Source organism: Prinia subflava, chromosome W, assembly GCF_021018805.1.
Source record: "Prinia subflava isolate CZ2003 ecotype Zambia chromosome W, Cam_Psub_1.2, whole genome shotgun sequence".
In the NCBI taxonomy this organism is placed as follows: Eukaryota; Metazoa; Chordata; class Aves; order Passeriformes; family Cisticolidae; genus Prinia; species Prinia subflava.
In genome coordinates, this window is record NC_086282.1 from 4,438,742 (window position 1) to 4,561,123 (window position 122,382).

At 43.9% G+C, this 122,382-nt stretch overlaps 3 protein-coding genes and 1 pseudogene across 3 annotated transcripts; 3 read left to right on the forward strand and 1 right to left on the reverse strand.

Annotated features, from left to right (window-relative positions):
• Positions 1–39,941: 39,941 nt before the first annotated feature.
• Positions 39,942–79,268, forward strand: LOC134563380 (uncharacterized). Its single transcript, XM_063421265.1, is given in 27 exon segments — positions 39,942–40,108; positions 40,456–40,493; positions 40,496–40,558; positions 49,862–49,993; positions 50,371–50,384; positions 55,286–55,367; positions 55,676–55,816; positions 56,887–57,058; positions 57,511–57,680; positions 61,124–61,252; positions 61,998–62,079; positions 62,081–62,156; positions 62,797–62,840; positions 63,176–63,212; positions 64,083–64,235; positions 65,361–65,386; positions 65,388–65,449; positions 65,452–65,466; positions 66,229–66,308; positions 66,771–67,008; positions 71,447–71,719; positions 72,440–72,563; positions 73,334–73,775; positions 74,077–74,274; positions 75,774–76,606; positions 78,148–78,225; positions 78,864–79,268. Coding segments are annotated over 27 exon segments (4,026 nt in total). The 3' UTR covers positions 79,021–79,268.
• A 4,427-nt stretch (positions 79,269–83,695) lies between these two features.
• On the reverse strand, positions 83,696–110,813 carry LOC134563381 (heparan-alpha-glucosaminide N-acetyltransferase-like; annotated as a pseudogene).
• Positions 96,177–99,989, forward strand: LOC134563467 (uncharacterized). Its single transcript, XM_063421386.1, has one exon. It carries the CDS (start codon positions 96,177–96,179, stop codon positions 99,456–99,458), a length of 3,282 nt encoding a protein of 1,093 aa, XP_063277456.1. The 3' UTR covers positions 99,459–99,989.
• A 376-nt stretch (positions 110,814–111,189) lies between the features above and the next one.
• LOC134563382 (protein O-mannose kinase-like) lies at positions 111,190–113,763 on the forward strand. Its single transcript, XM_063421266.1, is given in 7 exon segments — positions 111,190–111,214; positions 112,228–112,379; positions 112,381–112,494; positions 113,006–113,076; positions 113,078–113,277; positions 113,280–113,648; positions 113,651–113,763. Coding segments are annotated over 7 exon segments (1,044 nt in total).
• The last annotated feature ends 8,619 nt before the right edge of the window (positions 113,764–122,382 follow it).

The following is a 122,382-nucleotide window of genomic DNA, read 5'->3' on the forward strand; positions in this document are numbered from 1 at the left end:
GGGAAAAACATGTTTAGAAGAAAGAAGGGAGGAGTAAACAAATGGAGACAAAAGATGAGGTCATTTGTGGAACCACTTAGAATTACTATGTTGCTAAAATAACCTTGTAATGTGAGGAAATTGGCTGTGAGTAGGTTTGCAGCTACAAAGAGCCACAAAACCTCAACATGGTTTGAAGCGGTTTTGCTGAAGGGAAGCAGCTGTAGCAGCTGGCCTGGATTCTGAAATGTGTTTGGGGAAAAAAAACAACAAAACAACAAAACTCCCCACATATTCAAGGCATACATATCTGCTGAGGACATCAGGAGAGCCTTAGAGAGCTCAACAGAGCCTGGACGAGAACCACACCTCTTCTCAGGAAGGAGTGATGTGTGCACAGGGACCCTTACTCAATTTGCTCTCTTATTTTCCCTGTGCAGCCTCTACCAGCTTTTGTTCTTTCCAAAGGTAGGCTGGGTTAGAAAGCTCTTAACACTCCTCTTTCCACCATGTGTATTTATCTGAGCAAGTCTAATGGGCCTGAATACAGCTAAAACAAACTTTCTGGGCACCTCTGACTGTTACGAAATGTAGTGACTCAGCCAAGCTACATCAAAAAGAGAACATATTTTATTTTTTTACTGGAACTTAATAAACCAGGGCAGGGAAAAAAAAAAAAGTGTCAGAAAAGACACATCCTCACATATCTTCATCTTAGAAAGCTTAGTCCTTCTCTCTGACCCTAGGCAGGTGTTGCTATCTGGCTTTCGGCCTTCCTCCCCATCTTCCTCCCCATAGCTCTGCACTTCACACACTCCTAGTCACCTGTCCCATGATGCCATTGAATCAAAGGTATCAGTGCTTATTTACAACCAGCATTTCCCCACTTATGTTCCCAGTGCCATGGTGAGCAGCAACAAAGCCTGAAATACAGGGTCAAAACATAGCCTAGCTATCTCCCACAAGCCATATGGAATAATCATTTTCTGAGAAAACTTCTGGCATAAATTTGCGCTTGTTCTCTGACCAAAAGCACACCTCAGCTCACCACTCTGGACTGTAATGGAGCTCCTAGGACAGAGAACAATAAACATCCCTAAAAAGCTTGAATGCAGATTCCTCTGCAGCAGTTAAAGAGGAACTTGCTTATTGCTTATAGATTATCAGTGTTACCTCTTTAATCTCTTTCAGCCTCTGTAACATGGGCATGACGTGTTATGGAATGAAGTTTGAGCTATCCCAAACTGAGCCTAGGGTTTGGGCCTGCTGGGCCTCAGTCTTGGGCCTGTGTGAAAGTAGATAAGCCTGTGGAGCAGTTAGAATTTTAGTTAAGGTGTGGGCATGCTTTAGATAGGACAGTTAGAGTAGAATCACAGTAGCTGCCTTAAACTAAGATTGTTTGCATTCTTTCTCACTCTGAATGCCAATTAGAAAACACCTGCAACTGTAAACTATCTGAAACTATATATAACCGGCCATTTTGGGAATAGAGAGAACGTATGATCTGACCATATTGGTTGTACTCTGCGTTGCTCTGTCCAGCCCCCATTAATAGAGCCCTGGCAATAAGCCTCACTGTGCTTCCTTCCACCATGTGGAAGTTCAGGTCCATGGCACATACCTGCACTGCTTGCCAAGCAGCCCAACATCACTTAATAGGAATTGATTATTATTTTCCATCTTTCTGAAGCTTTTCAGCCTGTCCTTGCACAAATAATGTATGACAATATATGTTGCATCTGAATATATTTGTGAAGACAAACCAGACCTCTTCCCCAGTTACTATTCCACTACAAATCAAATGTCAGTCTGCATGTCTTGGGTTACTCAGAGATAATGCAGTTAGCATCACAATACAGTTATGTAAACGGTATCAAACTAATCATACATCAAGGCAGAGGAAAAAATAGGAGAAATCAAATGAACCCTGGAAAGAGATGTCAAGTACAGGCTGCCAGGACTGCACATACTGAAATTCCTGAGGAAAGATGAAAATTATTGTGGTAAGTACATCACGATTTAGGCCAGCCTAAGAGGGAGGCTGTCCACTTGGTGAAAACCTGGACCAAAGCAGATATTCAGCATAAGAGACTGTGTTCTGGATACAGGCATGAGGACACAAATTATGAAGCACCATAAAGGCAGAAACATAATCACAACATACTATTGATGTCTTGTCTCAGCAGGAGTCAAAATTCAGTTAATGGGACCTACCAGATTTCAGTATAAATTTAATTTCTAGATATTAAATAGGATTATTCATTAGAAGAGAACACAAAAGTGCAGTTTTGACAATAGTGTCAGTATAATCAGAGTGGTGATACTGCAGCCCAGTTTGGTATCCCAGGCTTGATGAATAATACACTGGGCAAGACAGAAGCTTCTCATTTCTGTGTTACCTCCTGTATCACCTCAGCCTTCTCTGGATTAATTTAAAACAGCTGTTTTGGGAAATTGTGAAAAGAAAGGCAGCTCCATGTCAGTTTTAGCTTGGGAGATTGTCAAAAATCCAATTCTAGCTGCAGCTTATGTGGAATCAAATGCAGACCTAGGCCTTAATTTTGACATGGGTATCACAACACAACAAATCAGCTCTTTTTTCGTCTGTGAATTGCAACAAATCTCTACTGCTAAGTTTTCATGTCATAGTTGCTTTCAGATCTGAAAAACAACAATGCAATTTAGAAATTCTTCTCCTCTAACTTGATAAAATCTTGAGGAATGCAAGTGAATTCTTCATTTTAATCTGGATCACCAGCAAGATGAAAGATGATAAAAAATTAAGAGATCAAAATTAAGAAAAATATGTAATATCCAAGGAAAACAAACAAATATTTACCCAGAAAAATAGGCATAGCTGAATGAAAATTGCCTTGTGCATTATAAAAAGTGTCAGTAAAGGGTTCTGAATAGTTCTTGCCTACTTTACTCACCTCATATCAAAAACACACTTCAATGCTTTGTTGTTTCAGTCGTAAGAGATCTGAAATATTTGCCTTGAACTACTACTGACCATACACATCTGTTTCATGAGAAAGACCAAAAATTTAGTAGGAAGTGTGTACCATAAGCTGAGGAGCAACAGCTCAGAAGTTATATCATTCAGCAGGCAAAAGTACACTACAGCCTTCACATAGGAAAAAAGTCCTCTCTTGAAGAAAGCCCATGGAAGTAAAAACAAAAGGACACTGTAAGGAAGAGCAAAAGCTCTCAGTGCATTTAGGTGACTAGTGTGCAGCACATCAGAACTTTCCAAAACACTACTGTACTTTCTAGGTCACCATGTGCAGGTTCCAATATCTTTCCAAAGGTAAAAGAGTCCAGAAACTGGTCTGGAAGATAGTCCTGACCAATTCCTAGATGAGAGATATATATGTCACTATGTTATAGGACTGAACAGCAGCATATGCAAGCCAAGTCTCCTTCTAGAGGGTAAAATGATCCCATGCAAGTCATTTCCCTGTCTTCTTGATATTTCCAGCTGTAGCAAAGACAATAATGATGATGCTCAATGTGTTATGCATTTAGATAAGATGATGAAAATAAACAGAAATGGATATGTACTTAAGATGAAATCACTTGCTGTGGCTTCACTGACTATTATGCAAACTCAGTCAAGGAATCTTAACAAGATGTTGAACTGAAATGCATCGAGAATTGGACAATCCAGATTCAACCCCAACAGTGTAAGAGCATCATTATTAATATACTGAATACCACTTCTCCAAAAGTCTCAAGGTGAAATATCAGAACTCACCTCCAGATCATATCACCTCTAGAAGGTAGAGCTTTTTCCCTCTTCATGGGTATGTTATCATAGATATTTGTGGATGCATGGCTGGAAAAGCAGGGACATGTGCACAATCCTGCTTTTAGCCTAAAGGATGAGTAGAAGCTGAAACGTCCTTGAACTGTTGTTTAGATGGGATAAGGATGAAGTAAAGTTTGGAGCAATAACCATAACAGGATGCTAGACAGGATGCACTGACCATAAGTTGGGGAAGGCTCACAGCATCCAGCCATGGGGACAGAGCTTCTAAGCCAATTATGTATACTGCAAGGACACGTGAATACTATGGTTTAACAAATGATTTTCAGAGCTAGGTGCATGATATACTTAGCACAGTATAAATGTATGTCAAATAGCTGAATAAATGAGCAAGATTTTTAACTCATATTGAGTGCTGTCTTGACTCTGGCTGATCTCTGGCAGCAGATATTAATTGGAAAATGTCTATTTACTTCACATAGGAGGGGGAAAATGTGCTCAGACTGGAGATGCCCATGGCAGCTGCACTGAGGAAACAAGAAACTAAAGAAGTCTAGACCCACATGAAAGCTTTCAACATGCCACTGTAAAGATTCAAGTTTCAGTAAGACAGATTTCTCTGAGAGTCAGATGATTTTATCTCATATCACCATAATGATAGTGCATACTCAGCTGAGAGGAGCTGTGGACACAATTTCCCTCCAATTATTTGAATCCATAGATTTTTTTTCAATTTCTATTTTTTTGAAAGACAATATAAAAGTGAAAACAGAACTCCTAAAAGAAGTAGCAGAAAAGTCCTACTGAGCAATCATATAATCATAGAATACCAGGTTGGAAGGGAACCTCAGGACAGTTTTGCAGTGGCACTCCCAAGGCAATGCTCACCTCACCTGTGCCATTCTTCCAGCATGAAATCATGCCTACAAGCTTGTAATCCAGCCCAGGGACTCCAAAGAAAAATGTAGTTGTCACCTGTACCTGATGTTAATCTAAATAATAGTCCCCAGCAGCAAGAAATTGACACAACACAGCTATTTATGACACCAGAACACTGTGATCTGTCTCACCCTGTCCTGGGTTATAAACCCCCCCCCCCCCCCAAAAAAAAAGGTATTCTATTTCATCTGTAGAAAGCAGTTAGGGGATGGTTTCTTTTTTCTTTATCTATTGTAACTCCAGGGGGGAGGAGGGTGGATGCCTTCTGATGATAGACCAGCTGTTAAAACCAGGTGGGGCAGTGTTTCTTATCTCTTTCATCAACTGTCCACCCTCTGGGGGATATCTTCTGTTAATGGGCCATTAAGGCTCATCAATGACATGATACTTTACTTCATCCCATTGTGAGATGCACCACCGAGTGGGGAGGAGTCAGCCATTCCTACCTATATAAAAATGGGGACCCAGGGACCCCAGGCATCCTGTTTGCCACTGGATTCCCAGAGGAAGACTGGACCCATCTCACCACCACTGAACCCTGTCTGCAGGATCATCTCTACTCCAACAGAACCACTTCTGTCACTCCAGGAGGACTTATTTGGACTGCTTCCAACACCCTGACAACAGGGTGTCAGGTTGTGTTCCTGACTCTGTCAGGGTTTCCTAGGAATTGTGTTTGTTTATGTGTGGGTTTTTTTTTTTTTTTTTGTACTACTGCATTTGTATATTTTAATATTCCTAGTAAACAACTGTTATTCCCATTCCCATATTTTTGCCTGAAAGCTCCTAATTTCAAAAGTATGATGATTTGGAGGGAGGGGGTTTTACATTCTCCATTCCAAGGGAAACTCCAGTTTTCCCTGACAGATACCTGTCTTTCCAAACCAAGACACACCCACACCTTCTCTCTTTCCTCGGTAACTCCAGAAAAGAGCTTACCCTTCCCTTGGACTCCCTTTGAAGCAAGGGACATCCATTTAGCTCTTCCCAGTGGAAGGAAATTCTCATGGATCTAAGGTACCTGTGACACCCAAGGCTTTCCTATTCCCTCTGGTTGTCTGAGCACATTAATCAGCCCAGATGAAGATCATAATGGATGCAAAGACTCCCCGATGACTTTTTCCCTCACAGCCAAATCTCTCCTTTGCTGCTTTATGCAAGTTGAAATATTTATGTGTGAATGTACCAATATCAAAATTACATGTAAGATTTTTTAACTCTAGGATGGAACTTCAGAGGACAACTAAAGGAATACACTTAATCTGCTCTGTTAGTACCAGCACTTCTGTAAAACAAACACAGCAGCGATGAAGGATCTTGCAGGACCCACCATCTTTGAAACTCAATCTTATACAGCATAAATACAGCCTCCTGATTAATCTGTCCTCTTTTCTACCTCCTTTAACTGACTACATTTGAATCATGCATATGAGAAAAAACATCAGGATGGTACCATTAGCTGCACTACAAGTCACAGAAGCACAAACGGCATGGAACGTCTAAGACTTTTAATAATGATGGTATTCTCCACTGCAGATCACCTGGCACGCACAGTTCAGCTCTCTGAAAAAATAATGCAGTCACTCCCTGATCAAATTACTCCTGGAGTGGAAAAGACAGTGAGCAGCCTGCTTGTTTCAATTGGCTGTGCAGTGACTGAGCTGCATGAATATGGAAATAATTGGAAATCCTAGACCAACATAGAGGAGGATGAGGAATATGTGACCCACATAAAGGGCATGCTGGAGTTGCATGAAAGTGAAATCATACTGTAATATTAAACAAGTGAAAAATCCTTGATATCAGTGATAGAGGTTAGAAAACAAATGAAGACTACTTCAGTAAAATGCCAGAGGGTTCCAACAGAGATGCAAAGCCTTTTCAAATGCATTTTACAGGCTCCTTTCTCCTAGGAAAGAGGTAAAACTGAGATTTTATTTTAAATCCTAATTCATAACTCTAATCTACACCTTTGAGTGTCTTTTGCTCTTGATATTTAATAGGTTTATAAGATTACTAAGTAGTTGCCAGACAAGTTTTTTTTTTACTTGGGCTCTGAAGCTTTGCCCTTAGTAGTATTTAATAGTCCAAAAGATTCTAATCAGAGTATGAGAAATGGACAAGTACCTTGCATAAACCAAAAATCTTTACCACCAGGTGAGCCTGTTTTCACCAGCTCAAGCAGATGAACTGCAAAGAAAGTAAGAAAATTTCAGCCCTGAATTTACTGGAAAAACTCTGTCACATACATCTGTAAAATCTCTAAAAAAAGCTTACATTTTCCTTGGACGTGGCTCACTTGCCCACCTGTGCTAACCAGGAAGAGCCAGCACTGCAGTATAAGAGGTGCTTTGGTGAAACTGAAGTGCTCTGCTTTCCACATACTCCTGCAGCTGGAGTACATGGCATATCCAGGAGCCCCATATTGTTCTGTCTCTCCTGCCACTCCCCAGAATTGCTGGCAAACAAGGTATGTTAACAGCAACCTTCTTCAGCTTCTTCTACCTGACTATCATAGCAAAAGGCAGATATAATAGCAAGGAAGAAAAATTAAGTCTAAACCACACTGGACAAATGCAAACATCCATGCACATAGAATTCTGAACATTTTTTTGTCCCCATCTGAAAACTGTGGCTATCAATACATGACAATACTTTTAAGAGGTTCTGAGAAGTACTCTCTAAACAGTTTTGCATGCATCTTACATTTGCAGAGATCTAGTTAGCGTAGTTAGTTCCTAAGGATTTTAGAGTGAAGCTTTCTTTTCCTTTCTCTGATGCTAAGAAATTTTCCTTTCATTCCTTTAACATTACATGAGTGCTTTTCATTTCCTGAACAATTTTCAGAGAAAGCCGCTTTATTTTTGGAATAGCTTATTAATTCATAAATTTATATACATGGTTCAATTAAGCATCAGAAAACTTCACCATTGACTTTTATCTCATAAAATTACCTTACACTATCGTGTAAATTGAAAGGTCAGTGGCATGTTTTCTATCCCTGTGGCTCAAACAAAACTCTATATCAGTTTCTAAGCCAGCAACCACTACTTTCACAGAAAGTTCATCAATCTAAAATATTTCTGTTTAAATTTTCTAGGATTAGAGGTAACATTATGATGTGCTACATATTCCCTTCAGATAGCTTTTTAATAGCAGTATGATGAGAAAAAACAGTGCAAGTAACATGATTCACAATACACACCACTGTATATTTTGCTAATAGATTTTTACAAGTTTTCCCAGAGTTTATTTAAAATTTCTTCCCTGAAATCAAGAGGCTACACCTTCTCACAAACAAAATAATACAAAGTTTCCTGTACAAAGGATGTTTCAAAACTGTTACCTCTATTTTCAGACTATTCTAACTGAAGAGCAATGCTTTTCTAAAATACTGGCTCCACATTAAAAGCACACATGGGGAAAGACTTTGATGTAATGCTCCTCTGTTGTTATGGTTTTGGGACAGCAGGAAATAACAACATGACTCTTGATATGATGGTGAAAATGAGAGCAATCTTTATTCTTCTAAATTCTTCTTTTATAGAGGAGTTTGGTACAATGAACATGATGATTGGTCATTCAGAGCCTACACCCTTTTGTAAACATTTCACTTCCCAGTGTTTGTTTTTGGTTTCCTCCTTAAGATTTCCCAGGCCACTTTCTCAGGCCTGTGTGAAGGTAGTATGTAATGATTTCACACAGACACTGCAGCTGCCTGATGCCTACATTCAGAATACTGTCAGTACCACACTCCTCCTTTCAAAATCAATAAAACTCAAAGTTTCCTTCTGTGAAGGAAGTTGGTATGTATGTGGTCATTCTAAATGTTAATGAAAATATCAGTTGTAGTATACATGAATGCAAAGAACCCAAATATAGACATACTATGGTCTGGGCAAGTTGAAATCTAACTGTCCTATCAGGGGTTGGATGACTGGCTACAAAAGCTAAAAAATAAAAATTAACCCGATGCACCCTTCAAAACTGGAAGCCACTTGGTTCCCTGAGTGATTATCATTGATGTAGCTTTGTCTAACTCTGTTATGATCATGGCCAGTACTTTCATAACTACCTTCTATGAAATCAATTCATGGGGGAAAATGCTGAAAAAAAATCTTAAAATTATACAAGTACTAAAATCCTACTTTTAAGACTGAAATGTTCTGCCCTCCCAGATGTAGTTGAAGTACCACCTTGGTAGCAGAAATGGCAGCACAGGTGGCATAATTTATATCTCCTTACCTTTCACCATTCACATCCCAGCAAAAGAGGTGAGACATCCCAACAAAAACCAGTGACTGTCAGTACTGGTCTGAGTAACATCAAAGTCTGTGAAGCTCTCTGCCTTGGTGCATGTGCCTGGGAGGCCTCTGTATATTCAATCACTCCTGTGGTTTGAAAATTTTGGCCTGTAATTCTTTATTAAGTCAACTTTCAAAAGAAATGATCTCTTAGTAAACCAGGTGGAGTTACAGATCACTCAACTGGTTTAAAAACTAAGTGATTCTGATTTCTAAATATGGCTATACAATAAAAGATAATCTAGTAGGCAAAACTCTGACCTTAAATGCAGGACATTTAAGTCCAGCTTTTGGTTCTGCCACTGGCCCACTGGCAAGATTCCGTGTGAGTCTTTTTGCCATACACAAAACAGGAACAATAAGAGAATTGCCTCAAAATCTGAGCAACATTATAAGCAGATAATTAACAGATATATTGGGCTGAAGACTTTTGGCTTTGAAAATCTTGATCCAGTTTCTTATCCTGGAAAGGAAGCTGGGATTATTCAATTTAAGAACTGTCAACTATTTATAGCCTCAGCTATAAAAAAATTCTTTTAAGAAATAGCAAGCCAGAAACCTCTTGCTGTCTCAACCATCTCCAACAGAAACAATTCCCAGGGGTTATCTGCACACTGTTCCAAGATTGCTGGAGTGCATATTGTTCCATGTCTTTTTGCCAGTAAATTGCCAAACCACTGTCAGACACAATGGAGAGGAAAAACGAAAAAAATGTTCTGAGGATTTAACTTCAGTGGAGTTTCTATCACAGTTTGGTTACTTTAGGCATATGATGCCCATGTCCAAGTGACTGAATAATGTTTCTCTGTTATCAAGGCAATGCAACCTGATCTAGTGGAAGGTGTTCCTGCCTATGGCAGGGGGGTTGGAACTAGATGATCCTTAAACAATGTTCAATGCTAATGTACTCTTAAGAACATTCCCATTGGCATGGAACATGGCTAGCATAGTACAGTTTAGCCTAAAACACATAAACCTGTTGATGATGAAACTGAAAACAGAATCCAGAACTATAACTATTCTTAAACTGAGGTACCTTAAAAAAACCAAAAACCCACACAGCTCTCTGCTGTCTTCTGGCAATCAACTTTTTGTCTCCATGTCAGAAGAAAGATGGAGCTCTGCACAACACTGAATATGTTCATTTACTCATTGGTAGAGAATATAGCTCACCATGAAGACATTTTTTTTCTGAAAACTAAGTCCCAAAGGGAGATGAAGACATTTACTCCTGTTTTGACTAACCAGTCAAGTTTAAGAATGTAACACACTAATAAAGATCTCTGTGAGTCTCTAACAAGGAAATCATTAAGAACAATGGTGACATCTTAACTGGATAGACACAAATGAAATGGTTTGGCAATGAAAGATTAACACTGCACTGTCTGAAAACTTCTGTTGTGCAACTGAATGAAAAATGAAAGTTTCTTCAAGAATCAGAAAAGGACCTGAGGTATGCTGGTGTGGCCAAAGACGCAGTGTGACAGAGCTTTCTCTCACCAGAGGGTAACTAACTGATGGAGGCTTGTGAGCAGGCTTTTTCCAGTAGATGTGACCTGAAAGGTAAGATACGTGCAAACAAGAAAATTTTGTCAGAAGAGGATCAAGTCAGTAGGACAGGGTGAAAGAAAATAGAAGCTAGGTATGAATAGATTCAGCATTTTTGGCTTTTGTTTTTTGTCTATATCTTTCATAAGTGTTTCTAATTGCATTGCTGATCTTAACTATTACAAACAAAATTTCATAGCACATTTCCTCTTAACCTGTCTTGACTTGTGCATGGTTTAGACTAACTAGCCTTTCCTTACTAAGGCCATGGCAAGACACAGACCAGGTCACGAGGGTAAGAAAACAAGCACCCAGTTAATCAGGTAACAGGAACCCAGTTCAGGGCATGCAAGGAGAAATATAGCAAGCCATGAGCTCTGCTACACTGACTAGGGAGAAAGCTGACACCACAAACATCAGGAAAAACAAATACCTTCCAGTAACTGTTGGAATGGAATCCAGTAAGATACTGCATCAACTCCAAAGATCCCAAAGAACACACCAAGACACCCACATCACTTATCTTCCTTTCCCATTTATGTTTTCTGGCAAAGTAATGTCGATAGAAATGTCAACACATCATGGTGGGATTCTAAGAGGATTGTCTTTGAAAAGCAGGACTGCCTACCTCACAAACCAGAGATCAGAAGGGAATAGGGGCAGCCCAATACACCCCCTGCCAGTGATGGTGGATCAGAGATGCTATTTTTTTTCAGATAAAGGTTCAGAAAACATGTTATATAAGTGTCTTGGTTTGAAAGACAGATATCTGCTAGGAAGGGGGCAGGACCTCCCTAGAGATGGAGAATTCGAATCCCCTCCCTCCAAGTTATTCTAATTTAGAAAATTAAAGGGGCTTTCAGACAGAGGTATGGGGATAGGAATAACAGTTCTTTACTAGTATATATGACAAAACAACAAACAAACAACAACTACAGCATCAATAATAAACAGAACCAAGAACCTTGAGGGCTTTTTTTCACAAAAAGAAAAAAAAAACCTGGGGCAGTTTGATCTCGGTGCCCCTGCAGGACTCTGAGAGGCTAAGCTGGAAGGGAGGAAAGTCCCGGGCTGGTGGATGAGATGAGGAGCTTTGCGCTGGTAGCTGGAGTAGCAGGGGTGTCCTGGCAGGGCTGGGCAGAGCAGGGCTACAGAGTGGCAGGAAAGCCTCAAAGCTCCGAAGAAGCAGCGGCAGGGAGGGGGGAAGGCTGGAGAAAACAAGCTCAGGATTCCTGGGTACACGAGCAGATGATGGTAGATTTCCCAGGACGAGACAGAGGCAGAGTGATGGCCTTGAACTCTTCCTGCAGCGAGGGGCAGCTTGACTGTCCTCCTCGGCACTGAGAGCAAGAGTGAGTTCCCCTCCCCCAGCTCTCTTTTTACCTTTCCCAAAGCTCCTCATCTCTCCCCTCTGAGGGACACTCCCAGAGACTTAAAAACAATAGGTGTAGCCTTGTGTTGCCATGTCCTTCAAGTACTCCCTTTTGTTCTGATTAAGTAGTCATTAAGGCTTCTTGGAAACTTATGGGAAAAAATTCTGTAAGTGAAAAAAAAAGCAAATCTAACCCCCAACAATAAGGACTGCATTAGTTTTTTATACTTTTTAATTTTAAGTTTTTTTAAGGAACATTCAACTTGAGATTAACAACAGGGAATAAGAGATTTTTTTTTCTTGACAGTAGAAAACAGGCTGCAGACATAAAGTGTGTATTTGCACTCTGACAGGATATGAATTTATAACTCAAAAAACTAAGATGAAAGAAAATAAGATTTGGTGTAATGTTGATTAAAGAAAGTTAAGCCTAAATGGGTTTTAAAAAACCTTAGAATTAATTTATTGATTTAAGTATTGTAAATGCTTCTAGTAAATATTTTTGTTGCCAGAGATCAGCCAGAGTCAAGACAGCACTCAATATGAGTTAAAAATCTTGCTCATTTATTCAGCTATTTGACATACATTTATACTGTGCTAAGCATATCATGCACCTAACTCTGAACATCATTGGTTAAACCATAGTATTCACGCGTCCTTGCAGTATACATGATTGGCTTAGGAGCTCTGTCCACGCGGCTGGATGCTGTGAGCCTTCCCCAACTTATGGTCAGTGCATCCTGTCTAGCATCCTGTTATGGTTATTGCTCCAAACTTTACTTCATCCTTATCCCATCTAAACAACAGTTCAAGGACGTTTCAGCTTCTACTCATCCTTTAGGCTAAAAGCAGGATTGTGCACATGTCCCTGCTTTTCCAGCCCTGCATCCACAATTTTTGTTCTATAAGATTAAAAATATTTTACTGTAACTTTGTAACTCTACCCTCTATCATTTCTTACCCCATCCCAAGTAAAAAAACTCTCCACAAACTGTTAAAGGACACTTGTGAATGGAGCTAACAGTAGGTGGAATTCAAACAGCAAGCAGCTTCAGAGATGTGAGGAGCCAAACAAAGTAGATTTAAAACATTTTTCTTAATCAAAATTGCTTCTGGACATGCAGTACAGCATGTCTGCCTTAAAAGATGCAGAATCCCCTTGTAAGAGATGCCCCAAATATTCAGATGGATTGATTTAAATAATGAGAAATCTATAGAAAGCATGAGCAAAAATATTGACTTATAAAAACTGTAACCTTTATACAGAAAAGAAAAAATTAACATCCCTTGAATGGCAAGCTCTTAAATTGCCTGAAGAGAAGTATGAACAAGAAGTAGTATTTCCTAATTCCTCATGCACTAATCATAACCCACCAATAGTGGTTTCCCACACAAATCCATTTTCAATGCAGTTGCATTGGGCAATGTTGCAGTGACACCTTTCAGCTATTCTGATGCTCATAAATAATGAATCAACCTTTTAAAGCTATATACTTCCTCTAAGAAGCAACATTAATTAGACAAGGAAGTAAACAGCTTGATATAAAGAATTATATTATTTGGACTGCTCCTAAAAAAGAATACAAAAAAAATACCTTGTATATGTTTGAAAAAAATTCTACTCAAGTTAAACATTACCATAAAAGTCATCCTCTTACAAGGAAAGTGATTCACAGTGGAAACAATTTGAAACCCAGTTTTACAAAGTTTGCATAATAATTGCCCACCCAGGGCAAGAAATCCACTCATTTTGACACAATGTGATAAAAATAGAAGACAAAAAGAAAGCAATTACAAAGCATGGTCTTTCATTGATCCAGAGAACACAAGCTGATAGGAACATGCAGATATGTAGTAGATATTGTTAAATAAAATACAAGATTTTAAGTGTCACGTAGACAAGGAACAGTTTTGTGACAAATATGAACATATTTTATCAATAAGAAAACCAAATAGCAACAGGATAATCTTAGTAACTATAAAGAAAATAAATACTGCAATACTGCATTTTCTTCATATTTTAATTTCAGAGATAAGGATAAAAAATTGCCTTACCTCAAATACAGATTGAAGAGAGACATTAACAACATGCCTACATCCTTTCTTAGTTCCCTTGATAGCAATATAAAGAAGAAAAAAAAAATAGCAAATAACTATCTTCCCTGCTGAGAGCATGTACCCAGGAATAACATGCTTCCCAGTGAAGTGTGCAGAAAAGACATAAAAAAGAAATAAAAGATTAAAACTCAAAAAGACAATCCTTGCAAAATAAAAAGACCAGAACTTTATATATGAAATTCACAGTATGATTTATTGCATTTTAAGGGAGTAGAGACATTCAGGAATTAGATAATAGACTTAACTGTGATATTACCTCAGTTTTTGCTAAAATACTGATTTGGTACATTTGTCTACAAAAGGAAGATTGTAAATTCATCCACACTGAACTCAGACACTGAAGACATAAAAAGATTCCTATTCCAGTAGTAGGCACACATGGGCTCACACGATACAGCCTTATTAACTTGCTTTTTTCCTTCCAAACTACAGTGCTTACTAAAGTGACACTCAAATGCTAAATGCTTTGGTCAAGAGTTCAGTCACTGACCTGCAATGAAAGCCTTATGTTCAGCTCCAACATTTTCTAACAGCAATCAAGGGAAAAAAAATGATTTCATGGAATGAACTGTTAAAAAAGAAAAGCCTCATATAAGCTTTCCATGAGGGGGAAGAAATATCCACAAGCTTTAAATTGGCCAGGTGGATTTAAGAGGAAGCAAAAAAAAAAAAAAAAAAAAGGCAGCTCACTCTGTTGAGTCAAAGAGCCCACTGTGTAGTAGGAACAGTGAACAGAGTTGTTAAACTGGCAAGCTTTTGCTGAAGACAGTTTTTCAATATGCTCTCAGCATCATCTCCCAGGGCTGGCTGGAGACAGTCCCACTCTTCTTATATGGGCTCTACTCCTTCAAGAGGCAATCACTCTTAAGGACAGTTTCTATAAACATACTGTTCTCCTGGTTTGGCTGCACATAATGAAGGCATTTGCACACATATACATACCTGCATTCAGGGAGCAGACCTGCACGCATGTTTTGGGTTATGAAACCAAAAAAAAATGTGTATTCTATTTCATCTGTAGAAAGCAGTTGGGGGATGGTTTCTTTTTTTCTTTATCTCTTGTAACTCCAGGGTGGATGGAGGGTGGATGCCTTCTGATAATAGACCAGCTGTTAAAACCAGGTGGGGCAGTGTTTCTTATCTCTTTCATCAACTGTCCACCCTCCTCTTCTGTTAATGGGCCATTAAGGCTCACCAGGGACATGACACATTGCATCATCCCATTGTGAGATGCTCTACCCAGTGAGGGGGGAGCCAACCATTTCTACCAAGATAAAAACTGAGATGTAGGAACACCAAGCAGCCTGTTTTCCACTGGATTCTTGGAGGAAGACTGGACCCATCTTGCCAGCACTGGACCCTTTTTTCCTACAGGATCATCTCTACTTCACAGAACAACATCTGTTACTCCAGGAAGACTTATTTGGACTGCTTCCAACACCCTGACAACAAGGTGTCAGGTCGTATCTCTGACTCTGTCAGGGTTTTCTAGGACTTTTGTTTGTTTGCTTGTTTGGGTTTTTTTGTACTACTGCCTTTGTATTTTTAATATTCCTAGTAAACAACTGTTATTCCTATTCCCATATTTTAGCTTGAAAGCCCCTAATTTTGCCGCGCCTCGGGCTCCGAAATGCCGGCCGGCGGCGAAGAGCCGGGCGAGGGACTCGCGGTTTTTTGGGAAGGTTCCGCGGGCGGGGGGGGACCCAGCGGTTTCGGCGGGGGGGTCGGGGGATTCTCTAAGGGCACTGAGGGGTTCGGGCTCGGGCTCTGGGAGCGGGGAAGCTCGCCTGGCTCCCGCGGCTCCCCGCCCTCTGACAAATCGCGTTCGAATGCCGTTTGCGTGGTGGCAGCCACTCCCGATTTGGGTGTAGTTAGCAAACACACGCGTGCGGCGCTCCAGGTCTCCTGTTCCTCCAGCGCCTTGCTCAAAGCCCGCTCGACTCTTCCCCACGCTTTGAGACTTTTCGCACTGCCCGAGGCTTTCGTATCCTTAGCCAGGGCAATCGTGCACTTATCCCATACCTCCGAATGGAGTATATCTATTGGGCGGTCTATCACCCCAAGCTCTAGTAATCTTGCCATAGCAAGTTGAAGATCTCTGAGCTTACACTTAATTCCCCACTGTTTATGAATCAAACTCACGACCTTCGCGATGGTCTCCATGATCCTCGCTGGTCCGGGGACGTCTCCCCCGCCGTGGGTCGGTCCTTTTGTCCCGCCCCGGCCGCTGCTCCTGTCCAGGCAAAAACCCCGATTCCCGAGCGTTTTTCTCCCGGGTTTCGGCACCACTAATGTTGCCTTTCGATGGAAAGGCAGGTGACCTGGTTTCAGAAAGCCAGCACTGCGGCTCGACCTTCTCCCGAGCCACTCGGGCCACAGACACGCTGACACCAATATGGTGGACGGCAAATGGCGATTTATTAGGTTCTTACATGGGGTTATATAGTCTAAGGGGTTTTCACTAGTCAGAGGGGAGGGAAGGTTAAAGGTTAGTGGAAAACTACTGGGTTTGGAGGGGCTACATTGTTCTCAAAGTTAGTTACACATCTCCGAGGGTGAGGGGGAGGTTCCTGTCTTTCCGTTACAATCCCGAGATCTTCCGCGGCGCCAGGCCTTATCTTATCTGCTCACACACAGTAAAGCCACATTCATCACCACATACAGGAAACTGCAACATAGATATCTGCAGGTGAGGACACCACCCTGCATCCCTTTTACAAGCCGTGGAGACCTAAGCAACGGCACTTAGAGCACAGTTCAACCTACTCCAACCTGCATCTGGTCCACTGAACTGCCTTCTGAGCTTCACTGCCTACAAAGGGAACCCATGATGGCTTTCCCAAAAAGAGGTTGCAGACAGCAACATTTTTAGAGATGAGCGCCACTCCAAATGACAAGGTGATGAATGCCTGCAACATGTGCGCAGAAAGAACTTGCGTGGAAGAATGGTATTGGTAAGGGACAAGAATAGAAAAGGGAAAATACAAACTGTGGAATACACTTTTCAACATGACCTCAGAATTAAAAGTGGGGACAAACATATGCAGCTGGTTAATTTAGAATTTCTCTTTTATTTATATATCTTTCAGAGTTGCCACAGGGACATTATGAGCCTGCATATGCAGGAAGGCAGCAGAAGGAAACGAAGTATACACAGGAGTTAAATTCTCTCTGTGTTCTTTCTCTACTATTCTATATGGAAAAATTACTGGTTTAACAGCTTCTCTTGAAATCCTTCCAAGTGAAAATGAATTTTTCTCCTAAAAAGTCTTTCCATAAATGACAGGATGTTTCTGCAAAAAGTACCTTCAAAATAGAAGTGAAATAGAGCATTTTCTAAGCTTTTAGCCCTGTAAATTTAATGTAAGGTCCTATTTGTGCACCAAGCAGTGTGCTGCTTCATTGTGTTCTCACAACACCAGACAACTCACTGTGTCCAAAGCCCCAGCTGTAGTGTCACTGGAGTCATATGGGCGTAGATTTGGCCATACAAGAGAAGAGTGATTAATAATTCGGTCTGTGCTGTGTGGAAGATAATTACAATCTGGTTCAGTTTCCCAGATCTAAAAGATAGGCAAGTATTTTAACACATCTCATTATAATAATACCTGCTCATAAGACTACCTAAATGTTTCCCCCTATAAATCCAGACTCCCCACCACTCATCACTGTCAAACTGCAGGCTGAAGGAAAATGGTAATATTTGCTCTTTTCTTGAAATGGATTTTTTGTTTATCTTAGTATAAGCAGGTGGCTGGACCAGATGATATCCTGATGTCCCTTTCAACCTAAAGTATTTTGATTCTGTGAAAATGAGGTCAATTATTAAAAGCTGCCTTAGGCTATTACAGAAATTAAGGGGACTGTGACCATCTTCAGTGTTTTGAAGCCATAATTTGGCTTCAACTGTCAACTGCAGTTTCAGAGTCACAGATCTCCATTCTGTCATTCTGGGACAAGCTACCAGATCTGCTAAAACATAAAACATAAGCATTTGTAATGATATTGTCATCTATGAGGTCATTAACCGATAACACTTTGTGAAGAGGGCTGTATTGGTTCCTACACATCCCTTGCTGTTCCACTCTTGGGTTCCCAATCTCCTTTTGTTTTTCCCTTCTTATCTATCACCCAGTCATCCAATCTCAATTTAGTGTCTTTCAGCTGCAAGGGACAAAGAAGATAGTGAGAATTATGAGTGACTGAAAGCCCAGACAACTAATGTCAGCAGTAGAAATTCCTCCGAACAAAGCAAAGGACAAGGAATTGACTAAAAAAATCTACAAAATAACAAAACCTTTTGCATGATCCCTAGTTTTTGTGTAGACTCCACCACACTGCTAGCTCAACAGATTGTCTTCTCCAAGGCCTCACTCAGATGTTAAGATGACACTTTTCAAATCTTTTCAGTATTATGCAAAGCTTTAGCTTCCTTGTTACCCATGCCAGACATCAACTCCTGCTCCCCAGGCCTAAGGAGTGGCTATCAATTCAAGTCCACACCTTTTAGCACAACAGTTATCCCAACCTTTGCACTGCCACATCGTAGACCACTTTATCCTGTCGTGGTGCCTTTAGAGAACTCAGTCTCTCTGCCTGCCCAGACTAGCTCAGGCTCCGCGGCAAGCTAAAAGGTACAGCCAGGCGAGTCAGTCAAGCCGGCTGATCCTCTCAGGGTTGCTTTTCCCTGAGATTCTCCTCGGGGTTGCTGTTCCCCGAGGTAATAAGGTTTTCTCCCAAGGTTGCTGTTCCCTGGGAGTCTCCTCGGGGTTGATGTTCCCCGAGGTAATAAGGTTTTTCTTCTTCTCTTTGCCCTAAGTGTTTCACACCAGAAGTAGAGACGACAAGCTGAGTCCGCCAGTGCATGTTTCCAAGGTTGTTTATTCTTCATTATCTCTCAGTTCTTTCTCAGCTCTGCCAGGTCTCCCTGGCAGGGTACATTATCTTAGTTCCTTCTCAGCTCTGCCAGGCCTCCCTTGCAGGGTACCTTATCTTAGTTCTTTCTCAGCTCTGCAAGGCATCCCCAGCAGAGCAGGACACACGGCTGACTGGGGCGGATCAGAGAGCCCCGCACCTTATGTACGGTACCCTTGACCCAACCACCGTCCAAAACGTACTTTTTATTTACAAAATTTTACCAATGCCTACTACCTATGCTAACATGTCGTTTCTACTCTAAACCAATCTCTAAAATCCAACTCAGCAAAAGATGGAGGACGAGAGCAAGAACAAGGAGAATTGGGCCCACTCCCCAATTCCTCCATCTTGTCTCTTCAACCCCATATACTAAAAATCCTAGATTCTACATTTACATTCTATGATAAACTAAATACTAATTTTGAATTCTCTCAGCTTGTGATTCTTCATACAATGTGGGCATTCACTCCCATGGCCAGGGATCAGAGGCAGTGTCCTCCTGGGCTCTGTGTGAGGCTGGTTGACCCCCTTGTACAGATCCCAGACCCCCCTGTCCGGTCTCCAAACCCTCCAGGGCGGCCAGAGGGATGTTCTAGATTCCGACAGATCCCTGTGAGTTCTTGTCCTGAGAGGCTGTATGAGATGGTGGAGAAGCGCTGACAACGACGGAGAGAAACGAAGGGAGGAGCCAGTCGAGTAAACTAACAGAAGGTTTATTTGGGGGTCACAGGGGACCTCCTTACCACCTGCCGAATCCTCAGACTGCGCCCCCTAGGCTCTTGAGACATGATGTTTTATACAGCAGTGACGTGGGGCGTGGTAAGGAGGTAACAACCAATGGGCTTCAACCAAAGAGGTGATAAGAACATGGGGTGACATTACAGAAACCAATCGGTGAACTTGGGGAGGGGATTCACATAAAATTGACAGATAAATGACGGTTACATAACTAGGGAGATTTCAGGGACATACCAACTGGGAAGAACAATGGGGTACAGAGAACGAACCATTCTACAAACAGAATTCTATAAACTTTATTTAAACTTAAATCCACACTGCCACATTATCCCATAGATAAAACCCAACCTATGCGCCCTTAGGGCTTGTTGTTAATACATCAGTCCTGTGTTACAGCAGCCTATGGCACCAAGCCAGGAAATCCAGAACAAATGCTGTCTGCTGGAATTATACTGATCTAGAAATGTAGAAGGTGGAGAATGACATTCAAAGTCCTTTGCTGCTGCCAAGTGCCAACCTAACACCTTCCAAACACTCTCCTGGCTCATGGAGACTCGCTTTTGTGGTGCAGAAGGAATTTGAAGCACTAAAACCACTATTATTATTCGACCAAGGTCTACAATATGGCCTTTGCACACATCATGTATCTGTCCCTGTGCTGCAGCAGCTACACTGCCTGAATCCATGGAATCCTGAAATTCTCTCTGTTACTCATAGACCTTCCTAAAGAAATAGGACAAGCTTCCCAGGGAAAAATCATCCTTCATCACTGCCTTGAGGTCAGTGCTGCCTCTTTCCTGCTATAGAAGGTCACCAAGCCTCTTCCTGAAAAACAAGGCTCATGTAGGCATTTCAGCTGAGTCCTGTATTCCTGCAAGAAGGAGGCTGTGTGCACTTCCAATTGTCTGGCTAAAACATTGAGATTCAGCATGTCCTGCACTGTGGAAATCAAAACAGCACAATCTGCGCAAGAACTCAGTAATGCCACTTTAAGCAGAGAGGAAGCTTCAGACCCTCACAGGCATAGCCCATCACCACCTACATGCTTGGCTCCTGGAATGGGAGATGAGCATGCAGTGCCATAGGCACATCAGTAGTTCAAGTTTAGTACAGCAGTGGCTCTAAACTGTCGGCCTGGCTAAAAACTGTAGTTTATTATTGACAATTGATAGAGAGACGGGAAGACTGATTCGGTGATCAGAATTTGATTTTACTCAGATTTTCCAAAAGCTTATATACCATTTCAGGAAGGTTAATAATTTTCCACTACAACAATCAGGTTAAAGATCATACAGACAACTCATACATCTTTTGCTTGCACAAGTTTTGATTGAATCTGCTCTCTTCCCATAAGCAGGTTTAATCCCATCTTCTGTAATCTTCAAAGCTCTGTTTGTTCCTGCCATGGCATCTTGATTATCAAACCAGCTATGCTAATTAAGTCTGTTTTACTCTTTGTCCCATGTCCACAGTTTATGTTCCAAGTACCTTCAAATACTAGTCCTACTGATTTATTGAAATATGAATATCGATCTAATTTCGATATCCAACTGTGATGGACAAAAAACTCTCTAACAGTTAAAATTAGAAAGTGTATGTTTATTGTGATGAGGGGCAGGGCATGGGATAGCTCCCTAATGCTCACTGCAAAAATCACAGGTAATTACAAAGCCTTTTATTTACAAAAATGTTGAATACACGAAATACAAATGCATATTCATACCCCTGTCACTTCCTCTTCTCCGCTTCCTATGCCAATTGACAAAAAGGCTATTAAGCATGCGTAGTTTGTTCCCTGAAATGGGTCGGTGGTCCTTTTGTGAGGAGTGGTCACCAAAAGGAGGAAGTAAAACGAGTCTTCCTCGTTCTAAACTTTCAACCTTTTCAATGCAGATGTGATTAATGAATGGTAGAACTCCCTGTTTCCTGTTTTCCAGGACTATTTCACTGGGTTTCTGGAAACAGGAGGTCTTGTGTTGTATTGATTAGTTTCTCTGTTTTTCATAAAGTTGAGAAGCAATGAGTTACTAGATCTGGGGGAAGCTTATCTTAAATCTGGTTTCTTTTGACCATCCTCTAACTTTTAACTGATTTCAGCAAAGCTTATCTATTCATTTCAGCTAAATCAGCAACATCTATTGTAAACTATAACCTTAGCTTTTCTCAGAGCTTCAAAATTAGTCTCACTATGTCACTTGTTGCAGACACAGTGCCTATATTCTGAACAACCACTGCGCTCCTCTTCCTCCCATACACAAATGAAACATCAGTGGTATTTCCTGCTTGCTTAGTGGAATCACTTGCCCCAATCCCCTGTGTAATAAATATGGTATATTAATTCATGTTTTGATGCATGTAAACTGCAAATCTGTTCTGTAAAATAAAATGCCAGCAGGCCAGGCACGAAACCAGCTAATCACAAGTTGGGCAACACCCTGGAACTGCTATAAAAAAAGGACAATGCCTTGCCGAGGACCGGGACTCCGCTATTGGCATCAGAATGACAGGGAAATCAAGGTCGAAAACAGCCCTTCCGGGGCAGTAGAACTGCGAACTGCTCAGCTATCACCAAAGATACTATTGGGGGGACCCTCTCCATTCAGAAATTCGTCTCCCATTCATACAATGGGGGGAAGAAGTTCACATTCATCCTTTCATGAAGAACCCCCCATTCGTACAACGGAGGGAAGAGATCAATGCCCATCCTTTCGAGGAGAAGCCCCATTCAGCCTTTTTATTCTTCCTGGAACTTCAAGATCAGTCTGATCCCGGCTGCCGTAGGTATTCCTGGATATAGGGTACCTCTAAGTACCTCCTGTCCAAGTACCTCGGGCAAAGCTCCCAGGCACAGGCAATACTTAGCAAGCTCAGCTATAAGTGATTTCAGCTCTTTGCAGGTTCAGCTCTATAGTGATTTCAGCTCATGAGCTTGCTAAGTGCCTCCGGCAGACGCAGGGAGAGAGAGGAGAAGCACTGTATGAGGTTCCACAGATGAGTCTTTATTAGCATCCTCTGCAAAGGGTTTCAGGGACAGCTCTTCTACTGAACTAGGCAAAAGTGGGGTTTATGTAGGGTATCAAGGTTTTGAGAAATGGTCCAATGGTATGAGTCAGGGTAGAAAGTGACCTATTGTCTCACAGGGCGATAAGAGAGGGTCCGAGGGCAGGAGAGGGGTTATTTGGTCCAGTCACCATGACTAGGCATTTCTTTGTCTTTAGGCAACTGACCGCCAGAGAGGCCTCTCAGGCCTCATGGCTGCAACACAGCCTGACGGACAGAGGAGATGAATTTGAAAAAGCCACCTCGAACACAAAGAACTGGAGAAATCCTCTGCCATGGGCCAAATAAACTGTATAAAACCAGGACCCTGAAACAGACCAATTTGTGAACAAGGGAGTTACAGCACACTAGGGGCTGTGACTGGTTCACTCAGCAGCGATCCCGAGTATCAGCGCTGGACTTCTGATTGCTGGTTTTGCCTAAATTTTTGCCTTGTAATTCTTTAATTATTAAAATTATATTTTATTAATTGGAATAAAATTGGCATTTATAACACCCTGCAAGTCTGATCCTGCTGCCTGTCTTGTATCTATGTGAGGATCACAGAGCAAACAGTTTTACCTCCTAAGTTCAGGGATTGGGCAGCCTTAATCTAAGTCCTTTCTTAGGTTTAAACTCTTCCAAGCTTCAACCACCATTGTCTATGTCACCTTCAGACTTCTCTTCTGTCAAGTTATGCTGTTTGTATCATACAAAAGTGGACTCTTAACTTCTCCTTGCCTGGAAGGGCTGAGTGGACTGGCAAACACATGGAGCATTAGGAATGCAGAGGCAAGGATTCAAGAAATCTCCACAAGAGGCAGTGATACTTAATTTGAAAAAAAAAAAAAAAACCACAACAAACAAACTCAGATTATTTACAGCTTTAAAATAAATTAAAAAAACCAACTCCAGTGTCCAGAGGACATACAGGCACACACTCAAGATTGAAAAAAAAAATAAAAATTATATATATATATATATATATATATATATATATATATATAAAAGGGTATTTCTAATTTATTGGAAGTATTCCCCCTTGCCCAGTGGATTAAATAAAGCAACATCTTGCTTTCAGGACACCTAAATCTTGTTCAAAAACTTCTATCTCCCTGCGTAGCTGATGTCTTTGGGGTGATTCTGCACCAGCAGTTTTTCAGGGCACTCCTCACACATCCATTAATTTTCAGAACTTTCGGTAATCCCCTGCCATCCATTTCATTCCTGCAGCATCCTGATTCTGGCCTCACAACCAGCATATTGGGGAACCCCAAACAGCCCATCAGCTCTTGCTGGGCAGTTTCCAAAGAGACAGAATACACAACTTTATTACCATATTCAGCCCCACAATGCAAAACTATTAAATTATTATCATTATTCAATCAAATTTGGCTGTATACATCTGCACAGGCACATGGGGAAGAGCTCTGGGTAGACCTGTGCACCGGCCAGTGATTAACATTGCTGCACTTGCAGGGGATTGCAAGGGTGTGCCATCCTACAGCAGTTTGTAGTTTGATAGCAAGAGCAGAAGGAGGCATCTGTTTTATGAGGGACTGACTTCCTGCTGCGCCTATATCACCTCTCTGAACGGCCACAGTCATCTGAGCAGGAAAGCAAGGACCTTGCCTTTTACCTGTAAGAGAGGTTACAAGTCTGTTAAAACTATTTGCTGAAGGGATTATTGCACTAACTCTTTGATGTGTAGATTTAAGGATTTGTTCAGTGGAAGTCCCCAAGTGCAAAGTGCGTAAGGTCTGTTGCAACATCAGAAAGAAAGAGCCTACTTGAAAGGAGCAAAAGAAAGCAACAAGGAAAGAAAAAGAATTCCTACTAAGTGTTATGAACCAATTCTCAGTGAGTGTGGATGCTCCAAAGGCTGCCCCTGTGTAGCAGCCATGGCCCAAGATGTGGCGAGGTTATGTCTCTAGAACTCCTGAGACGGCTGCCGCCACCCCCAGCACTGCCGGACTCCTTCTGCCATAGGAGGGGCCCTGCCCTGGGGAGATGCCTTGGTGGCCGCCCGGAGCCACTGCAGCTGCTGGTGTCACGGCCCATGCCCCCCGGAAAGCAGCTGCCCTGCCGGCCAGCTGGGAGCAGGGAGGGGAGTGCCAAGAGTGGTTCTGTGGAGCTCTGGAGGGAGCAGTGGGAGGCACTGGTGCCCCGGTGCCTCAGAGACAGGCGACCCCCGTCCCTGGCGGGGCTGGGCAGCCATCCTGCCAGTCCTGCATTCCTGAATTAGCATGTTAAAAGCAAGTTGATTGTCCTAGCTGTGCCTACTGTAATCAGAGCTTGCCTAGTTCTCCCCCCACTGCCTACTTGAGGAAGGCATATGCAAATAAGACGAACACACAGCACGCTGGGAGAGAGTTCTTTAGGGATGAAAGGCACCCCAAGATGGAAGACTGGACATGGTGAAAGATCCAGGAGATGCTCTCGCCGAGGAGAAGGTGGACGCACCCCCTGACCTGGTTTGAGAACTCGCCATGATCTATTAAGAGTCTGACGGGCGTGGGGACTAGGCCAACTTGAGGGACAGAGACAGAGAGAGAGCAAGGAACTCTCGAGGTTTTTCCCTGAGGGTAAAGAGCTGACATCTGTTACTCCGCTCTTCAGTGACAGACCTCCACCACTCTGCCTTCTGATGGTTGACCAGAGAGAGCTTCTAGCTGTTCCCATGGGAACAAGGACTCGGCACCTACTGTTTGCAGCTGAGTGCTGAACTGGAACAGTACCTTCTCCTTCGTATTGCTACAGCAGCGTGAGAGACTCCTGTCGGACTCTGCCACCCAGATGATAACTTTAATAAAGAGCTGAATATTAATAAAGGCATAAGCCCTGTTCTTCTCAATTGGGACCTCATCCGGGATGGCCACACTCACAGAGGACCACCCCCGAACAGGACGACCATCTGCTTCGAGGGATCCTTGGGAGTTGCTGGCTACCCCTGGACCCTGGGATCAGGGCGGAGCCAAGCAACGCAGAAGAACACTGGATTGGTGAGATAAACCCATGGCGGAAATGGGAGGCGAGTGAATGAGTGCTTGAGTGAGATGGGGGCCGGCAGCTCGGACCCCCAAAGCAAAAGTGGACCCCCTAGTATCGCGTTTCCGGACTCCCAAGAGGGGGCCAGCCGAGGACAAAGGAAAGCGAATGGCATAGAAGAGTGACTGAGGTGCCTCCTTGGGGGAGGGCCCCTTTGAGCGTGCAAAAGTTCTTGAGGTGCGAGGTAAGGACTCCGGCAGGGCAGCACAACCCAGAAGGCAGGTGAGAGGAGATCCCTAGCAGGGCAGGTGAGAGGTCCCTGGCAGGGCTGCCCCAGAAGGCAGGTGAAAGACGATCCCTGGCATGGCAGGATGCCCCATCAGGCAGGGGAGGGAACATCCCCGGCAGAGCAGGTGCAAGGTAATGTCCCCGGCATGGCAGGGCGAGATGCCCCAGTAGGCAGGTGGGGGAAGGCCCCGGCAGAGCAAGTGGGAGGTCCCTGGCAGGGCAGGATGCCCTGACAGGCAGGCAAGGAAGATCCCTGACAGAGCAAGTGAGAAGTCCCTGGCAGGATAGGGCAAGATGTTCCAGCAGGCAGGCAAAGGATGTCCCCGAGAGAGTTTAAGCATATCCCGGCAGGCAAGTAAGATATCCTTACCAAGCAGGAAAGCAGGCATGAAGGTGAGCAAACATGCAAGAAAGCAGACAGGCATTAAGGCAGGCAAGAAAGCAAGCAAGAAGGCAAAGAAGAAGGCAGGCAGAGAAGCAAGCAGGAAGGCAAGCAAGAAAATGAGCAAGAAAGGCAGGCAAAAAGAGCAGGCAGATAAACAAAAAGGGTGGCAAGGAGGGCTTGGCCGGAGTTCTAGTGTAAGGCTCGGCAGGACGTTTGACCTTACCTCGGCAGGGAGTTCGCGTCTCCTAAGCCTGGTAAAGTTAAAGAGTTCAAACAAGACTCAGCAGGGGTCCAAGCCTCGAAAGCCTAGCAAGAAGTTCAGACTTAAGTTTAAAAGCAAGAGAGAGATACCCTTAGCAGAAAACAATGGGTGTGAGTCAGAGTAGTGTCATAGCCAAGAGAGAGTTTTGAGACAGAAGAAAAAGTGTCAAGAGTAGGGTGCCAAGAAATTAGATTCTGACCATTTAAAGTTCAGTAAAGAGATTCAGAATGTTTAGTTGTGAGAGATCAGACAAGCTTTAGTTATCTTAAAGTTTAGATTGCCCATCAGAATATTCCAGTTCATATTGGGGCACTGTTAAAGTACTTTTTTTTTTCTTTTATTTTAAGGTCTAAAAAAAATGAGAAGATGTTATAGTAAATAAGCAGACCCTTCCAAAAAGACAGTAAAGAAAATTCTCCCTAACAGCCCCCTGGAGCAATTGTCAAACCAATAAGATTCTTTAGAGAACACAAAGAGTCCAGATAAAGTTAAGATGATACATTATAGTTTAAGAGTATAGCTGAGATTAAAATTACCAAGAGAGCAGCCATAGTGTAAGACCTGAAATCAGTAAATGTGTAACCAGTTAAACCAACATCTCTAAGCCCAAGAAGACCCTGATGTAAAACAACTATCTTATGCAGCCTGCTGGCTAGAAAACTATAAGTAATGAAAATGTGAAAATATGCAAACTCTCCCTCCTACCCTAGCTGTACCTCCAGTCTCTTCCTTAACCTCTCCAACAGTTCCCCTTCACCAATTGTGATACCCTCACCTCCCCCCATTTGGGAGTGGAAATCACCCCCGCCCAGTGTTTCTCTTAGCCTCTGTCTCCACTACTACTTCCCCTACCTGGTGTTTTAGAAGAAGGGCCAGATTACAACACTGTCGGAGTCCATGTTTCCATGGATCTTCCACAGAGAGTGAAAAGTACAGAGACAGAGTTAAAACCTTTAGAAAAATTAGAATATATCAAAGCTTTAGATACATAAAGTAGAAATCTAACCCTGAGCCTTAAGTCTTACATGCCCTAAGTCCTAGTTCAGTGTAGAAGGACACAGCTTCAGGCTAGTGATAGAGTATAGACAGAACAAAAATAGAGTAGGGTACTGTTTATAATTTTTAGTATGAGTTTTATGTACAAGGTAGAACCCTATGCTAGTAAGATAGAGTTTTATGTTAATAGATATGCTATGTGCGTAGGTTTTGACGCTGATTTTGGTAGTTTTACGAACTTTAGAATTGTATCTAGATTGGCTAGTGTGTAGATAAAAAATATGAATATGCATTTTGCAATTTGGGATAAAAAGCCTCTGTGTCAGTCGGTCGGTGGATTGGAGGGATCGATTGATTGATCAATTCGATCCATCGATCCCACCTCCATTCTCTGCAACCTGAGGAACGATCCTAGACAGGGAGCTGAGATGGGATTTTAAGGTATTATACATCGCGGTCCCCGCTCTAAGGGACCTGGGCCCCGGGGTTCCCCCTTTTCCCCTGCAATACTTGCTTTCCCCTGCAATACTTGCCACCGGAGCACTGGTCGGGACAGCCGGGGACTCTGCGTGGGGAGGGACCCCGGGGCCCCCACTGCCCTCGTGATCCCCCGGACGGGAACCCTGTGCGGCTCGGGCCCTCCAACTGCCCTCGCGATCCCCCGGATGGGAACCCTGCGCGGCTCAGGCCCTCCAACTGCCCTCGCGATCCCCACGACGGGAACCCTGCGCGGCTCGGGCCCTCCAACTGCCCTCGCGATCCCCGCGGACGGGAACTCTGCGGTTCAGGATTTCCCATTGTACCCGCGTCCCTGCGGTCGAGGGCTCTGAGTGGGTTCGGAATTTCGGGGTCCCTTTTGGTGTTATGATCCCTGCGGCTGAGATCCCTGTCTGAAAATTGTGATTGATTCCTCTCTGCTAGTGTGACCCCAGCGGTTGAAAACGCTGACAGTAATAAGAGGTTGCTTTACCCTGAGGCTGTAAATGATATGCTTTGCTTATAGTCTTACTAGTTTTGCTTGTTAGGAATTCTATGCTTTGTTTGCTGTTTCATTAGAACTCTGTGTGTTAAGATTTCTATGCTTTGGTTATTGTCTTGTTTAGACTTTGTTTGCCTAGGTTTATAATTGATTGTATTGTAAAGCCGCTCTTAGAACTCTCGCACCTTCAGATACATGCTTTGTAAATAAACCACTCTGCTTAGATACTAAAATGCTGTAAGACCTTTTAGAGACTTTATACCCGTACAACGACCTAGGCACAACACCTGATCCAAAGCACCAAGAACAGAAAAGGTCTTTCCCCTTAGAAAAGTTCCTATAGAGTAACTAAAAAGATTAAGTTTGTAAATGCACCTTTGACAGCCCCTGAAGTCCAGGACTCTAAGAAAGAGATAGAGGATTCAGTAGAAGACCCTGTTAGAATATCTAACCAGCTAGACCAGCTTCTGAGGCCAAATATTTATATCTAGAGAGAGTTGAACTATATTATAATAATTCTGTTCACTCCAGAAGAAGTCCAGATGATCCAGATGGCAAAGATAAAGATATAAAAAAAAAATAGATATGGACTGGGGCCCCCCAAAAGACCATAAGATGCCCTTAGTAGACACCAGCTAAAATCCAAACCAAGAAGAAAGCAAAGCATGAGAGTATAGATCCCTGATAGTGAGAAAAATCAAAGTCTATAGTCTACCTCTCAAAACTACTAGACCCAGTAGCTAGGAGATGGCCAACTTGCCTGCAAACAGTCACAGTGGCAGCTATCCTAATAAAAGAAGCCCAAAAGTTGATCCTGCAAAGGAAAAATTACTAAGCCAAAAGGCTTAACAGTAGTTGACTGAGTCTAAAATAATGAACACAAGTGACTTAGAATTAATCACCCTTTGAAGTTTCTCACTAAAGAACCCCTAGCCAATCCAGAACACAATTAAAAGCAAGAAGAAATTTAGTAACAGCAGACAAAGAGAAAGCAGAGGTGCTTTATGCTTTGTTTTGCTCCTGTCTTTAGTGAGAAGACAGCTTCTCCTCAAGATGGTTGTCATACTGAGTCAGTAGATAGTGTTAAAGAAAAGAATAGTCCTCCTGTTATCCAAAAAGTAGTCAGAGAAGTGTTAATTTGCTTGAATGTCCACTCACATGAAATCCATCCCAAAGAGATAAGAGAGCTGACAGATGGGTTTGCAAAGCCACTCTCCATCATCTACCAACAGTCCCAACTCACTAGTGAAGTTCTAGATGACTGAGAGCTGGCCAATGTAATTCCCATTCATAAAAAGTAGAGAAGAGCCTAGTAATTATATGCCAGTTAGCCTGACCAAAGTACCAAATAAGATAATAGAGCAGTTTATACTGAGAGCTATTGTGCAGCACTGATGAGATAGACAGAGTATCAGACCCAGCCAGCATGAGTTTAAGAGAAGTAAGTTGTGTTCGACCCCACTAGCCTCCTTTTATGACCAGGTGACCCGCCTAGTAGATATAAGAAAAGTTGTATATGTTGTCTATTTAGACTTCAGCAAAGTCTGACACTGTTTCCCACAGCATACTCCTGAGAGAGCTGGCAGCCCACAGCTTATACAAGAACACTCTTTGCTAAGTTAAGAACTGGCTAGATACCCGGGCCCAGAGAGTAGTAGTGAATAGTGCTGCATCCAGCAGGCAACCAGCCACCAGTGATGTCCCTCAGAGGTCTGTGCTGAAGCCGGTTCTATTTAATATATTTATTGATGACATAGATGATAGTATTGAGTCCTTCATTAGTAAATTTACAGACAACACTGAGAGCATGTGTCCATCTGTTAGAGAGTAAGAAGACTCTGTAGAGAAACCTAAAATGATTAGATAGCTAGGCAAAATCCAATAAGATAATGTTTAATAAGTCCAAATGCTAGGTGTTGCATTTTAGCCACAATAACCCCCTGCAACATTTCAAGCTGAAGATAGTGTGGTGTCGCTGTGAGCCTCGCCATAAAGACACACTGGAGTCCAGAGTTTGGGTATCTCAGAGCAGCAGGGGAGAAAATCCCCCGCCTTGTTTATTACTTCCTATTTTATACTTCTTGCAAGGTGACCTTGGATTGGAGAGTGGGCATTCCAACCTCTCACCATATTGGTCAAGGGGACTGTCACACAGTCTTGTTTGTCCCAGCATGGAATGTGAAAACAATGGCTATGTTTATAGAACATAGGTGATGTTTACATGAAAGGAGTGTGAGAAGGTGCAAACCTACTTTAATATGAACACTCAGCAACTGGTAAAATCTCATGGTGACAGTGTGGCTGGACAGTACCCAAGCAGAAAGAGACCTGAAAGTGCTAGTTGATAACCAACTAAATATGAGCCAGCAGTATGCCCTGATAGACAAGGCCAACAGTATCCTAGGCTGTATCGAGAATATTGTGGCCAGCAAGAGCAGAAAGGTCCTTCTCCCCTGCGCATAGCATTGGTGAGGCCACGCCTTGAGTATTGCCTCCAATTCTGAGCCCCTCAGTTTAAGAAAGACGTTAAGATCCTTGAGCATGTCAAAAAAAGCAACAAAGCTAGTGAGAAGCTTAGAACACTAGCCCTATGTCCGGGTTTAGGACAAAATTAGAGGAAAATCTCCACAACTCCCTCCCCCACCACCGGGTTCGGGAGGAATTTCCTCAGAGGAAAAGTGGAAAAAACTTGTTTATTAAGAAACAACAAAAAAAACACTCCCCAACACAAGAAAACAGTCTGAGATGACAACAAGTGTTTTCACCAGTCCAAGAGAGGGTGAGCAGTCTCTGCTGGGGAGGGTGCCAAAGCTTCTTTCAGGTGCAGCCTCCGGGGGGGATCCCTTGACGTTCCTGAATCAGGGCCCGAAGCAGGTCCGATGTCTTCAGGGAAGGGGAGGAAGAAAAGAAGGGGAAAGACAAAAGCAGAAAAATGGCAAAAACCAAGAAAAAAAGCAGAAAGCAAGAGAGCAAAGCCAGCAAAGCCGCCTAAAGCTAGCAGCAAGCAAGCCAAAAGCAAGCAGCCGGGGGAGGGGCTCAGCTATAGACAAAACAAACTGAGAACATGGCAACAGAAACACACGATTGGGATACAAAGCATGAAAATGTCCTGTCACCCCAGGACATTCCACCCCTTATCCCATATCATGAACATGTTACTGAACACAATGAAAAACCTTCTTCTCACTTGCTCAGACCTTCCACACTTAACACATTTCCTTCCATCTTACTTGCTCAGACCTTTGACACTTTCACGTTTCCTTCTGTCTCATATCTGTATGATCTAACGTACAGATAATGGTGGTAACGCTCAGCAAACAATGATATCATCCCACAATCAGATCTCCCTGAGGTACACAACGGGTTGTCCCATCTTTCTGCATTATCCACCAGGTATAACCTGGTCCTTGAGCAAAGACAATCCCACGAATGGGTTTGCCTGTACTCAAGGCAGGATTAATCCATACTGTCTTCCCCAACAAACCTCTGACATGGGCCACTGGGACTTTATCTCCATCTACTATATTAAGGGGCTCAGACTGGGCAGGACCTGCTCGGTTGGTGGAACCTCGAGTGTTAACTAACCAGGTGGCTCTTGCTAAATGCTGCTCCCAGTTCTTGAAAGACCCCCCACCCAGTGCTTTCAAAGTGGTTTTTAACAATCCATTGTACCTCTCCACTTTACCTGCAGCTGGTGCATGGTAGGGGATGTGGTACACCCACTGGATGCCATGTTCCCTAGCCCAGTTGTTAATAAGATTATTTTTAAAATGAGTCCCATTGTCTGACTCAATCCTCTCAGGAGTACCATGCCTCCAAAGGACCTGCTTTTCAAGGCCCAGAATGGTGTTGCGGGCTGTAGCATGAGACACGGGGTAGGTTTCCAACCACCCCGTAGTGGCTTCTACCATGGTTAGTACATGGCGCTTGCCTTGGCGGGTTTGAGGCAGCGTGATGTAATCAATCTGCCAGGCCTCCCCATACTTGTACTTGGACCACCGCCCCCCATACCAGAGGGGCTGCACCCGCTTAGCCTGTTTAATGGCAGCACACGTCTCACAGTCATGAATAACCTGAGAAATGCTATCCATGGTTAGATCCACCCCTCGGTCTTGTGCCCACTTATAGGTGGCATCTCTACCCTGATGGCCTGAGGCATCATGGGCCCATCATGCTAGGAACAGCTCTCCTTTGTGCTCCCAGTCAAGATCTATCTTCAACTCCCCTATCTTTGCAGCCTGATCTACCTGCTGATTGTTCTTCTGCTCCTCATTAGCTCTGCTTCTAGGGACATGGGCATCTACATGGAGAACCTTCACAAGTAGTTTCTCTAACCGGGTAGCGATGTCTTTCCATTCTTCAGCAGCCCAAATTGGTTTTCCTCTGCGCTGCCAGTTCGCCTCCTTCCATCTCTTCAGCCATCCCCACAGAGCATTGGCTACCATCCAGGAATCAGTATAAAGGTAAAGTTTTGGCCACTTCTCTGCTTCAGCAATGTCCAGGGCCAACTGAACGGCTTTGAGCTCCGCGAGTTGACTCGATCCACCTTCTCCTTTGATAGCTTGTGCAACCTGTCGTGTGGGGCTCCATACGGCTGCTTTCCACTTCCGGTTCATCCCCACAAGGAGACAGGAACCATCAGTAAAAAGAGTGTAGCGTGTGTCTTCTGCCGGCAGTTGGTTATATGGTGGAGCTTCTTCGGCACGGGTCACTTGCTCTTCTCCCTCTTCACCAGTGAGACTGAAGCTTTCACCCTCAGGCCAATTTGTAGTTACCTCCAGAATCCCAGGACGATTTAGTTTCCCAATTTGGGTGCGCTGTGTAATGAGGGCAATCCACTTGCTCCATGTAGCATTGGTGGCATGGTGGGTGGAGGGAACCTTTCCTCTAAACATCCACCCCAGCACAGGTAGTCGAGGTGCCAGGAAGAGTTGTACCTCGGTACCAATCACTTCTGAAGCAGCTTGGACTCCTTCATAAGCGGCCAAGATTTCTTTCTCTGTTGGGGTGTAGTTGGCTTCAGACCCTCTGTAGCTCCAACTCCAGAATCCCAATGGTCGGCCTCGGGTCTCACCAGGCACCTTCTGCCAAAGGCTCCAGGACAGGCCATGGTTCCCAGCTGCAGAACAGAGCACGTTCTTCACCTCTGGTCCTGTCCTGACGGGGCCAAGGGCTACCGCATGAGCAATCTCCTGCTTGATCTGGGCAAAGGCTTGCTGCTGTTCAGGGCCCCAATAGAAATCATTCTTCTTACGGGTAACCAAATAAAGAGGGCTCACAATCTGACTATATTCAGGAACGTGCATCCTCCAGAAACCTATGGCACCTAAGAAAGCTTGTGTTTCCTTCTTGTTGGTTGGTGGGGACATAGCTGTGATTTTGTTGATGACATCAGTAGGAATCTGGCGCCGTCCATCTTGCCACTTCACTCCCAGGAACTGGATCTCCCGAGCAGGTCCCTTAACTTTACTTTTCTTAATGGCAAAGCCAGCTTCCAGGAGAATTTGGATGATTTTCTCTCCTTTCTCAAACACTTCTGCTGCTGTGTTTCCCCACACAATGATATCATCAATGTACTGTAAATGTTCTGGAGCCTCACCCTTTTCTAGCGTAGTCTGGATCAGTCCATGACAGATGGTAGGACTGTGCTTCCACCCCTGGGGCAGTCGGTTCCAGGTGTACTGCACGCCCCTCCAGGTGAAAGCAAACTGAGGCCTGCATTCTGCAGCTAGAGGAATGGAGAAAAATGCATTGGCGATATCAATTGTGGCGTACCACTTTGCTGCCTTGGACTCCAGCTAGTACTGGAGTTCCAGCATGTCCGGCACAGCAGCGCTCAGTGGTGGTGTCACTTCACTCAGTGCATGGTAATCCACGGTCAATCTCCATTCTCCTTCAGATTTACGCACAGGCCAGATGGGACTGTTGAAGGGTGAGTGGGTTTTACTAACCACCCCTTGGCTCTCCAGCTCTCGGATCATCTTGTGAATGGGGATCACAGCATCTCGATTTGTTCGATACTGCCGGCGATGCACTGTCGAGGTGGCAACAGGTACTCGTTGCTCTTCTACCTTCAGGAGTCCTACTGCAGATGGGTTCTCTGACAGTCCAGGCAAGGTGTTTAATTTCTTAATGCCCTCTGCCTCCACGGCAGCTATTCCAAAAGCCCATCTGAACCCCTTAGGGTCTTTGTAATAGCCATTCCTGAGATAGTCTATGCCCAGAATACTCGGAGCCTCTGGGCCAGTTGCAGTCGGATGTTTCTGCCACTCCTTCCCAGTCAGGCTCACCTCGGCTTCCAATAGGGTCAATTCTTGTGATCCCCCTGTCACACCGGCAATGGAAATAGGTTCTGTTCCCTCATGTTCTGATGGCATTAGGGTACACTGAGAACCGGTATCAACCAAAGCTTTATATTTCTGTGGCTCTGATGTGCCAGGCCATAGAACCCATACTGTCCAAAAAACTCGGTTTTCCCTAACCTCTACCTGGCTAGAGGCAGGGCCCCTCTAAGCCTGGTTATCCTTCTTTCCTGAGACATATGTCTTGGAGGTTCCTTCAAGGGGATTGGACAAGTCATCGTCATCATTATGCCTGACAGTTCGACTACGGGCAACTGGAGCTGCTTCCCTTTTCCTACCTTCCTTCAATTCACACACCCGTTGTGCCAGAGCAGCAGTAGGCTTCCCATCCCATCTCCTCATGTTTTCTCCAGACTCACGTAGGAAGAACCACAACTCAGCTCGTGGGGTGTACCTTCTCTCCCCAACAGAGGAACGTCTGCGTTGGATACTAGGGCCTCTAATTTGTACAGCTGAGATTTGGAGGAGGTCCTCCTTAATCTCTTCCCTGAGTTTCTTATGACTTTCCTCTATTTTGTCTTCTAATTTCTGCAGTCGTGTTTCCACAGCTGCAATTCTGGCATGAGTCGGGCCATGTACAGCATCTGCATATGCCTGAAGCTTCTTTGCCATATCGAGCACAGTCTCATATACCTCATTCCGCTTCATTATTGCTAGAGCAGAAGCGTATTCAGGTGGCCCAAGGCGCACAAGTTTCCTCCACATTATAGGTGTGCATGGTACGAAGTCCGGATTCATAGTTGTTATGTCAGCTGAAAAAATGATCTCTACCACTGCCATCTCCCTCAGGCATTGGATCCCCTGTTCTATGGTCTTCCACCGTGTCTGCTGAATATAGAGGTCATCTGCACACAGGTATCTTTGTGCTACGCTGTCTAGGACCCGTTCCCAGAGGCTGTGAGGGCTAGCCCTCCTCATCATGCCTTGGTCAATGACAGGATCATGTGACAGGGATCCTAAGTGCCTCGCTTCAGTGCCATCCAGAATGGTAGCCTCCCCTGCCGCATCCCAAAGGCGGACTAGCCAACTAATTATAGACTCATCGGGCTGTCGCCTATAATCCTTCCTTAGGCCTCGAAGGTCCTTCAGGGAGAAGGAATCAATATTGGGTCCGGAATCTGTGCCACTTGGTGTGGTCTCTGATGTTGGTGATGGTCCTTCTCTTGGATCATCATCATCCTCCACCCTTCAGTCAGTCTTGCTTTTACACTTTCCACCTTTTGTATTTGCAGCAACAGCCATTGGTTGGGGCTTACTGTCTGGTTTAACGACTGGCCTGGAGCCTGGGATGTTTGCTGCAGCCTGAGTGACTGGGATAGTAACTAATTTATCTCCCTGTTCCCTTTCCTCTATCTGCTGCCCTACAGTATCTAGCAGGGTGCGATAAGCATGTGCCAGGGCCCAGCTCACTGCAATGATCCTTTCCTCCTTAGTGTTACCATGGCACCTCTCTTTCAGATACTTTACCACCTCAGCTGGGTTCTGAATTTGTTCAGATGGAAAGTCCCAGACTACAGGATCAGAAAACTCCTTTAAAATTTGGCCCATATCCTCCCATTTCCCACGCCACTCAGAATTCTTCACCCTTGGTTTTACTCCTAAATCAGGAGTCTCACCAGCCCCTCTAGAAATCTCAGCCTTCATCTTATATAAACTGCAGACAGTGTAAAGAAAGCTTACTAAATTAAATGCCAGAAAGATGGTGTCCTTGACAGTCAGGGAGGACCAAACATTTTCTAATAGAGATGTAAACAATTCGGAGGAGAAGAAGGAAAGCAAAGGCTGAAAAGCCTCCTCCCCTGCTTCTCCCCTAACAGAGTACACAACCACAACCATGAACCATACATTCCTGGAACCGATAGCAACATTTTTATAAACCTCTTGCAAATCATCACAATCAAGCCCAGCCCGATAAATATTCTGGTTAGTGCGCCACAGCTACAAAAACTATGCATCAGGGACAATACCGGAGCTATTTCTGGATAAGAAAATAAACCTAGGGACCACAAAGGTATTAAAACTTCAAAGAACCCTAATGACCAGAAATAGAGGCAGGCTTTCACTCCAGATGACATTATATCTTCAAAAAGAGACATACCAATATGCCCACAAAACAACAGAAACCAAAATATTAGTAGAATAAAGTTTTTTCCACTTTGTATGATCGCCCTCCCCGTACGGGTCACCAAAAATGTTTGTCCTGGTTTAGGACAAAATTAGGGGAAAATCTCCACAACTCCCTCCCCCACCACCGGGTTCGGGAGGAATTTCCTCAGAGGAAAAGTGGAAAAAACTTGTTTATTAAGAAACAACAAAAAAAACCCACTCCCCAACACAAGAAAAACAGTCCGAGATGACAACAAGTGTTTTCACCAGTCCAAGAGAGGGTGAGCAGTCTCTGCTGGGGAGGGTGCCAAAGCTTCTTTCAGGTGCAGCCTCCGGGGGGGGTCCCTTGACGTTCCTGAATCAGGGCCCGAAGCAGGTCCGATGTCTTCAGGGAAGGGGAGGAAGAAAAGAAGGGGAAAGACAAAAGCAGAAAAATGGCAAAAAACAAGCAAAAAAAGCAGAAAGCAAGAGAGCAAAGCCAGCAAAGCAGCCTAAAGCTAGCAGCAAGCAAGCCAAAAGCAAGCAGCCGGGGGAGGGGCTCAGCTATAGACAAAACAAACTGAGAACATGGCAACAGAAACACACGATTGGGATACAAAGCATGAAAATGTCCTGTCACCCCAGGACACCCTATAAATACTAGCTGGAAGAGCTGAAGTTGTTTAGCCTAGAGAAAAAGAGATTCAAAAGCAACCTTATCACTCTACAACTTCCTGAAAGGTACTTGTAGTAAGGTGAGAGTTAGTCTTGTTCCTCAAGCAGCAACTGATAGAACAAGAAGACACAGTCTTAAGCAGTGCCAAAAGAGATATAAACTAAATGTTAAAAAAAAAAAAATCTTTTTTACAGAAAGAGTGATTAAGAATTAAAATTTTCTGCCTAGAAAAGTAGTAAAGTCACCATCCCCAGATGTGTGTAAGAAGGGACAGGATGTGGCACTTAGTGCCATTGTTCAGTTAGAGTTAGAGTTAAGTTAGACTTCATCCTAGAGTTGTCTTCCAGCCTAATGATTCTGAAATTCTGCAGTTCTGAAACCTTAAAGAAAACACTAGAAAGTCTCAGAAAGAAAGAGTCTGAATTTCCCCTCTGGATACCAGTGCCCGCAATATAAGTCCCAGAGACTGAGTATTAATTAAGTAACCCCAAATATGAAAGTCCCTTCCAGGTGTTGCTCACCACACATACCGCAGTGCAAACTCCAGAAAGAAGTCGGACCCATGTTACCGGAATTAAAGGACCAGTACCTCCCCCTGATGCCGGACCAGACCCAACAGTACCACCTGCCGCCTCTTCTACCTAGACAGCAATTGCGAGACCAGGAGACCTAAAATTAACTCTCAAGAAAAGGCCAAAGCAGCATCTACTAAGAGAATGCCCAGGAAAAAACTGCAAATTGATGCGTGCTTCAGCCCAATCAAAGAAATAGAGGAAGGAATTGTTATGAACGAATTCTCAGTGAGTGTGGATGCTCCAAAGGCTGCCCCTGTGTAGCTGCCGTGGCCCAAGAGGTGGCAGGGTTATGTCTCTAGAACTCCTGAGACAGCTGCCGCTGCCCCCATCACTGCCAGACCCCTTCCGCCATAGGCGGGGCCCTGCCCTGAGGAGATGCCTTGGTGGCTGCCCGGAGCCACTGCAGCTGCTGGTGTCACAGCCCCTGCCCCCCGGGAAGCGGCAGCCCTGCCGGCCACCTGGGAGCGGGAGGGAAGTGCCAAGCATGGTTCTGTGGGGCTCTGGAGGGGACAATGGGAGGCGTCGGTGCCCCGGTGCCTCAGAGACAGGCGACCCCCGTCCCTGGCGGGGCTGGGCAGCCATCCTGCCAGTCCTGCATTCCTGAATTAGCATGTTAAAAGCAAGTTGATTGTCCTAGCTGTGCCTACTGTAATCAGAGCTTGCCTAGTTCTCCCCCCACTGCCTACTTGAGGAAGGCATATGCAAATAAGACGAACACACAGCACGCTGGGAGAGAGTTCTTTAGGGATGAAAGGCACCCCAAGATGGAAGACTGGACATGGTGAAAGATCCAGGAGATGCTCTCGCCGAGGAGAAGGTGGACGCACCCCCTGACCTGGTTTGAGAACTCGCCATGATCTATTAAGAGTCTGACGGGCGTGGGGACTAGGCCAACTTGAGGGACAGAGACAGAGAGAGAGCAAGGAACTCTCGAGGTTTTTCCCTGAGGGTAAAGAGCTGACATCTGTTACTCCGCTCTTCAGTGACAGACCTCCACCACTCTGCCTTCTGATGGTTGACCAGAGAGAGCTTCTAGCTGTTCCCATGGGAACAAGGACTCGGCACCTACTGTTTGCAGCTGAGTGCTGAACTGGAACAGTACCTTCTCCTTCGTATTGCTACAGCAGCGTGAGAGACTCCTGTCGGACTCTGCCACCCAGATGATAACTTTAATAAAGAGCTGAATATTAATAAAGGCATAAGCCCTGTTCTTTTCATAAGTAACATAAAGGCTTGTGTTTATAATCAAGTGTCCTAACACTACAACCTAATGATAAGAAGCAAGACTCAGTTCCAAGCTGCTGAATGGTGGATGCACATGTGTAGTGAAAGGTCCTGCTTTTCCTTTGCATTTGCCTGTAGTGACTCTAGTAGTGGACTCTAAGAACTTTATAGAAGCCCAGGCAGCCATGCCTTGGACTTTCAGAGCGGGCTTTGACTTTCAGCAACAGGAGCTTTAGGCAGGCAGCGCTCCACTGACGCTCTGACCAGTGATTTAACTCCATCCGGCCCAGCAGACGAGCAATCGCTTCCGAGACTCCTTCCAGCCAGGGCACTCCGCACTGCGCCATGCCATGCCAGGCTGGGGTGGAAGTGCGGCAGAGCCCGGCTGGGGCTGCAAGATGTCGTCACAGGGGGATTGTGAGTTCCTGGTGAAGCGGGCCCTGGAGCTGGTGCTGGGGGACCTTTGGGCGGCCAAGGTCTGGCTCTACCCCGCCGATTTCAACATACAAGTGAGCTCCGCTGCTTTCGCACACGCTCAGTACCGGGGTGCCAGCGCCCCTCGGCTGTGAGCTCACTGTGCCTCTGCCTGACTGACAGGCAGCTCAGCCAATGGAGGCGGGGAGGGGTGGGGCCACTGGCTACTGCGCTGACTTTGCTGGTAAAAAAACAAAAGAAAACCCTTTATTAGAATTACTATTAGTTAAAGTACGTCTCCTGATTATGGCTGTTGTGGCAGCTTGGGAGCTTTGCATTGCATTTGACTGCACAAAAGGTCTAATTAATTAGGAATAAACTGTAAAAAGGAAGGTTTTATTTTCTGTTTTGTTCAAACACATACTTTTATGGGAAGGTTTTGTCTTTGAGACAAATTTTGATATCTCTGTACATTCCTTGCCTTAAACTTTGTTACAGGTTTGTGAGTTTTCCAGACCAACCTGCTGTATGGAGGGAGATAGTGTTATAACATCAGCATTAAGGAATGACTCCCAGGACAAGCAGACACAGTTTTTAAGAGGTAAGGATTCCATTCTGAAGTAATCTAAAATAAGTCCTCTGATTTACCTAGTTTGACAAATAAATTGTGAGTTTTTCTAACTTTGCCTGTGGACTGCAGGGTTTGGTTTTTTCCCTCAATTCAGCCTTAGAGACTTCATTTGGTGTGTTAGGCTTAGGAAAACAAAGGGACACGACAAGCTGATTCCCATTGCTTTGTCTCTGATATGGGTAGGTGTTGGAGTCCATGTTTCCATGGATCCTCCACAGAGTGAGAAGTGCAGGGATTGAATTAAAACCTTTAGAAAAATTAAAATATATAAAGCCACACACACATAAAGCAGAGATTTAAGCTTCAGTTTTAAGCTTCACATAGCCTGAGTGCCTAACTGTTAGTGTAGAAGTTCAGAACTTCAGGCCTAGTGATAGAGTTTAGACATAACAAAAATAGAGTACTGTTTATAAATTTTGGTATGAATTTTGCGCAAATAAGATGTTATAAATGCCAGGACAATTTATTACCAAATTCAATAATTTGGTTTATTAAAAATTCAAATCACAAAATTTGGAACCAAATCACAGAATTTTAAGCAACAACCCCCCTCCCCCCCCCCCCCCCCCCCCCCTCCAACAGCGATACCTACTTGACAGTTTCTCGCGGGAAAAAGAGCCAAGGGTGACCCTTAGACACAGAGCCTGGCAGTCTGGTCTCTAGCTGGGTACACGAATTCGCCCGCTTAGGGGCTCAGTTTAAATACGCTTTATTTCCCTTTCGGCAGCACTCTTCCCATTGTTTCTGTTAAGCACCGGCAATTAAGTGTTTACACTAAGCCCTGAAAAAGTCTCTCGGTCCATATTCAAATGCTAATGTCTAGAGTAAGTCCTTGCTTTGAGGTAATCTAACAGCTGTAGCAATGTGTGATGACTTGTCGCAGGTAGGCTAATGACTAGAGTAAATCCTTGCTTTGAGGTAATCTAACGGCCGTGGCGTGTGATGACTTTGCCGCACGTAGGCTAGTGACCAGAGTAAGTCCTTGCTCTTAGGTGATCTTCGCTGCACATAGGCAGGGTGTACGTTGGTCAATGTTCATTGTCTTCTTCTGACAGCATTAGTGCCTTGTATTTTCACCTTCTATTTCTGGACTGGGAAGATCAGGAGAGGTGCTCCACGGAAATCTGTGAGGCACGCGGGTGGAGCACGTACACATACTTTTATACAATATATTACAGTTTCTAGCTTATAATTATCTATAGAACATGAATTAAATAACCCTATTTTTCACATAAGATAAAGTTTCTCACGTATGTTAAGATAAAGTTTTTCACACAACAGGACCGAACTTTTACGCTAGCAAGACAGAGTTTTTGCACTGATAGATATGCTATATGCGTAGGTTTTTGATACTGCTTTTCGTAGTTTTTCGTAGTTTTACAAACTTAGAAAATTGCACCTAGATTGGGTAGTGTGTAGATAAAGATATGAATATGCATTTGTAACTTATGGATAAAAAGCCTCTGGGTTGGAAGTGGAGGTATCAATCAATCAATCCAATCTATCGATCCAATCTCCACCTTCTGCAGCCTGAGGAACAAACCATGCCAGGGAGCTGAAATGGGATTTTAAAGGTACCATCTATTGTAGTCTTTGTCGCTTGGGATCAGGGCCCTGAGGTTCCCTTCCCTTTCCCCCTTGCGGCGCTTGCCCCGGAACTCTGTTTGGGGCTGCTGGGGACCTTGCTTGGGATTTGGGACCCCGGGACCCCTTCTTGCCTCTGTGACCCTGCAGCCGGGAACCCTGTCTGAGATGTGGTATCCCAGGACCCTTTTCTGCCATTGTGACCTGTTGCCTTCCGATAGAAGGCAAGGCGACCTGGGTTCCAGAAAGCAGCACGACAACCCGGCCTCTCCCGGGTTGCTCGATCCACAGACACACTGGCATCGATACGATGGATGGTCCAAAATGGCGTTTATTCCTTTACCTCGTGGTGTTAAATAGTCAAAGGGGGCTTTACTACGTCAGAGGGGGGCGGAGGGTCCTTATCTTCCTGTGACATCTGAGATCTTCCGGGCTCCTGTCCTTTTCTACCACACACACCTCCCCCCCCCCCCCCCCCCCGCCCACAAAAAAATGAGGTAGTCATAAACATAGGCATTAAGATGGGGTACAGAGTAGTAACGTAATAAGAGGAAGGGGTTTGGAAAACCTGAGTAAATTTCATTAGATAAACTTCGCGACTGGCAATGCTCACAGTTTGGTTTACAGCATTTGTTGTTGGCCTTTAAATAGAATGTTGGCCCGTTCCAGGCGGGTTTGAACAATTGAGACCAGCTTGTTTAGCAGGCATGGTCTAAGGGTGAGAGCTAAAAGCAACATCACCAGTGGACCTATCAGGGTGGAAATTAGGGTGGTGAGCCACGGCGATTGATTGAACTAGGACTCGAACCAACCCTGTTGGGCTTCCTTGTCTCTCTTTCTCTGGGCCAGTCTCTAACGACTCCTGTATGATCAGCATAAAAGCAGCATTCTTCTTTCAAGGTGGCACACAAGCCTCCTTGCTGTATGAACAGGAGGTCTAGCCCTCGCCTGTTCTGCAAGACAACTTCTGAGAGTGAGGAGACTGATTTCTCTAGAAAGAAGATGGATTTCTCGATCCTCTGCAAATCTTCATCGATGGTCATTTGCAGCTGGGAAAGTCTTTGGTGTTGGGTCACCAGGGCCGAGACACTTGTGGCTGTGCCGGCTGCTCCCAGGCCGAGCAGCATTGCGATAGTTACACCTGTTATTATTTCTCTTTTGTGGAGCTTGCTGGGTTCCTCGAAAAGTTGGCACACCTCCTCGTCTGAGTGGTACAGGACTCTAGGAACAATTAGAACTTGGACACAAAACTTGTCAGAGTCACTGAATTTGGCAAGGGACACACAAGGACTCACCCCAGATTGCTGACAAACTCACATCCTGGATGCAGATGGGATCACCCACTTATTAATCTTTTTGTCAGGCTTGACAACTTTGGTGCAAACATTTCCTTTCTGCTCTGCTAAGGTGCCATTGCCAAAGCATTTGCCCTGGGCCGTGACTTGATTCAGAGTGATTCCTCTGCAGGGAGTGTCCCACCTGCACTGGTGAGGGACATCGGCTGTGGAGTAACTGAAGGGGATGTTTAAAGCAACTCCTTTGTAGAAAGGAGGTTTAACATCATAGCAAAGCCAGCAGGAATCAGTTAGGTTCGGGTTGGATTCATTCAAGGATGAAAAGGTAGCTTCTAGCATGCGAAAAATAGGGTTCGGGTCAGACACGGCTAAGCGGTCTATCTGGAGGGCATCCGCATAGCCGGTCGGGGTATTGGTGACCTTTGTGGGCAAGGCTTTGGGGTGGGTTGTGCTTTTCCCTTTCAGTGAGTCATTTTTAATAACTTCATTGGGTCCGACCGCTCGGAGCGCTGGTGGCTGGAGCCTGATAATTTGCACATTCACTCACTCTTTTGACGATTGGAGGACTACTGACCACGTCCTGCCTGTGGCCCAACTAGGGTGATCTGGCTGCAAAATGGTCATGTTATAGTCAGTGTATGTCCGACGTACAGGATCTCTATAATAGTTTCGATAGAACCTTGTCCTGAAGAAGGGTTTGTTACAGCTGGTGGGTGCCCAAGTGAACTGTAAAAACTTATTAAGCAAGGTCCAGGTGCTCCGACATTGCGGTTGACTCCGTGGTCAGCTGCTTGCGGAAGGGAAGGTGGATTCTTTTCGGCTCCGTTCCCAGGTGTTTCAAGGTGAGTTTCCTGCCTTTCATGATGAGGTTGGCGATGCATTCGACTCCCGGGGAAAATGCACGAGCTGGTCTTCCAAGGACCACCCATTGGATCAGCTGGGGCTTCTCGGAAGGTCCTTGGGCCAGTGCTCCCACTCCTCCCTTCGGTGTAAAGTGGACGTACAGATCAAGGGGCACGCCTGGGTTCCACCTGGCGAGTGTGCCAGTAGACATCTGATGTTCGATGAAGTCGAGGGAGCTCTCTGCTTGCGGAGTCAGCTCCTTGGGTTCCCAGGGGTGCTTTCCTTTCAGGAGGTCATACAAGGGGTCCATGACCTCGGGAGGGATCAGGATGATGTTGTGGAGCCACTGCAGAGATCTTACAAGTCGCTGCATGTCATGGAGCGTCTTGATGTCTCGGCGCACCTTCACCTTGGGTGGGGTCACGTAGGAGTTTGTGATCCCCACTCCCAGGAAAGTCACGCAGGGTCCTCTTTTAATCTTCGTGCTATTGATCTCAAAGTCGTTGGCCTGGAGAGTTTTCGTGACTGTGGACACTAACTGATCTACTTGGCTTGCTGATGGTGCGGCGATGAGGACATTGTCCATGTACTGAATGATGGTTGCAGCAGGGTAGGAGTGTCGGACTGGCATCAGTTCTCTGTCCGCAGTGATTTGGCATACTGTAGGGCTGTCCACAAAACCCTGTGGTAGCATGCGCCATTGGAAACGGAGGCTGGGTCGCTCACCATTTGGGAACACGACTGAAAAGGCGAATCGTTCTTTGTCCTCGGGGTGCAGGGGTATCGAAAAGAAACAGTCTTTGGTGTCCAGCACTGCGCATGGCTGCCCTTCGGGGATGGCTGAGTTCATGGGCAGCAGTGTCTGAACAGGACCCATAGGTTGAATTGTCTTGTTTACTTCCCTGAGGTCGTGGACAAGGTGATAACCTTCTCTAGACTTCTTGGGGATTACAAACACGGGGGTGTTCCACGGGCTGGTGGAGGGTTCTATGTGACCCTTTTGCAGCTCACAGTTGACTAGTTCCAGCAAGGCTGCTATTCGAGGCTTTGACAGGGGTCACTGCTCAACCCATACAGGGTCTGATGATTTCTAAGTCAGTTTGATTGGCAGCGGTGGGTGCACGGCAGTGGCCCTCAGGATAAATTTGTGATCTTGACTCCTAACATAGCAAAGACATCCCTTCCTATCAAGGGTGGGGAATTTTGCAAAATGTAGGGGTAAATTGCTACTGTCTGTTCTGGTCCCTTTTCCATGTGAAGTGTTATAGCCACTAACTGGGTGCTTCTCCAAGCCCGGGTTTGCCCTCCCACTCCATTCACTGGAGGTACTTCTTTAAATTGCCAATGCCGGGGCTAATATGCTTGTGGGATTATCGAACAGTCCGATCTGGTGTCCCCCCAAAACTGAAGCCCTATGATGTGGGGGTCCCGGCTGCCCTAAAGGCGGCACGTTCCCCAAATCATCAGGGGCTCCTTCCCTATTTTCATGGCCAGGGCCACCCAGGGGTCCCGCTCTGGGGCAACCCCTGCTGGGTCTGTGGCACAGGCGCGGTTTGCGGTGGGTACGAAGGCGCCGCTGGCGGTGTTGCAAAATTCTGTAAATGTGTCGCTGTTGGGGGTGCAAAACTGGCTGTCCCCTGTGGGGGCATGGGGTATGAGGGTTCCCCGCCCCACTGGGGGTTGGCATAGATGGGCCACCTTGCATTCGCAGTGGGAGGAGGCTGGGTATGGCCTGCACGCCCCCTCCCTTTCCCGTTTCCCTGAGGCCAGGACTTGCAGTCTTTAATGAGGTGTCCTTTCTTCTCACAGCTCCAACAGGGCCCTCTCGATCGCGCTTGGAGTGGGGGCACTGCTGGGGATGGCTGTGATGGCTGGGGACAGCTCACTGCGATGTGGCCTTCCTGACCACATTTGAAACATGCTATCGCACTGGTTAGGGTACGGACGGCTGCTTGAATGGGTGTCTGGTGCTCCTCTTTTACAACGTTTGATCATGTCAGCGAGGCTGGCTCCGGCCGGCAAGGAACGCAGAATGTCTTTGGTAACAGAATTGTACTGCTGGGGCAGGCAATCAGCTACCACGGAGCCTCTCGCCTCTGCAGGCAGGGTAGACGAATCTACTGCCGCCTGGAGGCGGTCCACGAACTGCGTGAAGCTTTCACTCTCTGCCTGTTTTATGCTGGACCATGGGGATGGTCTGGCCACCACTCAGGATGAGGCACGAATGGCCTCCCTGGCGGCCTGGGTGGTGGCCCTGACTTCCTCAGCCTGCAGGTCTGCGGCTTGTTGCTGAGGGGTTATCATCTTGTCATGTTTTCCCATCACCTTGGACAAGCTGGAGCTGTGCAGTGGCTGTCCTGCCCTAGAAGCCTGAGCCAGTAAGTTTGTGCAATTATCTTTCCATTCTTGTTTGAAAACAATCATACCTGAGCCGTCAAAAATCATGCGGCCTATTTGTTTAATATCAAAGGGGAGCAAATCATAATTGCCAAAAAAGGCCATCCACGAGTGTGGAGACCATGGCTGAATTAATCCCTTTCTCTGAAATTGCTTTAACAATTGCCTGTACATCTTTGGGGTTTACTGGCGTATGTGTTCTCTGCTGGTTCCCTTCTGGCCTGGTAACTCTCACAGGGAAAGCTCGCACTGTGCCCACAGGAGCCCACTCAGCACAAGCTATTTTTATCTTTCCCCAGTCAGTGAACTGGGCTGGCTCGTATTGTGAACCCTTTTTGGAATGGCTCAAAGCTTTATTCGTTTTCGCTTTAAACCACGTCGGCTTTTCCCTTTCCGTTTCCGAGTCCCAGCTATCTTCCGTCAGCTCTCCCGAACTGCTGGAGCTGGTGGTGTCTGACTGAGAGTCGGAAGTAGACTGATAGCTCACTTCCGGGCTTCCGTGCCGTTTTGTGCAGCTCTGACCCCGCCCCTTCCTTTGGGGGTGGTGCTGCTCCCGCCCCCTGGGCTTGCCCTGCCTCCCGGGGGGGAAGGTCTCTCCCTTAAATGGAAGCAGCATTGAGCGCGGCTCCCGATTGGCCATGCGCTCTCTGCCGCTCTCCCACGCACCCACGTTTGCAAAAGCACGCCACTCCAGACTGAGCATGCGTTCTCTGCTGCTCTCCCACATGTGCGCGCCCACGGAAAGCCGCGGTGCCACTTTGAGCATGCACTCTCTCCCTTCCTGCCACACGTATGCGTCAGCAAAAGTCTGCGGCTCCTGTCTGAGCATGCGCTCTTCTCCCTCTTCTCTGTCTTTTTCCCGCGCATGTGCATCAGCAAACACCCGCCGCTCGGGGCTCTCCCCACCGAGGATATCCAGGCCCCACCCCTCCCTTCGGCCGGCGCCATTTTCAAATGCGTATGGCGGGGGTGCTACCTGCGTCTCCTCTCTAGCCGCGTTTTTGGCATCTCTGGCCTCACTCACCAATCCCTCCCAGAAAAACCGTGCGTGCTGCCGCGCCTCGGGCACCGAAATGCTGGCTGGCAGCGACAAGATGGATGGGGAGCCCGCGGATTTTTGGGAAGGTTCCGTGGGCGAGGGGGGACCTGACGGGTTCTGCAGAAGGGTCGGGGGATTTTCAGTGGGCACCAGGAGGTTCGGGCTCAGGCTCAGGGAGTGGGGAAACCCGCCTGGCTCCCTCAGATCCCCACCCTCAGACAAATCACGTTGAGACGCTGTTTGCGTTGTGGCTCCTATCCCCAGCTTGGGGGTAGCTAGCAAACACACTCGTGCGGCGCTCCAGAACTCCTGTTCCTCAAGCGCCTTGAGTAGGGCTTGCTCGACCTTTCCCCATGCTTTGAGACTTTTGCTGCTGCTCAAGGATTTTGTATCCTCGGCTAGCGCGACCGTGCATCTCCCCCACACCTCCTAATGTAATATTTCTACTGGGCGCTCAGTCACCCCAAGCTCTAATAATCTTGCAATAGCAAGGTGAAAATCCCTGAGCTTGCACTTAATTCCCCACTGTTTATAAATCAAACTTACGACCTTCCCTATGGCTTCCATTGTCTGGTCCGACGGCGTCCCGTCCGCTAGGGTCAGGTTTCCTTTCCTGCCCTGGCCACTGCTTCTGTCTAGGCGAAAACCCCAATTCCCGAGGGTTTTTTCTTCCCGGGTTTTGGCACCAGAATGTTGCCTTCCGATAGAAGGCAAGGCGACCTGGGTTCCAGAAAGCAGCACGACAACCCGGCCTCTCCCGGGTAACTCGGTCCACAGACACACTGGCATCGATATGATGGATGGTCTAAAATGGCATTTATTCCTTTACCTCGTGGTGTTAAATAGTCAAAGGGGGCTTTACTACGTCAGAGGGGGGCGGGGGGTCCTTATCTTTCCGTGACATCTGATATCTTCCGGGCTTCTGTCCTTATCTACCACACACAGTGACCCCACGGTTGGAGACCCTGTCTGAGATTCGGGATCCTGGGACCCTTTTCTGCCACTGTGACCCTGCGGCTGGGAACCCTGCTTGGGATTCGTGATCTTGGGACCCCTTCCTGTTATTACAATCCCTGCAGCCGGGAACCCTGCTTGAGGTCTGGAATTGGAGGTTGTTTTATCCTAAAGCTGGAATGTTATGCTAAATTCCATGTTAAGACTACTGTTTATTCTGGTATTTTATTTCCAAGACTTTATACTCATAACCGATTGTAAGACCGCTCATTTAGGACTCTCGCACCTTCAGATATACGCTTTCATGTAATAAACAACTCTGTATAAGACCTTAAAATGTTCTTGGACCTTTAAGACCTATTAACCTGTAGAAACGGCCCCGGCAGGTAGGCTTAGTCTGCCAGAACAAGAAGCGCATAGAAGAGCAATTCAGTAGGAAATAAGTGGAATGGGACATAAAAATCATTGTCCTACAGATTGCAGAGAACAGTGCATGATCATAAAAATGGGGTGAATTCTTATTTATGTAGTGAGGGATATAAAAATGAATGGTGTCCAGAAGGGCTTGGCATTCACTGCTGGCAACCACAGGCAGTTTTGAAAGTAGGATTTACATCTGACAAACTATAATCTGCTGTTTGAATATGTGCTTCAGAAGCTCTAAGAATATTCCAGTTAAGAAAACATTTGATTTTTCATGGGCTGTGTTTATTTTTCAGAGTGAATACATAAAACGTACAGGGAAAACATGTGAGTTTATTTTTAGTGTCTCACTGGATGTTTAAATTGAAAAAACCCTACATTTTAGTAATGAAAGTATTAATTGTAGAAGTAGAATGTAAGTAAAAAAATAAATGAACAATTTATGAAAGCATCTTGAAATGTCAAATACTTAAGTATTAGGGTTTTGAGTACCTCACTTACTAGCAGTCTTAGTTGTCAATTCAAGTTCCTTCCCAAATAAACACTATTACTGATAAATATTTATTTGGTTTTCTCTGAAAGAAACGGATTTTTTTTCCAGGTATGTGTATTAAAAGCAGAAAAAGCAAACAGAAATCCCTTTTTGTTCAGCATAGCAAGGCGATGTTGATGGTCTTTTATGCTTTGTCAGTCATCTTTACAATTCAGATAGAGGTTAAATGTTTTCTTTTTTTTAAGGATTATTTGAGACCCTTCCTGGTCGGGTCCAGTGTGAAATGCTCCTGAAGGCAACAGAGCAGTGCTTTAACACATTAGAAAGGGCAGAAATGCTCCTTCTACTTCTGCGGCATTTCCCAGAGAGTGTGGTGTGTAGCAAGAGCAGGATGTCTTATGGAATGAAGGTTGAGCTATCCCAAACTGGGCCTCAGATTTGGGCCTGCGACGCCTCAGATTTGCACCCATGTAGTAGTAGATAAACCTGTGGCGCAGTTAGAAATTAAGTCAAGGTGTGGGCATGCTTTAGCTAGGACAGTTAGAATAGAAACACGGTGGCTGCCTTAAACTAAGATTGTTTGCATTCTTTCTCATGCTGAATGCCAATAGAAATGCACCTGCAACTGTAAACTATCTGACACTGTATAAAACCAGCCATTTCGGGAATAAACGGGGAGAACGTATGTTTTAACCACACTGGTTGTATCTGCGTTTGCTCCATCTCCAACCCCAAATAGAGACCCTGCTTTCAGTTGTGCAACATGGGGTAAGAGAAGAGAAACTCATAGTAATTGTTCAGGATATTGGCACTCATTTTTTTGAGATTTTCCTGAAATGTGCTTTCCTTTGCCTGAATGAGAGGATGGGTCTTTTTAGTCATGTTTAACTGTGGCTAATAGTTCAGACTGCTGTATCTTGAGCTTACCACCCAGGAAGGGATTGGGCAGAATACAAATGGAAGCAAATAAAACAATCCTTTGTATCGGGGTATCTCCCGATAACTCCGAGGGTCCAGCCAGCGGAGAAATGGCTTAATAAAATAGCGAGACGGCTTCCCAGGATATGCTTTGTAAAATAAAGTTTTAATAGCAGGAAAAATAATAAACGTTACAAAATGAAAAGAGATAAGCCGAGCACCGTGTACCAAGCAAAGCTACACAGGCTAAGGCACTCCCAAAAAGCCTCGTGTACCCTTATGCAGGCCCTTTAGTACTCGATGGTCTAGGTGGGCTTTTTTGGCTCTTGGCCCAATGAGATGGACACTAGACTTTGAGGTGCACTTCTACAGTCCTATCACTGTGTCTGTGTTGGGACCAAGCCAATTACAGCGAGCAGGCTATAGAAAATTCTAGCTTCACTTCCTTATATGGAAACACCTGCTCGGGTACAGAAATGCACGACTACATCTCACCCTGTAAAATCATATTAAAAAAAGAAAAAAAAAAAAAAAAAAAGAGAAATAGTTACTTTGAAAAAATTCTCACTTTTGTTCATAATTGTGATTGTGTCAATAACTTATTGTTATTTAACAATTTGGTTTATAGTTAAGCTATAGTTTTATGGATTACAAAATTCTAAATTTGGTACTTTCTTTTTATTAGCCAATCTTTAAAATTAATATTTAGTCTCAAATTACATATGAATCTTATTTTACTTTTTGTTTGGGGAGATTTTTTCAAGTGAACTATATTTTCTTTTTCTTCTACATAAAGATTTGACAATAACTTTTAACATACAACAACGAACAATTTTGACATGACAATAATAACTTCAAAAATTTTAACAGTGCAACTTTTATAAAACTTAAGTCTCTGCTTCAAACGTATTTCAGTGTCTATAGTGCTGGGTTGTGTCAAAATGCAGAAGTCTTTTTGAAGACACAGTCTGTGGTCACTCTGGGTCTTTTTGCATGCTCTTCTTGAGGTGTGTTCTGCTCTCCTTTCTTCTTTTGTAGTTGTGACTCAACTTCTTTTGCAGGAACTTTCTTAGAGTCTGTACCTGTGGAGACAAACAAAACCTCTCTCCCTGCCATAAAGGACAGGCTCTAAAATTTGTCTTGTTTTCAGAATTTTTATGAATATGAGAGATTAAAAAACATATATATAACTTTGTTCAACCTTTCTATAATAGAAAGCACTACACCCTTTCCCATTTTTATCTTTTAAAGAGCATTTTTAGCTATTTGTGTGCTTTTAACAATAGATTGGCTTTTGAATGAATTAGTTATAATATGTGGTAAATTTGATATGTTGAAAAACTTCTGTAATTTTAAGAACTGTTAAAAAGTGTGTGGTTAGACAAGTGAATTTGTTTGAATTGTTTAAATGGTTGATATTGCATGATACTTGTTTTTAATTTTGAGGGTTAACTTTTGCTGCTATTGATGGTGTAGTTAGTGTTTGGTAGTTTGGGCATGGTTGCACAATTGTCTTAATTTGACTTTGAGATATATACGACACTTTTTACAAGAGCTGATGTATTTTGATGTATGGTTAAAAGTTTGCTGTTACCTTGCTATTTGCTATAAAACTTAGGAGTTTAGTGTTTGCTTTAACATGTGACACAATACAGTTGCTGTTGAGAAAAAAGGAAAAAGATTAGTATTTTAATGTGAATTTTACAATTGATTAGAACTTTTTCTTGAGAGGTCTTCGCTCCCTCTACCAAACTTGCAACATAAAAATTTGTAAACATAAAATATGAACTTTGAAAAACATGTAGACAGTTGTTCTTTTTTGGTTTTGAGATATAGTTTTTAGACTTTCTTAAAATCTTATTTTTATTTTTTGGTGTTAGGATTCTACTACATGGTTATGAGATTTTAGATTTTCTTGGCTTATTTATAAAACGAATTGTTTTTAGAGGAGTATGAATTTTGAAAGGTTTTCAATTTAATTATAGAGATGAATTTAATAATTTTTTTTTTGTAATATTTATACGGGCTATTTTTAAAAACTTTTGAATTTTGAATTAACTATTTCAATTAAAGATATGAGCAAGCAAAATATTTTTGCAGAATCTTTTCCTGTAAAGGAAAAATTATTTAGGAATTCGCTTTTATAATTAGTTTGGAATATAAATTTTTTGGGCAAGTTATTACAATCTTCTTGCTTAATTGACAAAACAGAAAAGAAAAACCTTTTGTTTTGGAATTACTTGGTAGTCTTTTTGAGATCTTAATGAAAAAATTAACTTACAAAGTTCTGGGTTTCTTGTTAAAACTGCAAAATAAAAGAATAGGTCAGGGTTTTAAGGTATTTTGAGCCTGCTGCTTTGGTGGATTCTTGTGGTGGTTTTCATGACAGTCTTCTTTTGGACGAAGTCTACTTTGTATCTTGGCTGCTGGAATTGAACTGTTAGCTGTCTCTGTTCTGTTTTCTTGGAGGGTTTTAGACGATGATAAACTTTCACTGCTTCAGTCTTGCTCTGTCCTTGTTTTTGTTTTGTTTTGGTCTCCTGTTGCCAGAGCCGGGCTGGCTCTGGGGTGCTGGTTTCTTTCCTTATGTTGTGCCAGGGATCTATGCTGGCTGATGAATCCTCTGAATCATCAGAGAAACTGCAGGACGTGTGGGAAACTTTCTGATTTTTCATCGGAGTTTGTTTACATTTCTCCGGCATGGGCGCCGCCATCTTGGGGAGGGCAAGTTCCGGGATGTCACATCCGGTTCCCACGCTCCTCACAGCCAGGGCGTGTCTGTCCAGGCTGTGGGTGGCAACCCGGGGCGGTGCCCGAGGCTTGGGACCGCCCATGGAGGGGGAGCCTCCCGTGCTGGAGTGGGAGGAGCTGAGCGACACATCAGATGGAGCATGCCGCAGCGTCGGGCTGTACTGAGCCCGCCCACATGGAGCTGAAGCTTCTGCCTCAGAGATGGGGAGGATTCCACGTTTTTCATTGTTCTGTGAGCCCGCGCTTTCAGGGCTTTGTTCAAAACTCGCGCGCTCAAAATTAACGGACCGGGATCGCCCGTATCTCGTACTAGGTGACTGAGGGGGTGGGGAGGGCGGTTGGAATGGAACTGCCTGCTTGGCCAAGGCTGGCACAGGTCCCACTCCGGGGGTCTGAGGACGGCTCGGGGGAGGGCTTTGAGCCGCCCCGTGCCTTCTCCTCGGGAGTAAATCAAACCGGTTTTTTCTGGGACTTGGGGCATCAGAACTTGGATTTTTATCTTCATGTCTAAGGTGAGCAGGAGCCTTTTTGCATTTTACTTTCTGGGCTCCTTTTTTATGGTTGCTTTTAGAGGCTTTTCTCAAGGTTTCTCTTTCTGCAGTTTCAAGTGTTTTTTCACTGCTGAGCCTTTCGCCTTCTTCTGTTACAAAGTCTAACACAGTTTTAAAGATGGGTCTTAATTTTAACACAGATTTTTTCTTTGAATTATACAACTTCAATCCTATCTTGTCCCAAAATTCCACTGTTACTGTTTCAGCTGTATTAGTGTTCGGATACTTTTTATAGACCCATTTCACAAGTTTTTTAAGTTCTTTCCTCTCAAACTTATAGTCTTGAATAGTCAGTTTATAATTAAAATAACAAAAGGTGTCTCGCTGTTCTACGGATTGCCGGGTCCCCATTGTCACTCACCAGAATGGCTCTTGTGATCTCCCGGCTGCTCTTGGTTGTCTCCGACTCTCTCAGGTCACTCGGTGATTAGCTGTTCTCTGTCTCCAGCTCTGCTAGACTGTAGCTTCTCTCTTCTAAAGAGTAATCCACCTTGTACCAGAATCGGTGTCCGGCAAAGACCCCCTCTCACCGGTATAGGGGTTCAGTCAAAAGGCTCCCTCTCAGCCTTTTTGACCCAAAAATGTGGTTTTATTTTCACGACCAAAAAAACCACCACGAGCTCGCTTTTAAAAAAACGAAACCAAGAGCAAAATGGCCTAGCTGAACGTGAGGGCTCTCTGTCAGCAAACTTCGATTCAGTTACCCTAATGTAGAGTCCCTGTTCGAAGGTGCCATTTATCGGGGTATCTCCCGATAACTCCGAGGGTCCAGCCAGCGGAGAAATGGCTTAATAAAATAGCGAGACGGCTTCCCAGGATATGCTTTGTAAAATAAAGTTTTAATAGCAGGAAAAATAATAAACGTTACAAAATGAAAAGAGATAAGCCGAGCACCGTGTACCAAGCAAAGCTACACAGGCTAAGGCACTCCCAAAAAGCCTCGTGTACCCTTATGCAGGCCCTTTAGTACTCGATGGTCTAGGTGGGCTTTTTTGGCTCTTGGCCCAATGAGATGGACACTAGACTTTGAGGTGCACTTCTACAGTCCTATCACTGTGTCTGTGTTGGGACCAAGCCAATTACAGCGAGCAGGCTATAGAAAATTCTAGCTTCACTTCCTTATATGGAAACACCTGCTCGGGTACAGAAATGCACGACTACACCTTTGTTCTGTAAACAAAGGAATATCAGTCATATATCGCTTTCACCTGTCTGTGCATGTCTTCACTGACAGTTTGATGCACAGTTTTTCTCTTGGTCTTGTTTTGCTATTTTCTGACATTGCTTTTCACCTGCTATTAAGTGTGGGTAGTTTAACTATATTTGGAGACTTGCACATGCTGTTGCCACAGAATTGTTACTGAATTACTGTTCAACCCCACTGAATTGCAGTTCAAAAGTTTCTAAAACCACTGGTCCATTGTTTGATTTTCACCTCTGCTCACACAGGTAGGCCTTGGAGAAACATTATTAGATGCTGAAAGTATTGAAGACCAAGAATCTCCAGTGAGTTGTTTTAGAAAATTATTTGGTAAGAAAATACTTAAGTTCTTGTTTTACTGTGGAACTTTTTAGTATGTCAAGGTTCTGAGTTCAGTAAACTTCTTTCATGATACTATTATTAGAAAACTGCTTTAGTCAGAAGAGGCTCAGGCCATGTTCATCCAGGCTGGCCATATGGTACAAATTGCTCCTAGAGCCATTCATAGGAGTTTCGCCCTGGTATATGGTCAGCCAGAGATGACGGCTTCCATTGCTGATTGAGAAACCTTACCTAGGAGAAATAGAACAAAAAACCTGACAAACCTAAATGACTTTTTTGTTTGTTTCCTATTTTAGTTTGTGATGTTCTTCCTCTCATAATTAACAACCCTGTTATACGACTTCCTGCCAGCTTGTTATATAAATATCTGAATAAAGCAGCAGAATTTTATATTAATTACATAACTACATCTACACAGGCAGAAAGTCAATATCAAGGTGTCCTAGGGTGACTTTATGATGCTTGTATCCCCAATCGTCTGTCCTGTCTGTGATGTATATTGAGTTCTGTGCCTTTAAGACTGGCTCTGAGAGCAAAGCAAGGAACAAAGAAGCGCCAAGTTTGTTTTGAAAACAGCTCTCCTCCTAGACATTCCTCTCCGGACTGTGTTCATCTGAAGCACAGACTGGTGCCTGGGACAGAGATCTTTTTTTCCTTTTTAGTTAGTTTTAGCTAGCTAAAACAGAGAAGTTCCCTGGACTGTTTTTTTTTTTTTTTTTTTCCTTTTTCTTGTGACTCTTTGAATCTGCTCTGGACTGAAAACCCCAGAAAAGCACTGAAAGCTCGCACCTGCAGCCCACAGGGCCTAGACCTCCAGAGGGACTGGGACTGATAAAGAACTGAGTGAGCTGAGCCACCCACAGCAAAAATTTTTTCTCAAGTTTACCATCTCTGTTTGGAGCAGCGAGAGGTTTTATTGTTTCATATTATTCATTCTTTGTGCTTGTGGGCATTTTGTTGTTAAATAAATAGGTTTTCCACTTTTCTCCAAGGAAGTTCTTTTCCCAGACCGTCTGGGGAGAGAAGCCTTTTAAGTTTGCTTTCCAGAGGGACCCTATTCAGAAGTTTCCTCCCAAATTTGCCCTAAACTAAGACACAAGGTAAGAATACTTTTACAAAATCCAGCTTTCTTAGAATGTGTCTTAGTATCGCTGATGTCCATAAATAAAAAAATGCATTGTTTTTATGTAATGTATCCCATAGACAAGGATTAATAGTAGTATTAAGTGTTTCTTAGTTCTTTGATTCCAAAATACCAAAATGGTGCTTCAACTACTTAGTCAGGATACTCATGATGCTTCAGCACATGAGAGGTGGGACAAAATTTCCAAGATGTCCTTATCCAGCCTATCAGCTCTCTTGTACAAAGAGGCAGAAATGAATGCTGCTCATTCTGTGTAAAGAATGGTTACCCTGAAAGCTCCAACATAATTTTTACATGTCTTCTTGAAAATTAATCAGTTTGTTTGATTTTGTTATGAAGAGAAAAATGTGCTGGTTTTCCTAGGCTCACAAGATTCCTCTGATATTATGTCTCCAAGCAAGCGCAGCTCTCAGAAATATGTAATAGATGGTCTCACAGAGAAATCATCCCAGATTACAGATCCTTGGGAGAGGCTGTTTAAAATATTGTCTGTGGTGGCAATGAGGTGTGAGTGGCAAATGGATAAGGGAAGAAGGTAAGAAAGCTCTACTTTGCTGGGTATTTCCCCTCATGGACAATTTGGCTTTTTAATTCTTAATAAGAACAATTCTCATTGAAGAATAATTTTAACACGAACATTTTGTGTGAGTTCACAGCAGCTTTTCTTTCAAGACTGTACAATGTAAAGCAAAAACATGGCTCTAGAGAGCACTTTCAAATTAGTCTCTAAAATCAACTTTTGATGATGAAATTCCTGCATAAGCACTGTAGTGTTGTGGGGTGACCTTCCCTATCTGCCTCAGTGAAGAGAAACATGGTAAATGTTTTGTGAAATTTCACTAGCATATATTCCCAGCCTCCATTCACTTAATGCTGGGGTATATCCTCAGCAGAAACACTGATTTTTTCATATTCACTATGCATTCTTTTCTTTAGTTGCAGAGTCTGTGTAACATCTTGAACTCTTGTTATCTCTCTTCCCTTCAGACGTTACGGTGACATTTTGCATTGAATGAAAGATCTCTGCAGATACATCAGTAACTTTGATAGTGAAGCCCACATTAAATATAAGAATCAAGTAGTGTATTCCACAATGTTGGTCTGCTTTAAAAATGCTTTTCAGTATGTCAGCAATATCCAGCCATCACTCTTTCAAGGTTAGTTTCTAATGTTTCAACTTCTGTAGTGAGCCCTTTGTGATTTCATTGCTAATATCTTAAAGAACTTTTCTCATTAGTCTTTTTAAACTGTCATCTCACAGAGCAACATTTATGTGTTGTTATAATTCTCTCAAGCCATTAACCTTACCAACAGTAGTTCATAACAAATGTGTAGTCGATCAGACCAAAGATCAATCTATCTTAGCACTGTGGTTTCAGCCTTGGCCAGCAGCAGTTGATTGTCTAGCAAGGAGAAAAGTAACAGAGCACGTTATGGGAAATATCCCTAGGGTTGATTCCTACTCTTCCATGACCATCATGTTTGTTTCATTTCCTCCTCTGATTTTGTTTCTTTGAAGCTGACATTTTCCTGCTCTCCTTCAGTCAAAATAAGTGAAGATATTTTTGCATTGAGAACATACAACAAATTTGTAATTAAGCAAATAAAAGCCGAATAGGAAAAGATTTCCTGACGTTCACAAGCTTCCAGCTTGTCTTTCTTTATATAGTTTAAGCATAATCTTTGAGGTGTGTTTTGCATATTACTCCTAATTTGTAATTAATTTGTAAATTGAATGTTTAACATATGTGTGTTACCTGTGCATTTTCCTACCCACTCACGTCTGCATTTGGGACATACCAGATTGCTTGGAACACCTTGGATTGCTTCTTTTGGGATTGATTGGACTTTTCAGGAGTGGCCCAGAAGCTGAAGAAAGTTTTTTAAGCTCCATTGTGTCTGGAACTTACTGAAATAAACAGCATCACAAAGAGGAATTTTCACCTTTTAATAATGTGATAGGAAATTCCTTGCATCAATAACAATTGTCACCATAAGTAATTAGTACTTATTAATACTACAATTATTGATTCATGTCAAAATAACAATTTTAATTCTGTGTGTTGTGGTCATAAGTTTCATCACATTTTTCTGCATGGAGCAAATTTGAGGAAGGAAGAAGTCAATACAAATGATGGGTTTTAAACAACTGTACAAAGTGTTGAGTGATCAGTTGAAAAATGTCAGTAGATAGCTAAGTTCAGAGGACAAATGACATGGCAACTGGTATGCAAAGAACATAGAGTCACTTTAACAAATACAGGAACTAATTAACTAAGAGTCGAGTTTTTTGTTCTGTCCAGAGGAAGGAAGGGTTATGGTGGGCAGGAGGATACTTCAGGTGTGCATGTAGTTTTAGCTGCTTAATTCCAAGTTAAAGAAGAAAGGAAGTAAAGGGCTAGTGAAAATGTTCCTAAGTTGCACAATTTAGTATTTCAAAGCTCACATTTTCTGACTATACCACCAGAAAAAGAATGTATACTGAGGTCACAAGGGGCAGTTCCTTTGGTGCAACTTTTCTTATAGTGTCTGTCATTTTCTGAAATCAGGAAAATATTTCCAAAACATCTTTTACTCATTTCTGCTTTAGCATTGAAGTCCAGTGGTATTCAGTGCCTTTCATATCTTTTCTATCATTAGAATTTTTCTTCCTTCTTTCTGGAGGGCTTACTGTAGAAATGTAGAATCCTGTAGATCTGTGACTCTCTTCTCATGTGCGTGGATTTGCAAGAAGCATCTCAAGGGAAAACTTTTCAATGCATTTCTCAAATAATTTGTGTCTGCTTTTCTGGAGACTTGAGAAATTAATAAGGCAATTCACACCTCTCATAACTTTGAGGCTGCCTCCAGGCTTGGCAGGAGTTGCTATTTGGGCTGATGATTTTGAGGGTTTATTTATAACACTCTCTGCTAGAAAACAATTAAAGACTCTGTAAGCTTAGATTCTAGAGCTCAGACAGAAAAACACAACACTGCTCTTTGTATGCCTGTGTAACTTTCAGTACTGTAAGAGGAGGTCTGCATCCCCGGTCAAGGATGACAATGGATTTTCTTTTGTTTTAGGACTGAAGGCTTTGGTATAAAGACTACAGTGCACTTCTGGTGCTGAGAAGAGAACACTTGTTTGGAAAGCAAAGCACTTAGCTGGCATTCATTTAAGTCAGTATGAGTAAAAGAAAAACCCAATTTTTTCTTCTCAGGTGTTAGAATTAGGCAGCTCTTATTAGGAGGTTCTAGTGTGAAACTCTTCCAGCATCTCAGTTATGGTGGTTTGCATCCATGAGAAATAGATATGAATCTTCTGCATTATGTCTTGGCTCTATTATCAGTTCACACAGGTTAGATTCTGACACAGTGGAATACACGATGGTACAGGAGAGGTGATTGCAATGTGCTGTCGGTGCAATTTAAATGGTGGTATTTACTGACCTGGTTATTGTGGTTGTATTTATTGACCTATATTTGCTAGTTAGAGTAGATTGGCTGTTTCTTCGAACAGGAGCTTCTATTGTAGTGAACTCCTTACATACGTCACTTTTGAGTAGATGGGAAAAGCTTAATACAAGGGGTTTTTTTATGTCTAGAGATGAAATGAATCGTCCTTCTACTAAACTGTCAAATTAGTTCTTTGCAGTTATGAATGAGGCCTTAGTCTCATATCTTTCTGCAAATAGAAGAAAAGCACAAACTGAAAATACTTGTTTGTACTACTGTCTTACCTGGCAGAGATTTCAGAAAGAGAAAACCGATTAAAGGAATCCTCTTTCCTTTATATTTCTCTTTGACTGAACTTAGCACATCTATATGCAGCTTGATTGTGCAGAAGGAGAAAATGTTTTTGGAAGGAAAGCTGTCTCAGTAGTGACCACATATCAGTGTTGAGATTAAGAAGTATTGTTCCTATTTTATGTCTAATGAAACTTAAGCACTGGGGTGTGAAATAAAAAGTACCAGATCCCACTGGATGTTCTGTGACACCAGTGAAAGTAGAAATTGTGTTCTGTGTTTCAAAATGAGGCTTTTCTATCTTTTGGGAATGAAGATGAGCTCTGTTTACTAAAATCAGTGGGGGCAAAGCTGACACTGAGTGATCCTACTAGGGAAATCTTGTCATAAAATACACAAACTTCTTTGTGGGGTCAATGCCTGTCAGCATATTGCTTTGGTTTCTCATCAGAAATGTTTTGAGAATACTGTTGTGCTTTGCCATATTTGTGGCTGTTAACTTGAGAGTCATTTGTGCCGTTCATCTGTTGAATAATTGTGCTTATATAAAAGCAAATAATGCTTGATCAGAGAACACCTGCTGCCTGAGTATATCTTGTGACTGCTCCAGAAGAAAAGGATTCAAAAATATTCTGAAGCTCTCAGTCAGACTCTAGTGATGTCTGGTAAATGCACTCTGACCATCACTGTATGGCTGCGTTAAGGAAACCATAGCTTTACCAGCATAGTTTAAGCAATTTAAGTGATTTAATTTAAGATTTTCTGTAGCATTATAGTCATTACTTGTGAAGGAAAAAAAACCCAGCTTGCTGTAGGCATAAGACCTTTCAGATCAATTTAGGGCAATTGTGAATTAATTTATCTTTAAATCCAGGTCCAAATGCTCCAAACCAAACTCCACTGGTTCTTCTCGAGGATGTACCCAACATCTATGGTGATGCAGATATTGATCATAACAAACACATACACAATAAAAGAAAACTTGCTGAAGGAAGAGAAAAAAACAATGGTAACTTTTGTAGACTTTTTAATTCATAACAAGAATGGCATTGCTACTGGAATTTAGACAACAATGGTTTTGACATAGATGTAAAAGACATATTTTAAAGCTACCCTGAATTAGCTGTTTATGACCACAATTTTCAAACTTTTTTTTTTCTAAAGCCAGCAAGAATAAAACCATTTTCTCAGCAATTGCTGTAGATACATGTACTGCTGTGAGTGCTTTAACTTGAAGGAGTTCAGCAGAGGCACTTAAGAAGGTAGCTTTAGCAGTCAGATGTTCTACAGGTAAACTTCCAAAGTAATTGACTTTTCATGATTGGAATTGTCAATATATCTATTGCTTTAATGGTAGAAAATCACCGTTTTATACAATTTCTCTGCTATAAAGGGAATACAAGGATTTCCTTTGCATTGTGCCACTGTGGGCTTAAACTGAGTCATAAAGTGTGTATGTACTTCAACAGATAATTTGGCTGAAGCTCAGTGGTGGTACACCTCTTTTAACAGAATAAATTTGTTTGGGATACTGTTCATCACACTCTGCCACTGAGTTCTTGGTAGCAAACCAGACTGGTCTAACGTTAAAACAAGCTAAGTGAAAAATCACTTAAAGCCACTTAAACTAGGACCATGGCACCTCTATACATAACTGTTTTCTTGTGTTCAGTGGAACTTCTGTGACTTTAAAGTCCTGTGAAATAAGTATAGACTAAGAAGTTAATCTCTGTTTTTTATACTGACTTCTAAGCAGAGCTCAAATGATGAGGATCCTTCTGGGAAGGCAAGAAGTCGCCATATTACAGTAAACAAGGCTGATCTTGAAAACTGTTGAAGTATTAGAGAGTTTCAAACTGGCAAGAGAGAGCTGGGAGCTGCTTTATTCTCTGGAATCACTTGACAAAGTTAGGATAACTGTGTTTAGAATTGCATTTAGACTTCATCGCTCTGCATAGAAATCACTTTTTTATTGTTAAAATGGAATTCCTACCATTATGAATCCTTAAAATTGAAATTGCTTTTGGTCCTGAGTAATTCTGATAGAAGTTCCAGTAAGAAGTTTTATCAGTTGTTTCATTTCTGAGTATTTTGTTCCTCTATTGCATTTCATTCTTGATGCATCTTTGCTTATTCACCTCCACTTCTCTTGGAGCAGTTGGTCAGTAATAGGGCTGATAATGCTCAGTGAGGATGTGCTGCTGATGGTTGCTTTAGTTCATGATTAAGAACATGTGTTTTTACTGTGTCTCCCTTTCTAATAATAACTGGTGTGATAATCTTAAAAAAATCTCTTCTAAAAAGCAGGTTAACAGTACCACCTAGCTGCTTTTAGGTTTGCTGGACACTGTGAAGAGAAGTGAAATAAAAAAATGAGTGTGTAGGAAGAGAGTATCCTATATGTGAATAGTTTCATACTCTGTTTTGGTGTCATTTTTTCAATTTTTAAATTCAACTTTTTAATATATATTACTGATGTTTAACCCAAAGCTGTGAAATGTTTCATATTCTCTTTTACTTTTTCTTCTCTAAACACTTAACACAGAGTTCACCAGAATTTGTTTGTCATGGAAGACAGAAACCTGGCTTTGGTTAATGTTGCCATGAATTTTCCTGGTTTGCTGAGCGTTCATATTAAAGGAGAAATGTGCAGTTTCTCACGCTGGTGAATTGTAAACACAGGACCATGTTTTGTAAATATTGGCAACGTTATGAATTCCTTCTCCAAGAGAAGGGGAGGTTGAATGACGGCCTCTTGGACCAATGTGGCAGGAGAGGTGGCGATACCCTTCTCCAATCCATGGTCACCTTGCCACAGGTATATAATGGCAAAATAAACTAAGGGGCAGGTCTTCTGCCCTGCTGCTCTGTTGCACCCAGATCTGTGTCCCCAGTCTGTTTTCTGGCTAGGCCTCCACGGTGATAGGTTAAGAATCTTTCTTACAGACATGATCATCTACCAGGTAAAAAAAAATATGGTATAAACTAGGAAAAACACCATCATTGTGTTGCTCTTCCTTCTAGTAAATAACAATTGATTTCCTTCTTGTAAATAGTAATAATGATTAGCCAGTTTGACTGCTTTTAGTGTCTACTGATTTTATGCCTTAAAGTATGACTCTTCTGGGGATAGAGCCACACTGTTTGCACCACAAGCTTGGTACCCTGCTTTGGATATTCCTGTCCGAATAGCTGTTGTTTGAGTCCAGCTAATTTCAGCATGTGGAAAAGAAATCTGTGTTAGTGTTTTGACCAGTGGATATAAACAGTGTTATAGAAGATAAGTGCATTTTATTAGTCTGTCACTGCATTATATTGGAACACAATCAGAGAGAAGAATTTTCAAACAGTAAAAGGTTTTAACATGTCTCAGTTAACATCTATACTTCTCCACAAAAATTAAGCTGACTGTGCTCATTCCAATACCATCTACAGAAGAAAGCTTGTTCTTTGTTTTTCCTTTGGGTGTCCTTAATTTTTGCCTCTACTTGTGCCTGAACAAGAGCCATTTCAAACTTTGTTAGTTTGAAATAAAGTTAAATAAAGTAACAATTAACTCAAGAATATAATTATTTGATTCAATTACAAATATGATTTTGTAAACTGGCTTTTTAAAGCAGAATTTTGTTTATCTTCTTACTGCCTTGCAAATGATTGACCCACAGTCTTGGACACAACTCATCACTGGAGATTATTAGTTTAGATGAAAATTATGAAGGCTTCTTAACTGAACACACTCCATTTTGAAAGCTTCTTGTAAGAGAATTTTTTCTCTCTCTACCTATCATATAGAAAAGACCCTAACAGGTTTTTTTTAATATTCTTTTTCAAAGTGGCAGTACAAAAAAGCAATTAGCAGCCTACATCACTTGGCAGCTCTTCAGGGCTCTCATTCTTCCCAGCAAATTACAGGACAAGGATCTTTAGAAAATCAGAGAGCACTAATCCAGTTAGCATCGTGCCACTTTGCCCTTGGAGAATACTGGGTACATGCACCATTCCACACACTGGGCCTTCATCAGCTGGCCCTGTGGTTCCTATTTCTCTTTTCCTTAGAATTTTCCTGTTAGCCTGTCTTCAGCAGGATATCGAACATAAGCCAGGCTCTACTGAAAAATCCATGCTTTGCTGGGAGAATTATACTTCCTGCCACATTAACTGACTGTCCATTAGCAACTCTTTATATATATATGTGTATAGTCTGTTTGATAGTGAAGATTAGGGGGGGTTAGTTATGATTTTTCATGGCTACATGTGTTTGAGTTGTCTGTAAATGTAACCTTAATTGAATTCCTTAACTTAACTGAATTAATTCTTTAAATTGAGGGGGAATTCTTTTAGGAAAAGCCTTCATGTGGCAGGGAAAGAAAAAGTAAAGGAACTTCTGTGATCATCTTAAAAGAGAGTTAGTTATTAACTGACAGTATAAGAGACACCAGAACAATATTGTCTGGCCTGACCTCTGCATTTGCTCTACTTTTGCAATACAGTTGTGTGTTTTTAATATTGCAGGAGTGCATGGTGGTCCGAGGTCAGTCAGTGTCACCACTGACCATAAAGGCTCTGTCTCTTAGGATCTAACGTCATCCTAGCACTGCTGGATAAGTGCTTTTGTTCCTTCCCCTTTGATACTTTTTCACTGGAAATGTGATCATATATTCCCACAGACGTCTTGTTAGGAAATAGCATTAAAAAATCATTGAATTTCTATCATGCTGTCAGATTGCCATTTTCCTTTCTATTTTTACCATGAACAGAACAAATTTTACTAAAATATTCTAAGAATTCATTTGAAAACTTAATCCTTCAAAACAAAATAATTTTTGATTGCAGCTATATTGATCTTCTTGAAATGAAGAATGCCAATACCATTTTTTCACAATTAAATTGATGTGAAAATGACATAGACTCTCAGAGGTTGTTTAGTGACAGCTAAGTCTTTTTGCTTAGCCAGACTGTACTAAGTCAACTCAAGTTCTAGCAAAGAATTTTGTCTTTTTTTTTTTTTTTTTTCCTTTTGTGGTGTCTGAAATTTTTAATTGTTATTAACATATCTGAATTTTTAAGAACTTTAATTTAAATTTAGCATTATCATGTTCCTTCTTTTACAGCAAACATGCAAAAAAGTGCTTGACCTCATGCTGCATTTTACTTCCAGTACAGGAAAGAGGTAAAGTACAAGAGGAGCAACCTAAAGTCAATCAAAATTCAGGAAAGGTATGGAGTTGCTATTACCCTAAACTCAGTGCCAGCTGAATTTTAGATCATGTGTTCTGGTTGAGTATGTAATTATTCTCATGTTGTATTATGAAAAGGGAAGACATTTGTTGCTGGAGATCAGCCAGAGACAAGACAGCACTCAATATGAGTTAGAAATCTTGCTCGTTTATTCAGCTATTTGACATACATTTATACTGTGCTAAGCATATCATGCACCTAACTCTGAACATCATTGGTTAAACCATAGTGTTCACGCATCCTTGCAGTATACATAATTGGCTTAGAAGCTCTGTCCCCGTGGCTCGATGCTGTAAGCCTTCCCCAACTTATGGTCAGTGCATCCTGTCTAGCATCCTGTTACAGCTATTGCTCCAAACTTTACTTCATCCTTATCCCATCTAAACAACAGTTCAAGGACGTTTCAGCTTCTACTCTTCCTTTAGGCTAAAAGCAGGATTGTGCACATGTCCCTGCTTTTCCAGCCATGCATCCACAAACATTTTTTATTCCCTCTTGGTTTTGTATTGAGGTTTTCTTGCTTGTACCTTTTAAAGTATATTGGTGGCAAAGTCCTACCACAGGAAAATAGAAGTGAAGAAGAAAAATTTAGGTGTTTAAGTTCACATTTTGATTCATCATAGTTTACATTCAAAGTGTTCTTCCCTACCTGAGATGTGGTAATTTTGGATTTGTTTTGCTTCAGTTTAATTTCTTTCAACCTAACTGTTGTGAGACCCCTAAAGAACTATTCTGTTGCAGGGTCTGATTTGAAGCTTTGGCCATGTACCAGTAGAGCTATCATGCCTTACTGCCTTCATCTGTTGTTAGCTTGTTTCAAGGTAAGACAGGGTCAATTGGAGCTTTCTTGTCCTTAAGGCCTAGTTTATGTATCCTGAAACTGCATGGCTGTATCCCAGTCCTGTGACTGAAGGGCTGTGCTTCAACCCTTCTTACCTAAAATGGGTTGGGGGAGGGTCTTCTTTTGGAGAAGGGAGTGGACTGTTGATGGAGGAGAGTTTGTTTTTTCTTTTTTTCTCTATTTGTTTTAGTTTTGAGCAGAGAAGGTAGAACAGATCTCAAAATTTTTGTCTCTGTTCAGACTTCTCTTATAGGTCAGTTGAAAGGATTTGGTATTTTAGCTGGAAATTTCCAATCTACTTTAGAGGTGTATTTTGTTCTTCCTTAATATATACTTTTAAAAAACTTCTGTATTTGCACAGATCTAGGTGAGATAAATCCTAGATGTTTTTGAAAGCAACATGTATTTCCTGATTGTCTGAATGTAATTTTTTTCCCTGAAGCTCAGAGCTTTCACAGACAGAAGAGATGATATGGCACTGGGCCACGTAGTTGTTCTGCTTCAGCATGAGTGGCCGAGGGGTGAGAACTTGTTCCTGAAAGCCATCAACAAAATCTGCCAGCAAGGAAACTTCCAGTATGAGAATTTTTTCAGCTATGTCACAAGTATCCTTTCTCTAACCAAGAATGTCTTTCACACCCTGTGCTGTAGTGTTGAAAAAGCTGTTTGTTTCAACATCAGCTCTTTCCCTGAATGATGCTCTGTATTTATTTTCATACCATGAAAACCTCTTGTAGTAGGCTCAGTACATAATGGATTGTAAATATGCCTCCTGTCATCTGCCCTGGCACTTAAGAGTAGCCCTAAGTGCACTGCCACTGCATTTCCATTCAGAAAAACAGCAGCAGCTCAGACTGCTCATGCAAATGACAGCTACCTCTTCATTAAGAAATACTGGGCATTATGTACAAGGCTGTTATCAAAAAGACAAAGTGGTACCTGTGCTGCAGACCTGAACAATTTTTGCTCTTGTTTGTGAAATGCATTCTGTAGGTAACATGTTTGGGTTGAGTAAGATTATGAGCTATGTCAAAGTTCATGCAAAGCATGTCTAATTTATCTATTCAGATATCTGACATAAATTTTAATCATCATACACACAAATGGACAGTTTAATGTTTAACCTAAATAGACATCCAGCCATGGGCCTCAGGAAGTGGGGGGGGTCTAACTCCTGTCTGAGACAACTAAATAAGCTGTGGTGTTAAAGGAAAAAAAAAAACCAGAAAAACCCAAAAAAACCCAAAAAACAACAAAAAACCAAAAAAACCCAGTACATTTCAGTCTTGACTTAAAGCTATCTAAACTATCTGCTGCAGGGTTTTAGTGGCAGAATGCTTTAGAATATCCTGGTTGTTTATGAGAATTTGTAGTACTGTGCTTCTTAAAAGGGGAACTGCCTAAAGTTTGTTGAAATTGCACTTAGGGTCAGTGTATTCTGGCTGTTCACTAACCAGAAATGGGCTGAAGTTTTCAAAATGGGAGCCTAACATCAGAAAACAGGATCCAAATTTTAACTAGTAAATAGATTTTCCTGAGATCTAACCAACACAAAAATGAGATACTAGGTGTAATTAAAGGAAAAGTAGAAATTAAAATGCTTAATTATGTGACAGAGTATTTTCTCTTCTAAGCTCTAGATTTTCAAACTCTTACACTTGCCATATCTCACTGCTTGTAACCAGCTGTATGAAAACAAGCTTCAGGGCATGCTGCACCACATATGGTGTTGAGTAATAAGTTTTCCCAGCAAGAGGTCTTAGCACCGAAGACTCCATCTGATAACTTCTTACCTGCTGTCTCCATTTCATTGCAGTAGTTCAGCACTGTTTCTCTTGGCTCTGTTTGGTTGGTGTGGCCGCAGTTACTTTCTGTTCTCATCCTCCAGTCAGGAAGGAGGTAGAGAGAAGTGTTTCTAGCAGGACAGAATCTCTCTTTAACCTCCTTTTGATCAGTGATGTTTCCTCAGTGACAGAAAGGCTTGTAGAAGAGAAGTCCGTTTCTTTGTGCTTACTGAGCCAAAACAGTCAAATATCCTGTCCAGCTGGAAAAGCTGTGTACAGCATCTTTTATGTGGCTGTGTAGGACTGGAAGCACTTCATCAGAGAGCCGATGGAAGGGATAGTTCAGGGCATAGGCCACTGGTTGGAGATGATGTCTACTCCCCTGGAACCGCAGATAGTTTTTTTAGCTGGACTGGCTGTGAGGCCCAGGGATGGTGTCACCCACTAGTGTTGACCTGGTTAGCTCACAGCCTCCCCCAGCTGGGGTTTTTAGTAAAGTGTGCTGGTGTAGTCCTGTTTCCTGGGATGATGGTTGGTAGGCTCAGTATCTGCAAACTGCTTACATCTTTCAAAACCATCACCAGTTCTGGTTGAATGAGCTGCTGCACCATCCTCCCATGAATTAGCAGAGGCAGCTCAGATGCTGTTCATTCATGCTCAGAAAGACTGAATTTGACACAACAGGCCAAAGGTAAAGCAGTTGTTCCTTTGTCTGATCTTTTCTCAGCATAAATGTAGCAATCCTGCATCTTAATGGGTGGGAAATGCATTGCAGATATTATATGTCTTTTATAAGGACTGCTTTTTGTTTGATGACTTACAGGGCATTTTCTCCCCAGGTGAATTCCTCATTCTTCTTCTAGTACTTTTTTCTAAGTACTTTATACTTCATAAGAAATTATATTCATTTTTCTGAACTCAGTAAAGCAAACTGCAGTATGCTTTTACAAAAGATGAAATAAGATCTTAGTAGTCTGCAGACTTATAATTGGGTCCCACAAAATATATAGTTACAGTTACAGTTTGTAACCTTTCCCTTTGCTTGCATCCACTGTGGCAATGAGAAGGTCCATAGTTTTGGTTTTAACTGGTGATAAAGCCAGCTCATTCTGTTTGTGGGGCTAACAAGATTTGTTCTATGAGCTTTGAATCCAGCACCATTAAATGCTTTTGAACTCCCTTCTAGAAAAGCCAAGTTTCACAGTTTATCTGATATTCATTTCAGTGTGGGCTGTGTTAGCTAGTGAGGCTAAAGAGGAAAAGAGCAATATGCAGGAAATTGCTGCTTAATATCTTGCTCCTCTTTTTGATAAATCTTACTCTAATTAATTTAATTGTAGCCTACCTAATTGCATAAACTTGATCTGAAAGCTGTGTCCTTCCTTTAACTCATATTCCCATCACATCTCTTCTTGGGGACAAAGAAGGTTGCTTCAAGTGAAACAAAGTATCTTGAAAGTGTAATTATTACTCTGTGCACATGAGTATGCTTAGTTTTACAGAACTAAGATCTGTTTGCATATCTTGCAAACAGTAGTGAAGACACAATTGCACAGAATCCCTTTTGCAAACATCTGCCACTCTGGGACTAATAACATCTTGCTGGTCCTTTGTATTTTCTGTTTCCCTTATCCATTTTTGCAAATACTGGATTTACTCATGCCAAGAACTATTGAAAAATTATCTCATTTGAATAACTTTTGTGGCTGTTTTATTTCAGGTTATTGTAGTTGTATTAGAGTGTTAAATGTTCCATCTTTATTTGACATTTATAAGCTCTATATCTATTAATAAGCTGTAGATGCTAACCCAAATGCCCACCTGTGAGATCTGAAGGTAGGCACCTAACTCAGAATTACAGGAATCTAAAGTGCAAGTTTTGCTTCTCTGCTCCCTTTGTAGCATCTCTGGGGTGAATGGTGCACTCACTACTCAGGTGCCTAATAAGATTTAGGTGACATTATAAGAGACTTAGGTTAAGAAGCTAAACCTCTCTCCTATATACCAAATTTCTCCTTTCTCTTCTCCTTAAGTGGGGTATGGCTCTAGACGGAACCTGTTAGGTTATTATCTTGTTCTAGATAGCCCACAGAGATAAAAAATTAGTTTCATGGAGAAGACAAACTCTCTTTCAGCTGAGACAGCTTTTGGTGGTTAGTTCCTGTGGCCCTGGTCATAAATAGGAGGTTGCTCTGAGCAGGCATTTGTGCCCTGGTGTCCCCTGAAAAATGGTTTATTCCCTCAAACCCCATCCATGGTTCAGCCCCCATGTCTGTCAAACCCAACTGTTATCTCATCCCACGCCCACCCCATGTCCATCATCCCAAACTCATCTCCCAGTTCTGGAATGTTCTCCCCAACTCTGTTCCCCATTTGGTAATATGTTCAAACCACACCTTCGTGTTTTCCCTGATTGGTTTTCCCCCTATGGGGTGATCCCATACCCCACCCCTGTAAGTTACTGATTGGTTCCTGATTTTTGTACCACCCCTCTTTAAAAAGGCTCGCATTTCTTTGTTCTCTGTCTTATGGTGCCGGTTGCCTTCGGACATTAAAGGTGCTTCAGAACTGCCAAACCTTAAGACCCCGCGTGGTCCTTTATCAGCCCTCTGTCGCCACCCCACTTCTTTTGGACCTTATCACAATCCACTCCACCGAGCTTGCCGGGGTTTAGGAGTCCGGGATTGTGATACTCCGGCGCCCAACGTGGGGCTAACGGTCACTCTCCGACGTGCTCTAGTCGGGGCGACCTCCCGACCCACGGATTTACAAGGAATTTTTCCTTGCCTCGGATTGCTGACCACCTCGGTGGAAGCAGGCTGGGTTTTACCAGCAGCGCTCCCGAGGGCGGCGACAGGATCTTCTTGGCAGCACAGAAGCTGTCGCCGAGGGCTGGACGACTCCTGCCACCCTGCCTGCAGCCTCCTTCTCCCTTTCTGGCTTTCGTAAGTGTAAGAGGGAGTGTGTTTGTGTGTGTGAGTGCGTGCGAGGAGCTGCAGGTCCTTTTATTCTGTTGTTTTTTTGTTGGCTTTTGTGGCAGGGTTCCGTGGATTTTTGAGGGTGCAGTCACAGTGTGAGAATGGGTGCTGCATGGTCTTTGCCCCTCAGCACGTGGTTTATATCCAAGTTGTGGGAATCCTCAAGGGGGGAGGGAAGAATTTTTCTAAACGTTTATTTAGAGATTTTATTAAATGGCTTGTGAGGCATTACCCTCGGGTTTCCCCCTCGGACCTCTCCTCTCTGAGATTCTGGAGTGCTGTGGGTGTTTTGTTAACAGATTTAGTGGAGCAGGGTGAGGCTGAGGGAATCAGATTTTTGCCTTGTTTTGTTTTAGTTCACAGCGTTTTAGCTAAGCAGAGGGTGGCGTATCCCCAGCGTCCGGGGTCTGTCCCCAGTTCTCCTTGTCCCTCTACCCGAACCCCACCTTCCTCTGGTTGGGAGCGCAGGGCTAGCATTGCTGCGAGGGGATCGAGCAAGAGGGTCCCCGGCTCTGCACCCCCGCCCAGATCTCCGTGTCTCAGGGGGGCTGGCCACACCCCCGGGACCCCGACCCGCAGCCCGTCAACCCCAGTTTCCATCCCCAAAGTTGTGCGGTTCCGCATCCCGAGTTCGTCCCCTAGACCCTCGAGTTATCCCCCTTCCCCTGCTCCCCTTCGTTTCTCCCCAGTTTCTACCTGTTTTTCCTTGTGTTCCCCAGAGGCACAAAAGGGCTCCTGTGATTTTAATTTTGCTGCGTGGTCGTAGTTTCAAAATGGCGGCAATCGTGCCACTTCGTCTTCTCAAAATGGCGGCGACCGCGTGGCCGACCCCCCCTCTTGTGCTTCTTCTTCCCAGAATCCCTTTCTCCCCTTGTCAAACCCCTTCCTCCCTCCAAAACCCGAGCCCAACCCCTTCCTTTCCAATGTCCCGACCTCTTATTTTTCTGACTTCACCCCTTTTTTGGGAACTGCCCCTTGCTCCGCCCATGCGTGTCCCCGCCCATGTTCCCACGCCAATGCTGCCCCTTCAGTGACATCATGCAGTGGCCACGCCCAGTCCCCGCCCACTTCCGGTTCCCACGGTCCCGAAACCGGAAGTGGGGTTTTTGACACCCGGAATGAGGAAAAAAACAACATTCCCACCGTTTTACCAGTGGTATACAGTGATCAAAGAGAGGCATTCCCTACATGGGAACCTTTCTCCTCCCAAAATAAGAAAGAGCTTTGTAGAACTCAGAAAGAGTTTGGGAGAGAGAGTGAGTTTTTCAAGGGTCTTTTAAAAGCCACCTTCTCCTCAAACACCCTGCTCCCACATGACTTAAAAGATTTATTTGCATGTCTCCTATCAGCATCGGAGTACATGCTGTGGGAAGCTGGCTGGAAGCGCCGCCTTAAGGCACTCCGAACTGAGCTGTTACAAAGCTCCCAACATGGCCTCAACAGCTTTGACCATCCCATCACTATGGATCACTTGTGCGGGGAGGGAGAATGGGGGAACCCATGGGACCAAATGAGGGCTCTTTCAAAGGTTGTTTTACGAAAAATCAAGGACGCAGCAGACAAGGCATTTGCCAGTTTGCCCACTGGGGACCCACATCCTGGTTTTGCTTTTGTAAAGCAGGGAGACAATGAAAGCTTTCTGTTCTTTATAAATAGATTAAAAGCCCAAATGGAAAAGCAAATCACAGATACCAGTTTGATAAATCCAATGCTTTTAGAAATGGATAAGGCAAATGCAAATAACATCTGTAAACAAGTTATTCTAGGTCTCCCCATGGATCCATCATCATCTTTGTCCACAATTATTGAAGTCTGCATGCAGAGAGCCCCTTTTCTGATGACCAACATAACTCCATCACCAGCACAACCAAGGACTGTGGCAGCTGTTAATCCCGCACAACAAGCGACACAGGCATCGCAGGCAGCACCAAGAAAGGACTTCAGTAACATTGTTTGCTTGCGTTGCGGGAAAAAAGGACACGTGGCCCACTACTGCCGAGTCCCCTATCCCCAGGGACAGCAGCAGGGGGGGGCGAGTGATGCCACACGCCAGCAACAAAAAAACTAAGGGACCAGCGCAGCCTTGCCCCGCGCAAGGACACAAATGGAGCAGGGGTGTTGAGGCCAGCACGATATGGACTTACCCGACGTGACGATTTTCCACCAGAAATTACAACCCTCGTGTGGACCCCTCAACTGCGTTCCCTCCTGGTAACATTAACACCAGTTGTTTTTAATTCCAGGGAGTGGACGCCTGTTCAGGTTCGACCATTGGAGGATCCACTGCATAACCAGCTCAGGCTTTGTAAGTACCTTGTTGTTGGAGACACGAAGTGCACGCCAGCTGAGATCAGAGTGGCACCCCTGACTATGCCAGGGAAGCATGACAACCGCTACCTGATCTTGGTCATTTGTGTCCATCCCCCCTATTTCCTACCTGCCGAAACAGCTGTCGCGCAAGCGATTCCTTTCCCAGAGACCATCTGTGTGGATGAAACTGCACCAGAGGTTTACTGGGCTGAGGCGGTAGGAGAAGATAAGCCCACTCTCACTTGCACAATCACCAATGGAAATGAGAGTGTGAACGTGAAGGGTGTGATGGACACTGGGGCAGATGTCACGATCATCCCTGAAAAGGGATGGCCGTTGCATTGGCCTTGCAACCTGCGGCAGGCAAGATCCAGGGTACAGGGGGTGTTCAATTGGCTTACATCTCCAAGGACATCATACAAATTAAGGGGCCAGATGGTCAATTGGCAAGGGTGAGACCGTACGTTTCTAACTATAAGGTTACCCTATGGGGGAGGGATGCCATGTCCCAATGGGGGGTGAGGTTACAGATCCCGAAAACCCCTCGGGATTTTTAATAGCGGTGGCTGATGAGCGCCCCGCCCAGAAACTCAATTGGCATTCAGATTCACCCATCTGGGTAGATCAGTGGCAGTTGAACAAAGAAAAATTAGGGGCATTAAACGAACTCCTTCAGGAGAAATTGGCTCAGGGACACATTGAGCCCACTTTCAGCCCTTGGAACTCTCCAGTCTTCGTTATCAAGAAGCCGGGGAAGAACAAGTGGCGGCTCCTCCACGACCTTCGTGCAATTAATAATATCATTGAGGACATGGGACCCCTGAAACCAGGAATGCCTTCCCTGATGATGCTTCCCCAAAATTGGAATCTGGCTGTAATTGATATAAAAGATTGCTTTTTAAAAATTCCCTTAGACCCTGCCGATGCCTCTCAGTTTGCCTTCTTGGTTCCCACCATCAACCGGGAAGCCCCAATGAGAAGATACGATTGGAAGGTTTTGCCTCAGGGAATGAAAAACTCCCCAATGATCTGCCAATGGTATCTTGCCTCGTTGCTGTCCCCATTGCGTGCCGAAGAGAAACATGCTGTGATCCTGCATTGCATGGATGATGTACTCGTGTGGGCTCCAACGGACAAGGACTTGCAGGGTGTGCTTGACCAAGTGGTCAATATTTTGACAACTGCAGGATTCGTTCTCCAAGAGGAGAAAGTTCAGAGGATGCCTCCTTGGAGGTATTTGGGTCTGGAGATTACTGCGCGGACCATTGCTCCACAACAATTGGCAATTAACAGTAATCCCAAGACTCTAGCGGATCTCCATTCCCTGTGTGGGACTTTGAATTGGATCAGGCCTTGGCTAGGGATCACCACCGAAGACCTAGCCCCCCTTTTCAATCTTTTGAAAGGGGGAGAGGAGCTCAGTTCTCCTAGGACGCTGACGCCAGAGGCAAGGACAGCATTGGAGAAGGTCGGTAATATGCTATCACAGAGACAGACCCACAGGTACAAACCAGAGCTTCCGTTTAAGTTTATTATTCTGGGTGAGTTACCTCATTTATCTGGGTTGATATTTCAGTGGGACCAGGACCAGAGGGACCCACTCTTGATCATAGAGTGGGTGTTCCTCAGTCACCATTGGTCCAAAAACATCACCACACCACAAGAGCTGATGGCAAAGCTTGTCGAAAAAGGAAGAACCAGAATCTGAGAATTTGTGACTTTGCGTGCATTCGCCTTGCGATTGGCACTTCAGCGGACAAGATAAGTTTGCGCAAAATGACAAAGGACATGTTTGAGTTCTTGCTTAAGAACCATGATTCATTGCAAATTGCACTGCAAGGCTACAGCGGACAAATTTCAGTCCACTCTCCTGTTCACAAATTGTTCAATGCAAATTTTAAATTGATAATCAAAGATAAGAGGAGTCAGAAGCCTTTGAAAGCCTTGACTATTTTTACAGATGCGTCCGGAGCGTCTCACAGGTCAGTGTTGACCTGGAAAGACCCTCAGACTCAGCAATGGGAGACAGATGCTGAACAAGTTGAGGGTTCCCCTCAAATCGCTGAGTTAGTCGCAGCTGTCAGGGCATTTGAAAGGTTTGAAGAACCCTTCAATTTAGTCACTGATTCGGCATATGTAGCTGGAGTGGTAGCCAGAGCAGAGAACACGGTTCTTAAGGAGATTCCCAACCAGCGTCTCTTTGACCTGCTCTCGCGATTAATTTATGCTGTCTCCCGGTGAGAGCACCCCTTTTTCGTGATGCACGTGAGGTCGCACACTGATTTGCCAGGATTTGTAGCGGAAGGGAACCAAAAAGCTGATTCCCTTGCCGCTGGGGCTGTTTCTCTTGCAAATGTGCCTGATCTTTTCCAGCAAGCTCGTTTGAGCCATGAGATGTATCATCAGAATGCTCCCGCCTTGGCGCGGCAGTTCCATCTGCGAAGATGCCAGGCAAAGGCGATCGTGGCGACATGTCCCCAATGCCAGAAGCTGGATCTCCCATCTCTAGGTGCAGGAGTGAACCCAAGAGGGCTGAGCAGCTGTGAGATCTGGCAAACAGATGTTACTCATTTTCCCCAGTTCGGCCAGTTGAGATACATACGCGTCTCTGTTGATACCTTCTCAGGTGCGGTTTATGCCTCTGCCCATGCAGAGGAGAAAGCTGAGCATGTAAAAAATCACCTGCTGCATGCCTTTGCCACTCTCGGAGTTCCTAGAGAAATCAAAACAGACAATGGCCCAGCATATATCTCCAAAGCTCTGAATGAATTCCTGCAGGAATGGGGAGTTGAGCACAAGTATGGCATCCCTCATTCCCCCACAGGTCAGGCCATTGTTGAGAGAACACATCAATCTCTCAAGCAGGTGCTGCTTAGGCAGTGGGAAGGCGGTAAAGGCCTCACACCCAGTGAAAGGGTGTGCAAGGCATTGTTTACCATCAATTTTCTTAACTGCAGTTTTGAAAATCCGTTTCCTCCAGCAGTTAAGCATTTTCAACCTGCGAACCCTGACAGCCGAGAGCGTCCACGAGTTTTGATAAGGGACCCCGAGAGCAGGCAAGTGGAGGGGCCGCACGAGTTGGTTTTGTGGGGGCGTGGATACGCTTGTGTATCCACCCCTCAAGGGCTGCGATGGATCCCACAAAAGTGGGTGAAGCCGTATGTACACGCCATCCAGTCCATCCTCCGGACGGTGAAGTCATGCCGGTGGAGGCCATATCTCAACTCTGGCCCGAGAGCCCATTCCAGTTCCCTGAATTTGTTCCTTTCAATTAATGTATTTGTTTTCTTTTCAGACAGAGACCACCCAAAAAAATGCATCCCCCTAAAGCCCAGACAATTATTTTCCTGTACTGAGTATCAAACAGGAGACAGGAGACTGGGTTTCTCAGCTGTTTTCTGGGTGGGTCACTTTGATTGTTCGCTCAGTTATCTGGATTTTTATCATGTTGTTTCTCATTATTTTTATGCTTGGCATGTTTAAAAGATATTATTTGTCCCAAGTGTTTAATACCCCTTCTGTTAATGCCCTTGATGTTGCTGTTGACCTTATAGTCCCTGACCCTGAGGAACCTAAAAATGAGCTCCCTGACCCATGGTTTCATGACATTTACCCCCAATCCAAATATCCCCCAGACCCTCATTTCTAAAAAAGAAAAAATGGGGAGATGTGGTATCCCCTGAAAAATGGTTTATTCCCTCAAACCCCATCCATGGTTCAGCCCCCATGTCTGTCAAACCCAACTGTTATCTCATCCCACGCCCACCCCATGTCCATCATCCCAAACTCATCTCCCAGTTCTGGAATGTTCTCCCCAACTCTGTTCCCCATTTGGTAATATGTTCAAACCACACCTTCGTGTTTTCCGATTGGTTTTCCCCCTATGGGGTGATCCCATACCCCACCCCTGTAAGTTACTGATTGGTTCCTGATTTTTATACCACCCCTCTTTAAAAAGGCTTGCATTTCTTTGTTCTCTGTCTTATGGTGCCGGTTGCCTTCGGACATTAAAGGTGCTTCAGAACTGCCAAACCTTAAGACCCCGCGTGGTCCTTTATCAGCCCTCTGTCGCCACCCCACTTCTTTTGGACCTTATCACAATCCACTCCACCGAGCTTGCCAGGGTTTAGGAGTCCGGGATTGTGATACTCTGGCATTGTGCCGTGCTCTAATAGCTTTTTTTTATATGCAGTTAGAATTTGTAAAGGTGGAAAAATCCATCTGTGGGCAACCTTTAACAAATACCGCCATGTACTCAACCTGGCCAATACCCACTGTGCATGCACTCGGCTTGGGCTCAGCAGCCAATCCCTTAATTTTAAGATGTGGGCTCTCCCAGTTTGCTGACATGCTCTTGCCAGTACTGAAGGGAAGCTGTGGTATCTGCAATGCTCCTCTGATTAAGTCTTTTGTGACTGACATGCTTCCTTGGAAGAACTGTGACAGTTCATCGTAGTACAAGTGTGTATTGGTTTTGCACCTGCTGCTGTCCTCTCTCCTGGTGTAACTGTCCAAAAATATGTGTATATATTTAGACCACAACTGTAGAACAGCCTTGCAATAAAATCTGGGGATATTTACATGTTTGATGCCGTTAGAGTCCTGCACCCCTTTGGCTGCTTGGTGATCATACTACTGTGTGAGCTCACCCTGGTTTTCTGTTACTCCTTTTTTGGAGAGTTGTTTTGCACCAGAGGGGGAGTTGGTGTGTGTGTGTTTGAATGCAGCTATTTGCTGTTTTTTAAAGGACCTCTAGCCCTCCCATGGGGTTACTGCAGCAGGAATTCATACCTGTGCTACAGCCCAGCATACAGACTGCTGACAGGTACCAAGTGGAAAAATCCTGCTCATAGTGTGCTGTGTTTTGTCAACGTGTTTTACTGCCCATGGTTTTCAGCAATTTGTTACTCAGTATTTATATTTTTTTTAATTTCATTTGTGCCCACATTGCCTGCCAAAGCATGTTGTTCTATTATAACATTTATTTTTTTTTCCCATAAGTTGCCAGTATCCGTGTCCTTTCAATTTAGTAATCACTATTGAATTTAAACAATAATGTAGAAATCCTCAAAAGTTCTACTGATGTTCAGTCATATATTAGCAAGAGCATAACCCTTTATTTTAAAAATACTGGTTCCTGGATCCATTTCTAGCAACTTTTCTTCATTTAGGTTGTTCTGAATTCTGGTTTGGGTTTAACAGCTGTAATATAACATGCATCTTCCAAAGTGCTGCTGGCTTACTCTGTAGCTGTAGGTTACATATTTTCCTTTAGGCTGTAACTGACCATAGCACTCAGCTGCCAGCAATGTTTAATACAGTAAAGACTGAAAACAGGACTTATCCCATAGCCTCTGAATATACCGTAAATATATAGTAAGTGACATGCAGTACCTTTTAAATGACTGTAGTTCACTAGAAAATCATGATTTGATTTTGTCTGTCTCTCCTTCATGGCTTTAGGCACCACACAGTTACCCGGGGTATAACTAAAGGAGTGAGGGAAGACTTCTGCCTGGCCATGGAGCGCCAGGTCTCACGCTGTGGGGAAAATCTCATAGTGGTCTTGCATAGGTTCTGCTATAATGAGAAAATACTGCTGCTGCAGACTCTTGCTTGAATGGACTGGATCCTGATGCAGTGTCTTTTACGGAGAGAGGGGAAGGCTCTTCTTTGTATCAACAAGCAGCACAGCAGTAGAAAATCTCTTGTTCAGGGAGTCAAGAAGTTCCCTGTAAGTTAAAGGTTCTGCAATACACAAACACTACTCAGTGTTTGTTCACTGCCTGGTTTTCTTATGTGAGTAGATCAAACTTTATCACCGCGAGCCTAGCCAGAAAGACACTTGGATCCAGAGTTCTGGGTTCATCAGAGCAGCAGGGCAGAAGGACTTGCCCCTTGTTTATTCTTCCTATTATATACTTCTAGCAAGGTGACCATGGATAAGAGAGTTGACAGTCCCACCTCTCACCATATTGGTCAAGGGGACTGTCACACAGTTTTGTTTGTCCCAGCATGGAATGTGAAAACAATGGCTATGTTTATAGAACATAGCTGGTGTTTACATGAAAAGAGCGTGAGAAGGTACAAACCTTCTACTTAATATGAAACGCTCAGCTAGCTAGGAGAATCTCATGGCAACAAAACTTCATAAATAAAGCTTTGTTTAAAAAATCATTGTAATATCCTATTTGTTTTGGGGTTTTTTTCCATAGCATTATACTAAGGTGGGTGGCATAGTTCTTTCCATCTTTACACATACACAGAGAACATAGCAAGGTATTTCAGATTTTTTATTAGCTCTAGTTTGGAAATCACAGCATGAGTAAATTTCCTGAATTTCCAAAAACTATTATCTTACATTGAATTGATCTGTTAGGTCTTCCTTCTCAGCAGAATTCTACCTGTATTGCTGCTTTTCAGATTCAGGGTCCTTAAGTAAATTAATGTAGAAAGAGGATTGTTTTGATTGAAATTTGGTAATATCCAAGTCATTATACAAAGTCAGTAGGAAATGGCCTTTCTGCACCCCTAGAGTGTAGCACATGATACTCAGACCTTGTCCATGTAAGAGGTGTGTTACACAAAGGCCCAGAACATGCACAGATGGGCTTATAAACTTGTAGGAGCAGCCTGCTGATTAATAAGCCAATAGGAGAGATTTCAGGCTTCAGCAGGATCCTAAACCTAAGGGTTTAGTCGAAGAAATGGGAAGAATACAGTGAAGCATGATCAGCTGAGAGCACCACCAGGCTGTGACACAGAGGTGCCCCAGAGCTTTCCCAGATAGTCACTGGCCAAGTTACATGCATGCCAGTAGCCAGAGGGCACAGGCATGCAAGAGGTGCCAAGGATACATACAAACCCCAGAGCACCTGAGTTAGGGGGTTCTGTGTCACAGGCAAGGACTGTTACCACAGGTCCTTTCTGACAACCCAGTGCAGTCACCACCATCCATCTCTTGCAGTTCCTTTCATGAACACCATCAGGGTGTCTTAGACTGCCCAACTGTTAGGGTATGTTCAGCTTCTCCATATGAAAGAGGGAAATCAGTAAAATATTTACAAAAGACAGAAAACAGAGCAACTGTAATAGACTAGTAAGTTTTTGCTAAATAGGAAAATACTGTCCCTTAAGTCACATAAAAGTCTTGATGATAACTTCCATGGCACTGTAAATTTGAACTAGTATCCCTTTTTAGTAAAACAGCCTAAGTGGCAATATTTCAGGCTAATCTACCATATTTCAGGCTAATCCACTTGCCTCATCAGAATCTAGGCCTGCTAGACCTTGACCACCTCTATCAGATTTTCCAGAATATCCTTCTCTTGTAAAGCATATATGATATTACTACCCAAAGGGTTGTTGCAGTGAGATTTTGAGTCAGATGCTCTGCGTGGGATTGACTGTCTTGCATCTTCCACTTAAAAGGGAAGTAGTTTGCAAACACTTGGTGTCCAATGTAGACCAGGATTGAGTTCATTCCTGAAAAGAAGCACAGGTTATACCATCTGAACGAGCAGGTATGGGCTTGCTTCAGAGCAAGCAGGCAGAGGTGTACCAGGCTTATAAAAGAGAGTGGCACCAAGACAACAACAGTAATTTCATTTGCCCCAAAGGTGCTATGCACTGTTTTCAAATACAGTCTGAGGGGTTCTCTCCCCCAAAACATTTATTAAAAGAAATACAAATAACCTGTGTGCTAAATTGATAATACAAGCAAATCAGTATGCTGCAATTATATTAATAAGGACAATAATAACAGTTACTGTTTTCAGGGTGGATGAATGCCAACCAATCTGGTCAGATCTGCTGCCTTTACAAATGCAGACTGCCCTTCAAAGCTCAGGGGTTTCTGGTAGGAGGTATGATACTCTGCTGCCACCCTGCCTATTTTCCTTTCCAGACACCAGCGACCAAAGCTGCTGAAAGGTCCCCTCTGCTGTGGCTTTACATTCTCTACTCATGTTCGTTGTGTGCCCACTGTGGTTAAAACCACAGTGGGATACTTTGCGAAACATGCTTATCTAAAACCACAGAGACACAACCTCCACAGCTGCCCAGGGGATTTCATCTTCCACATCTTCAGAAGTGGTATTACTCTGTTGACAGGCCTTTGAGTTTCCCATTAGGTAACACGAGTCTCAGCAGTCCCTTCCAAAACCAACTTTGAACAGTTGTGGTATTGTGCTTGGTACTAGGCAGCTCTTCACTGGGACCTTGACTTGATACCAAACTCAGAATAGTCATAGGCAATAGCAGCTTTCAGCTCTCATTTAAAGAATTGATTGTCCCTCTCTCCTAAATATCTGGTCTCAAGTGTCCCAGTTCTATGCAAAGGTTCTGCTCAACTTAATAATTCTGGAATCCTTCAGGCTACCTCATTCTAAATCCCTACTCTCTTACAGACAAGGGAAGCACAGAAAACAAAAGGATAGTATCAGTGCAGAAAGAATAATAAGGAATATGTCTCCTGATGTGATTTTACTGAGCTGGGTATAAAAATGGAGCACCTGACCATCATTTCTTGACATCCACAAGGTAATATATCAGCAATAAGAGTATGAAGGCAAAGCAGCTCATGGTTGTCACATATGATATTGACCTACAAACATTTTCAGCAGAAAATGTAATATTTAGAGAATTATGTGATACAGATCTCAATGTACAAAAGGTAAAACATTCTCTGACCTAAAATAGTATTTCAACATAATCATACGAAATGTTCCATCTCTTTGCTTACCACAAGTTCTTGTTTATGGGAATAAACCCTTCTTCTTTAGAACATTTTGTCAAGATAGCAGAAATAATTCCCTGAAATAGAAAGTCGGTAAAGTTTATATAACCGCTGCAACATGTTTCAGAAATGTTTGCATTGCATTAAAATACATGTCTTTTAAAGAGCTACATAAACTATCAGACTTACCATTACTATGCCCCATATGATGAACCAACTCATAATTTGTTTGGGCTGGTCTCTGTAGAACAAAATAATTTTTCCTGCCTTATAAAAAAATACAAAAAAATAATTAATGCCCATTAATGCAACTACATTTCAAGAGCCAGATAAATTTTCCACCAGCTACCTGTGCTAAGACAGTGTTGGGGGTTAGATTTGCCTCTTTTTCACTTACAGAATTTTTTCCCATAAGTTGCTAAGAAACCTTAACGACAGTACTTAATCAGAACAAAGGGAGTAGTTGAAGGACATGGCAGCACAAGGCTACACCTATTGTTTTGAGTGTCCGGGAGTTTCCCTCAGAGGGGAGAGATAATGCGAGCTTTGGGAAAGGTAAAAGACCAAGCTGGGGGGGCAGTCTTTCACTCTTGCTCTCCACATCAAGGAGGACAGTCAAGCTGCCCCTCGCTGCAGGAAGAGTTCAAGGCCATCACTCTGCCTCGTCCTGGGAAATCTACCGTCATCTGCTCGTGTACCCAGGAATCTTGAGCTTGCTTTCTCCAGCCCTCCCCCCACCACCGCTGCTTATTCAGAGCTTTGAGGTTTTCCTGCTACTCCGTAGCCCTGCACTGTCCAGTCCTGCTGGGACACCCTTGCCACTCCAGCTACCAGCGCAGAGCTCCTCATCTCATCCACCAGCCTGGGACTTTCCACCCTTCCAGCTTGGCCTCTCAGAGTCCTGCAGGGGCACCGAGATCAAACTGCCCTGGGCTTTTGTAAAAGAAAGCCCTCAAGGTTCCTGGTTCTGTTTATTATTAATGCTGTAGTTGTTGTTTGTTTGTTTGTTTTGTCATATATACTAGTAAAGAACTGTTATTCCTATCCCCATACCTCTGCCTGAAAGCCCCTTTAATTTTCTAAATTAGAATAATCTGGAAGGAGGGGATTTGAATTCTCCATCTCTAGGGAGGTCCTGCCCCCTTCCTAGCAGATACCTATCTTTCAAACCAAGACAGAGACCACAAATGGGATTTCCAAGTGGCTGAAAGGCTCAAAATGAGGATTCTTTGTAAAGAATGGACACTCAAGGGGAAAATATGTAAATACAACCCAATCAGCAGTAGAGGTGCACTTTTTCTCCCTTTCTTACTATGTTAACTGAGAAAGGAGACAAGCATCTTTATTAGGTCAACACAACATAAGTTGAGCTCCCTCTCCCTCGGTAAGGATTGCATGAAGGTACAACATCAGAGCCAGCCCCAAGAGCTTCTCCACAGCACCCCTGACCTGCCCAGAGCACATGCTTCTTTTCATACACCACTAAGCAATGTGTCCTGATAATTCACTCCTCAGCATCACACTTCTGTTCCAAGCTCTACCCCAGAGATATTCCCAATCAATCAAAGTCCCCAATGCCCCCAGGACCAAGATAGCCCCTAGGACAGAGGCAAAGAGGTTGTAGCACAAAGTGTTACAGTCCAGCTGCACAGCAGCTGGCCCACTGACCCAGCACACTAAATGCTCAATGTTTTCCCAGGCTAGAGGCACACATTGATGGCATTGCAGTGATCATATATTGCTGTACACAGACTTCAGGGAGATTTTAATCATCTTCTTTAAATAGAAAGAAGAATGACATCACCTGTATAACACCTGGTACCTTAGTGCCAAAGTAAAGAAAGTTTTTTTCACATGATGGATGCTTCTTTTAACCCTGCTGGCCTGAAAGCTCTTCCCTTCATTCTTTCCCTATGGCTAATAAATTGTACCTTCTACTCAGTAGAAGAGAACCAACATGATACCCCACATTAAGTTGTCCAAGTGCACGGTCTTACCTGGGACAATCTGGCACAGGTAACAAGAAGGTCAGGCAGAGCCAAATTGTTTCTAATACCAGAATAAAAATCCACTGTGGCCAGTAGGGGAAAATATCCTGCAGAGCAGGGAATCGTCCTTCCTGCATGAGGTGGAAGGAGGGGGTGTTAGCTGGCAAATAAAAGCCATGCCCTTGGGGACAACCTGTACTTCCTGGCAGGCAGTCTTGTACCCCAAATACAAGAGGGAGATGTCATTACAAAACTGGGTTCTACCAATAGATCTTTCATTTTCACAAGCAATTTCCAGACACTTACTTGGGGCAGGGGGAAGGAACAAAACAAACAAAAGCCCTTAATTTTTTTAACTTGGAAAATGTCAAAAGGAACTTTGATTCATGAGTAGAACAAAAGCCTTTTGGGAAAACAGACTCTAGAGAGGCCAAAACCCAGTATTACTTTCCCCTGCTGTGAAAAAATCTTGCCAAAATTAACTGGACAAAATGCAGACTACAGGATTCAGCGTAGAGATGCCTGTCCCTGGGCTTCCTTGGCAGTGGAAAAGTCATCAGAATTATCTTAGAATGCCTGTTTTTAAGCACCATCTGAATGGATTGGTGAAATCCTCAAATACAGTAAAGCTAGATGTGACAAAATGCAGACTGGGACACTGAAGGGTGCACATACCCAACATTGACCCTTTCCAGGTCACACTGCACTACACATCAAGTAAGGTGTTACATGTTTTCTTATCATTTCTCATGTGTTCTTTTTGCCCAAACGAGCAAAGGCTCCCAAACCCTGCTCCAGTATCAGTTCAGTTGTCATTTCCCCACAACTCACCCAAGTCCCACTATCAGCTCTTGTAAACAGGAGTTCAAGAGCAACCACCAGGTATGTGAATCCCAGCCTCTGGAGCACCCCTGGAATACGCAGATTATCCCAGGACACTGGAAAACATGCAAGCAATGTGAAAGAGGAGCAGACACAGGCTCTGTTGTAAATACAAAAGTGACCCTTCTTCAGGGAGAGCTGAGATCCACTGCTCATGAGGGACACCTCCACTCTGCCATCCCAATTTTCTGTACATCATAATCCTGGGATAGTCACTAAGACGATCAACAGTGGTTGGCACAAGAGTCTAACAGAGAGAATTGCATCAGTGCAGAACTGAACAGCACTCCACGAAATACCATCAAACTGTTGACACCATTTCTGCAACAGCCCAGCCAAGGAGGCAGGAACAAGTTACAGAAATGCAAGGAAGAGAGCAAGTTCCACTCACAAGGTCCAAGGCAGTAACTGGGATTCACAACTATGATTCCCAGCAGAATTAGCACAAAACTCCTCCAGAGGATTTTTCTAAGCACCTTCCACTTGGAACTTCCCTACCTCAGCATGGAGCCCAGTGCCAATGCTATAGATGTCCCCATGATGAATACAAACCTGGAGAACAGAGCAGATGGGAAATGGAGCTGACAGATGTCTCATAACATGTATGAGTAACAGCAAACACTAAAGCTGACAGAGCGGCCTGCATTGGCCCAACAGAGATGCATGCACTGAGTGAAACTGAGTGATTTTATTTCCTCTGATTGCTCGGAATTTCCAGGCGTCATGGGTTGGCACTGGCCAGATGCCAGTGCACCCATGAATATATGTTTTTCCTAACAACTACCGTGGGATGTGATCAAGAACAGAGCGGAGCAGGCTCAAAACTTGGAAATAGAAAGAAAACTTTATTAAACTACATAAGAACAGAAAATAGAAAAGAAAAAAACCCTAAACACACAAAAACCAGAAATGAAAACCTCCCAGAACATTTCTTCTCCTCCCCCCAATTTCCACCCTTCCACACTCCAACTTTTAACATTTACACGTTACCCTCCATCTTACTTGCTTAAACCAAAACCCTGGGTTCCCAAAGTCATCATCACTCAAAAAGAACCAATCTTCAATTCAGCACGGGAGAGAGGAGCCTCGGACCATAGACCCCCCACAGGAAACACAGGTCCACCCTCCCGTGTTCCCATGTCACCCATGACACTGCTCGGAGAAGTCTGCCAGGATGACACCCTCCTTTCCATGTCCACTGCTCTCAACACTGTCCATGGACCAAAACCACATATAGGGCTCTTTTAAGGATGCTTGGCCAAGTACCAAAAACCAGCCATCTTCTCATTTCGGGACAGCAGTCCCCCCCATTTTCCCCTGGGGCCGAGGGTTCCAAGAACAGAGATCTTCATCCCTCAAGACAGAGGGCGCCACCACACCCTCTTCCTCTCTTCTCTGTTCGCTCCATTCCTACAGTGGCAAATCACTGCCACAAAGTCTTTAGTTCGAGCCAACTGCATCCACCCAAATACAGTCTTATGTTCAGGAAAATTCTGGTTCAGTCTATGGCTAACATTATGCAAGAAAAGTCCAGCCCAAAAAGCCACTCTTCATCTCTGCCCATCTGGGATCCTTTTCATCTTCCTTTGACATCTCAGTCCCAGGCTGTCTCTCTCTCTTCTCTCAAACTACCAGCCAAGAGAATCAATGTCTGGAAAAAGTTTTTTTCTGCCTCAGAAAGAGTTGAAAGTCTCTGGCTCCTGGCAGGGCCACAGGCTCAGGCACTCCCCCACACAGCCGGGCACTTTTATCCCAGGGTGGGGGGGGGGACGGGGGGACGGGGGGGACAGGAATGGAAGGCACCTCCACAGTTCTCCACCCTTCCATTCTGGAGGGGGCTGGCTCAGCTCCAGTCCCTTTCACTCTCTTCTCCTCCCCAGGGCACCGGCCTACCTCAGCCTGGCCACATGGTTTCCCTCCCCCTCCCCCACCCAGCCTTGTAAGCTGGACAGGGGAGGAGGAGAGGATGAGTGCTCTTCTGAAACCAGAACCAAAAAGGAAATCCCTCTGGAAGTCCTTTCTTTTTAACCCCTTGTGTTCTCAGAGGCATGTCCAACCTCTCAGTGGCTACTCCAGGTGCCAGCATACAACCTGACCACTGATTGGTTTGCCCACAACTTCCTGGAAAACTCACTTCCCCCTCAAACCAGGACACCAGGCTACTGAGCTTGCACTATGGGACACTTCTACCTTTTTTGGTGGTCAGTTGAGGTAGGGTTGTAATTGCAGTCTGTTTTTTTTCCAGCAATTCATGTGCTACCTCTCAGGGTTGCTGTTCCCTGGGAGTCTCCTCGGGGTTGATGTTCCCCAAGGTAATAAGGTTTTTCGTCTTCTCTTTGCCCTAAGTGTTTCACACCGGAGGCAGAGACGACAAGCTGAGTCCTCCAGTGCATGTTTCCAAGGTTGTTTATTCTTCATTATGTCTCAGTTCTTTCTCAGCTCTGCCAGGCCTCCCTGGGCCTCCCACGGCTGACTGGGGCGGATCAGAGAGCCCCGCACCTTATGTACGGTACCCTTGACCCAACCACCGTCCAAAACGTACTTTTTATTTACAAAATTTTACCAATGCCTACTACCTATGCTAACATGTCGTTTCTACTCTAAACCAATCTCAAAAATCCAGCTCAGCAAAAGATGGGGGACGAGAGCAAGAACAAGGAGCACAGGGGCCACTCCCCAATTCCTCCATCTTGTCTCTTCAACCCCATATACTAAAAATCCTAGATTCTACATTTACATTCTATGATAAAATAAATACTACTTCTTTTGAATTCTCTCAGCTTGTGATTCTTCATACAATGTGGGCATTCACTCCCATGGCCAGGGATCAGAGGCAGTGTCCTCCTGGGCCCTGTGTGAGGCTGGTTGACCCCCTTGTACAGATCCCAGACCCCCCTGTCCGGTCTCCAAACCCTCCAGGGTGGCCAGAGGGATGTTCTAGACTCCGACAGCTACCAAAAATTCCATTACCCAAAATTAAATTAGCATCTTCAGAACAGTCAAACACCAGCTTCCAATCTATGATTCAAATTCAAAACTGACTCACTCCTCCCCTCCAGATTACGTTCACAGTCCAAGTCCAGCTCCCTATTCCAACAGAAACCACAGCTAGTGTAGAGAAGCATGTTAGGGGCAGATGGGATAATTGCTTCCCCATAGGACCATTCTCTGGTTATAGAAATATTAGCTTAATCCAAAATTTATTTGGCTCTTTTATCTATGGATACACACCAGTCCAGCTTCAAATCTTGCCAGACTGGCAGCTTTTAACACAGTGGCATGGCACTGAGCTTCTCAGGGATATTGCACTTCCTCTGGCAGGGTAGCCCTGGGCCTTGTGTGTGGGAAGAAGGAGGATGTGGGGCACCAAAACCACTTAGCTCTTCTACTGGGTCATAAGGGTTAAGGTATTTGTACAGGCAGATTCCTATTAACTGTTTAACATGAATTCCTCCAAATACATTTCCACATGGAGGCAAGGTGCAAAGTTCCACCTGCAGTGTTTCATATAAAGAATCACTTGATACAAAAACTATTCTTCAGGAAAACTTACCATGGAAATACCAGATCTGCCACTGTTAATCTTATAGAGAAATATGAACGAGCACGTTATTCACCTTGAACCCTCCTCAAATGTAACAATATTATTCTTGATTTTCTAGAGGAATTGCAGGCTGCTAGCAATTATTCATGTCCCAAAATCTAAAACATGTTATAAACAAAACTTACAAAGAGCAAATCATCTTGCTTCACTACATTTGCCACTCTTCAAGAATAGGATCAGAACTGATTGCTGTGCCTTGGGAAAGATTTCAGGGATGGGATCCTTGCTATTCCCCACTAGGGCATTATAATGCTTGACTTCATCCCCATCAGCTTACCAATCAAGGCATCATGTTTTTACAGCATTAAGCAACATCAGCAACACAAGTTAAAGATATGACCCTGTGTTGTGGTTGGGGGGGGGAGGTGAATTTTTTTAGGGGGATGTAGGCAGGCCAATCAGTGATCAGGTTTTCTGCTGGCACTTGGATTGGCCACTCGGAGGTTTGGACACGCTTCTGAGGACACAAGGGGTTAAAAGCAGGACTCCAGCAGGGTTCAGCCTCTTTTTTTGGATTCCGGTTTAATCAGACAGACATCTCAGGCCTCCTCCCCCCACCTAGCCACGAGGCTGGGTGGGGGAGGGGAAACACGTGGTCGGGCTCAGGTAAGCTGGAGCCCCGGGGGGACAGGGAAGAGAGTGAACAAGACTGGGAGCTAGCCCCCATCCAGGATGGAGGGGTAGAAAACTGTAGATCTGCCTTCCGTCCTGTCCTGTCCCCGCCCCCCCCCCTCCCCCAAAGAGAGAGACTGCTGCTTCAGAGTTTCGAATATCAACAGCAGCTAGCAGCGAAGAAAGAGCGGGGGCAGGGGAGAAGTTCCTAACTGTGTAAAGAAATGCCGAGTCCAGGACCCTGCTAGGAGCCAAGAACTGTTGGCTCTTTCTGAGGCAGAAAGAGACTTTTGTCAGACATTGCTTCTCATAGCTGGTGGCTTCAGAAGAGAGAGAGAAACAGCTCGAGACTGAGATGATGAAAGAAGATGAAGAGAATCCCAGGTGGGCAGGGATGAAGAAGAATAGCTTTTTGAGCTAGACTTTTCTTGCATAATGTTAGCCATAGACTGAACTCCAGTCTCTTTGAACATAAACTGCATTTTTGGGTGGATGCCGCTGGCTCAACTGTGCTACAGTGACTAGCACTTTAAGAGTGGAGGGAACAGAGAAGAGAAGGGAGAGAGTGTGGTCGCGCCCTCTGCCCGCAGAGAAAAAAAAAAAGCCCTCAGCCCCAAGGGAAAGATGGAGAGAGCTCAGCATGAAAGCATCCTTAAAAGAGCCCTGTATGCAGTTTTAGCCTATGGACAGTGGTGAGAACACTGGACATAGGAAAGAGAAAGTGACCCCTAGCAGACTTCTCCGGGCGGTGCCACGGGTGACATGGAAACACACTAAGAGTAGACCTGCGTTTCCTGAAGAGCAGTCTGTGGTGCAGGAGAGACTCCTCTCTGCTGAATTGAAGATTAGTTTGTTGGGTTTTTTTGAGTAGTGATTGTTTGATTTAAAACCCAAGGGTTTAGTCTATGGAGGGTAATGTGTAAAGGGTAGAAACTGGGAGAAGAGGTGTTCTGAAAAGTTTTTATTTCTGTCTCTCTGTGTGTTTAGAGTTTTCTATCTCTGTTCTTATGTAATGTAATAAAGTTTTGTTTTTCTGTTTTCAAAGTTTAAGCCTTCTCTGCTCTGTTCCTGATCACATCCCACAGTAGTTATTAGAGAAAAAACATATATTCATAAGTGCATTAACATCTAGCCAGTGCTAACCCATGACACCCTGTATCACAAATGGAAAGGCTACACACAGACTGTGATGTGAAACCATCCTGTCACTGCATGACAAGGAGAACCATACACTGCTTTGCCCACTAACAGGCAGATTCCCTGCTGAGGCAAACCAGCACCGCATCCCAGCCTTCAGCTAAGTAATAGCTTGCTGCAGCAGCTGCAACACCAACCATTTCTAGACACTGCTGCAGTTAAAACCCAGAGTGATTGTCTCAATTGTACTTTACCATTCCAACTCTCGTTTTTGAAGAACCAGTATTTTCCTCCTCCATAGTTAATAAACACCATAATTACAAGAGAGAGCCTAGAAAGACAACAAAACCACAAAGTATCACATGTGGATGAAATGCATATGTATGAACACAAAGTTAATGATTACTACTTCCACTAATGCATTTCTAACTCTGAGATTTGATTTATTTCATTTTTAAAGCAAGATTTCCAGCTTTATCAACCAGTAAGCTGTGTTTCAAAAATCATGGGTGGTGGTGAACCAAAGCAAGCTCCTTTGCATAGCATTTTCACACTGAACACGTTCTTTTGCACACCCTGCCACAACTTTAACATTTCCTCAAATTAGATCAATTACAAAGCATTTTGGAAAATCTGAGAATTAAAATCTTGATTAACTTTCAAGTAAAACAGACCACCTTGAACTGTCCATCTGCTATATATTGCCATACATTGTCAAACCTCCACTGGAAAAATCTCATTCCCTTTGAAAGAGCTGCTTTTGAGCAAGCTCTTATGCTCACCCTCGGAAGGTGTCAAGGGAACGCAGCCGCTGCTGAGAGCCTGTGCTCCACGATTGTGGGGCAGGATCACAGTTAATGGAGTCTGTTGTCTTCAGGGATCCGAGCTCCTTTGGGGAACAAGCCAGACACATGAAGAGCAAGTCAGCAGCTGCACCAGCTGACTAGGGAACAAAGGATAGTAAACTGCAAACTTTCACACACACTCTGTCTTTATTCTCCTCATCTTCCTTTTGTCTACTTCTAACCTCTTCCTGGCTTTACCACATTGCAATAATGTCTGCAGATGCTCCAGACTCTACCTTTGACCAGGTAGAAACAATAATGCAGTGAAATGAGCCTGTGCTTGAGACTCATCAGAGCTGGGTCCCCTCCAAATCAGCCAGAGACTTGCCAACACTATGAGTACTGCTTTACAACAGAGCTGAGCAGATCCATTTGCCAGCTCTCAAACAGGACCTGCTCCAACCCATCAGCCCTTGTCTGACACCATGGAGTGTTGCCATGAGGTTTTTTCCTGGTTTGCCGAGCATTCATATTAAAGGAGAAATGTGCAGTTTCTCACGCTCATGAATGTAAACACAGGACCATGTTTTGTAAACACTGCCCTTGTTATGAATTCCTTCTCAAGGAGAAGGGGAGGTTGAATGACAGCCTCCTTGACCAATGTGGTGGGGAGGTGGGAATTCCATCCTCCAATCCACAGGCCTCATAGGAAATGTATAAAAGTGGGTTTTTGTAAATAAACTTCGTCTTCTGCCCTGCATGCTCTGTCCACCCAGATCTGTCTCCCCAGTCTCATTTCTGGTTAGGCCTCGAGGTGATAATGGAGAGACTGTTTCGAGAGCTAAACCAGTGGAAAATCAATCCTTTTAAACACAAGAGTGGCTTCTTTGCAACTGGGTTCCCAAACCACTCTGATCAGACCCAGTGACAGATAAAGAAGGAGACATCACTATATCCCAGTGATAGAGATGAACTACAAGAATTGCTGTAGAGCTCTGCTTCCAAGTCTTTTGATTCTAGACAGGTTTGGACCTCTTAGATATGAAGTCCAGACTGTGATGAACTATCTACATTCTAGTATAAAATGAGGATCACAGAAATTCCAGTACTAGGGGTGCCAGAGAAATTCTGAGTTTGTTTTTTTGCTAAAATTTCTGCTGTGCTGGAAGCAGCCATGAAGGCTGTGATTTCCCTTACACTGACTATGTCAGAAGAGGACAGTATTTTCACCAACACATTTCTTTCAAGGGAACTAAAGAGGGCACAAAGCTGTATGTTCAAAATTTGCAAGAGCTTTACAGGGAATCCACTACACTTGCATGGAAACACAGTCTAGCACTCTCCATTGACATAAGATTGCCTATCTAACATCAATACAAGATTTGCTAAGGGGAAAACAAACAAGGGGAAGATAATTAGCAATAAACAAGCCTCCAGATGTCCAGATAGTATGTATTTCTCAGAGATGAAAACACTACAGAATGCAAACTAAAGATACTGTGGTCACTCACAGAGTTAATCATACGATCAGTTGCTCTGGGATTCAGTTTCTTGTAAACCCAGTTTCTGACTGGATCAATTCTGAAAATAAGTAACAGTTTAAAACACAAAAAGAAGCCAAAAGTACTTTATAGTTAATTTCACCTTGATAGAAGCTATTTAGCAGCATAAAACAGAAGTTTGGACAGTTCCTATTTCTGTTTTCACAGCTCACATAGGTAATACTGTGATTCAGCCAGCACCTAGGATCTCAGTTAAGTCCAGCTGTGGAAATACACTGACACATGCTCATGTTTGGGTGTTTTATTCTCGAGTTGCTTACAAGCAAGGATGACTTACACCATTCGGTAAAGGGTAGAAGGTTGCATTTGTTACATGCACTTTGGTCCCACTGCCTTGGATTACTGATCCAGAGCTAGACAAGGAACAAGGGACATGAGGGTGCAGCAGGGTGTATGTGAGCTTACAGTGAACATCAGTTGCTCTGCACACAAACTACCAAGGCTGCAAGATATCCCTCGAGTGAAATCGCATCACTCTGCATTTCTGGCCACATGTGCCACAATGTGCACAGGGATCTGATCTGCAAGGAGGGCTACAAGTAGGACTCCAAAGTATTACCACACTGAGATGCATGGTCTTAAACTGGCACATGCAAGGAGGAAGTTCACTTACTTCATTAGAAGGCACCCAGCAATCACGATAGCAAGGATCCCCATGTAAACCAGGAATGATGCCTTAGGGCTGGGTTTTTTCTGTTTGTCTGATAGCACTGAGTGGTGCTAGGATCTTCACGGTGTGATGGGGGTAGGGCGGCCTGTTTCAAGGACATTGTCTCTAAGCTCCAGGCCCGAGTATAAACAACCTGGAAGAGAAGGGCAAGTCGAGAGGGGGGTGTTTGGTGATTCGGGGTTATTGATTGGACGGTGCATTGCTATATGCAAATGAATGGAAACTTGTAAAAGGGGTAAGACCTGGGGACAAGCCCCTTTTCGTCTCCATCTTGGGAATATTCGGGTTGGGCCACCTCTGTGGGTCCGGAGACGCAAGGGCATGGGCTTGAATAAACACTCATTTTGTTCCTTTCACTCTATTTAGTCTCTGTTTCAGCCTCAAGGCATCAGTAATTTTGGCGAGCCAGGCAGGAGAAGGAGGCGTCTGGGAAATCTTCTGTGGACCAAAAGAAGGCAGCACCCCCCCCCTCCGCCCGCCTTCACCCTGCCAGCAGAGGTCCAGAAGTGCCGGAGCCAAGAACCTTTGAAACAGAGGCACGTGAGTGAATAAAGGGGGGTACTAGAAATATTTGTTTTGTTCTTTGTTGTGAATATCAGAATGGGCTGTGTGTTCTCTGGCGAAGGGGATAATGATATCATCCCGAGAGATAGCCCTCTGGGATTGATAATGAAAAATTGGGTGTATTTGGTCGGGGAGGAATCGGGCCTTTCCATGCCTAAGCTTATTAGGCTGTCGGAGAGGATGTGGCCGACGTATCGATTAGATAATGGAAAGACCTGGCCTAGATTTGGGAGTGCAGATCCAAAATTGATATCAGATTTGATGTCCTGCCTGCGCTGGGACAGGGCTTTTGAGGAGTTAAAATATGCTCGGCTCTTTATGGTGTTGGCTTGCGAACAGGACTTGGGTGATAAGAAAGAAAATATATTGGTCTTGGAGGGTAAAAAGAAAAAACTGACCATTAACAACATGTATAGGAACCCAGGGGAGGCAGAGACCGATCTGATTGCACCTGCCATGAGGGCAGGGCCGGTCCCAGCCGCGCTTGCAGCAGGCTCGGGCCAAGGGGCGGCCCCTTCCCTGCCGTCCCCTCAGTCACCGTCGCAAAGGGGGGTGGCGGCGGGGGGGCGGGAGGCTCGGGTCAGGCCCCGGTCGGTGAAGAGGGAGGAAGGCGCGGACCGGCAGCGACGGGCACCGTCCCTGTCGCCACCTCCTTCGCCACCCCAAGGGGCGGGGAAAGGGGGGAGAGACTGTGGGGCTGTCCAGCCGCCCAGAGAAGGCAGGCAGAGGGGTAGAGCCTTTCACGGAGACAGCAGGGAGGGAACTTCCCGAAGGGGGAGGGGTGCCTCCCCCGTCCTTAGGCCTGTGAGTTACTATAGCAACCCCGAAGGCCAAGGAGCTGCCTCCGGGGACGATACCTTCAAGGACAGTAGACATGCAGCACAGAGGGTTTGCCGGAGCAAGTCTTGTGTGACTCTTTCCAGAATTGGGACTAGCCGAGCTGGGCAACTGGTTACAACCGAGTCTGACAGCTCTGAGGGGGAAGAAACTGAGGACGAAACTGATGAGATCAGCGCTGCCCCAAGTAGGCGAAGGAGGGGAAAGATAGCAAGAAGAGCGATTAGAGAGCGGAGCCCAATTGCCCGACGTACTAGGAAAAAAGAAAAAGAAAGAGAGCCAGTTCTGCAAGCTCCGCTGAGACAAGCTGTCGGTAATCAAGGGCCAGTATATGTGAAGGTCCCATACTCCCTCATAGAGTTAGAACAGTGGAAAACCACTGTGGGGAAGTATAAGGAGAACCCAGATAAAGTAGCACAACTAGTAGAGCGAGCTGTTAACTCCCAAAATCCTGATTGGGTTGATTTGAATTCTATGTTAGACACATTACTTGATCCTACTGAGAGACGAATGGTTAATAAGGCCATTACTACTTTCGTGGAAGGGGGCATAGCTAGTGGGCTGCTTCAAGGTACTGTCACTCAGATATTTCCGCTTGAAAATCCAGAGTGGGACCCGAATGTACCAGGACAGATGGAAAGGTTAAAACGATACCAAAACCTTGTGGTGTATGGGTTGAAGCATGGTGTTCCTAAAGCTATAAATTGGTCAAAACTTTATGAAGTGAGGCAAAATTATGATGAATCACCTACTGATTTTTTAAACAGGTTGAGAGAAACTGCCATCAAATATACTGATTTAGACCCTGAATCAGGTGATGGGAAGGCACATCTGGTTTTGCTGTTTATGGGTCAAGCTACAAATGATATAAGAAGAAAACTGCAAAAGATAGAGGGAGTTCGAGATCTAGATAAACTTCTAGAAGTGGCCTGGAAAGTGTTTCGAGATAGAGGTCCAAATGAGAGAGGTAAATTCCAACCTGGTAAGAAGGCAGCTCAGGAAAAGCCATTCAAGAAAGCTCCCCCTGCAGAAAAAGACCAGTGTGCATATTGTAAGAATGTGGGGCACTGGAAAAAGGACTGTCCAGTGTTGAAAGGAAAATCCTCAGTCCCCCAACTCCCAGTAGTGCAAACTTCAAGCGGCTCAGGATCTGAATGATGGGGACCGAGGGTTAACCCCCCAGCAGAGCCCTTGGTTATAGCTAAGCTGGGGAATGAAGATGTTAAATTTCTGGTAGATACTGGAGCCGCCTACTCCGCGTTAAATACTTTAAAAGGGAAACTGAGTCACGATACTGCACATGTTATCGGTGCAACCGGGGTAAGCGAAACACGGCCTTTCTTTGAACCTTTAGACTTTAAACTGGGAAAGCATTTGGTAAACCACCAATTCCTCTATATGCCTACCTCCCCTAGACCATTGATGGGGAGGGACTTACTAGAAACATTGGAAGTAGAAATTAAGTTTAAAAAGGGAAAGGGTGTACAAGTTATAATACCTGAATCTAAACTTATTGAAGTTGCTGCACTTTTTGTGCAGGAAAGACATAATGAAATCCCCGCTGAAGTTGAGAAGGAGGTAAATCCAATAGTGTGGGCTGGTGATATCCCAGGAAGATCCAAACGTGCAGAACCAGTGATCGTTACACTCAAACCAGGAGCTACACCAGTAAGGCAAAAGCAATACCCTTTGAAATTAGAGACCCGTAAAGGACTAATGCCTATAATTGAAAAATTCTTAGAACATGGTTTATTAGTGCAATGTGAGTCAAAATTTAATACTCCCATTTTAGCTATTAGGAAAGCTGATGGTAAGAGTTACCGATTAGTACAAGATCTAAGAGCGATTAATAAGATTACAGAGGACATACACCCAGTAGTAGCCAATCCCTATACTCTTTTGACTGCGCTGACAGACGAGTTAGGGTGGTTTACTGTGGTGGACCTGAAGGATGCCTTTTTTTGCATTCCTGTGCATAAAAACAGCCAAGAGCTTTTTGCTTTTGAGTGGGAAAACCCTCAGACAGGGAGAAAAAGTCAGCTTACCTGGTCAGTGCTACCACAGGGTTTTAAGTCCTCGCCGACTCTATTTGGAAATCAGCTAGCAAAGGAATTAGAGGACTGGAAAAGACAGGAGCCAAAAGCAGTTATTCTACAGTATGTAGACGACATCTTGATTGCCGCCGGAACCAGAGAGGACTGTATACAACTTACTGTAAGTTTATTAAATTTTTTGGGACTGAGTGGGTATAGAGTTTCAAAAGACAAAGCACAGATTGCTAAAGAAACGGTAGTTTATTTGGGGCTTGAGATTTTTCGTGGACATCGTCAGCTCAGCAAAGAACGGAAAGAAGCCATCTGTCGACTCCCAGAGCCCCACACTACAAGGGAAATGCAAGCCTTCCTGGGAATGGTAGGTTGGTGTCGGTTGTGGATAGCAAACTATGGGCTGCTGGTAAAACCCTTATATGAAGCCTTAAAGGATGCTGAGAGAGGGATTATTATATGGACTGAAAAAAGCAGAGCAGCTTTTAAACAGCTGAAGCACTCTCTGATGTCAGCTCCGGCGCTGGGTCTGCCAGACTTAACTAAACCTTTCGAACTGTTTACATATGAAAGACTGAATATGGCTTTGGGGGTACTAGCACAGCGGCTTGGGAACCAACGGAGGGCTGTGGCCTACTTCTCTAAACAGCTAGACCATGTTGCCCAAGGCTGGCCAGGGTGTCTGAAGGCTGTGGCAGCCACTGTCATCCTGATTCAAGAAGCCCGAAAGCTCACCCTTGGGCAACACATTGTGGTGTATGTACCCCATGCTGTAGAAGCTGTACTTGAGCAAAAGGGGGTACATTGGTTATCTGGTAGCCGGATGCTTAAGTATCAAGCACTGCTGCTAGAGCAGGATGACGTTACTTTGAAAACCACTTCTGTCGTTAACCCGGCTATGTTTTTGTCTCCCACGTTAATTGACGGTATGCCTGAACATGACTGCTTACAAACAATTGAAGAAGTCCATTCTAGTCGACCAGATTTGAAGGACAGGCCCCTAGAAGATCCAGATTGGGAACTCTTCACAGATGGGAGTAGCTTTGTGAAAAATGGTAAAAGAATGACTGGTTATGCTGTGACCACACAGGACAAGGTGATTGAGGCCAAGGCCCTGCCGGCAGATGTATCATCGCAGAAGGCTGAATTGATTGCGCTGACGAGGGCCTTAGACTTGAGTGAAGGAATGAAGCTAAATATATGGACTGATTCTAGATACGCGTTCAGTGTTGTCCATGCCCACGGAGCCATCTGGAAGGAGAGAGGACTTCTGAACGCTCAAGGCAATCCAATTAAACATGCTCAACAAATACTTGCTCTTTTAGAGAGCATTAAAAAACCCACAGGAGTAGCTATTATGCACTGTAAAGGTCACCAAAAAGGGAAAACTGTTCCAGAATTGGGAAACTGCTTTGCTGATAAAGTGGCAAGAGGAATTGCAGAAAAAGGTATCCTAGCAGTAATTCCACAAAAAGAAATTGATTTATCTGAGTTTACCCCAAAATATGATCAAGCTGATCATAAACTAATTAAGTTCCTTAAGGCTAAGATCACAGAGAGTGGATGGGCTGTTACACCAGCAAATCAGGTTGTAGTATCATCCTTGATCCTTCGGGAACTAGCCCAGAGAGAACATGAAAACACACATTTTGGAGTTGAGAATCTTCTAAAACATTTAAAAAAGGTAGTGATAGGGAAGGGAATGGCTGACATTGCACAATCAGTAGTGAGTAAATGTGAAATTTGTTGTAAAAACAATCCTGACACGAGGAAAAGAGTGGTGATAGGAGTAACAAAGGCAGGGGATCTTCCTGGGGATTACTGGCAAATAGATTTTGCGGAGTTACCACGTAAAGAGGGATACCGATACTTGCTGGTACTAGTAGACACTTTCAGTGGATGGCCGGAAGCTTACCCCTGTCGCACCAATATGGCTAGGGAAGTAACAAAAGTCTTGCTTAACCATATCATTCCAAGGTTCGGGGTTCCCTTGGGAATGTCATCAGATAGGGGACCACACTTCGTTGCAAAGGTGATTAAAGAGATCAGTCAAATCTTGGGAATTGCCTGGGACTTGCACACATCATATAGACCCCAAGCGAGCGGTAAAGTTGAACGTATGAATGGGACTCTTAAGACACAAATTAGAAAAATTTGTCAAGAGACATCTATGACATGGGTCCAAGCGCTGCCTATAGCCTTATTAAGAATTCGCATCCAACCCAGGCGAAGGGATAACATCAGTCCCTATGAAATATTGTACGGGAGACCCTATCAAATCCCACATATCCCAGGTGAGATTCATATGAAAGGGAAACTTGATTTACAAAGATATTTAATGGCTCTTAGTTCTACTTTGCAGAAGCTTCAAACCTATGTCGTGTTATCTAGACCCATAGGATTGGATACACCCGTACATCCTTTCCAACCTGGAGATTGGGTGTATGTTAAGTGGTGGGACAGTGATCCTTTCCAAGCAAGATGGAAGGGACCATTTCAAGTCCTGCTGACCACCTTCACCGCAGTAAAAGTCGCTGGCCAAGGACCATGGATCCACTACTCCAGAATTAAGGAGGCTTCCGCCCCTGAGACAATTGCAACAACAAAGACTGATGCAAATGATAATACGTTGTAAATGAATTCTTTTCTATGTTTAAGTACTGTTTTCTTTACATTTCCGACTGGGTAAGACATAATTTTGTTAGATACTCTTACTGTTAGATATATATTTTCCGCTAGATACTGGTTGCTATATAGGTAGAGACTCGACAAGGTAGAGGCCTTGTCAAGCCTCTAAAAGGGGGGAAACTGATGCCTTAGGGCTGGGTTTTTTCTGTTTGTCTGATAGCACTGAGTGGTGCTAGGATCTTCACAGTGTGATGGGGGTAGGGCGGCCTGTTTCAAGGACATTGTCTCTAAGCTCCAGGCCCGAGTATAAACAACCTGGAAGAGAAGGGCAAGTCGAGAGGGGGGTGTTTGGTGATTCGGGGTTATTGATTGGACGGTGCATTGCTATATGCAAATGAATGGAAACTTGTAAAAGGGGTAAGACCTGGGGACAAGCCCCTTTTCGTCTCCATCTTGGGAATATTCGGGTTGGGCCACCTCTGTGGGTCCGGAGACGCAAGGGCATGGGCTTGAATAAACACTCATTTTGTTCCTTTCACTCTATTTAGTCTCTGTTTCAGCCTCAAGGCATCAGGAAAGCTAAGAGAATAGCTACATGAAAAGAGAACACAACTCTATAAATGATCTAACAAAACCATTCAGCGACCTGGGCTTGGCCAAGCGTGACAAACACGACACAAAGCCCAACTCACCGATCATCATACCACCTTCTCCGTGCAATACACATTCCAGAGGAAAATAAAAACCCACAGCAAAACCCCCAAACTACCCAACACAAAAGCAGGCTAGTTTCAAAGTGCAGCTCAGTGACTCCACATCTCGGCATAAAAAGAGCAAAATAAAACCACATTGCATCACAAGACACTAGTGAGAGAACAGTTGATGTGCTGTGATGCATTCTGAAGAAGAAAGTAGAGATTTAAAAACAGCCTCAACATAAAGAAGATAGTGGAAAGGGCAATACACCTAGTTAGCAAGCATGGAGATTTTTTCTTTACAGTTAGGAAACTGGAAGGACTGAATAATGTAATGGAAAAAAATGGAACAGACATAGACAAGAGTTTGAAACAGTCCTGGATAAGAGATGAACAAAAGAGAACAAGGTCAGGTTTTTAATTTAAAAGTGCAACAACAAACAAAAATCCAAACACTGTGTCAATTGTTTCCCATTTTGTGAGAGAAGATAGAGGGAAGAAGAGGGAAGATTCTGTGTATATACATAAACATGCAGGGAAACAAGAACTAATATCTTTCTCCAGACACATATGCACTGATTTTTCTGTACTAAAGCCTGCTGGGCAGACAGTATATCATGTGAAGAGGCCTGATCCTGGTCAGGGCCTCAAGATGGGTGAATAAAACATAAGGAGGCAAGGATATTGAGAAAGAAGAAGAACAAGCCCATGACAACTCTTCAGCACAGCATGAGTGGCAGCACAGGCTTCTTAGGAAGCTGGTTCTGCTCAGACATGCGAGTTGTAGAATGAAAGGGAAAAACAGAGCTCTACATATGGAGGTAGCTGTTGATAGGGCCTTCACTGATATTAGGTCACAAGAAACAGTTTGGGTGCTTGTACTTAGGGTCTTTACCACAAGGGAGTAATTGCCAAGCTCTCCAAAATGATACTGAATCCTGCAAATGATAAAGGAAACAAAACTTGGTGAGCCACCCCCAGTACATGCAGGTACCACTGCAGCACTTAGGGGGGCTGTAAGCCTGAATGCTTTGGGAAAGGCAAGCCAAAAATGTGGACCAACGCTGTGATCTAGCACCGAACTTGCCTCTTCCAAGCATTTCCCTCCCCTAGCCCAACACCAATTCTTTACCACACATGCACTGCTAGCATTTGTCTTCTTGAACTAGAGACTCCCTGTAAGAGAAACCAGGTGCTTGCACATGCTGCCTCAATGAACACCGTCTTGGCTCCTGCTTGAACCTAGATCCTTTCAGCACAATTCCAAAGTACACCACTGTTACAGCAGTGGGGTGAAGACTGAGCTCTAGGTCTAAACAGCTGGGAAAAAGGAGGCGATGAGCAGGCAGTGTAGAGGCACATGGCTCCAAAGGGAAGAAAAAAAAAGCAACCAAACAAACACAAATACAGGATAGAGCTACCCATGTATTCCCTGGGGCTGGGCCATCTACTTGCAGAGATCTCTGTCACCCACAGAGATGTTAAGCAGCAGGGTGAGTGGATGCTGGGTATCAACCATTACCGATGCCGTGCCTGGTTTTCTCAGGCTCTCGTTGCTTGGAGGGACAAACGCCAGGAACTGATACAAGCACTGTGGAAGACGAGGATGAAGGGAGCTCATTAGTGCCAAAGGAAAGTGAAAGGGGGTTCTGTCTTGCATGGTGGCAAAGACAACGAAAGATGCCACGGGGCTGGAACATCTCCTGCTGTGGGAATTCCCTGTGTGAAAAAGGCATATTGTGTGTGTGTATCTCTACGCAGATATTTACTATATGTAATATGCTAGGTAGAAAAGTTATGCAATATTAACATTTTAAATAATATAGTAAATGTAGTTTTTAACATTGAATCTAAGTAAGAATTGTGTGTAAGGTATTTTTCCTTAGCTCAGAAGAAAAGAGAAGATAACCCGGAGATTTCTGCACAGAGAGAACAATTACAACAAGCCAGACTAAAACCCCTCTTGGATGTTTCAGAGGGAAAGATGCATATCTCCTTGAATCCACAGAAACCACCCTAGTCAAGCCAGGCCATGCATATCTCCTTGAATCCACAAAAGCTACCTGGTTAAGCCAGACTCCAAGATGCCAGGGGTTTAGCAAAAAGCTCTTAACAAATGGGCTTTTCTTAGATAAAGTATGCATAATCATTAAAGTTTGTCCTCAAAAATAGAGAGGCTTCTCCCTAACGGGGCCCTTCTCCTTCGCAGCCTTTGTCTGGGAAGAAGAGGGGACGGTAGTCCCGGGCTACCTTTTTTGCTCTTATTGTCTCATTATTTGTCCTGTGTCTGAAAGCTTTTTAAACTTTTATTATTGTATTAATATTTTTGTAACCAATTTTTATTCTTTATTAAATTTTCATAAATTTCAAAAAGCGAGTGATTGGCGTTTATCACAATTTGGTAGCAGAGGATGGTTAAAATACCCCCACTGCGGGTGCTGTGAGAGGATTAGAGCCAGGGAGACGCGTCCCGCCTGCATTAGGCGGCCTCGGCTCTGTTCCTTGCAGAGGACCCCAGAAAGGGGTAAGATCCAAGGACAAAAGGAGACAGTAAGGCAAAGAGAAGGGAAAGAATTCCCTAAAAACCGCGGTAACCAGCTCCTAACATCAAAGTGTACACGAAGAATAAAGACCCAAGGACAACGGAGTGGTAAGAATTGCTGGGATTGGGGGGGGGCAGCGTTTGGCATGGAACGGGGGCTGAAAGTGTGTGACTGAGAGGCGGGCTGGGGTAAAACCCAGACATTCCAAGTGAAAGCGGAGTCTTCTATGCTGCGTTTTCGTTTTCCCGAGAGGGAAACGGCCAGTACGAAGAGGAAAGTGAATGGTAAAAAGGAGTGAAAGAACCCCCCCGGGAAGAAGTGTGTGAAAAGGGGACCCTAAAAGCTTTTTGCTGGGTTGAGGAAATTATTCCAAGAACACCCAAGTTTATTGTAATAATAATCTGATGGGATTGAAGAAAATTCCAAGAACACCCAGGTTTATTGTAATAATAATCTGCTGGGATTGAAGAAATTTCCAAGAACACCCAGGGTTGATAACCAGCTGGATTGAGAAAAATTCTGAGACATCCAGGGTTATGTTAAATTCTGCAGAATATATGAAATAAATCCAAGAGCATCTGGGGTTGGGAAGAGAGAACCCCAACATTGCCAGATTGAGGGTTTTGTGAAATACATTATCTGGCCAGGTACTCTTAAAGAGTGTAAAAGTTGTGTGGGAAATAAAAGGTACCTTGTTGTTGTGATTGTTTGGTTGTGTGTGAGATTAAGTGAAAAATAGGGTGGAGTGAATGTAGATGAATGAAAGTATAGAAAGTGTAGATTTTTATTTTATTTTAAGCTTTATTATAGTTCCTCAGAGAAGGTAAATTGTATTAAGAAATAGTGTGAGAAAAAGGAGAAAAGTAGTTTTTGTAGGGGTAAAGGGAAGTTGAACAGAGATGGGGGGGGTTGGAGTAGAGAGAATATTGAAAAATGGGACAGAAATCCAGTAAAGAGAAGATAGGGAAGAAAAGAAAAAGTAAAAAACCATCCACAGAAATTCCTCCAGACAGCCCACTGGGAATCATGTTAAATAATTAGAAAAAAACCCCTTGTACAAGGACAAAGGATAAAGTAAAGATGATACAATTTTGTATGCTAGAATGGCCAAGAGAGAAAATAAGATCTGATTACGTTTATTGGCCTAGATATGGTTCCTTTGAAAAATAGATTTGTCAGGCTTTAAATGAATTTATAAATTCAAAGGAACAGAGTGATTTAGAAGAAAGTAATTACGCGGCCTGTTGGACTGGAGATTATAGGAAAATAAAAATTTTTAAAGTAACAGAAACCCCTGGAACAAAGCAAGGGAGGAAAACAGGGAAAGGGAAGGAAGGGGAACAGGAGAAAGGGGAACAGGAGAAAGGGGAACAGGAAAAAAAAGAGAGAAAAGGAATGGGACCCTCTGCAGTTTCTACCCCCTCCTTTTCAAAGCACGCCTGCATTGCCAGAGCCAGGACCCAGCGGGAGGTCTCCCTCGTCCCCAGTGTCGGAGCTCGTCCCCGCCCCAGCGTACACCGCGGGTCCCAGCTTGTCGTGTGGTCTCGCCCCGGTTCCCATCCCGGGCGCGGGTCCGCTTGGGGTGGCAGCCCCGGTGGTACCAGGTCCCCTTCCCCCCCCCCCGCCCCCGTTAGCGGCTCCCTGTCTGCCTGGGGCGGCAGGAGCGGGCTTTCTGACCCCTTCCTCCATAGTTGTAGGTCTGCACGCCTTTTCGCCCGCCACAGTGGCGGCGGCGAGAAGTCTCCCCTCCCTTTCTCCGCCGGTGGCGGCGGCGGGTTCGCCGGCGGCAGCAGTGGGGGAGGTTTTCCCTTCCCTTTCTCCGCCAGTAATTGCGGCGGACTCTCTCCCGCTCGCGGCGGCCGCCTGTTTCTTGCCCCTTTCCCCCGCAACCCCAGGTCCCCAAGCTTTTCCGCCAGCCGTGGGAATAGTATCGCCAGAAACGGCGGCAGGGGCAGCTCGACCCTTGCACGCCTCTCCTGTGGCTATGGGATCACCAGCCCTCCCATCCGCCACGGTGATGACGTGATCCCTCTGGGATACAAGTCATCCAATATGTAGATGATCTCTTGCTATCAGGAGAAGTAGAAGCTGAAGTCAGAGAGGCTACTATAAAGCTTTTAAATTTTCTTGGAGAAAAAGGATTGAGAGTATCAAAAGGGAAACTGCAATTTGTAGAACCAGAGGTAAAATATCTTAGACACTTAATAAGTAAGGGCAATCGGAAGCTCAGCCCAGAAAGAATTGCAGGGATATTATCCCTTCCCTCTCCCTCTTCCAAAAGGGAAATCAGAAAACTACTCGAGTTATTAGGATATTGTAGATTATGGATTGAAGGATACACACAGGCAGTAAAATTTTTATACAAAAAATTGACAGAGAGAGATGATATAAGATGGAACAAAGAAGATGAAGATAAATTAAGAAAACTGAAGTCAAAACTAGCTTCAATCCCAGCTTTAAGTTTACCCTCACTAGCAAAACCCTTCTATTTATATGTGAATACAGAAAAGGGAGTGGCTCATGGAGTTCTAGCTCAGGAGTGGGGAGGAGTAAAGAAACCAGTGGCTTATCTATCAAAAATGTTAGATCCAGTGAGCCATGGCTGGCCAGTATGTATTCAAGCTATAGCAGCTACTGCAATCCTAGTTGAAAAAAGCCGTAAACTGACTTTTAGAGGTAAACTAATTGTGTGCACACCTCATGCAGTTCAAAATGTGTTAAACCAAAAAGCTGAAAAATGGTTGACAGACTCTAAGATGTTAAAATATGAGGCAATCTTAATAGACAGTAACGATTTGACACTGGAAGTAAATAAGAGTTTAAACCCAGCTCAATTTTTATATAGAGAACCAACAGATAACTTAATACATGATTGTCTAGAAATTATCCAATACCAGACAAAGATTCGAGAAGACCTTGAAGACCAAGCCCTTTTAGAAGGAGAAATAATTTATGTAGATGGTTCTTCCAGATGCCTACAAGGAAAAAGAATGTCAAGATATGCAGTAGTTGATGAGAAGAACATGCAAACTATTGAAAAAAGGAAATTACCCTCAAACTGGTCAGCTCAAACCTGTGAATTATATGCTCTAAAAAGGGCACTAGAACACTTAGCACATAAAAAAAGTACAGTTTACACTGACAGCATGTATTGCTTCAGAGTAGTACATACCTTTAGAAAAATTTAGGAAGAAAGAGGGTTGCTTAATTCAAGAAAAAAAAGATTAGTGCATGAAGAGCTCATTCTAGAGGTCTTAGAAGCATTAAAATTACCTGAAGAGATAGCTGTAGTACATATTAGAGGTCACCAAAAGAGAGTAACTCCAGAAGTAAGGAGAAATAATTTGGCAGATCAAGAAGCAAAGGACACAGCAGAGAATAGAGTGGAAAGAGTAATGTTGATATTAACTACAAACGAGAAGAAATTAGAAATTCCAAAATTTAGTGAAACTGAGGAAAAAGAATTAAAGGAGATAAGAAGTGAACAAGATGAATCAGGGAAATAGAAACTTCCTGATGGAAGGCAATTACTCAATAAAATACCTATTAGAAGGATATTAGAAGACATGCATCAGAAAACTCACTGGGGTACCCAGGCTTTGTGTGATCATTTCTTAAGAAACTATGGGTGCATTGAGATTTATAGAGTAGCAAAAAGCGTAACTGAAAAATGTATAACTTGTCAAAGGATAAATAAGAAAGTAATGAGGAAAACCACCCGGGGAGATCGGAAATTAGCCCTTAGACCATTTCAAAGTATCCAAGTAGATTTTACAGAACTTCCTCAAGTTCAACGATGGAAATATATATTAATAATAACAGACCATTTAACTCATTGGGTGGAGGCAGTTCCCACTGCCAAGGCTACTGCTAATGTGGTAAGTAAAACCCTTTTAGAACAAATCATTCCAAGATATGGGATGGTTAATAGAATAGATTCAGACAGAAGAACACACTTTACATCAAAAGTGTTACAACAATTAATTCAAGCTTTAGAAATAAAATGAGAATTACACACCCCATGGCACCCACAAAGTTCTGGCCGAGTAGAGAGGATGAACCAAACTTTAAAAAGAACTTTAACTAAATTAATAGTTGAAACCCAAATGTCATGGGTACAATGCTTGCCTTTAGCATTACTGAGAATTCAAACACAACCCAGATCAGATCTGGGAGTGTCACCGTATGAAATGATGTTTAAGTTACCTTTTCTGACCACCAAACATGAAAATGCTACTTATGAAGTAGGGGAAAGGAGTGTTAAGAGATATATTAACACAATTGCAAAAACTCTTGAGAATTTAAGACTAAAAGGAATAATCCCTCAAACCACCCCTTTAGACTTTAAAATCCATAATATTCATCCAGGGGAGTGGGTATTAGTAAAAACATGGAAAGAACAATCTTTAACTCCACAATGGGAAGGTCCTTTTCAGGTATTGCTGACGACCGAGGCTGCGATCCAGACCAGGGAACGAGGGTAGATCCACGCCAGCAGAATCAAAGGACCTGTGGAAAAGTCTAAGGAGTGGACAATATCATCAGAACCGGGTGATACGAAATTAACTCTAAAACAGGAATGAGAGGTAATGAACTGGGGAGATCCGCATGATCCAGGAAACATACGCAGGATCACACCAGACTGGGAAGTTAGACCGAGTTTGCACCAGTGGTTTCAAATACCACCTGGGAAAACTTTGAGACACCTCCGGTACCCTCCCTGGGGAGGAATACTTCCACCACAGACAAGAGGATCGAGATTGTTTCAGACAGAAAACCCCTGCGTTCTGGCCTTAGCCTGTGATTTATATAAAGAGGAGGGTGAATTACAACCTCATACATTACCAAGCCAAATACCCTGTTTGATTCACCCAAATACTAGACATGCTAGTTGGTGTAAATGTGTTTGAGCTGTGGGAAAAATTAGTACTGTAGTTCACACAAACGACACCCTCGTTGCATAAAGTGTAGAGTGTCACCTGAGCCCCCTATCCAAGCAGAACTTAGAGCTACTGAAATAACTTAGTTGTGTAGTTGGGAATTATTAGTGCGTGTTGAATGGGAGATAGCTGAAAAAGAGTGGGAGACCACAGTCAAGAAGTGTCAAAAACGATTTGCCTAGAAATTAGCTAAGAGAAAGTGACAAGAGCCGAGAGGGCAAGACCAGATTAGCCTCTATAATCGCCACCGAGAAGATCACATACACCTGCTGTGGGTTGCCCCCCCATAGGCATGGGAGGTAAGAGTATAAGCCATACTAGACCTCTCCTGGTTCTGTCACTCATTTTCTGGCTCTTCCCTTTTGGGATGCCGACCAGGCCATGCTACAGGTGTTACCAAAAACTGTATATAGAAAGACACCGAGGCTCCTTCTTTATTTCTCACACTCATATCAACAGTCACTGTTATAACCCTTCCAAATTAAGAAACTGCATATACAATAGGAAAAAGTGTTGGATTGCGGAAAATTTAAGGGGAAGTGAATGTGCAAAAGGGGAGAAATAGATGTGTTTCACCCACATTACTAAGAGTAAAGCAAAGGATTTGGTAAAAGAAGAATTGATAAGCAAAAAAGCTAGGCCTGCACCATCACCAAAGCCTGTACCAATCTCGCTGGATGGTTTGTATAAGAAATTAGAACAACAATTAGAGAAAGAAATAGATATTTCACGGATGGGTAAAAATCTGTTTGTAGAATTAAGAGAAAGAATAAGTAAAGAACTTAACGTAACCAATTGTTAGGTCTGTAGAGGGGCTTTGATGTCAGAAAAATGGCCATGGAAAGGCAGCAGCTTAGGCCCAATCGAGCTCCTGAAGTGGAACCAAACAAGTATAAGGGAAGAAAATTGGCCAGGGAGATAAATTTTAAGTTCAGTAGTCATAGGGGAGGAATGTCTTTGGTGTGAAGGAAAAAAGTTCCTCCATGAAGTAAGAAAAACCCCCTGTAAAAGATACAAGGTTAGCAATAGAACCTCTGTATAGTAGATCCCAGAAGAACCTACCATGTACTGGACCCAGAAAAAAAAAAAAAAAAGAAATTGTAAATATAATAATAAAATCAGGCTTTTTCAATGTAATGATACAGGAAAAAATCCTTATGTTGGCATCCCAGAGATTTCTAAATTTTGAGAGAGTATAGATGAGCAAAAATTAGACTATTAAAAAGCTCCAGACAGTTTGTTCTAGAAATGTGAGAAAAGGGTGTATCCAAAACTCCCTCCCAAGTGGAAAGGGAGCTGTACTCTGAGTGTCATACAACCAGGATTTTTTCTTTTGCCCAGACCTGAAAGGGATCACTTAGGGATACCAGTTTATGAGGATCTAAAAAGAAGCAAGAGAGATGTAATTAGAAGATTCCAAAAATGGGGAGATGATGAGTGGCCCCCTGCACGCATACTAGAAACATATGAGCCAGCCACCTGGGCACAAGACGGGAGTTAGAGATATCGAACTCCCATTTATATGTTAAATCGTATCATAAGGCTTCAGGCAGTCATAGAGATAATAACAAACAAAACTGGTAGGGCAATGGAATTAATATCCAGGCAACAAACTCAAATCAGAGCCGCTGTGTACCAAAACAAGTTAGCATTAGATTACCTATTAGCTGAAGAAGGGGGCGTTTGTAGAAAATTCAATACATCAGATTGTTGTTTAAAAATAGATGATAATGGAGAAGCTGTCCTAGATATAGTCAATGATATCAGAAAAATCGCCCATGTACCAGTTCAGAAGTGAGAATCCATGCTAAATACCAGCTGGTGGGATAATGTGCTAGGAATAAAATAGTAGAAGAAACTAAGCTTTTTCCTCTTATGTGCTACAGCTAGTTTAATATTCCTTCCTTGTTTGATCCCTTGTTTTATCAGACTAATCACTAGTGTGGTTCAAGGTATGCAATTAGTGACCTTAGATCAAAAGATAGATACAACAAAAACAGTACAAAAGATGATAGTATTAAAGAAACAAAACAGAGTAGAAGACCCCCTCCAAGAAGCTAGACTGATTTATGAAGAAAATGAACATAGAAGAGATGCAAGAGAGCAATAAATATCACTCGAGCCAATTTATTATAAAAAGAAAAGAGGAGGGATTGTGAAAAAGGCATATTGTGTGTGTGTGTCTCTACGCAGATATTTACTATATGTAATATGCTAGGTAGAAAAGTTATGTAGTATTAACATTTTAAATAATATAGTAAATGTAGTTTTTAACATTGAATCTAAGTAAGAATTGTGTGTAAGGTATTTTTCCTTAGCTCAGAAGAAAAGAGAAGATAACCCGGAGATTTCTGCACAGAGAGAACAATTACAACAAGCCAGACTAAAACCCCTCTTGGATGTTTCAGAGGGAAAGATGCATATCTCCTTGAATCCACAGAAACCACCCTAGTCAAGCCAGGCCATGCATATCTCCTTGAATCCACAAAAGCTACCTGGTTAAGCCAGACTCCAAGATGCCAGGGGTTTAGCAAAAAGCTCTTAACAAATGGGCTTTTCTTAGATAAAGTATGCATAATCATTAAAGTTTGTCCTCAAAAATAGAGAGGCTTCTCCCTAACGGGGCCCTTCTCCTTCGCAGCCTTTGTCTGGGAAGAAGAGGGGACGGTAGTCCCGGGCTACCTTTTTTGCTCTTATTGTCTCATTATTTGTCCTGTGTCTGAAAGCTTTTTAAACTTTTATTATTGTATTAATATTTTTGTAACCAATTTTTATTCTTTATTAAATTTTCATAAATTTCAAAAAGCGAGTGATTGGCGTTTATCACACCTGCATGCTGCTCAAAGATAAAACCGAAGCGAAGCAACCTGACGAAGCCATGGGGAGACACCGGAGAAGCCGAGCAGCCCCGCCGCGGGCCGGGCTGTCAGATGTGGCGGCTGGGGAGTGACCCCCGTCCGGCACAGCCCCTCACCTGGTGGCAGGAGCCGGAGTGGGCGGCGAGGTTCAGGCCCAGGGCGGGCAGCTCATTGCGGACGAGCGGCAGCACCTGGTCCATCCGCCCCGACTGCCGCCGCGCCGCCGCCACACCGTCGCGGGGCCCAGGCTCGCCACGCCCATCGGGCTGCGAGAGGCCGGGCGCCATCAGCAGCGCGACCAGCAGCGTGACCAGCAGCGCGGCCGCCGCCGGTGGCCCCGCCTCCATCTTGCCACGCTCGCCCCCGGGGCGGGGCCACCGCCGCCGCCACCGCCCCGCGCGGCCGCGCTTCCTGGTGTTTTTCGGGGTCAGGCGTCCCTGTCCATGCCGCTCGCAGCGCGGGCCCACCTGCGCTGAAACACGGGAAGATGCACAGTGCGGTGAGCGTCGAGCTCGCAGCCGCCTTTAACACGTCTCACTGCCACGCGTGGTCTCTCATCGTAGGCTGCAGGCTCCGGAACGTGGTCCCTGCGGGACGGCTGGGCAGCTGGCACTGAAAAAGCCGTACAGGCGTTCATCCCCGGGCTGGGAAGAGGGTCCTACTTAGCCTCTGTCTTTCACGGAGGATGCGAAAGGCACGGTCATGGAAGAGAAACCGCATTGCATTAGTGAATAGAACAGGGCATATGCCTTTATTAATATTCAGCTTTTTATTAAAGGGATTAGCTCTTTATTAAAGTTATCAGCTGGATTGTAGGGTCGGACAGGAGTTTTTCACGCTGCTGTAGCAATCCGAAGGAGCAGGTGCTGTCCCAGTTCATCACTCAGCTGCAAACAGTAGGTGCCAAGTCCTTGTTCCCATGGGAACAGCTAGAAGCTCTCTCTGGTCAACCATCAGAAGGCAGAGTGGTGGAGGTCTGTCACTGAAGAGCGGAGTAACAGACGTCAGCTCTTTTCCCTCATGGAAAAGCCTTGAGAGTTTCTCGTTTTCTGTCTCTGTCCTTCGAGTTGGCCTAGTCCCCACACCCGTCAGACTCTTAATAGATCATGGCTAGTTCTCAAACCAGGTCAGGGGGTTCGTCCACCTCCTCCTTGGTGAGAGTATCACCTGGATCTTTCACCGTGTCCAGTCTTCCATCTTGGGTTGCCTTTCATGCCCAAAGAACTCTCTCCCAGTGTGCTGTGTGTTCGTCGTATTTGCATATGCCTTCCTCAAGAAGGCAGCATGGGGGGGAACTAGGTAAACTCCGATTACGGTAGGCACAGCTAGGACAATCAACTTGCTTTTAACATGCTAAGGCAGGAATGCAGGACTGGCAGGATGGCTGCCCAGCCCCGCCAGGGACAGGGGTCGCCTGTCTCTGAGGTGCCGGGGCACCGGCGCCTCCCACTGCCCCCTCCAGAGCTCCACAGAACCACGCTCGGCACTCCCCCCGCTTCCTGGGGGCAGGGGCCGCAACACCAGCAGCTGCAGTGGTTTCAGGCAGCCGCCAAGGCATCTCCCCAGGGCAGGGCCCCGCCTTTAGCGGCGGGGGTCCAGCAGTAGATCTGTCAGGGCTGGGGGTTGGGGCAGCCATCTCCGGAGTTCTGGAGACATAACCCCGCCACATCTTGGGCTACGGCAGCTACACAGGGGCAGCCTTTGGAGCATCCACACTCACTGAGAATTTGTTCATAACAGTTAGAAGGGAGTTTCTTCCCAGAGAGGTGTCGTCCATCTCACTGGCGTTACTGCTTGCGGCCATCCTGCTCCTTAATGCCCTTCTCTACCTGTACCTCAACAAGTTTTACAGCTCTCTGGGATGTGTTGAAACAGACCCTAGCCTCTGTCCTTTTTGGGCATTTTAAATTCGGAGCGGTGAAGAATTGTTCCCTGTGGCTTTCCTGTGAGGCCATAAATAGGGAAGCCAGGAAACTCAAGTGTGTTGGTGAAGGTGCTGTGAAAAAGGTGAGTTTGGATTTCCTTTTTGCTGTCCTCTGGATAAGGAGCTTGCACAGTTTGCTGTCTAATTAGTGCCAGCACTGCTGTTATGATTATCCTCTCAGCAGCTAATTACTGTAGGCATCCAGGACCATATGGCTACTGATAAGGTGAACACAGCAGGTGCAAGAGCATGATTTGGGCCACCTCTCTGACACCAAACGACATCAAGCTACACAAGCAAAATCACAGATTAGTACAATCATGGCAGAGTAAGACTGGCTATTTGAGTGATATAAAATAACTTAATTCATATGCATTGTCCATTCCAAAGAAAACTTAGGAAACCATGATGTAGCTGTGGCATCAGAAAGGGCTCGCTGTGACAGGTACATGGCTCTACCTAAAGCTGACTGTGCCTAGTGACTGTAATTTGCAGTTGTGACTAACCAGTCACAGGAAGAGGTCAGCAGCAGTTGGTAGTAGTTCATAGAAGAAGGCTCTCCACATGTCTTATGTGTTTCTTGTGTGTTCGCAGGTCTTCCTTTCTGAGTGGAAGGAAAAGAAAGTGGTCCTTTCACAGCTCACCAACTCAGAGCTGAAGGAAGACTCTCCATGGACTAAAGATGCTGAAAGCCCTTCAGACCAAGCATGTTGTCCGGCTGCTTGGCTACTGTGAGCAGCAATTCACAATCATCACTGAGTACCATCCTCTTGGTTCACTAAGAGGCCTGAATGAAACTCTCCACATTCCCAAATACAAGGGCATGAACACCTGGCATCGCAGGCTGATGCTCGTTGTGGACTACGTGAGTACCTGCACAGTAGCCCCCTGGGCACCTTAGTGATGTGCAACTCGAATGACCTGGACAAGGTTCTCTCCCAGTATCTCCTAACAAGTGACTTTCACGTTCTGGTGAACGATTTGGATGCTTTGCCTCTTGTGAACAGGACTGCTGGCAGGCTGGTGAAGTGTGGTCACAGGGAGCTCCGGGGTGAGTTTGTAGCTCCTGAGCAGCGTTGGCCCTATGGAGAAGATGTGCCATTTGAAGATGACCTTATGCCTCCATATGATGAGAAAACAGACATCTGGAAAATCCCAGATCTCTCCAATTTTTTCTTGGGCCATGTTGAAGGAAGTGACATTGTACAACTGCATTTGTTTGACAACCATGCAGCGTGTAGGACCTAGCAGAACGGCCCTCTGCCCACGAGGTCTTGGACACCTACAGGAAAGTTTTAACTCTGCTTATTCGGGAGGCAGCCATGCCTGGTACTAGAGAAATGTTATGGTGAATCATGAGGCAAACAACATACTGAGGTTTTAAGTTGATGTCCTTCCTATTTATGTAGCTTGCCTGATGGGCAAAATCTCTGTCCCCAAAACTGAGAAGAAAAGAACTGAACTTGTACCTCTTGATTAAGAAAAAAAAAATCCCCCCTATCCAAGAGTTGTGCAAGCTTTCCATTGGTATGTTTAGTCTACTATTGGAAGAGGAGGAGGGAGAGAAATGAAGTTGTGTGGGTGCAGGGGAAATTTGTTCCTTAGGAAATGATAAATTTTCTTTTGTAACATATACACAAAAATATCTTAAAAATTACAGAAAAATAGCTAAAAAATAAGCTAAAAAATACCTTAACTTGTTGGCAGAGGACTGGAGAGCAGAGACTGTGGCATGCCCCCCACAAGCTTTGTGCTGATTGCTGTGGCTTTGGCCTGTGTTGTATCCACAAAGCCCTCATCTGCTTTCCCATATAGTAAAAGCAGTGGTCACTCAGAAAGGAGTACTCCATTTCACTTCAGATTTTGGTGATCTGCAGTGGCAGTCTCTCCCTACTGGCTGGGGCATAGGTTGATTTTGGAGCCATATGGCCGTTGCCCTGTGGGCCCTGTATCCCACACCAGCAAGTGTGTGGCCACTTTTGGAAGTAAGATGATGATGCAGATTCTGAAGAGTCTGCTTACAGACACAGTTTCTTGGTTTTCAAGCCTTTGTCCTGTGGTATTCTCAGATGTGCTCTTTAGAGATGAAGCTGTTGAATGCAAGTCTCTTGCTCCTCTGCAATCCACAGAAACACTTTGGAAGAGAGCTGAAGTGTGTCTTTGCATTCACTTATCCTCGCTTAGTGTCATCATGATTTGATGGAAAGGAGGATAACAAGGAAATGAAAGAGAATTTGACTTCCACAGCAATGAGCATTAAACACAAGCTTTGGAAAAGAAAATTCCTGTATTCTGAGCATACAACTCTATTGGGTCTGAATTCAAAGTCCACTAAACATAAAGGAAGGATGCTAAAAAGTAGACTTGTTTGGTGTGTTAGGAAAAAGTTTGAGGTAACACATGGATGTAACAGCCTGGTACCAACAGCTGGAGAGGAAGAACAATGATGCCTTAATCCAGCAATAAACTCTGTTTGGTGGGACTAGGATCCAGGATGTAGTTCTCTTGGTGAAAAAATAGGAATAATATGAATGAGAAACATGGACTCCACCATTGTCCACCTGAGGACCTTCTGTGCTGTGGACTAAATCTTTGAAAGGCCTAAGAGACAACTTCCATGTTTTGACCTGAAAGATTATTTGTAAGCAGAGAAGTACACTGTCCTTTTTGCTCCTTTTTGAAGGGTTCTGTTCTTTTCTATGCTGCTATTCCTCTTCACATAAATCAGCCATGTTCTGAGTGCACTGAGATCATGCAGTAATTTCATATGTATAATGTTCAAATCTTGGTATCAGAATTTTATTATAAATGGGAAAAGTTTCCTGCAAATTAGTAAATTCATTCCTGATATCATACAATGCCACCAGGAGCCCTTTAAAAGCTGCTGATTATGCTTTTCCTTTCCCTCTGGGCAGTCTGTTTTCTTAAACTAGACTTTTGCCATTTTTCACTTATCCATTCCTTCCTTGCAGCTTTCCTGCTCAGGTTGTCAGGAGACAAAGCTCAGAAATCAAGGTCTCCAAAAGAGAGCAGTGATTGTGGATGCTTCAGGTTTGTTTTGGAATTTGACTTGAAATGCCTAAAAGAAGCATGGGGAAAAGAAATGCTCTGTTGTAAATGCATCACCCCAAGAACTCTTGACTTCTTATTATTAGGGTTAGAGTTCTTCAATTCCAGCATGAATACACAGTGTGTAACAGTTGGAAAAGTCTCCTGTTACAGCTCCTTGAAGCCCGGGATAAGGCTTTAAAGGACCAAGAGTCAAATCTTTTGCATGTTTCCCCCACAATAACTTGTTACCTTTTGTTAGCCACCCTGTACACTTGAAAGGGAAATCATCATCTGAGAGCTGTAAATAACCATCCCATGAGAGGTTTTTATGAATGTAGCAAGGACAAATAAGAACCTAACAAATATCTTATGCTGGTCTCTCTTGGTTAAGACAAGCTTCTGCTGGGATTCTTGCTCTGTTGTGCACTGTTGCACCTTGAAAACAGCCATATTAATTTCACAGAGTGAAAAAAATGAGGAAAAATTCCAGTTCATAATAATTATCTTGCCATGGAGATGATTCTCTGTTCCTGGATAAAATAGTTACAATTTTTTTTAGAAAAAAAATTTTAGAAGAAAGGAAAGGTGTCTCCCTAAACATTCACCCTGAGCAGTGGCTTCTCCATGTCTCTTTCCCATTCTCTCTCCTTCAGTTTGTGTTATCCAGCATTGTATCACAGCAGGAATAAATCAGATTTGTTCTGAATACAGCATTATGGAGCTGCAGTTTCTTTTTTGGGATGTTGTTTCTGTCTGTGAGGAAATGCTAGATGGCAGCATGAAGGTCAGTTTAGCATTAGTTATTACCAGCTGCCTCGGAAGCCCAGAATATGGCCTTGCAGCCAGTATTTTCCTAGCAAACCTCCATAAACCCGTTAAAGATCTCGTGTTTGCTTTAGAGAGTCTGAAGGAACAAGACAGATATATATAGGGGCTGACCTATTAACCACAAATGCCACACATGCCACTTCCCCTTTAACTTGCTCATGGTCTTTATGTACTATACTGTCTGTTTCTATGTCGACCTGGTGAGGCCAAAACCAAGTTTGCGTGTCACCTCCTCCCAGTCTTTCAGTAAAATAAGATGTTTGTACCCTATGCATGTTTCTATTCTTCCCTGCTAGCTCCTTCTGCAATCTCAGGATTGCATGAATCCAGTCCTTCCCACATTTCCAGCTTCTTTCCCTTAAAGGGAAGAGGTAAGGCATCACAGAGAGGGGGAAAAAGAGGTAGGACAGTGATAATTTAACCCTCCGTATTCCCCTCAAAGGGTCTCAGCTAGCTCAGCCCTTCTCAGGCCTAGGAGGATTATATCAAGGAAGACAGGATAAGGATTCAAAAGAGGCTCTCACCCTTTTAGCTGCAGTCCTTTATTCCAGGTTGATGTCCCAGGAGAGAGAGGGCGGACGGGGGACAGGGGTCCTTTTTCTCAAGATTTCTCAGGGAGGGGCCAGCTGGCACACAGCCAATGGGGTCAGAAGGGGAAGGAAGGGTCAGACTACATGACAGGAGTTCCAGGGGTCCCTGAGGGAGAAGAAACCATTTCCCCAGGGGGATGTAACAGGACAGCCCTACATGCAGTAGTCTCTCCTCTTTGCAATTCTCTTTTCTGGGCATTTCAGTCTTTACCACCAATCACAGCCTTTGATAAACATTCAGGAACTTTGTTGCCTCCGTACAAGCAGCTCTTGTCTGTCTAGTGGAAAACATCAAAAGTTGAAGGGCAGGAAGAGGCCTATTCACAGCTGGGAGCCTGCAAGTCCCTCTCAGCTCACCCACTCCCCAGCCAGCTCTAGACTAGTGGACATGACGACCCCCCCCCTTCCCCCACTAAGACCACTGCCATAGTTCTGCCTAACCTCAGTAACAGCTGCTGGTTCTTATCTCAAGCTCAGATCAAGTGTTCCACATTCCCCATCCTTTCCCACAAAAGATGCTTCTCTGGGGATGGTCATTGCCATGTTTCTCATTGTATTACTGTTCTTCCATCCCAAAAGTCCAGTCAAAGAAACTTCACAAAGATGCAGGTCACACAAGAAGAAGGACAGCTACTGATGTTTATCTCCTTCAGAAAACTTCAGAGGAGGTTCCCCAAACCACCCTAGGTAGTCTCAGGTTTAACCCCCCAAGATTAGGGTGATAAATTGTCTCTGCCCTTTGATGAGTCGTGAGCCGGGTGCAAAGAAACACATGGAGTCTTCAGGTTTCTCGTGTTCAAGGTCTCACTCTGTTTATTATTTCTTATCTCACAAGCTCTTCTCATGCCCTGCGGAGCTCCGTGCAGCAGCAGGGGCGACGACGCTCTCCCCTCCTCTGGGAGGGTCTTGACCTCTTATACTACATATTACGTTTCTATTATTTACAATTAATCACCAATACCCAACACCTATGCTAGACAGGTCATATCTACTTTGACCCTATCCAAACGTGCCACCTTCACAGCAGAAATGTCAGACCAGAAGAAGAAGAAGAAGGACAGGACCACACCCTGAATCCTCCATCTTGTCCTCTCGAGTCCACACACCCAAAATACATGCACCCCCAGTGATAAACTGATTACTATCTATTTCACGCTTTGATGACTTGTAACTCCTCCTGCAGTGTAGGTAGTTTCTCCCATGGACTGAAGTCAAAGCCTGCATCTCCCTGGGCTCTGTGCCAAGGCTTACAACCCCCCTGTACAGATCCCAGACCCCCCTGCACACGTTCCAAACCCCCCTGTCCAGGTTGCAGACCCCTCCGACCAGGTTCCTGACCCTCCAGGGCGACCAGAGGGATGCCCTGGACTCCAACAAGGTAGTCAGTGGTGAGGCAGATATGATCCCAGTCATTCCAGGGCTTTTGTTTGCTATCAAGATGAAGGCCCTGGGTCTGGCCCCTTTCCAAGGGACAGGGCAACCCTTTTGCTGAGGTTAGTGTAACCACCTTACCCTTCCCTTTTGGGCAATGTGTCCTATGCCATCCCTGCAGCAGTCCCACAGCATATTTCACCCACTCAGCTGCTAGACAGAGAATCAAAGCAGAAGCTGTCTCTCAGACTCAAGAAATAGCACCTAGTTCCCAGACTGAACTCTGCTGGAACACTGCTGTGCAAGCAGTGGGGGAGACCAGGAAACTTAGGGCATGCTAGCTGAGCCTGCTGACAGTCTGGCTGCAGGTGTCAGCTGTGTCAGGGCTCACTACTGGTATGGTACACTCTATCCTTGGTCCAATGCTGTTGCCAAAACAAATTGCCAGTGGATTTCCCACTAAAGTTTAGCCCTTACCAGGTAGGTTTGTACCACAGGTTACAGAATGGAAACCGCCTGTGTCAGAGCAGAGTCCCAGATTGAGTTCAAACCCATTGCTCCTTTCATTTTCTCCTTGGAGCCATCCAAAGAATAGCACTGTCAAGTTTATGCTATTTTCCTTTCCAAACTGCCTGCTGGCTGCATGCTTCTGGGGGGTCAAGTCTGATGGAGCATTTCCAGTTTTGCGCTATGGATTTCAGACTACATCCTGAAAGCACTCCTATAACACTAAATCCCATAGGGGTGAGCAGCCTATAGGGCAACTCATCTGTATGTTTGTCAGCATCAGACGTAAAAAGTAGTGCATTAATATCTGCAGCAGCTGTTGTGTAGGTCTGGGTAAATGCGGAGGAAATAAAATGGACACAATGTATTTAATTGAACATTTCTTTGATTTTTTTTTCTTTTTGAATGATCCATAGAAAATCTGTTACTCTGTATTTAATAGAGTGGTAACTTTTAAATGTATCAAAAGTTTAGAATACCACACAAAGTTTTTGAAATTCTGTCACAAGTTCTAAAATAATATTTTCCTTTGCTACCGCATAAACAAAACATCAGATCATTATCTTTGTGAAACAGAGGCAGTGTTGTTTGCCAAATATAATTTGTGAGCTATTTGGCAGAATATGCAACTGTAAACTGATTCTATCATTTTGACTGTAACATTTTACCAACAGTCAACAGACCCTGGGAACAAGAAAAAAGTGGTTCTCAAGTTCTTCTAGTGTGATATAATGTGTATATTTGTAGAGTCCAACCAAATAAATTATATACTAGATGGTACTTTCAAAAAAGGAAAAGGATTTTGTGGTTTTATTTTAATTGAGGCACTGTATACTTGAGATGACCACATGATTTCCAATAATTGTCAGTCTCTGTTCAGAAGTCTATAATCCAGTATTTTTCAGGATTAAATGGTAAATATATTTACATTATAGAGATATGTCTCAGCAATTTTTGATTCTGTTTAGCTCAAAGTAACTCAAAATTCATTAAAATGATATATTTATATATAGACACACACGCAGATTCTTTGGCCACATTTTTTTAAAAGACTGTAAAGATTTTAAATTCAAAACTGGGCAGAAACACTAAATTATGTAGAGGTTTAAATATTTTCTTATTTTGAAAATTAGGAGAAAAAGGCAAAACAGGCTTAAAGATAAAAAAATTAGATTTTTTTAACACACACTAAAAGAAAGAGGGAATGAAAAAAAAAGAAAATGAAATGTTTCAAAGCACTTTCTCCTTTAATGGTTTACTTTCTCACATACAACATAAAGAGAAAAAACTTGTAATTTTCAGTCAGTTTCACTATTCAAATATAATCTTTCATTAGTTCTTCTAGGAAAGGAGTCTCTCTTAGAAACTTCTATGGAATTTCTCTACTAACAACATAAAAGTTGTCTTGTGGGTCTCATCTCTCACAAAGACAGCTGCCCAGGAACCTGTCACTGTGAGGTCTTTCTTAAGAGCAGCTTTCTCAACACTGCATTTGGGCCATATCTGCTTAGTAGGGGTACTCTTTAAGGATGCCTCTGACATGCAGAAAGGACTCTAAAACTCAGAGGCAGAGCGAGTTTTAAAGTAGGTATGAAGTTTATTCAGCGCTTGCCACGATGCGAGATAATTCTCAAAGCCATGCGCCTCGCTCACTTTTACATTTTTTCTTTTATCCTCTAGAATGTTACATATGTATTGAGTTTCACAATACCCTCATGCATATTCATCCTTTGGCTTCCCCCCCCCCCCCCCCCCACCGCTTTGTATGCTAATTAGCTCATCAGTCTTTTGCGCCTGCGCAGTTGTCTCTGCTGGTCTCCTCAGGGGTCCCAGGGATGAAGGAAGAAGTCTTCCTCTCGACTCCTCTCTCTCAGGGTTGTTGTTTCCCTGAGATTCTCCTTGGGGTTGCTGGTCCCCAAGGTAATAAGGGGTCCCCCAAGGTTGCTGTTCCCTGGGAGTTTCCTCTGGGTTGCTGTTCCCAGAGGTAATAAGGTTTTCAGTCTTCTCTTCGCCCTGGGTGTTTCACACTGAAGCCAGAGACGACAAGTTGAGTCCAGCAGTTTGTGTTATCAAGCTGTTTATTCTTAATTATCTATCAGTTCTTGTCCAGCTTTGCAAGGCGTCCCCAGCAAAGCAAGACACGCGGCTGGACTGGGGCGGATCAGAGAGCCTCGCACCTTATGTACGGTACCCTTGACCCAACCACTTTCCGAGACGTATTTTTTATTTACAAAATTTTACCAATACCTACTACCTATACTAATGAAAAGAACAGGGCATATGTCTTTATTAATAGTCAGCTCTTTATTAAAGTGATCAGCTCATTATTAAAATCATCAGCAGGATTGCAAAGTCCGATTGGAGTTTTCCACACTGCTGCAGCCATCTGAAGGAGCAGGTGCTGTCCCAGTGGATGCTGAGTCCTTGTTCCCATACAAACACCTGGCAGTTCTCTCTGGTCAACCATCAGAAGGCAGAGCAGTGGCAGTCAGCTCTTTACCCTCAGGGAAAAGTTTCAAGAGTTTCCCATTCTCTGTCTCAGTCAGCTCAGCTGGCCAGTTCCCATTCCATTCAGGCTCCTCACAGGTCATGGCAAATCTTCAAACCAGGCCAGGGGGTGCATCCACTCCCCGCTCGGCCAGGGCACTATCCAATTCTCTTCTGACGAATCCAGCTTCCTGTCCCGGGGTGCAGTTTCCCCCAAAAAAACCTCCCAGGATCCACGGGGGCAGCCCTATCTGCATATACAAATGCATATGCATTTGTCCTGGTCGTAGCCGAGGTTACTCTTGCTAAATGAGGTCATTACAAAGGACAATAGGGCTATCTAGGTGTGGGCAGCTTCTTTTCACATTTCAATTAGGTAGGGAAAAGTTGCCAGGCAACTTTCCTTCAGGGCAGCACTCCCTTCTCAGATTGGCTGGGGTGTGGGGGGTGTTACTCTAGCCGGGAGAGGGTCAGTTGTGGGGTGGGGGTTTTTTTTGTTTGTTTGTTTGTTTGTTTGTTTTTTCTTTCGTTCCTAACAAATCCCTCCTCTATTTCTTTGATCGGGCTGTAGCCCGCATCAACTTGCAGCCTCCTACTGAGTATCCTCTCAGTAGACACTGCTCAAAGAAATTTAGGAGTTCTCTAGGGGAATTGCCCAGCGGGAGACTGAGCAGATGTGGGAGGGGTGCTCTTAAGCTTGGGGTTTTTAATCAGGAATTAAGACACACTCGATAACAATTTAACTAGGGATAGGTCTCTTGGTCCCTCAATTGCTGTCTAGGTAGAAGAGGTGGCAGGTGGTCCTGTTGGGTCTGGTCCGGCATCAGGGGCGGTACTGGTCCTGTGACTCCGGTAACATGGGTCTGACTTTTTTTTGGAGTTCGCACTGCGGTATGTGTGGTGAGCAGCACCTGGAAGAGACTTTCATAATTTTTCTCTTCTTAGTTACAGAATTACAGAATCACTAGGCTGGAAGAGACTTGTAGGATTAAGTCTAACTAATTAAACAATGTCACTAAGTGCTACATCTACTCTCTTCTTACACACATCTAGGAATGGTGACTTTACTACTTCTCAAGGCAGAATTTTTTTTTTTTTTTTTTTTTGGCACCGCTGAAGACTGTCTTCTTGTTCTAT

Excerpts from the sequence above, each read along its gene's own strand:
- LOC134563467 (XM_063421386.1), top strand. The coding sequence starts at position 96,177 with ATGCCTACCTCCCCTAGACCATTGATGGGGAGGGACTTACTAGAAACA.